The sequence below is a fragment of the Felis catus genome, chromosome E1 (assembly GCF_018350175.1).
Source record: "Felis catus isolate Fca126 chromosome E1, F.catus_Fca126_mat1.0, whole genome shotgun sequence".
Taxonomy (NCBI): domain Eukaryota; kingdom Metazoa; phylum Chordata; class Mammalia; order Carnivora; family Felidae; genus Felis; species Felis catus.
The window spans coordinates 10,959,855-11,073,259 of NC_058381.1; the positions used below are offsets into that span (position 1 = coordinate 10,959,855).

The 113,405-nt window shown below is 54.7% G+C and overlaps 3 protein-coding genes and 1 pseudogene across 6 annotated transcripts; 2 read left to right on the forward strand and 2 right to left on the reverse strand.

Annotated features, from left to right (window-relative positions):
* Positions 1-6,160: 6,160 nt before the first annotated feature.
* GRAP (GRB2 related adaptor protein) lies at positions 6,161-32,686 on the forward strand. Of its 4 annotated transcripts, none has more exons than XM_006939895.4 (6): positions 6,164-6,342; positions 15,816-15,913; positions 19,919-20,041; positions 29,316-29,451; positions 31,286-31,459; positions 32,158-32,686. In XM_006939895.4, exons 1-6 carry the CDS (start codon positions 6,265-6,267, stop codon positions 32,239-32,241), a joined length of 693 nt encoding a protein of 230 aa, XP_006939957.1. In that variant the 5' UTR covers positions 6,164-6,264; the 3' UTR covers positions 32,242-32,686. The 4 variants fall into 4 exon arrangements, with proteins under 4 accessions (XP_044900121.1, XP_006939957.1, XP_044900122.1 ...); XM_003996365.5 differs by having other exon boundaries at positions 6,167-6,342; positions 29,316-29,484; XM_045044187.1 differs by lacking the exon at positions 29,316-29,451.
* A 3-nt stretch (positions 32,687-32,689) lies between these two features.
* Positions 32,690-90,945, reverse strand: SLC5A10 (solute carrier family 5 member 10). Its single transcript, XM_003996333.3, has 15 exons — positions 90,734-90,945; positions 85,753-85,824; positions 85,387-85,491; positions 85,004-85,063; positions 84,337-84,441; positions 79,503-79,608; positions 79,129-79,209; positions 77,428-77,633; positions 73,637-73,772; positions 40,512-40,619; positions 38,053-38,203; positions 34,004-34,172; positions 33,606-33,821; positions 33,161-33,218; positions 32,690-33,039 (listed from the first exon to the last, which is right to left on the reverse strand). Exons 1-15 carry the CDS (start codon positions 90,845-90,847, stop codon positions 32,933-32,935), a joined length of 1,794 nt encoding a protein of 597 aa, XP_003996382.2. The 5' UTR covers positions 90,848-90,945; the 3' UTR covers positions 32,690-32,932.
* On the forward strand, positions 49,594-77,851 carry FAM83G (family with sequence similarity 83 member G). Its single transcript, XM_003996334.6, has 6 exons — positions 49,594-49,680; positions 50,137-50,799; positions 63,524-63,691; positions 70,901-71,025; positions 71,766-73,023; positions 76,845-77,851. Exons 2-6 carry the CDS (start codon positions 50,278-50,280, stop codon positions 77,253-77,255), a joined length of 2,484 nt encoding a protein of 827 aa, XP_003996383.1. The 5' UTR covers positions 49,594-49,680; positions 50,137-50,277; the 3' UTR covers positions 77,256-77,851.
* Positions 90,946-101,493: 10,548 nt separating the features above from the next.
* LOC101086015 lies at positions 101,494-102,364 on the reverse strand (annotated as a pseudogene).
* Between the last annotated feature and the right edge of the window lie 11,041 nt (positions 102,365-113,405).

Sequence of the window (113,405 nt, forward strand, 5' to 3'; positions counted from 1 at the left end):
TGGTCCCTCTTTCTCAGGAAACAACATCCAAAACTTACATCTGGGGATTGGGTATACCTCAAGGCTCTTTCGCAGAACAAAAAGCCATGTGAACCTGTCTGAACTGGGTCCTATCAAGTTCTCCCCACCACTCCAACAGTGGTAACCCTTCACGGCTCCCCCAGAAGCCATCTTTCCAGAATCAAGACTCCTCCTGCCCCACATGAGGAGACCTCCCGCCAAGTCCAGCTGTGAGCCATTGGAGATCTAAGCACTGTTCCAATGAGACTCAGGGGGTACACACCATGAGGCCTAGAGACCCATGAATCTGGCCCATACCCGGTCCCCATTCTCTCCCATTCAAACATTCGATTACATTATCTTAGAAAAACTTCCTACTTTCCTCCCCAAACGCTCAGGACCTCTCCTTCCCAATTGCAAGACTTCATTCTCGACCTTTTCTTTCAGGGTGACCCCTCTGAATTTCCTCGGTCAGACATCATAACTTTCCTGGAGCTGTTCCCCACCTTGACGTCCTGCTCTCACAATATAATCATCACCCCTTTTGGGGTTAACCTTTTTCTTTGTCATCGTAACCTTTTGGTGCGTATCCAGTCTCTCCTTCGCTGTCCGGCCCGCTGCTCTCTTGCGGTGTATTCAATAAACCACCATTTCCTTTGTTCTACTTTGGGTGAATTCTTTTTGTTTTTTTATTTTTTTTTTTTACTGTCTATTTATTATTGAGTGACAGAGACAGAGCATGAGCAGGGAAGGGGCAGAGAGAGGAGGAGACACAGAACCTGAAGCAGGCTCCAGGCTCCGAGCTGTCAGCACAGAGCCCGACGCGGGGCTCGAACTCACGCACCGGGAGATTGTGACGTGAGCTGAAGTCGGCCGCTTAACCTACTGAGCCACCCAGGCACCTCTACCTTGGGTGAATTCTTTCACCACTCTTGCAGCCTGCTTCCACCGGCTTGTCACCACAGGGAGGGGTCTTGTGTTGTTGGTCTGGGGGAAAGAGACCCCTGTGCTGTTGGTCTGGGGAGAGAGGGACCCTGTGTTGGTGGTGGGGGAAGGGGGTCCCGGTTCTCTTGGTCTGGGGGAGGGGGAGCCTGTGCTGTTGGCTGAAGTGGTCCAGAATCGAGTCTGCACCTCATTGAGCCGGAAGGAGGGTGGAGGGAGGGAGTGTTCTTGGTTCCAATACCACAGACCCTCACCTATCTTACCAAATCTTCCTGAATGTTCTTGCACGGCTTTTCATTTTCTGTTCACCTTTTGGACCATTTCCAGAAGCGTTCAGTATTTTTTCGGTTCTGTTTACTGGTTTTCACCGGCTTTATGGGAAGGCAGGTCTGTGGCACCCCCTTGTGCCGGATGTCTATGTCTGAAGGCAGAGATCTGTTTTGTTTTGACTTTTTTCTCCATCTCATGGGAGAAAATGCACAAAACCTTACATGGAGCTCGGCACAGAGTAGAGGCTCAAGGAACAGTTCTTAAGTGAACGAGCCCCAGAAAACAACGTGAGCCTTTCTCTCCACTGTCTTGTTGAACTTTTCCTGACAAGTAGTTACCCTCCCTGCCCAGGATGAAAACTCAGGGAGACCCTTCAGATGTCTCAGTCAATATCTGAAAATAAGAAGGTCCCCATCCTCCCTCTTTGGGGTGTTGATGGTATAGTCCAGTCTATAATTACAGGACTCCGACTTTCACTGAAACCGCACTTCCCCGACCCCCTGCCTCAGATCTAGACCTGGAACGGGGGGGGGGGGGGGGGGAGCGTGATCAATTTCTCTGTCTTCCTCTCTAGGTCGCAAGCTGCCATTTCTTTCTCTTTTTTTTTAACTATTTAAAAATTTTTTATTTCTTTTTGAAAGAGAGAGAGAGTGTAAGCAGGGAGGGGCCAAGAGAGAGGGAGGCACAGAATCCGAAGCAGGCTCCAGGCTCCAGCTGTCAGCACAGAGCCCGACGTGGGGCTCGAACTCAAGAACCACGAGATCATGACCTGAGCCCATGACCTGAGCCAAAGTCGGATGCTTAATTGACTGAACCACCCAGGTGCCCCTCAAGCTGCCATTTCTGTCTCTCGTCCCTGCTGGATCAGCCCCAAGGGTGATGGGTGTATTTGTCTCCTACGGCTTCTGTACCAAGTTATCACAAGCTCTAGTGGCTTTAACGACACACGGTTATTCTGTATAGTTTTGGAGGCCAGAAGTCCAAAACCAGTCTCGCTGGGCTAACGTCAAGGCAAGGGTAGGCTGGCTCCTAGAGCCTCCAGGGGAGAATCCACACATGGCCGCTCTCAGCTTCCAGAGCTGTGGTCCCAGCGTCCCTTGGCTAATGACCCCTCCATCCGTCTCCAAAGCCAGGAGCCTCGGTAGCATCAGACTTTCGTCACATTCCTGCTTCTTCTCCGTCAGCCCTCCCTCCGCCTCCCTCTCATAGGACTCTTGAGGTTACCCTGAGAGTCCCCCCCACCCCCCACCCCCCGATCATCCAGGATCCTCTCAAGATCCTTAGTCACATCTGTGAAGTCCCTTTGTCAGATAAGGGAACATTCGTAGGGTCCTGGGATTAGGACCCGGATGTCTTTGGGCCATTAATCAGCCTGCCACATGGGACCAGGGTCTAAGGACTGAGAGTCTTTCGTGGCTGGTTCTGCTGTGGCCTGTCAGTGACCAATGCTGACTTTTGCCTCCTGTGGGCAGCTTTTGAGGGACCTCCGTGGGAACCCCAGCTGCAGTCCCCCTGGTGTGCCTGATGCTCGTCCCAACCTGCAGATCTGATGTCCCTTCCTCCCAGGCCCTGCCATCCACCCTCAGCTGGGGTGCCCAAAGCCCCCAAGGGCCGTCTCAGTCAAGTCCCTTTCGGGGGGTCCTGTTTGGTCTCTGGGAATTTGGTGCATTTATGCTGCTAAGATTTGCCGCCCACCCCCGGCACGACGCCCTTGACTCGCCATGTGGCCCAGGCTCCGGGCTGAGGTCACGTGGCACAGGGGTTATGGCACGGGCCTGGTTCAGGTTTGCCTGGGCTTGAACCCCAGGCCTGCCACTTGCTAGCCATAGGCCCTTAGGAGAGCTACTAGCTTTTTTTGTGCGTGACCTGGCACAGAATAAGCCCTTTGAAAAGCATAAACTAAACCAGCCACCTGGCCCCCCCGAGCCCCAGGGGACACATGGTCTGCTTCATAAGGAGTCCCCTCCCACCTCTGCCTCTAGGCACCTCAGATTTGGGGTGGGGGTGGATCCCAACCCCGTGACTGCACCATTCTGAGGCTTTGAAGCCTCAGCTGAAACTGAGCCGGAAAGAGGAACCTTATGACATCCTGTCACACCAGGGTCTGGGGCCGGCGGAGGACAGGGAGGGGCCGTGGGGCGCTAGCCAAGGCCTGGCCGGCTAGGGCTCCGGGGTAGGCAACGGCTTCTGCCATGTTCCTCTTCTCGATCCACAACTTTCTTTTTTTTTTTTTTTAAACGAAACCTTTTATTTTGAGATGACTGTAGATTCACATATATCCTATCAACTTTCTACATAGTAAAATTTCAAACCTTCCGGAAAGCCGTAAGAAGGGCATAATGACACCCATATACCCTTCACCTGCGTTCACCAATTCGTATCTGGTTGAGTTCATGGTTTTTAATCTATTATCCGCAACTCTATAGACACTCATAGAAATGTAGAAATATGGACATGCTCGGTCCACTAGGCATTATATTTCTTTTTTAAAAAATTTTTATGTTTTGGGGCGCCTGGGTGGCTCAGTCGGTTGGGCGTCCGACTTCAGTTCAGGTCACGATCTCGCGGTCCGTGAGTTCGAGCCCCGCATCGGGCTCTGGGCTGATGACTCCGAGCCTGGAGCCTGTTTCCAATTCTGTGTCTCCCTCTCTCTCTGCACCTCCCCCGTTCATGCTTTGTGTCTCTCTGTCCCAAAAATAAATAAACGTTAAAATTTTTTTTTTTTTTAATTTTTATGTTTTATTCATTTTGAGAGGGGAGGGGGAAGGGGCAGAGAAGAGAGAGAGAGAGAGAGAATCTCTCTGCGCTGTCTGCAGGGAGCCTGACACCGGGCTCAAACTCACAAACCTCATGACCATGACCCGAGCCAAAATCAAGAGTCAGACGCTCGGGGCGCCTCGGTGGCGCAGTCGGTTAAGCATCCGACTTCAGCCAGGTCACGATCTCGCGATCCGTGAGTTCGAGCCCTGCGTCGGGCTCTGGGCTGATGGCTCAGAGCCTGGAGCCTGTTTCCGATTCTGTGTCTCCCTCTCTCTCTGCCCCTCCCCCGTTCATGCTCTGTCTCTCTCTGTCCCAAAAATAAATAAACGTTGAAAAAAAAAATATTAAAAAAAAAAAAAAAAGAGTCAGACGCTCAACTGACTGAGCCACCCAGGTGCCCCTAGGAATTATACTTCTAAAGACTCATATATAATGAACTTCTCTCTCTCTCTCTCTCTCTCTCTCTCTCTCTCTCTCTGTTTATATATATATATATACATGTATATATATGTGTATATACACACACATATATGTTTATATATACATACATATATGTGTATATACATATATGCACACATGTGTATATACACGTGTGTACATATGTGTATATGTGCACATATATGTATGCACACACATATATACTTATACATACACATATATGTGTGTGATACACATATATACACGTGTATATACACACATATATACATATATACACACATATATATACATATATACATATATATGTGTATATATACACGTGTATATGTATGTGTGTATATACATATATATGTGTATATATACACGTGTATATATATGTGTGTATATACATATATGTACATATATATGTTCACAGATGAATATATTTACATTGAATGAGTGTGTGTGTGGTTATACGCATTTTTCCCCCCTAGCTCTGCCTGTGCACTAGTTCTAGAAGCAATAACAACTCCAGAATAGTAAGCATAACGAACACCAGCTCAATCCTGGTTAAACACCACCCTCTGCCTCCCGAGGCAGCTGATTCCAGGGCTGGGGCAGGAGAAGTCTTAGACGAGCCTGAAACATACTGGTAGAAAGGAAGTGCTCAGAGAATGATGGGGACTTGTCATCATTCTGGGGAGTCCTGCGAGGCGAGAGGACAAGGAGGCAGCTGGAAAGGGGTCCCACTGGTCAAATCTGGGATACTCTGAGCATTTCAAATAATTCGTTGTAGTAACGGATTGTCGTCCATTGACTAGAACACCTACACGTGACGTAACTACATGGATATAAACAAAGGAGAAAAACTGTTTTACAGGAAAAAACAGTCTGGCTTCACACTGATCCGTCCAGCTCCCATCCCGCACCCCGGGGCCCTTCCTCACTTTCCTATTCTGGGTTTGTGTCTCCTGTCTTTCCTGGAGAGAACCTGGGTACTAAACAATACCATCGGATTTATCCATTTGTGCTCCTTCCCACAAGACTCACTCAGTTGTTCCAGAATTGCTGCACTGGTGCCACAGCCCATAACACACCTGCTAAGGGAAGGTCAAGACTTATTTGCAGTTCTCTTTGACCTTAGGGTCTCAATCGCACAGCCCGGCATTTGAACCGGAAGAGGCACCTTCCGGATTGGGCTTTGACGTACGTGTAGGAGTCTCCCGGGAAGACAAAGTGGAAGAGAGGACCCTGCAAAGGGACATGCATGTGCAAAAGGCCTGGGGAATGAAAGAGGGGTGCGTACCCCCCTACTAGGGCAGGGGCCCAGTGTTTGTTTACGGGGAAAGGAGATAACAAAGGGTGGGTCTGGAGAGGAGTGTGGTGGGGGGTGGGGGTCGTGGCTTGGAAGGGCCTTGAATGTCAGGCAAGGAGCTTGGGGTTGATGTGGCAGGCACTGGGGAGTCCTGAGGGGCACTGGGCTTTACAAAATGTGCAGGGCAGATCGGCAAGTTGGTGGGGGTGACTGCGACCGTGAGATGCGATGCCCGAGCTGCCGGGGCGGCTTTGGGGTCACTTCTCTGGAAACCTCTGTATCTCGTCTGTGACTTGGGCCAAAGAGAGGATCCACTCCCGGGGCTCCCCGGGGACTCCCCAAGAGCCCTACCTGGCCTTTGGGGTCTGAGGTAGAGGCTGGGCCGCTCACGCGCTCTCCGTGTTCTGTGACATGTCTGCTTCCTGTTTCTCCTCCCTCAGGGGAAGCCTCAAAAGAAAAACGCGCTCTCAAAACAAAGGAAGACGGGTCCTCGACTGCAGAGGAAGCAGGAAGCTCTGACCCTGCTCTGAGCCCAGCTGCCGGGGCCTGGGGACAGCGGGATGGAGTCCGTGGCCCTGTACAGCTTCCAGGCCACGGAGAGTGATGAGCTGGCCTTCAACAAGGGGGACACGCTCAAGGTAGGGTGGCTGGGGTGCGCCAAGTTGGTCACACATGGAATGGGGGGGGGTTAAGAATGAGGGCCCAGGACAGCCCCCCAAACAGAGTCCAGCTTCTAGAGGAGGACGGGCCCAGCTTCTCCAGTTATTGTGATTCTGGACAAGCCACTTGCTTCCTCTGAGCCTCAGTTGCCTCATCTAGGAAATGGGGGGATAATTAATTAGGACCCGTCTTTTGGGGGCGTTGTGAGGGTTCAAGGAGACGTTACCATAGTGCCTGGCAGGGGTTGGTTCCACACCCAGTTTTCCGGGCGAAGAATTTGAAAAGACAGTTGAAAGGAGGGAGGGAGGGAGGGAGGGAAGGACAGAAAAGCTCTTAGGAAAGAATCACGTGGACACACTAACCTCTTGGGGCTGAAAGAAATGTGCCCCAAGTATAAGAATGAGCTTCCCAGCAGTGTGGAGAAAAGGGAAAGGAGAATCCTACCACAGCTTGTGTCTCCTTGTCTGCTCCCCCTTTTCTTTTTTTAGTTTTTGTTGTTTATTTTTTATTTTAGAGAGAGAGCGAGAGAGCACGTGTGCGAGCAGGGGAGGGGGCAGAGGGAGAGAGAGAGAGAGAGAGAAAATCTTAAGGAGGCTCCATTCCACAACCCTGGGATCATGACTTGAGCCAAAATCAGGAGGCAGACAGACAACCGACTGAGCCAACCCAGGTTCCCCTTTTTGATGCACATTGCAGCCTTCTAGGGTGGTCCGGGCCGACGGGTTTGTGGGCGCTCTCTGGCAACGTCCCTGCTTATAAGTCTGCAGATGCAAGCAGAGGTCAGGGGCCAGATTCAGAAGCGGCCATGCCAAGATTTAGGCACTGGAGTGCCGCTGATGTATGTTAAGGAAGTCACTGCCCCCTCCCTGGGCCTCAGTCTCCACACTGGAGCAGCGGCCATTAGACGGGGTGTCTCTCCACCCTGCTGGGCCCCGCTCTTGGCCCCAAGCTTCAAGCACGAGAGGAGGGGACAGGAACGACCATTTGCTGACACCCCACCAGAGCCAGGTCCCGAGCTCAGCAATGCACACTAACGTCCCAGTTAAGCTGCCGAGGTGGGGAGAATCAGTGCCCCCTTTCACAGGTGACTAAACTGAGGCATAGGGAGGTGACACGACTTGCTCGGCATGGGGCCAAATGTGGGGTGCACCTACGTCCTCAGCCCCTGGAACCTTCATTCTGTCCCCGTGGGTCTGGGCTGGGGTTTGGGGAGCTCATGACGCTCCCCAAGAGGAACAGTGTCCCCTTAGGGGGCTCCCTTCCTCTCTATGCTGGGATGCCTGCTCTCAGGTCCACCTGAGGTGCCGGCTGGGGGCCCCGGGGACACGTGGCCATGTGGGGACGGGGGCAGGCTTAGCACCAGCACCACCTATAGCCAGGGTATGAGACCTTTGGTGAGAATCATGTCTAGTTGAGAGATCTTACCAATCTGAGAGCAGTTTGGGGTCTGTAGACCCAGACGTAGGGCTTGGAGGGGAGCAGGACAGAGAGGAAATAGGAATGAGGTGGGTGCTGGGCCCCAGCTGAGGCTCAGAGTGGCCAGCCAGCGGTGGATGGGGATCAGTGGGCGTCCCCCAAGCGACCGCGGTGGATGGGGATCAGTGGGCGTCCCCCAAGCGACCGCAGCAAAGGCTGTGAAATCTCCACTTTCCTCCCAGATTCCTGTGCCCGCGACCCCCACCCCCATGTTAGTCAAGTTTCCCCGCTAACTTCTGCTAAAGCGTCAGCCGACACCTGGTGTGTTTCTTTTACCAGAAGTGCTGGCTAAGGCAGGAGCGAGTGAGCTCATGAGGACAGGGACCACACCAGGGCACCAGGACGTGAAACAGTGCCTGGCATGCAGTAGCCTCTTAGTAAGACATGGGGAATGTTGCAGGGAAGAAGGAAGGAAGGATTAAGGCGTTAGCTGAAACTTGGGCATCCCTCATGTCCACAGAGACTGACGAGGGGACGTTTCAAGCTCAAAGAACGATGGAGGAATGCCAGGCAATGGGAAGAGTGGCCTTTTCTCCCCTTCCTTCCTTCCTTCCTTCCTTCCACAAACACTTGTCAAGCTATGGAGCACATACTCTGTGCCAGGCATTGTCCTAAGTGCTAAGGGTATAGCAATGGAACAAGGCAAAGTCCTTGCCCTCCTGGAGCTGACATTCCAGAGAGTGAGCGACACCAGGAGGTGATACATGGATTGAAGAAATCAACCCAGGGAGATGAAATGCAGAGGGCCAGTGGGTGGGAGGGGACAATGGGACAGCTTTAGGTGGGGTCGTCAGGACAGTCTCTCAAAAGAGGTAACATCTAGGGGTGCCTGGCTGGCTCAGTCAACAGAACATGAGATTCTTGATCTCAGGTCATGAGTTGGAGCCCCACATTGGGCATAGAACTTACAAAAAAAAAAAAAAAAAAGAGGTAACACCTTAGCTGAGACCTGAAGGATGAGTTGGAACCAGCCATGCAAAGAGCCGGGGGAAGAGAGCAGCAGGTGGGAGGGAACAGCTGGTGCAAAGGCCCTGAGGCAGGACCGTGTCAGTGTGTTTGAAGAGTTGAAAGAAAAGTCTGTGGCTGAAGTGCAATGAGGGAAGAGAATCACAGGGTAAGGGTGATGTTGGGAGGTAAGCAGGAATTAGGACCTGTGAAGGATTTGTATTTCATTCCAAATTTGAGGCATACTCACGGAAGAGTTTTCAGCAGGGACAAAGACTGGATCAAGTTTACGTTTTGAAAAGATAACAGAGGGGACAGGAATGGAAGCAGAAAGGGGCTCTTGCAGTCCACTAAGTAAGAAATGAAGGTGGCTTAACCTAAAAAAAAAAAAAAAAAGACAAGATATTATTGTCCTTAATATGTAAAGAGCTCTTATAAATCAACAAGAAAATCACAAACAGCATAATAGAAAAATGGGCAAAGGATATGAATGGGAAAATTGCCGAAGAAGCGACGTAAGCAAGTAAGTGCCCAGTTTCACCAATAACAAAAGACATGCGCCTTAAACCAAGTAACCGTTCCCCATTTGCCAGACCAGTGAACTTTTATTTTAAAAAGAATCTCCAAGTTTGTTGAGGATGCGAGAAAACATGCACTTTTACATGTGGGAGGTGGACAGGTAAAGTGACAATCATTTTGATGCGAACTTGGGAAACATATAAAAAGCCGTAACGATATCCATGTGTGTGAGCCAGAAATTCTGCCTCTGGGAACCCGAGATGTAATCAGAGATGTATGTGTGTTCTCTCATGAAGGGCTCAGGGAGCACTCAGTGTGTCCCTGGTCCCATTCTCCGCCCTGGAGACTCAGCAAGGAGAAAACGGGCACAGTCGCTGCTCACACAGCTGGTATTCTGGTGGCAGACGTGGGCCACAAACCAGATAAATAAGGAAAACACAGAGTTTGTCAGATGGAGAAGGTGTAGAGGGAAAAATAGAGCAGGTGAGAGGTGGGGCACGTTGGCAAAAGCGTCTGCAGTGTGAAATTAACCTGCGTTACCGGCTTAGTGCCAAATATTACACGGTCCTGAAAATGCTCTTTGGGGAGGGTGTTTCATGCCATAAAAAAGCTCCTGAGGGGCGCCTGGGTGGCGCAGTCGGTTAAGCGTCCGACTTCAGCCAGGTCACGATCTCGCGGTCCGTGAGTTCGAGCCCCGCGTCAGGCTCTGGGCTGATGGCTCGGAGCCTGGAGCCTGTTTCCGATTCTGTGTCTCCCTCTCTCTCTGCCCCTCCCCCGTTCATGCTCTGTCTCTCTCTGTCCCAAAAATAAATAAAAACATTGAAAAAAAAAATTTTAAAAAAAAGCTCCTGATTCAGCATCCAGTGGCAAAACGCAGAACGCAACCCTATCCACACAGACAGAGGGTCACCTCTACACAGATAATCAGTGGATGTTCATTTTGTGGAAGGGAAAATGGACAGTTTTCTGAGCACTGGATTTGTGCCTAGAAAAAAAAAAAAAAAAAGACTGGAAAGAAATGACCTGATAAGCTAGCAGTTGTCGGTTCGGGGTGGTGGGCCAGGAGCTAGTCACATTTTTCTCTACTTTTTCTGCACATCTCACATGTTCTGCAACGAGCAAGCATTCCTTTGAGGGCCAGCTGAGGCGGTGGGATAGCACGTTCACAGTCGTGCAGGTGCAAGGTCACATCCTGCCTTTATTTCGGATTTGGATGGATTTTTTTTTTTTGTATTAGCTTTATTTTGTTGGTTTTTTATTTTTGCATTAGCTTTTAAACAGACTTTATTTTTCAGAAGGTTTTTTGTTTTTGTTTTTGTTTTTTTACTTAACGTTAATTTATTTTTGAGAGACAGAGCGCTAGCCAGGGAAGGGCAGAGAGAGAGGGAGACATGGAATCTGAAACAGGCTCCAGGCTCCACACCATTAGCACGGAGCCCGGTGCGGGGCTCAAACCCACAAACCATGAGATCATGACCTGAGCTGAAATCAACAGTCAGACTCCTAACAGACTGAGCCACCCAGGCACCCCCAGAATTTTTTTCTTTTTAAAGAAATTTCTTAACATTTATTCATTTTTGAGAGACAGAGGGAGCCAGAGACAGAGCCAGTGAGGGAGCAGAGAGACAGGGAGACACAATGTGAAACAGGCTCCAGGCTCTGAGCTGTCTGCACAGAGCCCCACACAGCACTCGAACTCACAAACTGTGAGATCATGACTTGAGCCAAAGTCGGACGCTTAACCGACTGAGCCACCCAGGCGCTCCTTAGAAGTTTTCTTTTCTTTTCTTTTTTTTTAATGTTTATTTATTTTTGAGAGAGAGAGGCGGGGGCCGGGAGGGGCAGAGAGAGGATCTGAAGCCGGCTTTGCGCTGACAGCACAGAACCGGATGCGGGGCTCGAACTCACGAACCGGGAGATCATGCCCTGAGCTGAAGTTGGTGCTTAACCCGCTGAGCCACCCAGGACCCCCCCAGAACAGCTTCAGATTTAAAGATTCAGCTTTTCAGATTCAAAAATCAAGGAGACAGTACAGTGGCATCTGGACCCATCCCTCCCTATCCGTAACATCTTACATTATTAGCACCATGCCATTTTTCCCCCACAACTGTGACAAAGTGTATTAGGGGACACCAGAAAGGACAAAGTGGAGGGGACAGGGTGGGCAGGGGGCAGATTAGACACCATCTCTAAATATATAATAACCACAGCTGGTTTGTAATGGTTCGCTGTCCATTTCAAATTTCAGACTGACTGTCCTCTATGTCCAAGTGATTGTGAGTTATTGCAATGGGATCGTCTGTTCTCCTCTATGCATTTTGTCTTCTACAACATATCTGTGGCCTTGGATGAGCACTTAATTGTGTGGCTGCATTCGTGTGTCTACCTTGTCTTTCTCTGCATCCCTGGTAGAGACACGACTGATGTCCCCATGGGAGCTGCGTCACGTCCTGGGTCTCATAAAGGCTGGAGGTGGATGGAGGTTGCTTCTGACTTGCATAGATGCTCAGATCATCTTTCCAGATGGTGGAGGTGGAGGGTGAGGTCCTAGAGGCCACCAGGGTGGAGAAGGTGGGGGTGGCCCAAAGCCCACGGATGGTGATAAAGGGCAGCCCGCGGGGTATGACACGGAGGGCACTTCTGGGAAAGGAGGAAATGCTCTGGCAGCCACCTTGACCTTAGGTGCCTGAGTGGCTCCGTCAGTTAAGCGTCTGACTCTCGGTTTGGGCTCAGGTCATGCTCTCACAGTTCAGGAGTTCAAGCCCCCCGTGAGGCTCTGCGACAACAAATCTTGAAGTTGCAGAAACCTACAACCACCGTGCAATTTTTACCTTAATGGGCTGATGTGGCTACGTTATTAACTAACGAACATACTCAGAGTTTCTGCCTGGCTTTTATTTTTTTAACATGCTGTCTGAAAACATTCTTTACCCCGATTCCCGCGTTTCTTGGGGCCCCCTTAAGTTTTGCTCCCGAGGTGCCTCACCCCCCTCACTCTTGCGGAGCCCCCCCTCTGTGCAACTGTAAAATCGTGAGCACGATGTCACCCTGTGTGCCCCCTTCTCCCGGGGCGCAGCTCCTGGAGCCATCCCGCTCATCCCTCCAACCGGTGCTTCCTGAGCGCCCCTGAGGGCCGGGCCCTGTCCCAGAAGTGCCCGCAGGCAGATCCCAGCCTCTGGGAGCCCGAGGTGAGAACACCTGAGCTCTGGTCTTGGAAGAGACCTGGGTGGCACATAGACCCACACTGGGCACACGGCCCCAGACATCACTTCCTGGAACAAAGCATCCTCCCCGGTAGTCTGGGCACATCCGGGTGCACAGGACCCACTGTTCCCAGCTGAAGGAGGGGGGCCGGGTGGTGGCTTCACCCCCATCTCTCCACGGATGACCCGGACCCCGAGACCCAGACTCGGGAGCCCACAGCCTCCTCGGCATCTCCAGAGACAAGGTCGATGGCACCTCGGACCCAATGCCGACAACCCTGAGACCTCCAACCTGCTCCCCGACAGCCATTCCCATGGCAGCCTGCCAGCGCTCAGCCCAACCCCCCGAGTCGTCCTGGCTGCTCCCCAACTGTCTCGTACCCGGCCGGTCGTTGAGTCCTGTCAGCGACTCTGCCGAAACCTATCCGGAACCTGACCGCCTCTCCACACCCCCTCCCCGACTGTCCTCCTCCTCCAGGCCTCCCCGGACCCCGGGCAGGTGCACAAGCTCCTCACTGCCCCACCTGCCTCTGCTCCTAGCCTCCCCAGTCTCCACACGGTGGCCGTAACTCAGAGCCTGAGCCTCCCCTGCTGCCCCTCCCTGGCTTCTCTTGGCTTTTATTTTTATTTTTTTTTTTAAGTTTAAATTTATTTATTTTGAGAGAAAGAGTGAGAGCACGAGCAGGAGAGGGGCAGAGAGAGAGAGAGAGAGAGAGAGAGAATCCCAAGCAGGCTCCGCACTGTCAGCACAGAGCCCGACGTGGGGCTCGATCCCACAGACGGTGAGGTCATGACCTGAGCCGAAATCAAGAGTTGGATGCTTAACGGACTGAGCCACCTGGGCGCCCCTTCTCTTGGCTTTTAAAGGAAAATCTAACAGCTGCCCGTGGCGTACAAGCCCTACGTGCTCTTGCCTGGCTGGCCTTCCCCACTTCTCCTCGCAGTTCTGCCCTCCTGAGTCAACTCCAGACCCTCTGGACTCCTCTCGGTTCCGAGAGCAGGGCTTGCTACCACCTCAGGGCCCCCTGCACTGGCTGTTCCCTCTGACTTGGACACCGTTCCCCGCATTTTCTCACCTCCGGTTCCTTCCTGTCACCGGGGTCTCAGTTCGCATACCACCTCTTCAGGGAGGGTTTTCTGGACCACCCCATCTGTCCCCTGTTGACAATCTGCCTGCCCTCAACCAGACATCCTCGATCTATTTCGGAGCACCTGCCACTAGTTTAAGGTACCTGTTCAGTTGTTTCCTTCCTTCTTTATTGTCTGCCTCTGCCCACAATGTAAGCTTGTTCCCTGCTGTCTCTCTAGGACTTTGCATGGTATCTGGCATACAGCAGGTGCTCAGGAAATAACTGATGAGTGAATTCCCTGGCTGGGGACCTTGGGGTAGGACAGTGTCCTGGGTGGAGGGCACCCATGGGGGTAAAGGCCGGGGGCAAGCCAAGGTGTGAATTTCACCAGGGAGGAGCTGATCTGTCTCCTTGGTGTCAGTTTTCATGGCCCGGAGGGTCTGTAGCTTTTGAACAATTTTAACGGTAAGAATTCAGCCAATCTGGGGCACCTGGGTGGCTCGGTCGCTTAAGGGTCCAATTCTTGATTTCGGCTCGGGTCATGATCCCGTGGTTCGTGAGTCTGAGCCCCGCATCAGGCTCTGTGCTGTCCCTGGCTTGGGATTCTCTCTCTCCCTCTCTCTCTCTCTGCCCCTCCCTCGCACGCACTCTCTCTCTCTCTCTCTCAAAATAAATAAATTAACTTAAAAAAAAAGAATTCAGCTAATGTAGCTAATGAGAACATCACAGATGAGAAAACTGATGCCAAGACTAGAGAGAGAGTCGGAAGCAGGCGGAGTAGCCCAGCCCCAGGCTCCAGGGCATCTTCCTTGAATCTGTGGCCGTGGAAGACAGCCCATGGGCTTTAATTCTCCCATTAAGTTGGGGCATTATTTTTGTTTTGTTTTCAGCAAAAGTTTTCCTGAGTCAGCCACCTGCTTTCCGTCTGTCCCCGGGGCTGCTGACCTTGCCCAGGCTACAGACTCAGGAAGGAAGGAGTCAACGGGGCCTGGCAGACAGACAAGGGGGTGCCTGCCTGCACAGCCTGGGCCCAAGGCAGCAAATCCCAGCTCTTCCTGGCAAAATGGAACTAAGTTGATGCCCTTGCGTCTGCCTGCCCCCCGGCCCTTTGCACCTGCAATGCCCCCATAGTAGCATGCTCTTCTATATCTGATTTTTTTTTTCCTGTCAACAAATACCCACTAGGATTGAGCTGATGTGCGCATCTGCTCCAGGACTGACAGGAGAGATGCCCCCTTGGCCCTGGGTCCAGACACAAGTGGGAGGTAGAGTGGAGGTAAAAACCAGTGGGCCAGGGTCCCCCCAGACCAGCTGAGCCAGGAACCCCAGGCCCCAGAGTCCTGGCTTGCTGTATGGGCCCTGCCTCCCTGCTGCTGGGTGGCCTTGCTCGCCTCCCACCTCTGGGCCTCGGTGTCCCCATCTGTGAAATAGCCTTTGGTGATGAGCTGTCCCACGGAAGGCTTGCCCCGGGGAAAGGCGGAAGGGGCCCCAAGATTCATTCTGTACATACTGTTCCTCCCTGCGGCCGCTTGGTTGCTCATCCACTGCAACTACCAGCCCGACTAGGGCTGTTTCAGTTCCTCTCGACCCACCTGTGGGGCTGCAGAGGTCTCACGCCATGGACGAGGAGCCCATGTGACCTGGGCAGGCCAGGCCTCGGCCACATCTTAGCCCAAAGACCTCCTTTATTTTGCTCTCTGGTGCCTGAATCCCCACCACCCTGCATTGTCACCCCTGAACTCAGATTATAAGGGTTATTTAAGTGTAAGTGACCCCAGGTGACCACCAGTAGGCGCTGAGCTCAGGCTGGGGCTCCCCGACCTTCCAGGGTCCCTCCGACCTTCACCCCATGGCTCGGTGCACGGCATGCAAATGCTGCAGAAACCCCACGTTCAGGGGCACAGCTCAGGAACTGAGGCACCCCAGATCTGCCCCCCCCAGATCTGCCTGGGAGTCCAGCTCCGGGCCCCCTAAAGTTCAACGCACTGACCAAAACCTCACTGGGTCCCCAGCTGCCCAACCTGGGGAGTCTGTGACCCTCTTGGGGACAGGCTGTCCCGGGCCCTGAAATCAGACACGGCCCTCGTGAACTGGGGCAGGTCCCCAACCCTCCCCTGTGAAGTGGGTCCTGGGCTGGCATGGGTGATGCCCACCTGGGGTCCTGGAGCGGCAAGACCTCAGCTGGTGGCAGCCGTGCCTCTTCGGTAAGCAAGTGACCGTTGTCCCTCCTGCCCGCAGATCCTGAACATGGAAGATGATCAGAACTGGTACAAGGCTGAGCTGCGAGGTGCTGAGGGCTTTATTCCCAAGAACTACATCCGCGTCAAGCCCCACCCGTGAGTGGCTGCCCCCCCCCCCCCCCCCCCCCCCCCCCCCCCCCCCCCGCCCCTGCCCCGGCCCTACCCTCAAGGCGGCTCCAGCCCCTGCAGTCAAGTGTCCTCACCCGGCCTGGCCCAGGCCGAGCCGAGCTGCCCGAAGGGCACCCCTTAAGCACGCCCCTGGCTTCTAGTCATCAGTGTCTATGCTGAGCAGGGGCAGAGGACAGAGATGTGAGGACCAAAGTGGTGGCAGGGTCAGGGCCAGCCCAGGCCACGCCCCTGAGGGCCTGGAACACCAGAGAACGCCCAGGAGAGTGCTGAAGGGGACAGGGCCCCGGGCTCTCAGCCAGCTGGGCCACTGGCTGCGGTGGGGTCTCTGGCAGGTCCTGCTGTCTCTATGCCTCAGTTTCCTTACCTGTAATACAAGAAGGGCCGAGGCTTCAATCTGCAGAGGGTTCTAGAGCTCTCTTTAAGAGTGGGTGTCATGTGTGGGGCCAGGCATCCTGGGACCTGGGACCTGCTGGCCCAGGGAAGCTCCCGGCACGCCCTCAGCAGGTGGCCTCCTCCCACGCCGCTGCCCTGAGAAGGGCCGGGGCCGACCCCGGCCCCAGAACAGGCCCAAGTGGCCGAGAACCTATGAAAAACCGACTGGATATGCCTGAGATGAGGGTGGAGGTAGGCCCCTCACTCAGTCACTCATCAAACACTAGCCGCAGCCCCAGGGGGCCTAGCTGGGTGATCCAGAAACCCATGATGAGACGCTGGGGTCGGAGCAGCCCCATCCTGTGGGAGCGACAGGTCATAAAGAAAGCACGAGATGGGAAGGCCGTCAGCATTGAGGTAACTGGGGAAGGCTCCTCAGAAGAGGTGACAATGAATGGGGTTTTGAAGGGTGTGTAGGAGTTAGCTAAGCAGCGAAGAGGAAGGCATTCCTGGAAGAGGGGACAGAGAGGACAATGAGGAAGAGCCCGTGGCAGGAGGGCCTCAGATGCCAGGCTCACGGTGGTGGGGAGCGTGGCGATGGCTGAGCAGGGGAGGGACCCTGTCACAGGTGGAGGCGTGTGACAGGGCCATGCAGGCTGGAGGGGACAGACTGGAAGCCATGAGGTGTGTGTGACGGTGAGTTAGCAGGGGAGGGCAGTGCAGGGTCAGGGTGGGAACTGGAGGGTATTTCCTCTTTATCTGCCTTCGAGTTATTTCCAAGCTCTACCACCTCCGGCTTCCTGTGCGGGCAGGGCCCCGTCCCACCCACACCCCCAGCTACCCTGCCTGGGTTCCAGGCATCCCCAGCCTCCCCACGCAGAGGCCGCTGCCTCTAGCCGACATCCTGGGCTGCAGCTATGACATCCAGGCCCTGCGGTGGCCCTGTGGGCAGATATCTGTCCCTCTGGCCTTATAGTCTTTGGGTCAATAAAGGGAGAGCACGAGGGGAGAGAGAGAAATGCAGGTGCCCCAGGGAATCCATAAGCCAATGGAGGACAGAGGCAGGAGTGACCACCGGGGGCCCGTGGGTCAGGGAGAGACCGCCAGGGGGAGGAAATGGCCTGGCGAAGGCCGGAAGCCCAGAAGGCACAAAGCTGCTGAGGAGCCCTGAAGAGAAGCTCGCATTTGCTGACCCAAGATTTCGGTGCAGGGCCAGGCCTATCTGGGCGACGCTGGTGGCTGAGACAAGACCGCACCTGTTGGAAGCCATGGAGGGTCCCCGTGTCTGAGGCCCTTGGGGTCCCGGGGGTCAATTCTAGCCACTTACATCTGGGACAGAGCAGGGACAGGGGTGAGGCCCCCAACCCACCCGCCAGGCCATGCCCAGATGTGTTCTTGGCTAACCTCAGCACCCTCCCTGGCCCCAAAATAGCGGTGGGGAAACTCGGCATCTGACTCAGCCCGTCGGGCCCCCGGGTGTGGGGGGAAGGGGAGGGGGAGGGCTGGGGCGGGCTGGGGTCCCAGAAGGCCTCATCCTACACCAGCCCCACGCCTTCCCTGAGCACCCCCACTGTCTCCCCTGCCTGCCCGGGGAGCCCCTGGGGAAACCGTGATACTGACCAGGGGCCCCAGAGGCACCCACCCGGCCGTGTGCCCGCGGCAGCCGTCGGGGAGGGCTTCCCAGAGGAAGGGCATGGTCTGCTGGGCCTGGAAGTTACAGTAGAAGTTTGCCAGGGAGGGCAGCAGACAGGCCTAAGCGAGTGCTGTGCGGGGAGGGGCGTGAGCCATTTCACAGCAGCCGAGGCGCCTGCAATCTCTCCAGGGCAGACAGTGGAGACAGCTGGATTCTGGGGGCCTCGGGAAATGCTTGTCCCGCACCCCGTCCTTCAAGCCACCTGAGGACCAGCCCTGCCTTCTCCTGACGGGGGGCAGGGCTGGCCTCCTCAGAGGGTGTGGTTGCCGAAGCCTTTGAGGGTGACGGCCGCCCACACACTGACGCCTCCTATGGGGTTTTGTGGGTTCTTTGGAGACACCCGAGCCCTCAGGAAACGCCCACTCAGGGCCCCACTGGGACACGGCGCCTGCACCTGTGTCCTGCTGGGGGCCGCGGCCTCCCAGCTCAGCCTCCCAAACTCCGGGGACCCGGGCCGAGCTTTCCAGATGGTGGCCTTGAGCCCCCACACTCAGCAGCCGTCTTCTCTCCCTCCCCTCCCAGGAAATCCACCTTGAGATGGGCTCGGGGTCCCCACCAGTCTGGGGACAGCAGTAGGCTAAGCCTCGCTTCTGGGTGTGGGCTCCACAGAAGCAGCACCTGAGACGCAGTGGGAGGACGAGAACTTTATTTTGGAGCGGGAGGCGGGCAGGGAAGGAGCTAGTTGTCCACACGGCCGCGGACGGCGGCGACAGACAGGAGGGGCACCGGAGGGAGAGGACGCGGCACAGGCACCCCAGAGTGTTCCATCGGGGCAGGGAGGTGAGTGTTTGTCCACCTGCTCATCTCAGAGAATGTTCCGGGGGCTCGGTCCACCCTGCACACAGGCCTGTGTTAGTCGCCAGAAAAAAGCCCCGGGGCCGAACCCTGGTGTTCGCATTTGGCCCAGCCCCGTGAGGGGACGGCGGGGACGGTGGGGACGCGGTGGGACACCACCGCCAGCTGCCGCTCCACCTATCGCCCCGGCTCTGGGCTTCGAGGGCTCGTCAACATCCTGACACAACAGGAAAAGTCCCACCTCACATCCGCCCCCGGTGCCAAACTCAGACTCAGGAAACATTTGCTGAAAGAGGGAAGGGAAGCTTGACGAGGGACGGAGTCTCTGGACCCCACCCGGGGTTGGCCGTGGTGCCACCATGAGACTCTGGCTGCTCTGGGCCTCAGTTTCCCCAGCTGAACAAGAAAGGGCCCAGCCAGAAACCACCTGGACGCTACAAGGGTGGGCAAGGCCCAAAGAGGCCGGGGCTGCGTGGGCCACACAGCGAGATGGGCAGGCCTGGCAGAGAAGCTGAGCCCCAGCCTTTTGCCTCCAGGTACTGGGGGCAGAGGGGCAGTGGGGGTCTTGCAGGACTCTAAGCATCTACCAACCACTTCTGCATTACCCAGTGCTATTTGGTCAGCTAGAAAAGGGACTTGGACCTGTGAGCAAAAGTCCAGACGGCCTCAGTCTGTGCATCTGTGAAATGGGTGCAGGGAAACTGCTAGTGCTTCTGCCCTCCATTTTTTCTCCTTCTTTTTTTTTTTTTTTTTTCACTTTTCAGAATCTCTCATCTAAAACAGAGGAGCTCAGCTGGGGTTGGCCAGGTCGAGGCACCCTAAATTTTGATTTTTCTCATTTCATAATTTCTCATTTCATAATATGTTTGCCTGGCTTGGGCTCAGGAGCGAGAACGCCAGGATCGGGTCCCTACTCCTGCCTGCCATGGTGTGTACCCTTGGGTTCGTTGCTGTGCGATTCTGAGCCTCGGGCTCCTCATCTGTGAAATGGGTGCAATCACACCTCCTGTGTCTCGGGACCGCCGTGAGGATCCGCGATGTTGGACGCCCGGCACACGGGGACGGGGTAGCCTGGCCTCCCCACTGCCCTCACTCGCCCCCTCCCTCTGCAGGTGGTACTCGGGCAGGATTTCCCGGCAACTGGCCGAAGAGATTCTGATGAAGCGGAACCACCTGGGAGCCTTCCTGATCCGGGAGAGTGAGAGCTCCCCAGGGGAGTTCTCTGTCTCCGTGAAGTGAGTTCTGACCCATGGGGGAGCGCAGAGAAGGGTGGAGAGAGTAGTCTCCCTGAGGGAGGAACAGCCAGAACCTGGAAGCAGGTGACTGTCTGGGGTGGGGGGGGAATGACACGCACCCCGGCGTGTGGTCCAGAGTGGTGGGAATATGCTTGGAAAGGGGGTCGGGGCTGCCTGCAAGGCCTCAAGTGCCGGCGCGAAGGGTCTCTGGACATTATTCTCTGGGCAGTAGGGAGCCATCATAGACTCATCATGAGCGGAGGAAGAAGGATGCCAGGGTTTGATGTAATGGAAGCCACTGGGGGCGGGAGAAGCATCGAGACACCCAGGGCAGGTGCCCCACCCTGTGCTGTGAACAGGGTGCCACCATATGGTGCCGTGATTGAGATGAGGGACTGTGGGGCCAGGCTGCTTGGGTTCAGGTTCTAGTTCTGCCCTTTCCTGGCTGTGTGACCTTGGGCAAGTCACTTAACTTCTCTGTGCCTGCTTCCTCTGATATGAAATGAGTAATTGCAAGGAATATATGAGTCAATATATATATATATATATATATATATATATATATATATATATATATTTTGAGTCAATATATTCAGAGCGATTGGAATAGTGCCTGACATTGAAGCAGGGTCGCCGTGATGGGAAGGTCTGGCTTTGTGACCAGCAGCTCCTCGGGCGTGACGTGGCAGTCTCTGGGGAGCCCAGAACCCAATCCCAAAGGCCACAACTAGGGCCATGGAGGAATCCAGGCTGGAAGGTAGAAACAGGAACAGGCATCGGGGGCGAAGGGGTCTGGTCTCTGTGTTTCCTATTCTCAGGACCTGGGACAGTAGGACATAGATGCATAAATTCACAGAATATTTTGTTGAGCTACATGTCCTGTGCCAGGCTATTCTAGAAGCTGGGGAAATGACGGTAAAAAAAAAAAAAAACCAAAGTTGCTGCCCTGATGGGTTTATGTCCTGGTGGGAGAGACAGACAGCATACAAGGAAGCAAAGGAATAGAGCAGGAGCCAAGGTGGTCAGAGATGGCCTCTCTGAAGAGGTAGCATGTTTTTAAACGTTTATTTATTTTTGAGAGAGAGGCAGAGACAGAGCATGAGTTGGAGAGAGAGAGGGAGGGAGACGCACAGAATCTGAAGCAGACTCCAAGCTCTGAGCTGTCAGCACAGAGCCCGACGCAGGGCTCGAACTCACAAACCATGAGATCGTGACCTGAGCCGAAGTCGGACGCTTAACCGTCAGAGCCACCCAGGCGCCCCAAAGGTAGCATTTGAACAAAGATCTGAACTTGGAAGTGGAGGCTGCCCAGGTCTCCAGGAATGAGAACCTGGGAGGAGAGACTTCTATGCAGAGGGAATAGCAAATGCAAAGGCCCTGGGGTAGGAATGCACCTGGGCCGTGTTGGAGTCCATAGGAGGTGGTGTGATAAGAGCAGAGAAGCAAAGGGGGAGAGGATGAGGGATGTGGTCAAAGAGATGAAGCTGACAGGTCCTGACAGGGAGTTTTCTCTGGGAGCAGTAGGGAGCCATGGAGGGTCTTGATCAGGGGGAGAGGTGATTGGCTTCCATTTTTTGGCAGATCCCTCCGGCTGCTATGAGGAGGAGGGATGGTTGGGAGTAAGCGGGAGCACTTGGAGGCCAGTGAGGAGCCAGGCCGGAGGTGGCAGTATCTGGGACTCTGGAGGGGGCTGAGGACATGAAATGCGACCGGGGAGGGGAGTGGTGTGGATCTGCGAAGTCAGGGCCCCCGGCAAAATGCCGACTGTCAGGGTCTCCGCGGGAGGCGCCCACGGTGCCAGCTTTTCCTGTCACTGACCGCTGTATTGGGGTGGCAAGGTTGCCAGCGGGAGGGAGGGAACAAGCAGTGGACCCTGGAGCTTGGCAGTGTGGCCCCTAGGAGGCCGTTCTCCCGGGACTGGGTTGGTTCACGGCCAATGGCTTGATTGTCCAAAGGATAAATGAACGCGGGGCCACTTTGTTTAATGTGCGGGCCGGGGGGGAGTGTGACAGGGCGCTGGGGTCCAGGGAATCCCAAAGAAGCAGAGAAAGAAAGACACGGACAGGGAGGCTGCTGGGGCATGTGTGTAAAAATGACCCAACATCACGAGAGTTCTCGGCACTTACCTGATCCCCTCCAAGCTATGCAAGCAGCCGGCCAGTTCCTTTTACTTCCCTTCCGCCCTTGACCTCCAGGGACCAGACCGGTTATCCCAGGGGATGGGAATGGCTCTGGCCCTCTTTGAGCCTCTATTTCCCCATCTTAAAAATGGGAGCACTGTTGAGGCACCTGGGTGGCTCAGTCGGTTGGGCGTCCGACTTCAGCTCAGGTCATGATCTCGCAGTCTGTGGGTTTGAGCCCCACGTTGGGCTCCGTGCTGACAGCTCAGAGCCTGGAGCCTGCTTCAAATTCTGTCTCTCTCTCTCTCTCTCTGCCCCTCTCCTGCCTGCACGCCATCTCTCTGTCTCCTCAAAATAAATAAGTCTTTAAAAAAATTTTTTTTAATGGGAGCACTGTCAGTGTGCATGTGTATGGGGGTGGGGGGGATGCTGTGAGTTCTTAGCTCTGATCCACCACCCCGCCCCCCGCCCCAGGATGGTCGTGGGCATCTGGAGTGCTCCCTGGGTCACTTCCCACTTCCACAGCTCAGCCTCCACTCCCCAGGATCCGTGCAAAAGCAGGAAATGGAAATTTTCCGTGTGCTCGCTGTCCGAGGGCCTGGTCAGCTGGGAATGGCGCCACCAGGTGGGCTGGTCCAGCTTCGAGGGGCTCCTGGAATCGGTTCAAAAGCCCAAGATCACCCAGCAAAGCAGGGGCACAGGGGACTCAGCCGGACAGCTTCTGCAGCTGGAGCTGAGGGGAGGTGGTGGCCCTGCCAACCCCCACCCTGCCTCTCCCACCTCTGCGATCAAATCACACCTCCATGCACTGCCCTCTTCTGGCGATTCTTTGTAAATGCAGCCCGGCTGGTGCAGGTTCAGACGCTGCTGTGTATGTGTGTGTGTGTGTGTGTGTGTGTGTGTGTGTGTGTGTAAGAGAGAGAGAAAAGAGAAGAGAGAGGGAGGGGGAGAGAGAGAGAGAGAGAGAGAACCACAGAGTGGGACAGAGAGAGGAGTCAAACCAAGGAGTGTGGTGGGAATATAGACACGGCCTGGCCCAGGGGTCTCCACGATGAATGAATAAATACGAGCAATTCAGAGACAGGGGACACTTTCCACATGGTGAAGGAGGTGATATCTGAGCTGGGCCCTGAAGCCCGAGTAGGAGTTTGGTGTACAAAGAGAGGAGAGGCATGTCAGGCACAGGGACTAGCCTGTTGGACCCGGAGTTGGGGTGGGGCAGGGGTGGGTTTGGATAGCAACAAGTCTGACCAGGAGGGGAGACAGGCAGTACTAGGAAGTAGTTGTTGAGCAGGGGAGGCAGCACCCACGTCCTGGGAAAAGGCCTGGGAGCATCTTTCGGAGAAATCCTAGCACATGCCCTTCCGCACGTCCCCCAGGGCATCCTGGCCGAGCCCCCCCCCTTCCCACCCCCCCCAGGTCAGAACCAGAAGGAGCTTCCAGGGCTCAGCTCGCTGTGGTTTGTGCACAGCGTCACCAGGTGGCGTCCTCCACCCCCCAGTTTCATCCCAGCTGAGCCACGCCTCCTAGGTCCTCCTCCCATTCCTGGTCCATTGTCTCTCCCGGGGGCTTTTCAGTGGCCCTTGGAGGATCACAGGGCAGGGATTACAGTTGGAAACTGAGACTCAGAGGGCATATATGGCTGGGAGTGTGGGCTTTTGAGCCAGAATCTCAGCTCTGATACTAGCTGTATAACCCTGGGCAAATTACCCTCTGAGCCTCAGTTAATAAGTGCACCAAAAATGCAAGTTATACTAGTGATTATATTACCTTCTAAGGGCCACACTGCTTCCCAGCCCCCTGTCCCACGAACCCAGGGCTACTAGGGAAGGGGCAGTGACAGAGTGGCAGGGAACCCAGTTCTCGTCCTGACTTCGCTTCCGTCCCCCCCACCCCACCCCGTGCCCCCGGGCAGGTCCTGGCTTTCTCTTGGCTGTAATGGCCTCATCTACATCATAGAGACAGCAACCCCCAGGTTGTGAAGTCCAGTGACTCGATGGCCATCCAGCAAAGTGACAGCTGTGCAGGTTCACGTGTGAGAGCGTTTCCGCCTGCATCAGCTTGGCTCTCGGGGACTCTGACCCCATTCCACGTGGCATCTCCCGCATGCTCACGCCAAGCCCCATAAAGCTGTCAGAGGTGGGGTTTATGGGCCTGGGCTGCCTCTCGGAGTGAGAGAGGCCACGGCTGACTGCCCTTTATGAATTTACAAAGGGCTGTCTGTCACCACTTCCGGGGGCATGTCTGAGCTGGCAGCCAGCAAGCCAGGGACCAAGGCTGGGGCGCAGTGCCTGGGCTGTGTCGCTTTTGTCCCACACTCCCAGCCAGCCTGTGGTGGACTTCTCCACCGTAAACGGCAGGTCGCTCCCAAGTGAGGCATTTTGCTTCCGTTCAGGCCGGAAGCGCCCTGGAGTCAATGCACGTACGTTTGCTCTGGTCACCGAGTACCTACTGTGTGCCAGGCCTTGTCCCAGGTGCTTGGGATTCGGCCATGAACAAAATGGGACAAAGCTCCCTGTCCTTCGGGCCCCCATTTCTACTGGGGTGACAGACAGGAAACAGTTATGCAAATTACATAAAATCTTGGAAGATGATAAAGGCTCTTGGGAAAGTGAAGAAGGAAAGAAATGGTGGCACAAGGTGGAGGGTGCAATACTTTGCAGGCAAAGACAGAGAAGAAGTGATCCCCAGAAACCCCGTTGGCAGGAAACGGGGGCTCGGAGAAGTGCAGTAACTTACCCAAGGTCACACAGCAAGGAAGAGTGGAGCAAGTGCCCATTGACCCTCTGCGCCCTGACAGACCCACCTGTCCTGAGTCCCAAAGACCCACGGGTCCCTGCCAAGGTCCCTTTGGTTCGATTTCATGTCTGCTGCGGCACGTGTATTCCACCCCAGCCCTTTTCTGAGGCTAGAGAAGGGCCAGGCCTAATGGAGATCACCGGGTGGGGGTGAGCACCCAGACCTCTGCCCTGGAGGGCCCACAGGCCCCAGCCGGGGCAGTCCTGGGGCTCCTGACCTTACCCCAGCCTTGTTTATCCTGTCCCTTTGCTGCTGCCACTGTCCCTTTGCTGCTGCCACCAGGCCAGAAAAACCAGCCGGGCAGGACAGGCTGTTGCTAGCACCAGGACTCAGTTGGTCCTTGAGGCTTTTGTTACAGCCCAGAGGCCAGGCCCTGCCCCTCGTTCCCCCCACCCTGCCCACAGTGGGTGGGTGTGGGGGTCACACACAGAGACAAACACACCCACGGCTGCAAAGAAAGGGACTCACACATACAGTCACACTCACGGAGCAGAGAGAGAGAGAGAGAGAGAGAGAGACCTCCCCCTCCCCCCCACACCCCTAGACACGAGAGACAGGGACACCAGGCACACGCAGGCCAGCACACTCACACAAACACCGTGGGCACTGCCACTGTTGTGGACCAGCTCCACATGGCCCCTCCTCTGGCCTCGCCCAGGTCGAGACCCCTTCCTGGCCGCCCTTCCCGCCTCCAGCTCAGCAGGGCTCACAGGGCACGGCTGTCTGCACTCAAGCCATCCCCCCTGCCCAGTTCGGGGGTCATCTGGAGTCAGACATGGATCCCCCTATGTGCCCTGCAGCTCCCCTGGGCCGGGGGGAGGGAGGGAGAGTCCACAGAGGGTCTAAAGGGTTCTCAAACACCTCAAGGCTCCACCCGGGCCTTGAAGGATGGCTAAGGCCAAGACCACAGAGGAAAGGGAAGGTGTTCCTGGGGAGATCACTAGCAAGGGCCCCACGAGGCTGGAAGATAAGCTAGCTAGAGAGAGAGGGACACTGCCCCAGATGCTGAGTCCTTGGGGCCACCCGATGGAAGTGGCCCTGCTCAGCCTCAGACAAGTGTGATCACTGATCAGGAGGGGCCACGCCTGGCTTACATGGCCGCCCCTGGCTGTGGGCAGGCCTCTCTCCTTTCTGGGTCCCGCTCTCCTCACTACAGAGCAGGAAGTTTGGAGCAGGTGGGAGAAGGGACAAGGCCCGTCATTTACTGAGGACCTACTATGCACCACACACAGGTGAGGGGCTGGAACACACAAGCATCCCAGATTTGAGAATTCTCCTAATTCTCAGATTGGAAGGTCCTAGAATTCCTGGGTCCCTTGTCCCTCTCCTGTCTCATCTCCTCTTCTCTGCTCGCCGATCGTCCTGTGTGATCAGGGAATGCTTTGCTCCTGATAACTTTCCTGGTAACTGAAGGTAACCTCCAAGCACCAAAAAGTTCAAAGTTGTAGTCCGTTGGGGTTGAGGTCATTTTCATTTTCTTTCTTTGTTTCTTTCTTTCTTTTTCTAATGTTTACTGTTTATGTTAATTTGAGAGAGAGAGAGACGGATCACAAGCGGGGAAGGGGCAGAGAGAGAGGGAGACATAGAATGTGAAGCAGGCTCCAGGCTCTGAGCTGTCAGCACAGAGCCCGACGTGGGGCTCGAACCCATGAACCGTGAGATCAGGACCTGAGCTGAAGTCCGAAAGTTGGACGCTTCACCAAGTTGGAGCCACCTGGACACCCCCTGGAGATCATTTTCACAGCTACTACCCCCTTATCTGTCCCCTTACCCAAAGGGGAGGGGCCGTCCTTACCCCAGGTTCCTCCTCCTGCCTCTGCACCAGGTGGCCCAGACATGGAGTCCTTGGGGTCCGTTTCCTGGTTTCTCACTTGCCCGGCTTTGGGTTGCCTCACTCCGCTGCTGGGAGAGACACTCCTCCCCGAACACCCCTGCCAAAGTCTAGGGGCCGGGGAAAACCTGATCTCGCAGGGACCGGACACTAGGGAGTCATAGGGCTTAGAGGCTGCCTCAAGGGGAGTGTGTGGCCTCTGGGAGGCTGTGGCAGACCAGACAGGGCAGGAGGCACCGTCCGCCTGCCCGCCCTAGTTCCATCCCAGGAACACGGGCATGCATGTCGGCCGGCCGACAGCATGCGTGGCTTAGTCACCTGGGAACAATGCTTGCTGATGAGCGGCTTTGTCTCGGGTTTGGGGATCACTGCTCCACCCGGTCCCAGAACTGGCTCGCCTTGGAGCTAAGCTGCCCTGAGATCTGGATGTGTCTTAGAGAGGTGTCGGGTCTATTTCAGGGTCAGGACACCTGGAGGGCTGGAATCACAGCTCAAAGCGGACCGGACAGTAGAGGGTTTCAAGAACAAAGCACCTGATGAGCATTTAAGCCTTGCGCCTTGACGCTCTAGTCCCTGGGTCTAGCCTCTCCCAGCTGGGCTAGCCCTCAGGGCCCACTCCGGCCTCCCTGCCTTTTCCGTGTGTAGTATGCAAGCCATTATGTGCAGTGAGTCAGAAGAAGGCCGTACAAGGGGCTGAGGAACCCAGGGAGACCTCTGACTCTGAGTTTGGGCCATTTTACCTGGGCTTTGAGGCATGAGTAGGAGCTTGACTCGAGAAGAATTTGGAGAAAACTGTGTATGCAAAGGCTTGGAGGGGAGGTATGTTGGAGTGGAGAGAGAGATTCTGTGTGGTTTGGACCCCTTAACGTGGGCAGGGTGGGAGGCATCCCACTTTGCCCACCCCCCCCCCCCAACACACGAACAGAACAGATTCACCTTAAACAATTGTCTTCAGTCTTTAATCTTAAACCTTCAACCGAGCAGCGCACCCGCCCCAGGACTGACGCTGGAGGAACCACGGGTCCCAGGCCTTCTGGGCTCTCAGCTCCACCAGCCACCAGGGCAGGAAGCCCTTCCACGGGCAGGTTCCTAAGCTGGCTTCTTTCTGCTGGGGAGCCGGGGTTCTGCTGTGTTCTCTCCGAAGTCACCAGCAGAGTCCCCGCCTCCTGCAACCCCCCTCCGGGGAGTGCATCAGCGCCCCCCGTTGGGCAGGTGAGGAGGCCGAGGCCCAGAGGCCCAGGTGAGCTGACCGGAGCAAGGAAGGGTGGCCGTGGTCTTTTGGCCAGGCCCAGAGGATGAGAGGGAAGGCCTCCTGGGGATCACAGCCCAGGGAACAACGTGGTGCAGTAGCAGTCCTGGACTTGGGCTGACAAGGTCTGGGATGTTCCCCGTATCACAATTAGAATTATGATTACTGCTATTGTTGTACAAAGGGAACCAGCAGGGGAACATGCTAGAATGACGCTTGACACGTGGGAGCTTGGATGTGGCCCCCCAGCTCCGGTTTCTGTTGCCGCGTGTGACCCTGGGGGGGGGGTCACGGTTTGCACTCAGGGCCTCAGTTTCCCCGCCGTACAAAGGGCTCGGTTTGCACCTCCTGGACCACGTGGTGGGGCCGGCCACCCTTGCAGAAGGGAGGGGAACCGCAATGGTTTGTGCTGCCCATTGTCCTAACGCTGGCCCCACCTCTGGTCCCAGTCCATCATGGCCTGCCCTGGCGTATGGGACATGCTGCGTGCGGGAAGAGAGTATATGAAGTGTATGAAGGAGGTGAGGCTGGGCAGGTAATCAGAGCCAGATCTCGAGTCCGAGGTGTTAAGATTTTCTCCCGAGGGCAATGGGGAGCCATAGAAGGTTCTTGAGGTAGGGGGCAGATAGAGACATGAAGCATCCGACACACCTGAGCTCCTCTCCCACCTGCAGGCTTTGGTCTGAGTCAGCATGGTCTGAGGACTCACTCTTCGTGGGACCGTGAGGACCGGGAGGGGGCTAGGGGAGACTGTCATGTCTGAGGGGCATATTGAAGAGGTGTGAGAAGAGAAGGCCGTTTATTGATTGATTTATTTTTAAAGTTTTATTTTGAGAGAGAGAGAGAGAGAGAGAACAAGTGGGGAAGAAGGGCAGAGAATCCCAAGCAGGCTCTGCACTGTCAGCACAGAGCACGAGTCGGGGCTTGAACCCACAAACCGTGAGCCCACGACCTGAGCCGAAATCAAGAGTCGGACGCTTAACCGACTGAGCCACCCAGGCAACCCCCTCCTCCGAGAGGAACCCGTTCAATGCTGCCAATTAGCCACAGGCAGCATTTTCTGAACCCTTGTCCAGAAGGAAGGTGCTACCATTATCCAGAAGCTGAGGTTTAGAGAAGTTCAGTGACCTGCCTAAGGTCTCACGTCGACCTGCCCTCCCGCCCTGCACCTTCTCCCCCGACTGCGGGTCTCAACCAGGGCTGAGAGGGGCGAGCTTCCAGGGGGAGGCAGATGGGAGGCCCCGGGGCCCCGCTGAGGCTGCCCCTCTCCGCTAGCTACGGCGACCAGGTACAGCACTTCAAGGTGCTGCGCGAGGCCTCGGGCAAGTACTACCTGTGGGAAGAGAAGTTCAACTCCCTGAATGAGCTGGTCGACTTCTACCGCACCACCACCATCGCCAAGCAGCGGCAGGTATTCCTGCGGGATGAGGAGCCCCTGCTCAAGGTAGGGGCCCCCCCTGCCCCTCCCCCCCAAGTGAGCCTCCGCGGGGGGGCCGGGACACCTGCCGGGTCTGGCCACCCCCACCCCCACCGGCAGCCCCGCATCCAGCCCAGGCTCTAGAGTCCGACTCTGGTGGCACTGCGGTGAGACACGCAAGGGTGGGGACGGAGAGGGAAAGGAAAGGAAGGAAGAGAACGGACGTGACGCGGGGCCACCAGTGTCTGGCTTGTTCTCAGCTCCTGGTGCAGCGCGTGGGTCACAGTAGGCACTCGGTGTGAATTTGCATGAATGAAGGTACAGACACCTGCTGAGCCTACTGGATGCCGTGCCCGCTGAGCTGGGCTTAGTATGCTGGGGTCCTCATCTGGCCATTGCCCAGGTGAGGAAACTGAGGCACACCCAAGACCACCCACCGGGTAGGCTCAGTCCGGGGTTCTGGCCCCGAGGAGCTCGTCTTGGGTGGGGTGGAGGCAGTGTGAGCGCTCCTGGGTGAGGGCCTGGCTGGGCTCAGGGTGTGTGTGTGTGTGTGTGTGTGTGTAGTGGGGGGTGGGTATCCAGCCGCCACTGGTCCTCGCAAGAACAGCAATTTGCTAGCCAGCCCTTTCATCAAGGGGCCCCTAGGACCAGCCCTCGCTCTCATTAGAATGATGATAGCAGCCAACCGGGTTATTAGCCCCGGTGTGGTTTCCTCTGGGAGGGGGGTTCGGCAAGGCCTGGGGCTAGAGGTCAGGACCCTGGGACGGCCCAGTTGAGCCTGGGCTTTTGCAGGGGAACCAGGGAGCATAGCCTGGGGGGGAGGCTGACGGACTGCTACAGAGAAGCTCCAGTCCTGCCTGTCCCTAGACCCCCACCACGTGTGACCTTTGTCCGTTCCTCAACTGGGCCTCAGTTTCCCCTCTCATGTGCCAGGAGGGTCAAACGGTGCCTCGGGAGACCCCCGTTCATGCACTCTGGGCCGCCAGGAAGCTGCCGGGCCTCCTCAGTCTGATCCTGGGGCTGGGTCGGTGGCGAGCTCTCCGTCTGAGCCACCTTCCCTCCCCTCCCCCCTCCCCCCAGGCCTCTGTCCCAGACCTCCTGCAACCTCTCCCCTTCACCGCCGTGGGCCAGGTCTGCCCTTGGAGAATGCGAGGGAGCCAGTGTGGAGCTGGCTGAGGGCTCCCCACACCGCCCCCCCACCCCCACTGCCTCGCTCTGGCCTGGGCCCTGGGGTCACCCACCCTGTGGGAGAACTCCAGAGCTGGCTCAGTCCCCTAGGACCCATGCCGCCTCCTACTTCCTGGGCAGAGAGCCGCTAATTACAGCCTGTCCACTGATCCTATCACCCATCCTGGATAAGATTCCGCAGGCTCAGAACAGTGATGCCGGTGGGACCGGTAGGGCCGGGACACCGGGTATAATCGTCACGGCGACAGGCTGACGTGCCTGCAGAGAGCTCTTGTCCGCCCGCCATTTGCAGGGGGGGAAACTAAGTCCCACGAGGGTGGGGACTTACCCGAGGTCACCTCGGGGTATAGATAGGACAGGAACCCAGGCCTGAGAGCTGGGAGCAGCCCTGAGTGACGTCCTCTCCCTCAAAGCTCGGTCAAGGGCGCAGCAGTAAACTCTGTTCTTGGCTACGCACCACTTTGCAGCTTATAAGCCCCGTTCCTGTGGCCAGGACAGCGGTGTTGGTCTGTGGAGAGGGTGGCGTAGACTTGGAGTGAGAACAGAGTCCAAGCTCAATTCTGCCCTCCCACCCACAGCAAATCACTTCTCTTGTTGGGGCCTCATGAAAACCCCCACTAACCACCTCCTCCCCTCGCAGGGCCCCCGGGCCTGCTTTGCCCAGGCCCAGTTTGACTTCTCGGCCCAGGACCCCTCACAGCTCAGCTTCCACCGCGGTGACATCATCGAGGTCCTGGAGCGCCTGGACCCCCACTGGTGGCGGGGCCGGTTCTGCGGACGCGTGGGCTTCTTCCCACGGAGCTACGTCCAGCCGGTACAACTGTGACCGGGGTGGGGGCCCGGGGCGGGGGCAGAGCCAGCAGGCCATCCGCCCACCAGACACTGAGGTCCAGAGGGAGGACGTGGACGCCCCGTCCCAGGGTCCCACGGGGCTCAGCCTCACTGGAACGCGGACCTCCTCACTGCCAGGCCCGGGCTCCCTCTGCTTCATACAAACGGAGACGGGGCCTCGGTGCCCGAGGACCGCTGCGATGTGCAGTGCTCACCAGGCAGGGGGGGCTCCCAGAGCTTCCTGCTGGCCTCTTCCTGTTGGCTGCCAGCGGCACGGTGTCACGGGGCAGGGGGACAGAAGCCCCACTCACTCCAACCATCAATGGCCGCGGTCTCAGGGCTCTTGCATTTGGGGGCTCTACCCGAGGAAGCATGGCGGACGGGTTCACCTGGGGCTGACCATCTTCTGGGCCTCCCTGCCCACCCTCGGATGGCCCCTTGAGGTGTTCTGGCTACCGGGAAAGTGGCTTAGCGGTGAGGGACAGGCAAGGGGGCTGCACGCACATTGACCTGGACCGATGGACGGACTCCAGGTGGAGACTGACTTCTCAGCAGCCCCCTGACGACTTCGGGCCCCACTTGGGTGTCCAACACCCTCACCCCACCACAGACACTTTGGGGAGGGCCTGCGGGAGGGGAGTGCAGGGATGAAAGAAACAGGCAGCTGTCCCTCTCCCATAGGCCCGACACGATGGACAAGCTCCGAGGGCAGGCCCCGGGCACAGCCACTTGGGGGACCCGGCTGCTCTGGCCTTCTCTGTGTAGGCCCAACTTCTGCCCGGACTGGGGTTCCCGGAGCTCAGGGAAGCTACAGGCCAGGCGGGAGGCCAGGGCCACCGCCAGACTTTGAGGTCCAACAGCATCTGGGATGGGACACTGGCCTGAGCACAGGCGGGGCGTCCACATGGAATGTGCCACCAGCAGCCGGTACTGACTAGCCCCTGCCCAGGGCCTGGGCACTTTGGGGAGCAGGAAGCATGAAACGGGGCTCCGAAAGTGCTTCGAATGCCAGGCTGATGGTGGAAGGGGCAGGGAGCGGGGAGGGAGGGAGGGGACGGCCTCGTGGCAGCCAGGAGCAGCTGGGATGGGAGGCAGGAGTCCAGGGAGGGGGGCTCCCCTCTGCCCAGGGCCGTCTGGAGACCCTTCAAGCCCCGAGCTGCTCCTGACCTGGGCCCGTGTATTCAAAATAAAAACAGGAAAATGGCTATAAGTATGTTGATCGGAAACCTCATTTTCTTTGCTTTGTGCTGGTTTTGAAATACCACCTTCTTTCTGTCCGTCGCCCCCCGACCCTTTTAGGACTCCTCCTTTGCCGGCTCAACTGGTGTGTGGGCACCGGACCGGCTACGCAGTCGCGAGGGGAGTCCCTGGGTCTCTGGGCCTCGGTGTCCTCAGCGAAAGCGAGGTAGACCTGAGGATTCCGAGCGCTCCGGCCCTCTTGGCCACGGGGCCAGCGTCAGGCGAAGTAGGCGTAGAAGAAGATGTTGACACACACGAGCAGGATAGCGTTGAAGCCACACACACGGGCCCAGAAAGCGTGTTTCTGGGGTGTCCGGCCATCGCCTGGAGGAGGGAGGAGGAGGAGAGGGAGACAGATGAGGACCACAGGGCCACACTTCGTACTCCTACGTCCAGGGTGCCTTGGGGTGGGAGAGAGACTCAGAGCCTAGGGTCACGCACGTACCTGCTTTGGCTCCCACGAGCACATCCTGAGCCAAGGTCCACCAGGTAAGGTTCTCAATCTGCGGAGAACGGTCGGGACGTGGGGGTGTGGCAGGACAGGGGCGGGCCCAGACAGGGTCAGGGGTCGGTGACGGAAAGTGGGCAGCTGGGCTCAAAAGGGGACGGGGGTCAAGAGCTAGGAAATTCTGTTTATTTTTTTAAAGTTGATTATTTATTTTGAGAGAGAGAGAGAGAGCAGGGGCGGGGCAGAGAGAGAGGGAGAGAGAGAACCCCAAGCGCTGTCAGCCCGACGTGGGCCTTGAACTCATAACCCACGAGATCACGCCCTGAGCTGAAATCAACAGTCGGATGCTTAACCGACTGCACCACCCAGGCGCCCCAAGAGCTGGAAAATTCTTGAGTCGCAGAGGGTCAGGGGTCAGAGTCAGGGGCCGGGGCAGGCTCACCTGGATTCCCTGGGGGGGAGACGTCAGCAGGCTCCCAGCCACCACAACGACCCCGCTGAGCACAAAGAGGGCGACAGCAAAATGCAGGTAGTGCATGCTGCTGAGGATGGCAGGCCGCGTGTCCGGGTCACCGCAGCGGGGGGCGGGGTGCAGGAATTCCAGGACCAGCCGAGTGGCACCCAGGGCCAGCCCCATCATCAGGCCCCAGAAGGCCCCCTGGGGAAGGGGAGGCAGGGCAGGTGGACGGTGAGGGCCCAGGTTCCCCCAGCACGCACACGGGCGGCAGGGGAAGATGTGAGCCAGAGCCAGAGGCAGCCCGTCCGCGGGGAGGGGACCGAGCCCCGACCCCCCCCCCCCCACCGTCCTGTCTGCCCCGGTGCTGCCCATCCCCCACCCACCTGCTCATTGGCACGCCGCCAGAAGATGCCCAGAACAAAGACTGCAGTCACTGGGGGGGCCAGGGAGCTGGTCACCGACTGCATGTAGATAAAAAGCTGCCCACTGTTGGAGTCCTGCAGGATGGGAATCCAGGCCACGCTGACGCCCACGAGCACCACGATGACCAGCCTGTGGGCAGGCAGTGGGCGTGCTCGTCCCGGAAGACCCTCCCTCAATTCTCCCGCATCTCCCGCAGCCACTAAGATGCGCTCTCCAGCCGTCCCCTGCCACCCCAGCCTCCTCCCTGGCCTCTGGTCCGCTCCTCTGGGGATGTGGCCGGCCCTGCCCTGCCCCCACCCTTCCATGGCTTCCTGCCGCCTGCAGGTCCGCCCCGACTCCACCTGTCCCTGGGGTCTCCACTGCGTCAGCCCTCAGGGAGCCCCCCCGGCCATGCCCCCCCAGGCTCTCCTCTTTGTCTTCAAGACACTCATCCCGGGGGACAAACAGAGGTATGTTGGGGGGCAGTTTACATGCTCCCTGTCCGTCTCCCCGGCCCGGCTGGAAGCACCAGGAGAGGTGGGAGCCTCATCCATGGAGCCCACTGCTGCATCCCCTGGCATACAATAGGTGCTCAATAAACACTTGCCGGCTTCCTGAGAGGCCTGCGGCCCTCACATTCCAGCCAGACTGACCCCCCACCCCCACCCCACAGCTTCTCTAGTGCTGGTGGCCTCTGGCTGAAACCCTCCTCGCCACTAGAGCCTGAGGCTGCAGACCTGCACCCATCACAGGGTGACCTCTGTCCTAAGAGTGCAAGGCTTGGGTCGGGGCCCGGACTCCTCAGCTCTGAAGCCTGAGACCTCTGGCCGGAACGAGCCCCTCTGCCTCCTTCCCCTGTGTGGACCCCTCCTTCCGGCCCCTGCCTGCCTCCCCTCTCGGTGCAAGGCCTCCGCCGCGGGGACGTGCTTCGCTCACTCATTCAGCAGTCGCCCGTTCAGAAGCCCACCGGAGTGCAGGGCACCGTGCGAGAAGCCCAGACTGGGTGACGAGTGGGCCCTGTCCCTCCCCAGCACGGACAGCAGGGCAAAGAAAGTAGATGAGTCTGTTACTCTGTCCTAAGGGCTGGGCTCAGGGATCGCAGAGGAAGTATCGATCCCAGAGGGCTTCTAGGCAGAGGAGGGTCGCCCTCCAGCCTCAAAGAGGGGTGGGGCCCAGCTAAGGAGGCAGAGCTGGGGTCAGGTGTCCTATCTGCTCCTCCTTGGCTAAGTGCCCCTTGCCCCTGTGTCTTGGGTCACTTGGGCACACCTCACCCCCAAGGAGGGTGGTGGGTGAGACCCCCCTGGAACCCTAGACGGGACAGCAAGGGCGAGAGAGGCCACGTCTGCAGCTGGGGCGGGTCCTTCCTGTGTGCCTGTCTGCCCGCCTCCCTTTCTTCCCTTCCAGGCCTGAGGGAGAGGGTGGAGGAAGGAGGTACCACCTTGATTAAGGCTAATTAACCCTTAGCCTGGCAGGCAGGCGGGCACTGCCCTCTTCAAAGGCACAGGCGGGCTCCACGGACACCCAGCCCACCCCGCCCTCCCCACACAGTCTTCTGCAGCCCACACCGGGCTCAGCGTCTGTGCGCGGGGCCTGGCCTCTCCGGGCCGGCCTGGACTGCGGCCCTAGCCTTCCCCCTGCTCTCCAGGGCTTCCCCTTCCAACTCAGTCACCATCAGGCTGCCAGAGAGACCCCAGGCCCAGAGGCTGTTCCTTCTGCCTGGAATGTCCTTCTCCAATTCCTCCCCTGGCTGACTTCCTCCAAGGCTCAGCTCAAGGCCTTCCTCCTCCAGGAAGCCTTCCAACCCTACCCCTTCCTGCACACACACTGCTGTCGGGATGACTGACCCTCTCCATCATTCCTGGGCTACAGCTGCGGTGGTGGGGGGGTGGCCCTCAAGGGCTTTGAGATCTCTCTGGATCCCCCATATTGTTCAGCTTGATGCAGGATAATAGGGGGGGCGTCGGGCACTCCTTGTGGACTGGATAACAGAGAATGGCAGACAGAAGGGGGGAGCAGGAGCAAAAGGCCCTGGCAAAGATCAGGGCCCCAGATGTGGGACTGTCACTTGCCCCAGGCCTGTGATGGCTCCTCTGGTGCCACCCCAACCTGATGAGACTGTCAGGGTCACTGGCATGCCCCTGCCTGTCCCTGCCCCACGATGGCCTCCTCCCCAGGCTTCTGGACATGCTCTGTTACCCCTCTCTGTGAGTCCCACACCTCCTTGGATTGAGGCTCCAGAGACCCAGGACCCCACACCATCGAGGAAACACAGCTTAAACGGTGTTGTTTTAAGCAGGAAGAGGCTGGAGGTGTTGGGGGGTGTCCCTGTGCTGCACGAGGGAGGCCTTCTCGAGCTGAACCCTGGCCCAACACCTAGCATGAGACCCTTTCCACTGCACCAAACTGGCAGCTGAGGGAACTGGGACCCAGAGAGGGTGAGCAACCTGCCCTGTGTCACACAGCTTTATGCCAACAGGCAGGTTGGTGGAGCCTGGGTTGGCTGGGGCTTGACATGGTAGAAGAGGTGGGAAGGAGGGTCAAGGGCACCATGGCGGGGGGGTGAGTTGGAATGGGGGGGCAGTTAGGACTTTGGCTTCAGGTGGGAAGAGGAGAGAAGCCTGCTTCTGAGGAGGCCAGGAAGTCGGGGGCACGAGACATGGGGGCCACTGAGCGGGCACTGAGGCTACCCGTGTCCCAGACCCAGGGACCCGTTCACACTCTGGGCAGCTGGAGGGCACTTGGTCCCGGGATGCCGAGCCCGGAAGGGCTTTGGAGGAGTCTGCCAGATAGGGGCAGGTTTTCGGGGCCACGGGGCCACTGAGGAGGGGCGGGGGAACAACGCAGGGGGGGAGAGGAGGTCAAGGGGCCAGGACCTGCTGACACAGAAGCTTCGTGCAAGGCCGGAGGGAGAGGCTCCTTGTTTTGGAGGAGGCTGGGAGCCTGCAGATGAGCTCACACTCGCCTGCTGAATGGCGTGTCCCGACAGAGCCCTTCTGACAGCAGTGGGGCTGACTTACGTCACTGGGCCACCTGCCTGGAGTTGCAGCAGAGACCCCGCCCTGAGGATGGGAGCCAAGGGCAGGGGGCCGCAGGGTGCGCTGTCGGTCAAGACGCACACCAGAGGCTGGGCCCCTCGACCCGACGGGTGGAGTTGGGGGAGCAAGCCTCGGAGGGGCACGGGAGGGTGGGAGCTGGGAGAGGGCCCAAGCGGGCGGGCACGTTCACACACTAGGCACCAACCTCTCATTACCCGTTGCTGAGTTCACCCCAAAGGACTCTCCGCCGAGTACAGGGATGGAGGGCTGGGCCAGACATGGCCCCTGCCTGTCTTTCTGGGGGGTGGGGGGCATCAGGGAGACAGGTGGACTTATAGGGGCCACATGTCCTGCGGGAGGAATCAGACCATGGTCCCCTGTGGGAGGCTTAGAGGGGAGAGGGGCTCACTCCTCAGTCAGGCCTATCAGGGAGGGCTGCGTGGAGGAGGGGGGACACTTGGGCAAAGTCTAGAAAGATCAGGGAGGCTCCTCAAGGTGATAAGGAGGGGACTAGCAGGGCTAGGAGGAAACGGGAAGAAACTCAGTGGGGCCAGGGACAGCTGTGGCCTGAGTGTGGCCATCCTGAGAAGTGGCTCTGGGCCCTCTGCGGGGCAGCTGGGAACCATCAGGAGGGCTAAGGGCTCAGATTTTAGGAAGACAGACAGATCCACAGGGTGACTGGGGAAGGGGGACTCTACCCAGCAGAAATGCCCTCAGAGATTCAGCTCAGAGTCCAAGATACATCTAAGATGAGGGCCGTGACCATGAACGGGTGGCCAGAGCGATGTGGGATGTGGGATGGACAGGACACTCTGGCTCCTTGTATCCTCTCCTTCCTGAGAAGTTCCTCCGCAACTGGCAAACTCCTACTCACCCCTCAAAGCCCCCCGTTGGTGGGGCCCCACGGGCCGTCGTCGTGTGGCTGGGGAAGCCTGGGTCCCAGCCTGTCCCCGGTGCCTGGCACGACCCCTCCCACCGCCCACCCCCGACCGTACCGGCCAATGAGCAGCAGCTCCCGCTCGCCAGCGAGGGGCCTCAGCCGCCTCCAGATGTCCATGGTGACAAGTGTGCTGCTGCTGTTGAAGATGGAAGTCAGCGACGACATGAGTGCGGCCATCATCACTGCAATCATCAGCCCCCGCAGACCTGGGGGTCGGGAAGACAGGGCCGCTGTGACTCTGCTTGGGAGCCCCTGCTGCCCGTGTCCTACTGAGGACCCCTGAGGCCCCTGAGGTCCCCTGAGGCCCCCCTGGTCAGCATCGGCCATGCACAAGTCCTCGAGAGCAGAGCCCCAGGGGGAGGGAGGCTGGAGGTTTCCGGGGACAGAGACCCAAACACAAGAGGCTGGGAGGCCAAGGGCCAATGGCGGGGGGGGGGGGGGTTGTGTGTGGGGGGGTGGTCGAAACTTCTGGATTTGTGGCTTCCTGTGATTGCTTCTGCTCTTGAGGGTGCAGTTATCAGCACCTTGTTTCCACAAAGCCTTGCAGGTGAAAAAGCACTTTCACACCCAGGACTTCAAGTGACGGAAGCATTATTAACCCGTCTGACAGATGAGGAAGTGGAAGGTCCTAGCGGGAGGAGAGGTGCCCAGGGACTCACCACAGCCAGAGGCAAAACTCTGGGATGGGGTGGGGAGAGGAAGGCCTGGGGCGGGACCCTCTGCCTGGGGGTCACAACTCGGTCAGGGCGCAGTGGCCCAGTGTCTGGGGTTTCCTGCCATTTCTTGTGGGTGGCAGGCCCCAGCAGGCACTGGGGGGGGTCCCCTTTCTTGTTGGCTTTGTAGAAAAGGAAATGCAGTTCCGGGGGAAAACAAGGGGGCGTCCCCACCGAGGTGGGCAAGGCCCTTCTTTGCAAAGCCTTCTGGGAGTCACGGGCTTGAGCGGAGCTGAGGGTGGGGAGCCCTGAGAGACAGAAGGATGCTCAATTTGTAACTCAGTGCTGTGTGGCGTAAGGCTGGTCGCCTCCCCTCTCTGGGACTTGGTCTGGTTCTATCTCCAAGGCTTGTCGTACTTTTTCTTCAAGTGTCTAAGCCCCTCCTCCACCTCCACAGATTCTGTCTCTCCTCCAACCCCTGCCCTAGGATACACTTGACACAGGCCCCCTCCCCTGAGGACTCAGCCTCCTGGGTGCCATTTTGGCCTGGCCTTGCTTCCGTGCCTGACCTGCTGTGTGACTTGCAAGCATCCCATGGCCTTCTCTGTTCACTTATCAGGCTGACCGGGCTGGCCCCCAAAGAAAAGCGAGTTAGGCCATGGTTTTGCCCCAAACATTTCTCCATCCTGTGTCTCTTGCTCGGGGAGATGGATTAACTCAGGGTTTATTCTCTACCCATTTCTCAGACAGGGAGCCGAAGAGAGAGGCTATGGTCCAACCATGGCTGGGGGCTTAGCGAGTTCCTCCCAGCCCCCAGAACAGAAGAGGAAGGTGAGGCCCAGAGGTGGGAACCCACAGCGAGGCCAAGCCTTGCGCCAGGCACCGTCCCTACATTCTTAGGTTTAATCCCAGCAACCACGCTGAGGGGTGGGTAGGCGTCACCATCTCCAATTTACAAAGGAGGACACTGAAAGTGACACGCCCCAAATATCTCAGCCAGCAAGTGGCAGAGCGGAGTTTTGATCCCAGGTCCGTGCACCCACATCCCCTGGGCCTCGGCACCCCGGGAGGGAGGGAGGGTGGGGCCAGGAATCCAGCTTCCACAGAGGAAGCCACAGGGAGGGAGGGAGACACTTAGGGTTGGAGAATCTGGTGGTGAAACCAGGCCGCCGAGGGTCTCAGAAGGCTCACTGCTACCAGCTGGGGGAGGCAGGAACTCATGGGGGGCTTGAGCCCCGGATCCTAGCGGAGTGAGCAGTGGGCTTGGAGCCCCGGCAGACGGACTGGGGCATCTCAGCCACTCTAGCCATGGAGACGTCACTTTCCCCTCTTTGTGCCTCACTTTCCCTATCTGTAAAATGGAGCTAATAACTACCTCATAGCCATAACTGGGAAACGGTCCGTAAAAGGGTCTGGCACCCAGCAGGCCTGGAAGAAGAGACAACGGCGACCTTACTCAAGGGCTCCAACGGCACAGGTTAAGAGGACGAGTTCTGGAGGCAGATTATCCCGGTTCAGAGCCCAGCTCTGCAGCCCAGCTGCCACGTGACCTTGGGCAGGTCTCTTAAGCTCTCTGGGTCTCAGTTTCCCCACCTTTAAAGTGGGGGTGATAATAACAGCACTTAGGGTTCCTGAGAGGAAGATGCAAATTGGTCACGTGGAAAGTCCTCGGAACAATGCCTGGCCCCTGGGGGGGTGCCGTGAGTGTGTGCTCTGTTATACTATTTCCTCTTTTCCCCTAGGAGGGGAACGTCCCGCGTGGGCGTCACACTGGATCCAGAGTGGCCTCCGCAGCCCCCAGGGCCCCTGGCCCTCACTGGTCCCACCCCACAGGCCGCCCAGACCCCACCCAGAATCTCACCTACGGGCATCAGTTCCATGACCAGCTTGGGGTAGGCGATGTTGGAGCAGCCGATCTCGGCCCCACAGGCCCGAAGGCACTCAGACGGCACCACGCAGCCCACGTCATCTGCAGGAAAGGGACGCCCAGTATGTTCCACCTGCCCCACCCCATCCTCCCGACACACCTGAGCCCCTGGTGTGGCCGAGACCCTGGGCCTGACCTGCTCTGTCCGTCACCACCTCTGACCACCAGCTACTCGCCCCCAGGTCTGTTTTCCAGTCTGGGTCACGAGGAGGGGGCTGGCCTCTATTCTGGTCCCTAATGCCTTGATTTCTTTTTTTTTTTTTTCTGTCGTCCTCTGTCACAACGCCTTCTCCCCCTCCCCAGCCAGGCCAGGGGGTCGCCTGCAGTGTGGCTCTGCCCATGTGAGCAGTCCGCCATCTGTACCCATCTGGGGCGCTAGTCTCCCTCACCCCCTCCGGCCCCCAGCTCTTCTCCCCAGAGGGGCAAATGCAGGCTAGAGGGGCACCTTCCCCCACCCCTGGGCTCAGAGCTTCAGGCTGGGGCCTTTCCTCCTGACCCTGACCTGGAGCTATGTCTGGGTGTTAAGGGAAGACCCCTAAAACACAGGGGAGTCAGATCGTGTCCTGGTCAGAACTACCCGGCAGTTCAGCAGTCAACAAAACCCCTCCAATCGTCGTGAGGCCAGGCTCTTCCAGGCTCCTCTGGGCTTGTCCCTTTCCCACCTTGCCACCTGAGGCCTTCTCCACCAGCCCCTCTCCCCAGGCCTTCCCAGGCGGGGGAAGATTTTCCTCATCTCTTTACTCCAGACCACTGGGGACTGCTTGTTTTTGCTTTTCCAAGGGGCTGGTGAGCTGGTGAGGAGGGGGCTTGGTCTCACCGAGGCCACCTCCCCAAGGCCGGAGCAGCGCACACTAACTACTCTCTTGTTGAGTGAACGCGGGATTAATGGGTGTCCTGGACTGAACCCTCCGCCCAGGCCGCCCTAGCAAGCTGTCTCTGCAGAACCCTGTTTGGAGGCAGGAACCACGGTGCCTGGCTCCCGTGTGACCCTGTTCCTCCACTGCCCCCGCGGCAGCCGGGGCTCCCCAGCACAGTGTGGGTAATGGCGGTCAACCCCGCGGTCACGTGCTCCTCCCGTGGAACATTCTCTAAACACCTTGTGGCCCCCGTCCCTTGGGATTTTCAGCAGGGGCCTGAAGAGAGCAGAGTAGACGAGAAGATGGTGATTGCCGGGGAAGTTCAGAAACAGAAGCTCCAAGGGGACAGGAGTGAGAGCCGCTCTGAGGGGAGGGGGGCAGTTTGGGGGCTTAAATTTCAATATGGCGGCAGGCGCCGGCATTCTTGGGACGCACTGCTTCCTTTGCAGACCAGGCACTTCTGAGTTAAGTACTGTCCCCTCTGATGCTCCTTCTGAAAAGTTCCTCTATAGATGCCCAACCCACTGCAGGGGGGGTCTCAGATCCCCTTCCTCGAGGCCAGCGAGGCTGGAGCAGCATCACCCCACCCCCAATGACCTGGGATACTGGTCTCTAGCCCAGACCCTCTCGAGCTCCGGGTGTCCGGGACACCTGCTGCCTGTCATCCCTGGCACCTCCCACTCAGAGTGTCCAATCAGACGTGTCCTCTTCCCTCTCCCTGGCCCAGTAAGAGCTCACTGCCTTCTCTCCTGTCCCCCCATCCAGTCCCCCAGCCCCACGGTCTTCTCCTCCCACGGCCCTGCTGGCCTCACTTGGCCCCCTGCTCTGCTCTGTCTCCTCTCATACAATTTGGGCCCCAGCTCCCCACTGCCTCCCTTCCATCCATCCCATCCTTGCGAAATTACAGTTTCACTCAGGAGCCCCCTCCACCCACACCCCTGGAGCCCTTGGCTTCCTGGAACCAAAATCCTTCCCACAGCATCTAAGGTCCTTGACAACTGGTCCCATCCAGCATGCACGCATCAGCCACCCTGACCTGCTTGCGTTTTCTCCTACACACCCAGCCCTTTGCCACCTCCGTGCCTCTGCAGACGAGGTCCCCTCCTCCCAGGGCTCTGTCCTACCCTTGCTTACCTCCTGCTCCATGGCCCATTGCAAAGGGCTTGTCCTCTGAGGCTTCCTCTGACACCCCCCCTTTCCAAATCCTCCCCCCCACAACCAGGGCAAAGCAGCTTTCTCTCAAAGGCTCCTGTGGCCAAGGACTGAATCACAATTGTTTGTATATTTTACCTCCCCCATTAGACTGGGAGCTCCCCAAGGGCGGACACTGGGTCTGAATCATCTCCCAGTCCTAGCTTTCAGTCAGTTCAGGGCTCGCCCAGAGGAGAGATCCTGTGAACATTTGCGAATGAATGAGTGAGTAACCAAGTAAATGGTAGGGAGGAAGGAGGAAAGGCCTAGGAGGAAAGGAGGAGACGGAGAAAGGATGCCAGAAAGAGCCATGATGGAGGTCAGGCACTGTTTGATCCAGCTGCCCTATTTTCCCACCTGCAGCCCAGCGGGTGAGCAGATGAGATCCAGAAGGGGCATAACTTGCCTGGGACCCATAGTCGGGCCCAGGACAAAGCCCAGGGCCCCACGGCAGGACTCCAGGGAGCACTGGGGTCCAGCACACAGAGGGCAGGTGATGGGTCCCTCCTGACAGGTTCTGGGCCTGCACTGGCTGGCTGTGGTGCTTGGAGGACCCAGCCCTCTTGGGAGAGTCACAGCCACATAATGGCTCAGAAAGCCGGAGTCAGGAGATTCTGGTCGAGTTTATTCAGCCCATTCCAGGCTCTGGGCTTGGGCCACCGCCTCTGGGCACCACTGGCTCGCTTGCCGGAGTTTGTGCTGAACAGCAAGAAGAACCTCTCCTTTATGACAGCCGCAGAGGTGTCTCCACTTAAAGTCCCCTGAATATGCCACATTCAGGAGTGAGCAGCCTCAGGACAGTGAGAGCCAGGGAACTGAGAACGGGGCTTCTGAGTTTGCGAGAGAACCAGCTTCTGTGGGCCTGGGAGCTCCCCAACTAGGCTCTATTTTTGCATTGGCACCTCTGTCAGCCAGGGCCGACACCAGAAGCCTGGGAGTTGTCCCTCTCCTTGTCCCCCATGTTCTCCCTCCCTGTGGCCAATGCCACGTCCAGCCACTGGGCTTGGTGCCCAGGTGAACTCCACCTCCTTACTGTACTGTCTTGTCCCCTCTAACCCACCCACCCTGCAAGCCGCAGAGGAAACATCTAAAACCACTAATCTGCCCACCACCCTCCCTGCTCATATACTTCCGTGGCTCTCCATCCCCTGCAGGAGGGATCACAAGCCTCTAATTGTGCCATTCGTGGCCCTCTCCCTACCTAGCCACTTTCAGCCACACCTCTGGGCCTCTGTGTTTTCTGTTCCCTCTCTCTGGAATACCCTTCTTTCCTTCATAAACTCAGGGAATTCATATGAATTCGTACTCTCAACTTGTGGATGTCTGCAGGCTTTGGGCAATATCCTCATGGTACCAATAACTCGGTGACCTGTGACAGCTTCTGCCAGTGTTTGTTGATGGACTGAATGACTCTTCCCAATGAGGCCATTGGACACAACACCCTGAGGGCCAGTCAAGGTGCTCCCCACTCCCTATCGAGGCCTGGCCCATCCCTGGGAGACAGTCCAGATGTGGATGTTGCAGTAAGGAGTAGGAGAAAAGCACACAGACCTGGGTTAAAGTCCAGCTATCCCAGTGCCCTACTGTGTGATCCTGGGTGATTATTTAAGGTCTCTGAGGCTGTTTCCTCCTCTGTAAAGTCCTTTTGGGGGACATCCAGAGGCCAAAATTCAACCTCAACCTAAATGTTACACCTCATACAAAAATTAATTCAAAATAGATCACAGATTTAAATGTACGATGTAAAAACTATCAAGCTTTTTCAGGGGGGAAATAGGAGAAAATCTTCAGGACCTACGGCTAGACAAAGAGTTCTTAGACTTGACATCAAAAGCAATATCCATAAAATAAAAAATGGATAAAGTAGACTTCATCACAATTAAAAGTTCTGTGTAAGACACCTGTGAAAAGGATAAAAAAGAAAAGCTACAGAACAAATCAGTAAAGTTGCAGGATATGCAGTCAATATATGAAGATCAGTCGTGTTTCTAGACACTAGCAATGAACCATCAGAGTAATTAAGAAAACAGTCCCATTTATGATGGCATCAAAAATAATAAAATACCTGGGAACAAATTTAACCAAAGAGATTAAAGACTCATGTGATGAAAATTATAAGACACTGATGAAAGAAATTGAAGATGATGCAAATAAATAGAAAGGTATACCATGTTCATGGATTGGAACAATTCATGTTGTTAAAATGCTCCTATCACCAAAAGCTATCGACAGATTCAATGTAGTCCCTATCAAAACTCCAACAGCATTTTTCACATAAATAGAAAAAAATAATCCAAAAAATTCCTATACAACCACAGAAGACCCCAAATGGCCAAGGTAATCTTAAGAAAGAAGAGAAAAACTGGAGACATCACACTTTCTGATTTCAAACTATATTACAAACCTATAGTAATCAAAACAGTACAGTATTGGCACAAAAACAGACACATAGATCAATATAACACAATAGAGACTATATATGTGTATGTATGGTCTCTCTATATATTCAATCAATTTATGACAAAGGAGCCAAGAATATACAATGGGGAAAGGATAGTCTCTTCAATAAACAGTGTTGGAAAAATGGGACAGCTACATGCACATGAATTAAACTGGACTGCTATCTCATAACATACACAAAACCAACTCAAAATGGACTAAGGATTTGAATGTAAAATTCCTAGAAGAAAACATGGAGGGGGGGGGTGGGGAGTAAGCTCTTTGACATTGATCATGGCAATGATTTTTTTTTATTTGACACCGAAAGCAAAGATCTTCAAAAAGACAAAACAAAACAAAACAACGCCCCCAAATGAGACAATATCAGATTTAAAAGCCTCTGCACAGCAAAGGAAACCATCAACAAAATGAAAAGGCAACCTATGGATTGGGAAGAAATATTTGCAAACCATATATCTGATAAGGGGTTAATAGCCAAAATATATAAAGAACTCATACAACTCAATAGCAAACAAAACAAAAACCAATAACAACACAATCCAATTAAAAAATGGGCAGGGGTGCCTCAGTCAGTTAAGTGTCCGACTTCAGCTCAGGTCATGATCTCTCAGTTCGTGGGTTTGAGCTCCACATCGGGCTCTGTGCTGACAGCACAGAGCCTGGAGCCTGCTTCAGATTCTTCCCCGCCCCTGCTCATGCTCTGTCTCTATCAAAAATGAATAAATATTAAAAATTTTTTGAAAACAAAAATTTTTTAAATAATAATAAAAAATGGGCAGAAGATCTGAGTAGACATTTTTCCAAAGGAGACATACAAATGGTCAATGGGTACCTGAAAAAAAATGCTCAACATCACTAGTCATCAGGGATATGCAAATCAAAACCACAATGAAATATCACCTCACACCTATTAGAATGGCTCTCATCAAAAAGACAAGAGATAACGTGTTGGCAAAGATGTAGAGAAAAGGGAACCCGTTGTGTGTGTGTGTGTGTGTGTGTGTGTGTGTGTGTGTGTGTGTGTATACTACCAATAGGAACATAAGTCAGTGCAGCAACTAAGGAAAACAAGAAAACAGTATGGAGGTTTCTCAAGGAATTAAGAATAGAAGAGTGTCCGGCTAGCTCAGTCTGTAGAGCATGGGACTCTTGGTCTCTGGATTGTGAGTTTGAGCCTCATATTTGGTGTAGAGATTACTTAAAAATAAAATCCTAAAAAAATAAAAATAGAATTACCATATGATCCAGCAATGCCACATCTGAGTATATCTATCTTTTTTTTTTTTTTTGAGAGAGAGAGAGAGAGCACACACAGGAGTGCAAGCAAGTGGGGGAGGAGCAGAGAGAGGGAGAGGGAATCCCAAGCAGGCTCCATTGACTTGGGGCTTGATCTCACAAAGTGTGAGATCATGACCTGAGCCTAAATCAAGAGTCAGATGCTTAACTGACTGAGCCACCCAGGCACCCCGGGCATGTATCTTAAGGAAATGAAGTCACTATGTTGAAGAGATATCTGCACTCCATGTTCATTGAAGCATAGTTACAGTGGCCAAGACATGGAAACAAACTAAAGGGTCCATCAGCACATGAATGGGTAAAGATGTGGTATATATATATATGTACATACACACACGCACGCACATGTATATATACATATATATAACGGAATACTATTCAGCCCTGAGAAAGAAAATCCTACCATTTGCGACAACATTGGTGGACTTTGAGGGCATTACGCTAAGTGAAGTAAGTCAGACAGAGAAAGTCAAATACTGTCCGATCTCACTTACAAGTGGAATCTAAAAAAGTCAAACTCATAGAAAAAGAGAGTAGAATGATGGTTACCAGGGGCTGAGGGTGGGGTGGGGTAGGAGGAAGAGGTGAGATGTTAGTCAAAGGGTACAAACTTCCAATTATAAGATGAATAAATTCTGAGGATCTAATGTACAGCGTAGTGATTATAGTTAAAAATATTATATTCTATACCTTAAAAAAGAAGAAAAAACAGAAAAAGTTACAGACCAGCGGAAAATATATGTGGACTATATACCTGACAAAGACCTTGTATTTGGAATATATAAAAAGCTCTCAAAAATCAACAGTAAACAGTAAGCTCTCAAAATACCTGACAAAGACCTTGTATTTGGAATATATAAAAAGCTCTCAAAAATCAAACAATCCAATTAGAAAATGGGCAAAACACATGAACAGACATTTCACCCAAGAGAACATACAGTGGCAAATAAGCATATGAAAATATGTTGCATATCATTAGTCATTAGGAAAACGCAAATTAACACCATAATAAGAGATTATTACACACCTACAAGCATGGAAAAAATAAAAAAATTGTGACAACATAAAATGCTGTCACGGATGTGGATAAATTAGATCACGCAGATGTTGTTGGCAGGAAAATAGACATAATACAGTACCTACACAAAGGAATATGTATAATACATATATGAATGTTCATAGCAGCTTTATTCATAATAACCAAAAACTGGAAACAACCCAGTGTCCTTCAACAGGAGAAACTGTTAAGCGAGCTCTGGTGCATCCAGGCCATGGGATACTTGTCAGCCACAGAAATGAACAAGCTACTGATATACACGATGATCTGGATGATTCACCAGAGAATTATGCTGGGTGGAAGAAAAAGCTAATCCCTAAAGGTTAAATACTGTGTTTTCCATTTATATAACGTTCTTGAAATAACAAAATTGTAGACATGGAGAACAGACAAGTGGCTGACAGGGGTTAGGGATGGAGATGTGGGTATGGCTGGCAAGAGGGAGGTCTTGGTGATGACAGAAGGGTTCTGCATCCCAATTGCAGGGGTGGCCACCCAAATCTACGCAGGTGGTAAGGTTGCGCGTGTGCATGAGCATGCACACACACACACACACACACAAATGAACACATGTAAACTGGTGAAATCTGAACAAGTTCTGGAATGCACCAATGTCAATTTTCTGGCTACTGCATTATTGTACGATAGTTCTACAAGATGATACCACTGGCAGAAACAGGGTGAAGGCTGCACACAACCTCTCTGTTGGTGGTTGGTTGGTTTGTGTTTTGTCTTTTTGTCTTAACAACTTCCTGTGCATCTGTAACTATGGACAGGTAACTGTAGAGGTTGGAGGACTATATGCCTTTCAGCCCTGAGAGCCAGGACTCCCTTCATGAGCCTCCAGGCCCCTGTGCAGTCATAAGAACAAAAAGAGAGGCCGATGCCCAGAGAGACTCTTGATCTGGGCCCTCAGTGGCAGTGACATAAATCAGGCTTCAGGACTCCCAAGGCAGTGCTTGCTCACTGGGACTGTCTGCCTCTCCCTTCTGACTGAGTCTGGTAGGGAGGATGTGGGTATATGTGCGCCTACCTGGGAGGAGCTAGGGGCACCTGTGGGGCTCTGCTCAGGGAGAGGCAGGGGCCTGGCTTCTGGGGCCATCCAGACACAGTGTGAAGCCCCTGTGGCTGCGGGGGGGGGGGGGGGGGGGTTTCATGGCAGGGAGTACAGGACATGAGGCTTGAGGGGTCAGTGATGGGGACCACAGGGGTGCTGGGCCTGGAGAGAGCAGACACTGCTCCGGGTGACAGACCCAGGTGGATAGATGGTGGGGGGTTCTGGAACGGGGGAGGCCTAGAGATGCCACCAGCCAGCCCTCAGCAACACAGACCAGTGTCCTCAGGGCCCCCATCCCCACCCAAGCATGCCACAGCCCTGTCCAGATCCAAGTTTAATAGGCTCTGTTGTCCCTGCCCTTGCAGCCTGCTGTTAGATTTGGTCCCCACACCCCCACCCCCCAACCAGGGTCCCAAGCCCCAGGACACAGAGCAGATAGTTGGGCCTGACTCCAGCCCACCAGCAGCCCTCTCTGGCCCGCCCCACGCCAGGGTTCGGGTGGGCGCTGCTCATCATGCAGGACCAGTCCTGGGTAGGTACCCCTCCCAGCAGGGAGCAGGGCTCAGGGACTAAGAACTGGCTATCTATCTGCTCTGTCCACACGTGGCTCTGTAAAGGCTCCTTCCTGAGTGTGGGTCAGGCTGTGCCCTATCCCTCCGTTGGGGGCTCCCAGCCCAGTACCCTAACTCTACTTCCACAACGGGACAGCTGCGTATCTGCACGGACTTCCCGTCCCACCCGGGAAACAAGGCACTGGTAGGGTTGGACCAAGGGTACAACAGGTCCTCCCACCCCGGGGGCAGGGGGAGGAGCGGTGCGCTGGAGCGGTGCAAAGTTGTTGATTTGCTGTGTGTTCTCAGTAAGAACACTTTCCCTCTCTGGGCTGCATAGTTCCAAGAGTTCTTGGACTTCGGTCCCTGAGCTTTCCAGAACTCGGCCACCTGGGGCTGGAGGCAGCGGAGGAAACCGGGAGCGCAACCACGCGAAGTCTGTGTCTCTCAGGGATTGGTGGGGGGGATGGGGGGGTGGGTGAATCAGCTTCCGGCCCCGCCCCCCAGAGCGGCACGTGACCGCAGGTGGGGTGGGCGGGGCGGCATTAGTCACCAGCCCGCCGCCTGCCTGTGCGCTTCGTTCTCGCCGCAGGGCTCTCCTTGCCGGCTCTGTCCCCGCGCCCGCGTCCGCCCGGTAAGCGAGTCCCCCCGGATCCCGGACCTCCAACGCGCCGTCTGCCAGCCGCGCTTCCCCGAGCCTCCTCCGGGCAGGCCTCTTGGGTTGCCGGTCGTGGCGCCCGGAGATTTTAAGACCCCGCTCCGTTCCCGGAAGCCGTCGGAATGCTGGGCGCCGCTGAGCTGGGCCAGAGGCCATCCGAGTTGTCTCCTGCCTCCCACTCTTGGAAACTTCTGGGAAGGTCCCTGCTGGCTCTAGTTCCTCCCAGAAGTTGCCCAGGACTTTGGGCAGCTCCAGAATTCCTCTGGGATGTGGGTGCCCCCCTGAACCCCACTGATAGAGGCGCAGCGCGCCCTGGCGTGGGTCGCGCCCCGCCGTCTCTCCCACTGCCGCCCCACCCCCGCCCTGTCGCCCCTCCCTAGTCCCCGCCTGCGCTCTGACCTGACCTCCGCGTTCTCTTGGACTCCCTCGCAGGTTCCCTATGGGCAGAGTTGCTGAGACGCCGGTGAAGCCCCAAGAGTGCGCGGGGCCGCAGTCGCGCGGGAATTAGGATCCCGACCTTGCTGAGTGCTGTGTCGCCCGCCCACCCAGCAGAAGCGTCGGGGCAGTGGCACCATGGCCTTCTCTCAGGTGCAGTGTCTGGACGACAACCACGTCAACTGGCGCTCCAGCGAGTCCAAGCCCGAGTTCTTCTACAGCGAGGAGCAGCGGCTGGCCCTGGAGGCCCTGGTGGCCCACGGCCGCGAGGCCTTCTACGAGGTGCTGAAGCGCGAGAACATCCGTGACTTCCTCTCGGAGCTGGAGCTCAAGCGCATCCTGGAGACCATCGAGGTGTACGACCCGGGCTCGGAGGACCCGAGGGGTGCCAAGTGGCCCCGGGGGCCCGAGGACAATGGGGTTGGTGACAGCGAGGAGGCCAGCAGGGCAGGTGGGACCCCCACCGAGGCCGAGCCACCGCCCTCTCTGGAGTACTGGCCCCAGAAGTCTGACCGATCCATCCCGCAGCTGGACCTGGGCTGGCCCGACACCATTGCCTACCGCGGTGTGACCCGGGCCAGCGTCTACATGCAGCCCCCCATCGATGGGCAGGCCCACATCAAAGAGGTGGTGCGAAAGATGATCAGCCAGGCCCAGAAGGTGAGGCAGCTGCTGGGCGGGAGTCCCCGGAAGGGAAGCTGGCTCAGTGGGCCTGCGTCCGGCCCCCAGCATATACGGAGACCGCAACACTGTCTCTCTCTTGTGGGTCTCTTTGCTTCCTCCCTGGCTGCCTCCTCCCCTGCCCTCATGGGGTTCCTGAGTTTCTTTGCACAGGGATAGGGTACCCAGGTTCTCTGGCAGGTGATGGTGGGTTACCCCATCTCAAAGGGCCTTTGTGCATTGTTGGGGGAGGGCTCTGATCTCCCCAGACGCTGCAAGCACGTTCCCCAGAAGAAGGTGCTGTGATGGGGTGGGGCGGGGAGAAATCTCCGGGTTTTCTCTCACTTACTGTCCCTCAGGATGGCTCTGATTCACCCCTGAGAAGCAGGACGCTCTCCCACACGCCGTGAACCCTCTGGTGTTGCCTTTTCCTGGGTAGTGGAGAGAGTCTGGAGTGGTGGAGAAGGCCTGGAGACTAAAACACAGCCTGAGTCCATCTGAGGCTGGCCTGGAGGTCCGAGTTCAAAGGTGCCTTTTTCCTGCCTGTGCTGGGCGACGGAGAGTGCCTTGCTCGCCCTCTCTGAGCCTCTGTGTGAGCTTTGCAATGGCAGAATCTTTCCAGGCTGGGATGTAGGGGATGGGGGTGGGCCCTGGGTGGAAGCGGAGTGAATTCAGCTAAGGTTTGCCCGCCTGTGAATTTTGCCAGTGAAGGGACCTCAGGCATTGCCTGTTCTCGACCCCTGCCGAGCCGTGCTGTACCCTGGTGCGGGTAGTCGTTCTCAGCCGATGGACTGACACACGTCCTCGGAAGGGCCAGGCCGGGAACTGGTGCGCCTTCTTACTGAGAGGAATTCTCGGTTTCCAAGCACATCCTGACATGACTGGTAAAGCCTGCGTGGCGAACAGTGTTGAGAAAGGTTCTGAAGCCAGGTCCGAGCTCAGTAGAGAGCAGCAAGTGATGAGCAATGTGTGTGTCCGCGGAGGTCTTTCTGGCAGAGTCTAACCCTTCCCCCGGCCCAGAGCGGGGCAGCAAATCGCACAAGCCCAGAACGCTGGCTTTGGGGACCATCCTGGCTGACAGGGCGGGGGGGAGCTCTTGGGCAGGGAACCCAGAAGTGGGTCAGGAGCTGACAAGGTGGCCACGGGTTAGGTTTCTAGAAAGGTGGAGTCCCTGTCCCCTGAGGGGGCTGGCAGAGTCAGATAGCCCGTCTCGGAGCCTGGCTCTCGGCCTGATCCCAGGCCGCTTTGGGGCTTCGGGTTTCTTCTGGTGTGTCAGCTGGAGGTGGTTAGGACCAAAGCTGCGTCTTTGGCGGTTGTAAAGATGGAATCAGGTGACGGGGAGTGAGGGGGAATTTCAGGAAGAGGAGGGAAAGGGGGAGGGGGAAGGGGCCTTCATAGTTCCTGGGCTGAATAACCCGCCCCGCACCTGCCATGGCTCAGGAGGGTGCTGCTGACGCGGTGCCTGACCCCAGGGCCTGCAACCCAGTCCCCTGGGAGGGCCTGTTGGGATCCCATGACCCCTTTTTTAAAAATGGGAGAACGGAGGCCCTGGGTGGGGCTTGACCTGCTGTGCCAGGGTTCCCCCTCCTCTGCTCCTCGCCTCCCCACCAGGAGTAGGAAGGAGGCAGACACCAGATCTCTGCTTGGCATGGGAACAGCCGGCCAGTCTAATCTCCCCCAGACAGAAGGACTGATGGCCTGGCCCAGTGATGGGGGCCAGATAGGGGCGCCTGGGGCCAGGCTGGGCACCGGTGCACCCTCCCCACGTGTCTATGTCCGGGGCTAAGCCCCAGCCACCCCATGCAGTTCCATGGGCCCCCGAAACTTTGTTTGCTCCCCACAAAGGCCGCACCAGGTTACTGGCGTCGCTTAAGAGGACGTGGCCGGGGGGACGTCTGTCTCGGGTTTGAACCCCAGTCTGTGTGGTAACTGCAGTTGGTGCGGCCCCTGATCGGCTGGCTGGCGTTGCCCCCTGTTCCCCTCAGAATGGGGCCCCCCTGCTGAGACTGCCCCATGCTGTCAGCCGGCAGGAGCCTCCCAGATCCAGGAGGAGGGTCTGAGGCAGTAGAGGCTCATCTGTCAGATGAGAGCACCGAGGCACGGAGGACGGGGATTTGTTCACACCCCGCGGCACCAGGGTGAGCCACGCCCCTGCTTTCCATCCTGGCCGCTTCCCTGTCAACTCCGTCCAGGGGGCCCGTGGCCAGCATGGTGTGTGGGTGGGCGGGCAATAATAACAGCCACTGTTTTCTGAGTGCGAGGCACTTTATAATTTCAGGTAGTGTTATCTGCCCATTTTTCAGATGTAGAAACTGAGGCCTGACAGCTGAGTCCCTGCCAGCGTCACCTAACTAGTTCTTGCGTGGAGGGGTGGGGACCAGGCCTGTGTTGTCCTCAGACTCTAGGACGGGTCCCCTGCCCATCCTGGCCTGACAGAGCACAGCGACAGGCCGGGCAGGGAGGGGCGGCTCAGCCAAGCTGCCTGCGATCCTCCCATCTGCCCTGCCCCGGCTGCTTCCCAGGCCCCAGCGCTGGGCTGTGCCGCTGACGGATGCTGACGGGGGCTGACGAGGTGCTTTGCCTGGCCCGCCCGCCGCCACGGGGACCTCTCCCTGCCTTATCTCTCCCCATGAATCACCTCTTCCCCTGCGCCCCCGCATCCTCTCCTCGCCCCCCCAGCAGCAATGCACGGAGAACACTCCCCCTCCCCAGGCCTGGGACGGGGAGCCCGCCGTCCAGCCGCTGGGCCCAAACACTGCCCGCCCCCTGCCCGCCGGGGCACCTGGGCCGGGGCGGCTGGTGCTGACTCAGGGCGGCCCGGCCCGCCACCTCCTCACGGCGGGCAGACCCTGGGGCAGGGAAGTGACACAGCACACGCTCAACCCGCCCCGGCTTGGCCGTCAGGGAGCGGCTGTGTCTCCGTCAAGACTTCTGAACTCCCCTCTTTCCCCAAAGACTAGAACGGAACTGGTACCAGGAGCCAAGAGTGCTGGGATCGGGTCCCTGCTCTGCCTCGGCCACTGTGTGACCCTAGACGAGCCTCAGTCATTTCATCTGTAAAATGGCTAACACTGAAGATTGTCAGGGGTCCCTTCAGCTCTGATACCCTGTTGCCCTGCGATTCTGGACTTCTCTGGGACGAGAGGGTCTTGGGTCTAACTCTACCGGCTGTGTGGCCCTGAGCAGGCAGCCTGTGCTCTGAGCCATCTTCTAGCCCCATTGGGCTCCAAGTCTCTGAGATGGAAGGCCATCTGCCTGCCGCTCCCCCCCGGCCCCTGGGGACCAGTGATTTCCCTGGGGAAAAACCCGCTTCGGGGTTCCAACTGCATACCAGAGGCCAGGCCTGTAGTATCATGCCCAGGAGGGATGAGCTCCAGTCTCTCTCTGTTGCAGCCTCAGAGAGAGGGGTGAGGCTGGGCCGGGTCCGGGAGGGGGCTGAGAAGGGAGTGCCCCCCTCCATGACATGGGCCCCCCCGAAGGATCGCTTCACCAGACCCAGACAGCCCAGGGAAGATCCCAGGGGCAGGTGGGAATCACGGACAGGTGAGAAGACGGATGGAGCACGAGGGAGAATGAGTTTCGAAGGTCGGACTAGAACCCACTTCTCGTGCCTGCCAGGCCAGGGCTCGGGAACGGAGATCCAGAGAAGTTAAGTTTCTTGCCTAGGGCTACACAGCAGGAGGAGACGGGAACCTCACGATGCCTGATTAACCCCACATCTTTTCTGTCAACCCCCTGCCTTCACACGCCGAAGTCTTGGCTCACGGCTTGGCTCCAGAGAATAAAAGCAGCTTAATGAGGCGTTTATTAAATGCCAGCTATATGCCAGGTGCTGAGCGGGCACTTTACCCCCATTGTAATCCTCCCGGCAACTCCATAAAGTAGGTGTTGTCTCCTTAGTGCAGATGAGGAAACTGAGGCTTGGTGGAGCTCAGAGAGGGCAGGTATCTTGCTCACAGAGCTAACAGCGGGAGGAGCTGGACCCAGCACCCAGGTCTGTGGGCTCTGAGCCTCTTTTCCCCGGGAGAAAATGCATCACGACCGATGTCTCTGAGCCCTGCCTCTGATGGGAGCTTTGGCGCCTTGCTGCTGGCCCCCAGCTTGACTCAGGACAGTAAAAGCACTTTCACGAGGTTCCTTGTCCCCAGCAGGCTCCCAGACACGGTGCTCTCCCCAGCGGGGATGGGGGTGGGGGCACAAGTATGACCAACACAGGACTGGGGAGACCAGGGCTACCGGCAGCTGAGGCCACCGCGGGTCCCTTTGGAGCAGGAGGGAGGGCCCGACAGCCTCGGTGCGTCCAGAGGCCCCAGGGACGGCCCGGTCAGCTGTTCGCGGGCACCCGCCGGAGCCCAGAAGGAGCACGGCTGGCCCAGGCTCGCGCCGCGAATCCGGGGAGTTGTCTCCTGTCTGCTCCAGCAATTCCCAGCCCAGGCCCAGGGCCCTCACCTGCCAGGTGGGGAACATCTGATAACATCGTTCCAGGTGTCAGCTCCGTGTCTCCCAAGGCTTCCTACCCGACGGCGTTTGCATCTTAATTGAGAGTTTGAGGAGAGCCAGGAGGAGCCCTGCCAGGAAGGAGGGCACCGGCCAGCCTCTTGGAGCACTGGGGCAGGGGCGGCGCTCCCTCCCACAACCCCTGCCGACGTTATTCGCATCGCAGAGGAGGACGCTGAGGTCAGGGCGCTCAGAGCGGGCCAGGGCCTGCGCGGGGCTCCACAGAGCCCCGGTCCCCCGGCTCGGCAGGCTCACCTTGAGGCCAACCGTCCTCGCCCTGGGCCAGCAGAGAGGGGCCGGTCCTCTCACGGGCCCCCGGCTCTCCTCTCCAGCTCGGCCACCCCCTTGCTATGTGACCGTGAGCCTCCGTTTCTTCATCTGCAAAATGGGGAGTGGCCACGTGTCTTGCGGCAGTAACAGTGAGCCACCCACAAGCTATTGAGTGATCCGAGGATGCTCGGTGCGGGGCAGGGCCGCCCCTCCACACTGGGACCACACCCCACGTCCTGGCAGGCGCTGGTCTGCATGGGCTGCTCTAGCCTCCTTCGTGGCTCCCGAATGATCTCCAGGCTTAGGGATCTTCCCAGGGTAAACGCCACGGCCGGGGGGGGGGGGGGGGGGGGCAGATGGGCTTGCATACCACTCAGACCCACACCCAGGCCTCTGCTGCTGTCTCGCCATGCTGTCCCAAGATAGTTGCTTTGCCCCTCTGACAGCACCTGTCTCAAAGCATGCTGGGACTCAAATGGGAAAAGAGGTTATGTCAGGCCCTCAGTGTAATGTCTGGCATGGAGCTGGCATGTCATAAATACCAGTTCTCTTGGGTCTTCCTCCTTCCCTCTCACCTGATAGCCTCTCTCAGGGAATAGTCTGGGTTGAGAAGTGGTGAGCTCCCCGTCCTGGAGGAGTTCAAGCAGGGGCTTGGTGGGATCCAGTAGAGGGGAGTGGGCATCAGGTGGCCCGGAGGCCTCAGGCAAGGAGGTCCTTTCCAGGCCAGTCTTCCTGGCGGATTAGGATGCTCAAGGACACCTCAGCATCTGTCACCCTTGGATCCCAGAGAAGCTGAGATTTTACAGGCTTTTGAATTTATGAGTCCGAGATTTTCCAGTTTGAAGATCCTCAGCTTGTGCCACGCGCTGATGACCGCGTGGTGGTCTGGTTGGCTGGACTTTGTGACTGCGGGACTCTGGGGCCCCTTGGGGCCAACGGGAAGGGGGAGGGGCCTGTCTTATCCACAGGGCGCAGCCCTGGTCACCTGGCCCTCCCCCATGCTCTGCCCTTTTCTCTGCAGCATTCCTGAGCCTTGGTGAGGAGGCCGATGTCTATCTGGGGAGGGCTGGAGACTCAGGGCAGGGCCCACGCGGCTGGATGGGGCTGGGCCGGGCCCCTGGACAGAGGGCTCTGGGTGTGACCAGTATAGTATGTGCCTCGACCCTGTCCGCTGCAGTCATTTGGCACTCAGGAGGCCCAGCCTCCTTTAATTGGCCTTAATGAGGCTTCTGTTTTAATAATCCAGAGGGTGGGGAAGGTACCAGGGCTGATGAATGTCAGAGGGGAGAGACCTCGGGTTATCCGTTCCATCCCCCCCCCCCACCCCAACCCCGTGTTACCGAGAAGAGAAACCAAGGCTTGGAGAATGGAAGTGCTGGGCTACGGGCCACCCAGGGAAGGAGTGGCAAATGCCCCAGGGCAGTGCTGATGGTCAGGAGTTTGTTTCAGAACCCAGAGTGGGCTCTGGGGGGCGGTGGGTGGAGTCACAGCTAGAATGTACACAGGATCCCCCACCAGGGGAAGAGCCCTAAACAGGAGGTCTCTGCCACCAGCTGACTGCGTGGCTCTGGGACGGGGATTCCTCTCTCTGGACAATGGGAGTGGTCATCACTGCCCCCACTTAGTCCCTGGAAAAGGGACGCCTGTATGAGTGTCAGAAAGCTGGCCTGGTTATCCCGACCCTGGCTTGGGTCAGCACGTGTTATTACATACACAGACTCCCCCGCCGGGCCGCAGGACCAGGCTGTGCCCTCGGCGACAGGCCTTTGGAGCCAGAAGATGGGCAAACTGGTTTGGAGAATGCCAGAAGTCAGGGGGTGAGTCCCTCACAGTGGGGCCAGCGGCTTCCAGGTGTCCTCCTCAATGCCTGGAGAACCTTCTAGGCCTTTCAGACAGTGTCGCCTTAATCCTGCTACCACCAAGGGAGGGGTGGGGTGCAGGTGCAGGGGGTGGGGTATGTGTGTGTGGGGGGGGTAGCAAAGTAATTGCCCTGCCAGTGAGGGAGGAGGAGCCTGTGGCTCCAACAGGGAGCCTTAACCCCTCCATGTGTACAAGGGGGTGGTGATAACTACAGGGGAGGTCTGCTAGAGATGAATCCTCCCAGTCTTTGTAGGTCTGAAGGGTCTCAAAATTTTGGTTTTGAAAGCTCTTTTCACTGGGTAGAGAATTCTAGGTTAAGAGTTTTTTGCATTTAGTGCCTTAGAGATGTTGCTCCGGTGTTCCCTGGCTTGCGATGATTCTGTGGAGAAGCCTCCATTTCTTTGTTCCTCACCATGTAATGGTCTTTTCCCCCGCTGCCTGCTTTACACATTTTCTCTTCATCACGGACTTTAAGTGATGTGATTATGATGTGCCTCGGTGAGGTTTTCTTCACGTCTCTTCTGCCTGGAATTCACTGAGCTTCCCCGACTCTGGATGTAAGTTTTCATCAAATGTTGAAATGCCATAGACACTATTTTTCAAACATTCTTCTATCCTCCCCACCCCTCTCCACCTCAGCACTTTTGAGACTCCAGTAACATGCCTCCTGGACCTTCTAGGTGGACTCCCAGTCTGCTGATGCTCTGAGCCGATCCTGGTTGTTCAGTTCCTTACCATGTGTCATTTGGGATAGTTCCTATTGTGTGTCTTCAAGGTCATTCATCTTTTCTTCTATGGTGTCTAATCTGTTATTAATCTCATCCGGTGTATTTTTCATCTTAAATGTTGAATCGTTTTACATCTTGAGATTCAGTTGGTGGAGGGGAGCAGGGGAGAGGGGCAGAGGGAGAGAGAAAGAGAATCTTAAGCAGGCTCCACGCTCACCATGGAGCTTGATGCCGGACTTGATCCCACAACCCTGGGATCAGGACCTGAGCTGAAATCAAGAGTTGGATGCTCTACCGACTGAGCCACCCAGTCACCCTTGGTTTGGTGTTTTTTACGCTTTATTAAGTGGGACTAGAGAAGACTTAATCCAGGGTAGAAGTTGGACTAAGGACCACCTCTGGCCTGCTGCGTGCTTGTAAATAATGAAACACAGATGCGTACATTTGGTAGTGTGCCGTCTGTGTTTGTTTCCTGTAATAGCAGAATTGAGTGGGTCAGAGCCATATGGCCTGCAAAGCCTGAAGTATTTACCATGTGGCCTTTACAGAAAAAGTTAGTTGGCCTCTGGTCTAGGCCTTATTTGCCCACTGCTCACATACTATCCTCCTGAGGACTCTCCTGCAGGCCCTGAGTTTTAGAAGGGTGTGTGGTCTAGCTGAGGTGGGGACGTAAAAGATTCCTGGTCCTGTGTGAGCACTGGTGACTGTCCCAGCTGCTCTTTTCTAGCAGTTTTGTCCCAGCCTGCGTGGTTTCCTCTGTGCATGTGATACTTGGTCACCAGCTGAAGGCTCGAGGGGAGGCCCTATAGCGTCTGGTGTTCACTCTCTGCAGCCCCCTCTCCTCCAGTACTCCATCCTGAAAATTCTAGCTGCCGTGGTCCGGGCACGCCTTGTCTCCTCAACTCCTGGAGACTGCCGGACCCCACCAGGGTCTCCCCCTCCACTCTGCTGCATCCCAGAGGTAGCTGAGGTGGTCCTGGGGCTGACCTCATTCACGTCCCTTCTCTCAAGGGTCCCTGTGCTTGCTGCAGTCCTGTTGGCCACGGTTTCACAGATTGTGCCTGGTTTTTGTCGTGTTGTTGTTTACTGTTAAGGCGGGAGGGTCAGTGTGGGCTCTGTTCCTCTGCCGTGGCTTGAAGTGGAAGTCAAATCCAGGGTCTAGAGAGTCGTCGTTCCAAACTTTAGAACAGTCTGCAGCATTCTCTGTGTTGTTCCCGCGAGCTGCCGCCATGCACCAGCCTTCCAGCTGGCTCGGAGGGAGGTAGGGATGGCGAGTGGTGATGCCTGGCCTGTCCACCCCGGAGTGCACTGTGGGTCTGGTGGGTCAGGACTCAGGTTTGTGTGCCAAGGAGGCAGGAAAGTGACAGCGGAGGCTCTGAGCTTGCCCCGTTCCCGCATTAATTCTCTCTCTCTCACACACACACACACACACCACCCCCACCAGGACACTAAGGTTCTTGCCCAAGGCCATGCGTCTTCCCATGCCGCCACCCTCTGCCTTAAATTGACAGACCCGCCTATATGTCCCAAGACCCAGCGAGGGACTTGGGGTCCTTGTGCACCCTTGCTGTGACCGCGTCTGGGCTCCAGGGTGGGCGGGCTGCTTCTGTCTCCCCTGTCTGCTCTGAGCACTTTGAAGGGACAGACCACGGCTGGCTCTCTGAGCCTTCTCCACGCATCTCCGTGGCCGAGGAGGGCGGGGCAGGTGTTACAGGGAGCTCTGGGAACCGCTGACTTGGGTCTCAGAGTCCAGGCCTTCAGAAGATAGGTTGCCACTGAGCAGGTTCCAGAAGTGCACAAGCGATTCGCGTTCAAGTGGCAGAGAGGAGCTGGGAGCGGTATTTAAGTTGGGGTTTGACCATGGATAGGAGTCGTCCGCGTGGAAGAGAAAAGGAAGGTGGCCCAGCAAGGAGAATAGTGTGTGTGGCTCCAGGCCCGGGGTTTTAGGGAGGGGTCAGCTGGGTCAGGGGCCCCTGGGGAGAGATGCTGCTGCGGAGCCTGGGCCCACGGTCCGCAGTTTTCCGGGTTTTCCAGTTGCGTGCAGAACCCCCTAGCCGTCTCACTCCTGCCCTTCGTCTCCCGGCGCTTCCACAGACCTGCTCTACCCACCGGTCCCGTGAGCACACTTCTGCTCCAAGAGTGGTTCCTGTGGCCACAGGGAATCTGAGCAACAGCTCTGGGGGTGCCAGGAGTTGCAGGCTGGGTGTCGACCCAGGGAGGCGGGGAGTCCCGTGCCGCTGGTGCAGAGGGAGGCAGGGCAGTGGTGGGCACCGTGAGATGCTCCAGCTGGCCCAGACAAGCCAGGCAGGGCACCTGGGCAGGGCACAGGGTCACCTCCAGCTTCCAGCCTCCCCCTCCATCTTCTCCCCGGCTTTGGCCCTGGCCTTGCCCAGGACCTCTGCAGAACGTGTCTCAGCTGGGACTGCAGGAGGTGGCTGGTGTTGCCCTCTGGGTGGGGCCGGCAGCTTTGGGCTCAAGCCACACTGTGGGCTGGATAGACCACAGCAGTGAGCCAGGCCGACACCCCCATGTGGCAGATACGGAAACCCGGGGCCCGGGAGGAGCTGTGGCTTGTCCCTGGCTTCCCTCATTGCTGCGGCCCAAGCCACTTGGTCACATTCTCTGTTGACAGAAGCTCCCTGAGGCCCGCCTTAAGCCAGGCTCCCTCCACGAGGGATCTGAACGGGGAGCTCTGCCCTTGATGAGGTCACCATGTTATGGGCAGGCTGAGCCACCCAAACAGATAATCAGGCAAGGGAGTGAATCCCTCCGTGCCTCAGTTTCCTCATCTGTAAAACGGGAGTAACAACCACTGCCTCACAGCATGTTTGAGAATTGAACGAGGTAGCCGTTATTGGGGCTCATTATACCATCCCACGGCGCGAGGGCCTGGGACTGCTCTCACTTTCTTAAGCAGGAGGCATGCGGGGTGGGGCGCGAGACCCGGGTTCTGGTCTCGAGTCTCTGGCCCCTGCTCTTCCATGCACAGAATGGGGATCAGCATGCAGAAGTCAAGGGCCTCCAGGAAGCCTCTGGTTCTGACTGGACAAGCTGTGGGGGCCTCCGTGGGGAGCAGCACCAAGCCCCCTCCCCCAGCATCATCCCAGTGCCTAGGGGGCACCAAGCACCCCTCCCTGCTCCCGGCGTCAGCTGGCACCTGTTACAAGCCCTCCTTTGACCGCCCCCTGGCACTGAACCCAGTGTTTGGGGAGAGCTGGCGCTCAGCCCGGGGACCCTGTGGAAGGGATGCACCATGGGGGGCTGGCCCCAACAGGTCCAGCCCAACAGCAGATGATCCCTGGATCAAGTGCCCTGCCTGCTAGAGGGCGACTGGGGAAGGACACGCGTGGAGTGGGTCCTGCTGGGGCATGTCCCCCAGCCCAGGCCCAGGGCAGGTCCCCATCTGCCACAGCAGGCAGGGCCTGGAAGCGGGCCTGACCGATCTGGTGGGGGAGACAAGGAAACGAGGGGTGATGGCTGCCTCGGAGGAGAACTGGGTTGGCTCCGCCCTTTCCAGGGGTGACTTTATCCAGGGGGATCCCAGGGCTGGCTCTAGGGCTGTGGGATCCCAGGCGAGGAAGTCCCTGCCACCACCCCAGCCACCTCAGGGTCTCATCATGCTCCACCGGTGAAATCCAAGGCTCTTGGGAGCCCACCCGGCTGCCCTCGTGTCTCATCTGCCCTCTCATCCACCTCCTCGCCGAGCAATCTCTGGCCTTTCCTTAAACATCGCCTGGGACAGGGAACTCACTCTCTATCAACACCCTTTGCCTAACTTCGGGTCAGAAAGCGCCTCCTCAACTGGAACCAACGTCTGCCTCGACTGGCTCCTCCCTGCTTACCCTATAGCCCCTGCGTAGTCCGTACAAACTCCCTCTGCCCGACCCAAAACAGTCCCTCAGAGACTCAAAGCCAGCGAGCGGCTGTCCCCCAGAGAACGGAGTGAATCATGGGCCTCAGCCACCATGGCGCCCTGGCTGGTCCCACAACTCCACTGCACCTGTTGTGCCAAAGAGAAAGCTGGGCCCAGAGAAGCTAGGCGTCTTGCTCAGGGTCACACAGATCGAGTCCGGGGCAGGGCAGGGCAGGGAGGAGCCCAAATGGGCCTGCAGGGACCAGCTGGGTGAGCTCACCGGAGTGTGCAGACTCATCCCCAGCAGGTCCCAGGCTGCCTCTCCTTCACCCTGTGCCTGCGGATCCCAGTGAGGGGAGCCGGGCAGGCCACTCTCATGGTGGGGGTGGGGGTGAACTTGGCTCCCTAGCGGGCCTGGGTAGGTTCTAGCCTGACTGTTCCCAGTTCATTGTATGGCCGAGTCCCTGGCCTCTCTGTGTAAGGCTTTTCCAGAAGGTTCTCAGACCCTGGACAGGGCAGTGGTGCCAGCCTTGAAGGATTGGAGGGGCTGGATGTCTGTGTTGGTTGTCAGCATCAGGCCCTGATTCTCATGGGCTCCCCCTTAGTGCCTGGTGGGACAGAGACGGACGGGGGACGAGAGAGAAGGCCAAAGATGGTCACCGAGCCCCACCAGGCCCGAGCGTCTGCTGACCACGCAGGGGAGCTCGTCCCAACCACCCTGTCCTTTCCCTGTTGCTTCTTCCTTCCTTTGTGCTTTGACTCCGGCCAGTGCCCCTGCCTGTCCGGCCTGGAGCATGTCACTGCCCATGTCGGGCTAGGGCTTGGGGTAGATGCACTCTGACGTCTTGGGGTCTCACCCTGAGCCCGGTCCAGGAGGCTTGAGGTCAGCCATTGTGAGGACAGATGTCACACGTGCTGGTTTGGACTCTGTCCAGCCAGGTAGCAGAGGTGGCAGCAGAAAGCCTGCCAAAGTCCACAGCAGCCCCGAGCTGCACGGGTGACCTCAAGAACAGCTGTGCCGGATGCTGCCTTCCTGGCTGTTGATACATCGGGTTCATCTCGGCGTCCCAGGGTGGCAGGCGGAGGGCGATGGTGTGGGCTGCTGTTCTGGCTCGGGAATGCAGCCCAGGAAGGGACCAAAACAGGGCGCCCCCGTGCTGAGCCCTGACACCCACAAGGAAGGCTGCTCTGGGGACTGGCCCTGACACGCTCCAAACCTCAGGCTGCAGACCCCGACTCCAAGGTGTTCTGTCTTCCCTGCACCTGCCTCACCGGCCAGGATACACAGGCTTTGTTCTCTGCAGTCTCGTGTTACGGAAACAGCGGGCACGTTGAATGTGCCTCTCCTCTATTTGCCGCTGCTCCAGAGAGTCCAGTCCCAGCCCCGAGGCCGTGGGGGGCAGGGCGAGCGGGGCGCCCAGAGAGGGTGGTGGGTGTGGGAGGGCTGAGTGTCCTGCCGAGGCACCTGTCCCCACCGCCGCACTGCCCAACAGCCCTGGTCTCTTCCTGCTCGCAGGTGATCGCCGTGGTCATGGACATGTTCACTGACGTGGACATCTTCAAGGACCTGCTGGAGGCCGGCTTCAAGAGGAAGGTGGCCGTGTACATCATCGTGGACGAGAGCAATGTCAAGTACTTCCTGCACATGTGTGAGCGGGCCCGCATGCACCTGGGGCACCTCAAGGTGAGCTTGGCTGGTCATGAATGACCAAGCGGTCATTCAGTTGGTCAACAAACACTTGGAGCACCTGCCTTCTAGGGATGGAGTCCTGTGCCTGGCACAGAGAGGTCAGTGATCCTAGAGCCTCCTGCCAAGTGGTCGCCTGACCTCTGGCTGAATGCCCAGAGGGACAGGACACTACTTCCAACAGTCAGAGATAAGATAAATGTTGATCAAGGGTTGATCAGACACTGGAACCCACGCAAGGTGCCACATCACATGTTATTTCAAAGCAGCCCATGCCACACTGGTTACCTGTCTTTGCTTGCACACTGCCAGTGACAGGGCGCTCACCACCTGGTCTCCAGCAGCTTACATCCTATCTGGAGAGCTCTGACTCCCAGGAAGTTATTTTTGGGGGCTTAAGCCAGAATCTTTCTCTGTGCGACACCCACCCACCGGTGGATCTGGCTCTGACAGAGGCAGCTTCCTCGGGTTGAGGTCAGGCAAGGCTTCCTTGATGGCTGCAGAGTTGAAATAAAGTTGAGGAGGGAGAGCAGAGTAGAAAGGGTTTTCTAGAGAAGGTCACCATGGAGCAGAGGTGGAGGGATCGGGGTGAACCTGGGTTCTTCACACTGCTTTGCTGTGTGTCCTTGAGCACATCACTTCCTGTGCTCTAGGGCTCTAGGATTTCACTGGTCCCAAAGAGAGGCAGATGGGCCAGGGGGCTGGGCTCTTCCGCTCAGATACCCTGCACTTGATCCCTTGCTTGCTGGCAGGAGGAGCCCTCCTTCCACCCAGCTGTCATTTGGCACCTACTGTGGGCAGCACGTTCCCCAGAGAGTACAGATCAGTACGCATGACAACAGCTGACACTTTCATAGTATGTCACTTGGGTCGGCCCCATCCTAGACACTTCACATGGTTATTTTATTTACTCTGCATGATGACCCGATGGGATAGGGCAGTTGTTCCCATTTTACGGATGGGGAAATGGAGGCACCTGTGCAGGTGTTTAACTTGCTGCCCGTTAAGTTAAACATATGGGGTGTGGGGGCCAGCACCGGAGCTCCCTGGCTGAGCCCCAGCTTCTGACGGGTCAGAATCCCCTGGGCTTCAGGCCTGTGATCTGCGCAAAGTCCCTGGAGAAGGGGCGACGCCGGGCTGGTCAGTGAGGGGCTGGGCTCCTGTGGCTGTAATTTGTCAGTATCTGTCAGTTGTGCCCACCCATCCCCGCTGAGGCCTTTCAAGTGGCTGTGAGCTCTCCAGGCGGAGAGTCTGTGGCTGTGGGGCCATTTTTATGTGGTCTCTCCGGCGGGCTGACCCCAAGCCCCGCGCTCACCCACCACCGCGCTGCCCGCCGTGTAATTAGCACCGAGCGTCGACTCCCGGGGCAGACAGCTCATGCTGGAGAGGTCCAGAGCGTGTAAGAGGCGTCTTTTGAAAGGTGACCGCAGAAGCCTCTGCCCTGTGGGCAGCAGATCAGAGAACCTCCGGGCCCATCCCCACCGCACCCTTGCCGCGTGCCCAGTGCGCACCTGACGCCCATCCCATTGCTCAGCGCCTGCATGCTCCTGGGGCAGGATGAAGAAGCTTGTCCATGCCAGGCGGGATCTGAACCCAGGGTTGGCCGCTCTGAGGCCCAGCCCCCTGTCTAGTGCCTTTCCTCAGCAGCAGAGGCTCAGATGCAAGTCTGCTCGGAGCGTTCGGAGCTCCCAGGAGGTGGGGGGGAGGCAGGACTGGGCTGAGAACGTGACCCAGAAGGCTGCACGGCTCCCTGTGCCAAGCCAGCGTGGGCCTTGGGCACGTGGCTCCACCTGTCTGAGCCGCCGGTGCCTCGTGGCCGTAATGATGTCTCATAGGGCTGTTTGAGGATGAAATGAGAGGAGACAATGGCTGTAAAAGCGCTCTGTGCGCTAAGGGCAGTTACGCGGCTGCTGGCAATAACAAGAAATTATAAACCCCAGGCCCCAGGCGGGGGAGGGTGTGTGCGAGGCCAACCCCCCAACACCTGAGCTTGAAATGAGGCCATAGCCCGAAGCATGGGAGGGGCAGCTCACCCCAGGGGTCCTTGGCACATTCTGCCCTGCTCACCACCTCCCTGCTCTGGGGAATGTTAGCAGGCTCTGCAGAGTGATGCGCCCAGGAGCTGGGCGCCACGGAGGGTCAGGTACCTTCCTGGGAAAGAACGTGTGACCCTGACCTCCTCATTCTTGCTGTTGAGCCCGCCCGCTCCACAGCCTGGGCAGGTGGCCAGAGGCTCCTGTGCGCCCAGCCCTGGCCAAGTGTCACCTTGTCGAGGGCCTGCCTGCTCGGCCTACCTCCCTGCCCGCGGGCCAGCTGGGCCCGGACCTGTCTCAGGAGCACTTCCTTTGCCGGTAATCCCTGGGCCCGCCCTCGGCTGCCCGCCACCCCTGCCCAGCTCTGCAGCGACCTGCCCTCAGCTCCAACAAGCCCAGGATACAGGTCCGACCCTGGTGGGGTCATCCTTGTGACTGTGGGGGTGTCGGGCACCAGTCTGGGCAACGCCAGGAGCCAGGCCTGCGCCCATCTCTGCCACCTGCACTGTAACCTTGGGCAGAGATACTGAATCTTTCTGGGCCTCGTTTTCCCTTTCCCTTCCCCTTCAAGCTGTGTTCTGGCTGGGGACTGCCCTCACGCCCTCACCTCCAGGCAGACCACCACCCTGCACCCCAGCCTCCTGCCTCCTGAGCCTCGAGCTCACACAACACATTCTGCAAACAGCCGGTGTATTGCGTGGGCCAACCCCTCTCTTGCTTTTGAGGTCAAGTGCGAAGACATGCACCAGCACCTTCCCGGGTGTGAGGGTCCCGGCCATCCCCAAGCACCCCAGCCTGCTGGCTCAGCTGGCCCCTGACTCTCTCAAGCAGGGAGTGTGGGAATGAGCCACGCCAGGTGACCCAGTCACATTTGGGGTGAGACCGAGGGCTGAGGGATGCCCCAGAGGCAGGGGGAGCCAGGCTGGGCCTCCAGCCTCACAGCTGAGACAGGACCAGAGCTGTGAGATGGCTGACTGATCTGAAAAGCCAGTCGGCTCTGTGCGGCCAAACTGGAAAAACCAGCAGCTACTTGGGCTAAGGCCGGACCTATTTCTGATGAACAAGAAAACTCCAGCCACCGTGGCCGTGGGAAGGCACTTGGTGAGGATACAGGATTCAGCCTGTGGCTTGGGTTCCACGCTGGCCAGGCCAGCCTTGGCTCCCTTCTGGTGCCCCTCCCCTCCCGTCCTGCCATCTCTGATCCTGGCCTGGGTCTGTAACGGACTCGGGGTGTGGGGCAATGCTTCTCAACCAAGCGGGGTTTGCCTGGCTTGGGATATTTGGCAATGTTTGGAGACTTTTTTAACGGTTGTGACTGGGAGGGTACTATTGGAACCTGGCGGGTAGCAGCCAGGGACACTGTTAAGCGTGCACAGGACAGTCCCCACAACAGGGAACCGCCTAGCCCGGAATACCAGCAGTGAGCAACCCACCGTAGGGGAAGAGCCAGGGGCCCCTCAGACATCAGGGTCCTGGAGCTGGGCTGGCTCAGCCCTGCCCCGTCCCCTACCCCTGAGGGTGCTGCTCATCCCAGCTTCTTGCTGTTCATCCCAGCATGGGGACATGGGTGCTCTGTCCCCTGCAGTCCGCACGGTTGGCCCGACCTCGCTGTCACCGGCCAGACCTGGTCAGGATGTGTCTCCGGGCCTCCCCACTTCTCCTCGGGCCCAGGAGATGTTAGCAGGTCCCTGCAGAGAGCCACTATGGTCCAGCTGGGGGCTGGACTCCACCTACTGGGAGACCATGGGTCGGTCACTCCCCCTCCCTGAGCCCGCCTGACTGTCACACACGGCCGACAGTCCTGGCCTCTCTGGGCCTGACCTGTGACACTCTAGATATTTTCTGGTCCTCTGTGTCAGTCCCCTCTTGCCCCCTGAGCAGAACGGATCGTATCCCGGGCACACTGCATGTGGTGTCACATCCTGCTTTGGCACCTCAAATTATGGAGCCCCCACCGAGTGCAGGGCACCTTGCTGGCCCTCAGCCACGTGCACCGTGGCTTCCTTCAGTCTTCGCAGCAGCCCTGAAGCATAAGAGCGGGTAGGCCCGTTTCACAGGTGAGAAAACTGAGGTGTAGGGAGGCCCAGCTGGCATCCGTTTGGTGCCAGGACTGGAGCCATGTTTGACCAGAGCTCGGGCGGGGGGGGGGGGCACTGGGCTGGTCCCCTTTGCCTACCACTGTCCCACGTGTGGGCCACGGCCAGCTCAGTACAGGGTCAAGTGGCATCTTTGTGAGCTTAAGAGGCCCCGTGGGGGATACAGGCAGGGCACTACAGGTTTGCCCCAGCCTAGTGTCCCCCACACCGTGCCCCATACGTGGCTGGGGCAAGAGCTGCTCTTGGAGCGGATGAAACACTGCCCAGCCGTCCCCCCGATGTCCGCTCAGGGACCCATCACTGCCCCTTTGACACACGAGCAAGTTGAGGTTCCAGAGGGTCCACGGGCTTGCCCCGGCCACTCCTCTTGAGCCAGCCTGGGTGCCCTCCACCCTGCCTGCTCCGTGCTCTGCTGGGGGTGCCCCGGGGCTCGGAGACAATGCAGCTTTGTGGGATCCTCTCCCTGCGCTCACCCGAGCCCTGACTCCTGAGACGTTACCTCATCTGGGCCAGGCCCCATGGGGCGGGACCCACCCGGGAACAAACAGCTCCAGGATTGGATGGGCCTTAGAGTCGAGGCCGTCCATGCAGCATGCAGACAGGGAAACTAAGGCCCAGAGAGGGCCAGAGACCCACTTCGAGTCCCAGAGCAAATCTGGCACAGCCAAGGCTGCCTCTCCTGGAGTTGAGTCACTCTGAGATGTAGGTGGTGACCTCCTGGGCCCTTCACGGGGCCACGCTTTGAGGTGGGCGGGGGCAGACACCGGTGAGGGGGGAATTGAGGCTGTTCTTCCGGGCTGAGGAGAGGCCTGTGGCCCCAGCATGCAGAGCTCTGGGCCGGGAGCCCACAGAAGCCACAGAACCAGGCTGTGGTCGGGCGCAGGTGACTGGAAAAGGCCTCGAAGCGCCTCCAGGATCTTTGTTACAACTTCTGGTCCCTGAGCATGCTCCGTGTTGGGTACAAAGTCACGAGCACTAATTGTCCTGGGTCATGGCCAGCTTCCTGCTGAGCTGGCTGTGTACAGACAGGCAGCCTGGGGGGCAGGGGAGCCGGCCCTGGGAGTAAAGGCTTATCTGCCTACTGGGCTGGGCCCAACACCCAGCGATTATTCAGCCCACAGCCAGGTGGACATCCATGCCCGCCCCATAAGCTCTGGGTACTGCCCTGGGGCTGCCCAGCGGAGAGGGGTCTGAGACCTATCACAGAGGGAAAAGACACAGGAGCGCCCTTGGGCCGGGGGCGCCCTTCTCTCCGCTGCCCCTGCCCTGACTCAGGCTGTCCCTCCCTGTCCTCCACTTCCTGCTTCTCATTCACGTCATGCGCCCTCCCCCCCTGCCCCACCGTTGGGTGCCAGAACTGTTCTTGAGGGGCAGCTCCAAGCCGGTCACTCCTGCTCTGAATCCTTCCATGGCTCCCTAGTGCCCACAGGGCTGAGCCAGGCCCTTACGCAGGTGTGGGGTCTTGCATGGGCATCTGGCTGAGCCTGTTCTACAGGCTCCATCACCCACCCTCCTCCTGTGATGTCCTCTCGGGTCTTAGGCTGCTTTTGTTACCAGGCCTTTGTGTTCCCACGTCTGGAATGCTGCGCCCTCTTCCTGCCTGCCCCACTCATCCTCTCGCCCTCTTTTGATGGCAGGCTTTCCCTGGGGCCTGTCCCGGCCCCCCACACTGGGGCCTCTAACTCATCTGCCTCCTCCTTCACCTCCAGCAAGGCGTCCTGGTCACAGTCCTTTCTGTGTGTGTGGCTGGGGGCTTGGCAGGGTTGAGGAATGAGTGTACGAGTGGGCAGTTAGTAAGCGGGGGCCAGTGAGTGGGCGAGGGCGACGGGGAAGCCACAGAGGTATGATGCTCTCTGGAGGGAGTGACTCCTGTCAGAGCGACCCGTAGGCAGACCGGTCAGGATGCTGTCAAGGGGGTTCTTGCCCCGGACAGGTGTCAGATTCACTGGGGCTTGTGTTAAAAATGAAATTCCCGGGGTGCCTGGGTGGCTCAGTCGGTGAAGCATCCGACTTCGGCTCAGGGTGTGATCTCGAGGTTCATGAGTTTGAGCCCCGCATCGAGCTCTACACTGGTGGTACAGAGTCCGCTTGGGATTCTCTCTCTCCCTGTCTCTCTCTGCCCCGTCCCCACTTGTGCTCTCTCTCTGTCTCTCAAAATAAATAGATAAAACAATGAAATTCCCAGCCTGACCCCAGTCCTCCGGAGGCACATCATCTCTGGGGGCACCCGGGAGCCTGGGTTTCTAACACACTCTGGGGAATTACCTGCACCAGATGAGCACAAGTGTCCTTCCCATCCTGAGGCTCTACTCTGGGGTCCCCTCAACTGTCCCCTCCACTCCTGGGCCTCAGCCGCACTCGCTTTGCCCTTCCTGGGGTCTGCTGTGCCCCAACTCTCCTGGTGGAAAGAGAGTGCCACAGGGCCCCATAGACTGCGCACCAGGGAGGCCTCAGGTGGTCAGAGAGTCCAGAGAAAGGCAGGAGCGACCTCGCTCTGACGGGAGGCAGTGGTGGCCCCGGGTCTGCTCCCTCTGGGTGTTCACTTCCCTTTCCATGGTCTCTCGGGGCCCTTCTAGCTTGCTTGGAGCCACAGGGCCGCTCACTCACCCTGGGAAGGCCACAGACTCGCCCGAGTGCAATCCCCAGGTCCCCCGAGAGCAGGCCCCCCCATCCCCAGCTGCACAGCCGCCAGGGGACTTTTCTAAATTGTGTCTGCACGCCCCTCCTGCTCAAGACCCTGCAATAGCCTCCCGCCACCTGCACCGGCTTTTCCCAAACTGGCCTGGCCACGCAGGTCTTCTCCTGCCCAGGGCTGCCCTGTGGACAGCCTTCGGGTCACACCCAGACCACCCTGCCCCATGCCCTTTGTCACTGTCACCCCCCCCCCAACTTTGTACCTTCATATCGCTGCACTCGCCACCTTGGTCTAGACCCTGTGGTCCCCACGTACAGCACCCCCTTTCTCCAGGCCTCACTGCTCCATCGTTCCCCATCCGAGCCCCTCTCCCCCGCACACCCCACCAGTGTGGTCAGTGCTCTGATCACATGTAATTCTGCCTCCTGTCCCCCCAACACAGAATCTCAGGGTGCGGAGCAGCGGGGGAACAGAGTTCTTCACACGGTCGGCCACCAAGTTCAAGGGTGCCCTGGCCCAGAAGTTCATGTTCGTGGATGGAGACCGGGCCATCTGCGGCTCCTACAGGTGACTCTCCAGCTTTCTGGGGGCTGGGGACAGAGGTGGCTCCGGTTCCCAGATGGTTTCTGCCCTTAATCCTGCCTTATGACACCCTGGTTATTCCGGTTCACTGGTCCCAAAACTGCTGAGGTGTGAGCGGGGCTGGGGCACGCCCTCACGCCGCCCGCCTGTCTCCGGAAACGGGCTGGGGAGGGCTTTTGTCTTTAAGACTGTTGTTCCAGCCTAAGGTGTCACCAGCCTAGAGATGGGTGTGGGCCAGGCGCACAGGGCGGTCACTCCTAGAGCCGCCTTCGAGGATGGGCCAGGATGAGGATAGCTGTGGCCCAGCTCTGCAAGCCCCACCGCGCAGGGGGCACAGGGCGGGGGCTGCCCACGGCCACGCTGGGCTTGGCAGCAAAGTCACAGGTGATAGCACCTGCCATGTGCACGGGATGACAGCAGGGATGTTCCGGGCATTCTGTGAGCGGCCTTACGGGGGGCCCTAACCCCCAAGAGGAGCCCCACGCTGTGCTGTTTTACACGGGTGGGAGCGGCCTCGGTGTAAGCGACTTGTCCCAGACTCAGGTCTGACCCCGAGGCTTGTGCCGTTCCCTGCCCCTGCTCACTTCTTGGTTCCATCCAGGGCCCCGTGGCCACAGTCTGATGAACACCGGCCTGTGGGTGCACGGTGGGGGGGGCCCAGGCTGGAGGGAGGGGGGCAGGCCCCCACGTGCCTGACCGGGCTGCCCCCTCCCGCTGTGTTGCAGCTTCACGTGGTCGGCCGCGAGGACAGACCGCAACGTGATCTCCGTGCTGTCTGGTCAGGTGGTGGAGATGTTTGACCGGCAGTTCCAGGAGCTGTACCTCATGTCCCACGGTGTCAGCCTCAAGGGCATCCCCATGGAGAAGGAGCCGGAGCCGGAGCCCATCGTGCTGCCCTCCGTGGTACCACTGGTGCCCCCGGGCACGGTAGCCAAGAAGCTCGTCAACCCCAAGTACGCGCTGGTCAAGGCCAAGAGTGCCGACGAGATCGCCAAGACCTCCTCTGAGAAGCAGGAGGGGAAGAAGCCCCCGGGGCTGCGGGGCGCGGCGCTAGCCGAGCGGCCGGGAGACCTCGCCGAGGCGCCCCCGCCTATCCACCCTGGGCTGCTCAACCTGGAGCGGGCCAACATGTTCGAGTACCTGCCCACGTGGGTGGAGCCGGACCCGGAGCCCGGCAGTGACATCCTGGGCTACATCAATATCATTGACCCCAACATCTGGAACCCCCAGCCCAGCCAGATGAACCGCATCAAGATCCGAGACACTTCCCAGGCTGGCACCCAGCTGTGGAGGCAAAGCCAGGACTGTGGCCCCACCCCCGGGCCCGGTGCCCCCGAGGACAGGGTCCCAGCTGAGAGCGCTAAGAACGGCCTTCCCCAGGGGGACCCTGAGCCACAGCCCCCCGTGCCCAAGCCCCGGACAGTCCCTGTGGCAGAGCTGCTTGCCCAGCACGGCGGCGACGGTGTGGACTGGGCCCTGGAGGCCCCAGGGGAGGAGACGCCCCAGAATGGGACAGACCATGAGCCGCCCAGGACACCGGGCCCAGGCCATGCCCCACTCCAGCGGCAGGTGTCTGTGACCCAGGATGACCCTGACGGCCACGGAGCGGTGATCCCCAATGGGCTAGATGGGGAAGAGGAGGAAGATGATGATGACTATGTGACCCTCAGTGACCAGGACAGCTTCTCAGGCAGCTCTGGCCTTGGCCCTGGCCCCCGGCGGCCCTCGGCGGCCTCCTCTTCTGTGTCGGACGAGTACTTTGAGGTGAGGGGGCGCTCAGCCCCTCTGCAGAGGCGCCACTCGGAGCAGGTAGCCAACGGGCCAGCCCAGCCCCCCCGACGACAGCTGAGTGCCCCCCACATGACCCGCGGGACCTTTGGTGGCCCCCTGGGTGGCTCGCCGTGGGCCCCAGGTCGGGAGAGAGAAGAGGCGGGTACTCCAAGGAGGATGCAGGCTCCGCACTCCACGGACAAGGAGACCCAGGTGGGTCGGGGTCCCCGCACGTGAGGGGTCTTGGGAGCCCCTCCCCCAGCCCCAAGCACCAGTGTGGTCACCTGCTGGGGTGCCGCATCCCCAGATCAGACAGCTTTGCACGCTATGTGCAGATGGGGAAACTGATGAGCAGAGGGAGGGGGTAGGTGGCAACCACCCAGGGCCACACGCGTGGCTGGTCCCAACCCACGCTGGGCACCCACAGCCTCAGTGCCCCACAAAGTCAACCTAAGCCAGCCACTGGGAGCCGAAAGGAAACGCACCTAACATACCCAGAGATCTCAGACACTGGTGTTACAGCGAGTCAACTCTGCCCTGCCATAGCGGTTGACCCCCTCCCTTGTTTGCTGACCGCACTGAGATGGTTCTTTCTAGCCCAGAGGTCACACGGCAGTAAGTGGTCCTTGTCTGGATCTTATGCCAAGCCACCTCCATGTCAATCCTTTTGATTATGGCCCTGGGGAGCACTCTCCTCCCCTCTCCCCTAGGCTAGGAAACACCTCACGTTCGTCCTTTGCCTCTCCTCCCGGTGAGCACTGCAGGTCAGGGACCCAGAACCCTGGACCCCCTGCAGCCCCGGCCCAGCCCCCGGTGTCTGTCCTACCTGGAAACAGCGCACGGCTGATCATGCCTGGCATGATGATCAGGCCCATGGGCAGCATCTTGAGGTAGCTGGCCAGGATGGAGCCCGCCTTGGCGTGGTTCAGGTCCCGGGCGGACAGCGACCGCTGCACGATGACCTGGGGGCACGAGGAGGGGGTGAGTCTCAGCCCCGCTCGGGGGTCGGGGGTGCCACTGTTCTATATCACTGGCCTGGAGCTTTAAACCCAGGGATTTGGGGAAGCTTGCGGTCAAGTAGCAGAGGGGTGCTAGAAGCTGCCTGAGCGTGGCTCCCCATGTAGCCCGAGGCAAATCCTACCTGGGCCTCAGTTTGCAGATCTGCAGCATGGGAGGAGGGACAGATAATTGGAACCGATGGCATCTGAGATCCCTCCCAGCTCTGACATTATGAGTTTCTTTCTTTCTTTCCCTGTCTTTCTTTCTTTCTTTCTTTCTTTCTTTCTTTCTTTCTTTCTTTCTTTCTTTCTTTCTTTCTTTCTTTCTTTCTTTCTTTCTTTTCCTCCTTCCTTCTTCCTTCTTTCTTTCTTTCTTTCTTTCTTTCTTTCTTTCTTTCTTTCTTTCTTTCTTTCTTTCTTTCTTTCTTTCTTTCTTTCTTTCTTTCTTTCTTTCACAGCTTTACTGAGTGGCTCAGTTGGTTAAGCGTCCAACTTTGGCTCAGGCCGTGATCTCGCGGTCCGTGAGTTCAAGCCCCGCATCAGGCTCTGTGCTGACAGCTCAGAGCCTGGAGCCTGTTTCAGATTCTGTGTCTCCCTCTCTCTGACTCTCCCCTGTTCATGCTCTGTCTCTCTCTGTCTCAAAAATAAATAAACGTTAAAAAAGTAATAATAAATAAATAAACAGCTTTACGGAAGTATAATTCACATAGAGTTCAGCCACATAAACTGTACAAAACTAATACACAGTTTTAGTGTGTTTGTTCACAGAGTTGTACAATCTACACCTTCTAAATCGAAGTATTTTTCATTTGGTGCTCTGCAGTTTAAGTCACCAGCTGCAGTTCAGAAGTAAGAATGTGTGATTTTAACCTATTTTCCAGACATGCTGGTTGAACGGAGAGCTCCCAGCATTTATTTCCCTCTGAGACGTGATAGAGCATTCGTTACAGGGTCTGGAGGGGCAACCCTGAGGTTGAAGGACAAGCTGACCTCAATCCTGCTTTGGCACCGGCTACCTCTGACTTGGGACAAGTCGTGGCCTCATTTGGGGCCTCAGTTTCCCTGTCTGGACGATGAGGGGGTTCGACGCAATTCTCTGATGTCCTGTGGGTGCAAGAGCCCAGGGCTGAGCTCCTCTGTGCTCGTGGCGGGCAGCCCTGGGAGGCAGGGGTGGGGGCAGCTGCTGTCACCCCATTCTGCAGCTGGAGACGCTGAGGCGAGCGGCAGGGCCGGGCCCTTCCCTGCAGTGTCAGCGGGCTGCTGCGTCCCCACGACCTCTCAGCCCAGGCTGGGCCGGAAGCTGTGACCCACTCCCCGTGCTGGGCCACTTAACCTCCCTGATCCCCTGTGCCTTCATCTCTAAAGTGGGCTACTAACACAGGGTTGCTGCAAGGACCGAGCGAGGCACCATGCAGGTGGCCCAGCTCACGCCTGGCCGGTCGCGAGTTCCCCAAGTTTAGGCTTCCCTTGGGGTGCAGCCTCGGGGTCAGCCACGGCTCAGTGCTGGCCCGGGGGCCTTTGGACCCTGGCGCCACTCTGGGAAAGTCCCGAACTGGCCTGGTTGTCTGTCTGTCTCGGCCGTGAGGTGAAGGCGAGAGAACCTTCCCGTGGGTGAAACCAGGTTACGGGTGCCGCGCACTCACACCGGGAAAAATGGCGCTCGCTGTTCTGATTAACGTAGCTGCTGCTGTCGCCTGAAAGGGACACTCCACGTGAGACAGCAGGAGCAGCAGGTGACAGAAGGTGCATCGCCACAGCAGGCAGGACCCCAGGAGGCCCCCTGGCCCGAGTGCCTCCCTGCGTTTCAGACAGGGACACTGAGGTCAGAGAGGGGCTCCGTAGAGCTCTCTGCCCATTGGGCCTTTCGCCTCCTGTCTTATTGGGTCAGTTTGTTTCTGAGTTCGAGTGTCAGTGACGTGTGGGGGATGAGCCAGGAGGTAGCGAAAAGTCTAAAGACCATGAAAAGCCCTGTGGCCCCAGCACACAGAGCTGCCTTCTGGTGCTGACTAGAGTGGGCATCCTGAGAGGCTGGCCTGGCCCAGTGGCTGGGTGGAGTCAGGCAAAGCCCCTGCTTGCTGGTGAGGGTCACAGCAGAGTAGCACCAGGCACGTGGGATCCGGTGCAAAGGTACCTATGTCACAGGGGTTCTGGTCCCAGTCCTGGTTGTGCCCCAGGCAGACCCAGCGGGACCCAGGGTGCAGGTGCCTATATTGAGGGGTTTTGGTCTGAGCGGGAGGACGCCAGGGAAGTGAGGCCGCAGCCGGGCCGTGAAGCCCCAATGTCAGCGGTGTTCGGCCTCGGCCTCCCTGCGTGACCCTCCTCTCCAGGCAGTAAGGCCCATTCCGCCCTGACCTCGAGGCCAGGCAGCGTGCTGGCTCACTTGGCCTTCGTGGGAAAATCTCCTGCCCTGTGTCCCACCCAGAGACGGCAGTGTCAGCCAGGCCCACGCTGAGTGGCGAGGATAGGAGAGGTGCCCGAGGTGGGTGGAGGGGCATGTCTTGCAGGGAGGGCTCTCCTCATTCATCCCATGGTGGCTGGCCGGGTCGGCCCTTGGGCCTCGCTGCCTCACTCGTGTGGTGGGGTCCTTGGGTAAGATGGGTGTCTGAGGCTTTGCTGGCACAAGACCTTTTGCTGCCTGGAAGTGCCCACGGCCTTCCCGGCATTGCCCGCCTCTGCCCAGCGGGGTAGGTGGCTGGGGGAGGTGACCTGATGCGTTCACAGCCCAGGGAGGACAAGATTCAGACTCCAGAAGAAGACCCAGCCCCTGCAGTCACCAGCACTGCACCCCCCGCAGTGGACGGGTGGAGAAGGCTGGGGCAGGAACGGTAGGAACTCGCCTTACCGTAACCGTGAAAGGCGGGACCCATCGCTGTGTGACACGAGGGGAAACTGAGGCACAAAGTAGTGAGACGAACTTGTCTAGGACCGCCCGCTGGTGAGTGGCAAGGCCAAGAGGCATAAACCCAGGTGAGCCGGCTGCCGCCTGCCCCTGGCCCTCGGGGGGTCTCCTCACTGTCTCTGCTCTTTCTCTCCTAGGGCCAACAGATCCCCCACTATAGAGTCCCTGCCTCGGGGACCAGGGATAAAGATGGCTTCCTGCGGCCCGTGAGGACCTCGGGACCCCCGCGGTACCGTGCTGCGGCTGCCGATGGCACCCAGAGCTCTACCAGGAAAGCGAGCCCAGCCGTAACAAGCACGTACCCCTGGCAGGCCAAGGCTGGCCCCGTGCCCCGCACGCTGGCAGATCCCGGGACTCCAAGGCGGGCCCGAAATGCCAGCCCCCAGGCCGATGGCAGGGTCGCTGAAGAGCATCCAAGTCCTTTTGGAATCCCCTACTCCAAACTGTCCCAGTCAAAGCACCTGAAGGCCAGGACGGGCAGCGGCCAGTGGGCCTCATCTGATTCTAAACGGAGGGCCCAGGCCCCCCGGCACCACAAGGAACCCTAGCACCCTGTCCCTGGGCCTGGAGCCGTGCAGTCCATGGCCTGTGCCCCAGCCCAGACTCACCGGGCAGGTGTTCCTGGGGCCGCGCCAGGGATCGGCAGATGGGCCGCCCAGACTCTCCAGAGCCCACCCCGGAAGGCAGGAAGGTAGGGCGGGTGGCGACAGCGACACTCACCTGGTCAGTGCACCAGTACCAGGTGGCCATGATGGTCAGACCGAAGGTCATCCCAGTCCACGGGAGGTCCCCTGTGTGGGGGTCTCGGAACATGTGCATGGCGTCTGCACGGGGCAGGTGGCAGGTCGTGTTTGCGATGGTCCTGGATGGGACGGCCTGGGCGTAGGCTGCCGCCAGCTGCTCATAGCCGCCTATCTGGTCAAAGGCTGGAGGGGTCGGGGTGGGACGGGGACGGGCTGGTGGCCGATGGCCCTGACTCCGGGCCCCCACTTCCCGATGCACCAAACTTGACTTTTTCCCATCCACCTTTCCCAGTGTCTGGAGAGGCGTGGAGGGTAGAGGGTTTTCCAGAACAGGGGAATTCAAATGACTATTTTATTTGTATTTAAAAATAATACTATTAAATGAGCATTTTGCACGTGGACACCACAGTGTCCTCTTGGCCCCCGGACGCCTGTTGGCCTCGGGCAGGGGTTCTCTGCCAAGCTTCAGACTGTCGAATCAAGGAAGCAAAAGTATTTTTTCTTGGCATTGGAGGACCTTCCCGGGGAGTCTAAAAGTGTTAAAGTCCTGACCTGGGGCTCCTAAAGGATGTGATTTTGGCAGAGCTGAGGATGGCTGGCACGTAGCACTGAGAACAGAAACAAGTCCCAGAAGGGACTAGGGCATGACCAAAGCCACATGGCCCACCGGCCGGGGCTCGAGCCAGAAGTCTTTCCTCTCGAGGCCAGAGCACATTCACTCCCTCACTGTTCCTGTCTACCTCAGAGTCAGGGCCCTGTGTGGCCAAACCCTGGCCCATCTGCGGCTTTTGCTGTGTCTGTAACCACCCCTCCCGTCCAGGCTGGGCCCGGCTGCCTGGGTCCCTCTCCTGCAGTGGGGTCTCCCCCCTGGTCTGAAAGCAAGCAGGTACACAAAGTCTGGATACAGGAAAATCCCTAGTCTCACCTGCAAGCCCCTCTCCCCTGCCTTTCCCAAGCGGGAAGCCTGCTCCCAGACTCTGGGCCCCCAGCCTCATGGCCGCCTGGAGCCCAGGCCGGGCCGGGTACTCAGAGCAAACGTACAAACACTATACACAGATCGGAAATTACCAGGCTAGAGGATCCTACAGTCTGAGTCTGGAGGAGGCTTTAAAGGCCTCTGTTCACCCTCTGTGGGATCCTCCTGGCTCTGATTGCATACTTCCCAGGACGGGGAGTTCACTACCTATTTATTGAGGGAGCCCTCTGAGCTTCCTCCGGGTTCCCTGACCAGTATCACCGAGCTGTCTAAACCCTCTTCTCTCCTCCCCTGCCATCGGCCAGCAACCCGTAGCAGCACTTCTTGGGATTGTGCACATGATTTTAAACAGTTGGAGCCCATCAATGCCCTGGCAGTGTTCGTGGAGTCCTGATTGTGTGCGCACCTGCCCTCGGCCCTACGTCGCCATCTAGTCCTGAGCCAGGGCAGGTGCCGTGGCCCTGCATTCTTGAGTCCCTTCCACACCAGACCGGAGCCGGCCCGGAGCTGGTGACAAGTGACAGCTGGGTGACAGGTGGGAAAGGAACACACAGCCTCTGTCACCCAGGGGAGGCTGACGGGCTGACCGCCTCATGGCTCGACCTTGTGAGTCCACCACCCCCTCCTCCCCGCCCGGTGCTGGCACCTGGGTCCTAACAGGGCGGACCCCCAAAAGCGGTGGCTGCGGGGGCTACCCCTCACCTTTGACGGTCAGGATGACGGCCCCCACCACCATGATGAGCGTTTGCAGGGCGTCCGTGTAGATCACAGCAGCCAAACCCCCTGTGGGTAGAAAAAAGGGAGCTGGAGAAAGCTGTGCCCCGAGGGAGGAGGGACGGCGGTTCCACGTACGTGTCGCCTGCCCTGTCACAGGTGGGTGAGCTGTGGACCGCTCAGCTGGGCCGGCGGAGCCCGATTCAAATCTCCGCCAGCCAGGCTGTGCGGGGAGGTGGCCCCCCGGCTCCCGCCCACCTCTCAGGCCCCTGCACACCTCTGCCCGGCCACGTGGACACCCGGGCTGGCGGTCAGGTCCTCTGTCCGCGGGCCCCCGCCCGACCCCCGCGAGGGCGCCGTACCTGCGATGGTGTACAGGGCCGTGATGGCGAGCATGAGGGTGGTGGAGAGGTAGAAGTTCCAGCCCAGACAGATGTGCACAAAGAGGGCCCCTGCGTACAGGTCGATCTGCGGGAGGGGAGAGGAAGTTGTGCAGAGGCCCGAGGTGACCGCAGGACTCGGCACCGCTCACTCGACGTGCGGCCTCAGTGCCCCATGGACACGGAGGGAGAGACGCCCCACGCACACACCCACCGGCGCTGCTGGGAGGGCGGGAGGGGGTCGTGGCTGTGGACGAGCGGTTGTGCAGGGGATGCTGCTGATTTAATAAAGTCCCGAGTGGCCGATGTCCACCGAGGAGCAGTGTTGTTATTGAGTCTGGCCCCTGCCTGGAGATGTAAAGGAGGAGCCCTGTGTCCTTGGTTCCCAGGGGTCCATGACAAGGAGGAGTCCAGGAGGGCTTCCTGAAGGAGGCCCGAGAAGCCTTACAGGCCTGAAGAAACAGATCTGCAGCCTAGGGCTCCAGGCCCAAATCCGTTTGGGTGTGCCCCCTGTTCTCTGCTCCCCATTAGACAGGCGGCCCTGAAAAAAGATCAGGGCCGCCTGCTCTGGGGGCAGGCCGGGGGGGGGGGGCAGGGGGGCAGTCTTGCTCACTGCCCTCCGGTGGGGTTGGAACTGAAGCCAGGACCGCGTCTCGGGCCAAGGCTGGTCCCCAGAGGCTGCACTGGATACAGCCGCTGCCATCCCAGACCCTGGGGCAGCCTAAGGGGCTGGAGTCCTAGTCCTGGGGTGAGCCTCACACCCCTAATTCTACCCCCACCCCCATACTGTACTGGGAGCCCAGGGAAGGAGGGCAGGACTGTCCTGTGAGCTCAAGGGGGCTCCACCCTGACAGGGTTCCAAATGTGCCATTCTGGGCTTGCTCAGTTGGGGGGAGATGACCTGAAATACAACCTTTGGGGCCAACAGGCTCCCGAGAAGGCTGAGCGAGGCTGCGTGCGACCAGGGGGCACGGGGTCCCTTCGAACTACTGCAGTGCCTGGCCCGACATCCAGCTGACCAGCACGGGTCAGTCGGTCTTGTGGACCCCCGGTTCCCCCAGGCTCCAAGCCCTAAGGACACAGAGCCCTGGCCGAGCCCGGGTGTCACTCCAGAGCCTGTGTTCCCTGTCCCTCTCCCTCCAGGCCCCTCCTTTACCCTCCCTTGGAGAGACCAGCCAGTGTGGACTCTGACAAGGTGCTTTGAGGAGATCGGCAGCCCGTCACTCTGGTCCCTGGCTTTGGTGGTGTGTGAGTGTGTTTGTGTGTGTGTGTGTGTGTGTGTGCATTCGTACGTGTGTCTACCTCCAGCTCAAGGAGAGAAGCCCAGGGTTGTGAATATCGGAGCAGGAAGGACTCTTCAAGCCCCCTCCCCCATCAGACCGGAGGAGACACAGAAGCCTGGGGAGGGGACGGACTTCCCCGAGGTCAGGCTCCAACAGGTATCAGAGATTGGAGTTGCCAGGTGAATGGGGAACAAGAGGTCTCTAGAAAGCACCTTCCTCCCACCTGCTCATCCTCCTGCCACCCAAGACCCCTCTCCGCACCCAGGCCGTCCTCAGAGCGGAGCTCTGATCTGTGTGGCTGGCCTTCAGGCCCCGGCCACTCATCTCTAAGCCCAGGTGACTCTGGCCACACCAGACTGGCCACCATTCCAGGCCCAGCACGTCACGGCCTCCAGGCCTCGGTTGGCCAGGTCCCTGTGCCTTGGGGCTGCCCAGTCCGCAGGCTCCGTCTTCCAGAACTATATTCTCCGACGCCCTGCTCCCCTAACCTCTACTCCTCAGGGACTCCTGTCTGGGGCGGTGGGCCGCGAGGAGCCATGAGGACCTGGACAGTGTCAGGAGCAGTACAGGCCAAAGTGTGGAGGTAGGACTCAGCCGCTGTCCTCACTCCAGGACCCTGCACGGCATCCAGCAACAGCCTGTGCCGCAGCGAATATGAGATTGCCTACAGGCTCCTGGGGAGTCCCCCCCGACCAGGAACTTTAGACGGCACCCAGCCCGACTGGACCTCCCCTTCTGCAGCCCGAGCCCAGTCTCTTGGGGGCCCAGGAGAGCTGCGGCCTCGTAGAAGCTAAGAGCCCTAAACTGTGTCCCTGATCACATGGCTCTGTGGAGGTCATGCCGCCTCCTGGGCCTTGGTGGCTCTTATCTGGAAAATGGGTAAGCAGATATGGAGACGGGCACAGGGGCAGGCCCAGCCTCCTCCATCCCTCTACAGAGCCCTGCCCTCAGCGGAGGCTGGCGGAAGGGGGGAGCGGGACCTCCAGGGGTGGCCCGTCTCCATCGAGGCCACCGCTGTCCCTTCAGGGCTCCAGAAACTTCTCACCTTTGCCACACCCCCTGGCACCTGACCCACCGGCCACTGCTGTCGATTCTGTTTCCAAAATACTCCCATGGCTACCCTCTGGCCCATCCCTTGGGAAGCCCCTCCCCGCCTCCTCCTGCACTCAGCTTGTTCAGAGGAAAATCAAGTTCTCTGCATTTCCACCGCGCATGGAATAAAATCCAGCTAGCCAGGCCCAGAGGTCCAGGCGTCGTCCAACCAGGCCCCCTCCGTCCCCGTCAGCGCTCACCCCTCCCCGAGCTCCACGGCTCCCTGCGCTCCAGCCTCGCCCCTTCCCTGAGCTGCCGCAAGCCTGGCCTTTCCCACAGAGACCACTCTCTCCAAAGGGAGCCTGCTCTCATCCTTGTAGATTTCAGCCTCGCCTCTGCTTCTTTCATCGACGTTTTTACTGTCGTGATTGTATTCGTCTGTTTACTTGTCTGTCTGGAACACTAAGCTCCCAGAAAGCAGGGAATGTGTTTATCATCCAGTGCTCAGCCGGGGCACACATTATGTATGTCAGGGGTTGGCACACCAGAGACCACAGACCAGATCCAGTCCACACACCTTGGTGTGGAGTTTTCTCCCTCCAGCAGCAAATCTGAGCAGCTCGTGTGTGTCCTGCAAAGCCAAAACTACTTACTTTCCAGCCCGCCGCAGACAAACTTAGCTGGCCCCTGGCGTGTATTTTTTTCATTCAGTCCTATGAGCTATGCCAGGCATGGAGCACTGGGGGCACATCCACGAACAGAGAGAAGAAATGAGGGAGGCAGACAATAGACATTCTAAGTGAATTATGCAGACTGTCTTCAGGCCAGAAGATAGTCCGTGTACGGAGAAGAGGGAGAGCGGGGAAGGGGCAGGCCTCACTGAGAAGGTGAAATTTGAAAGACTTGACACAGGTGAGGACGTGAGCCATGTGGATATCCAGGGGAAGAAGGTTCCAGGCAGAGAACACAAGGGCAAAGGCCCTGAGGCAGGGTCACGTCTGGTGTGTTCATGGATGTGCAAGGAAGCCAGTGTGGCTGCAATGATGTGTGTGACAGAAGAGGGACAGGTGAGGTTAGCAGGGTAGCAGGGGCCCCTTCTTGGAGGATCTTGTAGGCCATGGTTGGCCTTTGCTCCAAGTGGCCTAGGGTATTGTGCCCCGTTTCTCTATTTTCCAGAGGTTAAATGACTAGCCCAGGGCCACGCAGTGATGGGCCTCAGTGGCCCCCGACCCCATCTGAGGGTCGGGGTGGTGATCCCCGCACCCTGCCATCGAATGTTCTCTGCACACCAGCATCCCCACCCGAGGGATGACAGCAGGTGAGCCCTGCGGTCTCTGTCAGGACAGGCTGCAGCTGGGGTGGGTGCTGAACGCACAGACACCCGGGGCATTCACGGGGCTCCGCCCAGCGAGGTCAGGGCCTCGGGGGCCAGCTGGGTGCATGCACTTCAAACAGTTTCAGCCCAAAGCCATCAGCCAAGGCGTCCCCGGTCCTGCCCAAACCAAGCCGGGCAATTAGCGTTCCTCCCGCTTCCCTCTCGGCCTCATCCGGAAGCCCAGCATTGGCGTTGGAGCCCCAGCCTTGACGTCAGTGGGTTGCTTTCCATTTTATAGGAGGGTAAGTCCACTCATCTCCCTTCACAGTGTGGAGTTTGAAGTGCCAAGTCCTGGCTGCCTCGGTGCAGCAGAGCAGCGGCCGGGCCCCCTCCCCCCGGGGACTGGGAGGCTGGGAGACAGAGGCCTGGGTTCTTTGGTCTCCACCTGACTCACCATGACCTTAAGCTAGTCACCGTCACTCTCTGGGCCTCAATGGCCTCATGTGCACACAGGGGTTGCAGGATGAGATTGTCTGTAAGGACCTTCCCTCTGAACCCTCCTTCCTTCTGGAATCCCACGCAAGCCACCCCGACATTTGAGGCGCGCTTTCTGCCCTTACCCTTCCAGGGGGACCGGGTCCAGGCTCCCAAGGGAAAAGAGGCCTGGAGTGCCCACTAGGGAGGCACCCCAATACCAGGAGGCCGCCGCCAGGGGTCAGCTTCTCGAAGGAGTTGACCGGCCACGGGATGGGCTCCCAGTGGCCGCTGAACCGCCAGAGACCATGAAGGCTCTCAGCGCCCCCTAGTGGGCAGTCCTGGTTCACCTCCGCGCTGGCCCAGGGAAGCCATCCAGGCTGACCCCCAGGCTCCCACCAGTGACCTCTCATAGCGAGGACCCCGAACGCCCTCATATCTAGACCCAGGGCAAAGCAGAAGTCAGAAGGCCTGCTTTCTGCCCCCAACCATGCCAGCTGCCCAACCCGCCTTCTGGAAGCCCTCGTCAAGCTATCCCAGACTCAACTGTGTGGGCAAATCATTGTCCCTCTCTGGGCCTCAGTTTCCCCAGCTGTTGAACAAGAGACAGATGAGAGGATGTCAGGTGTGTCTGAGGGGCCCTCAGAACAGGGATGATTCCAGGCGATGCTGGCAGGATGCTGGGAGTTGGTGGGGGGGGGGCGCAGCTCACCGATATCTTGGTGAAGACAGACAGCAGCAGAGACAGGATAGACAGGTACATGCAAATCCGCTGGCCTCCGTAGCGCTTCTGAATGTATTCAGGCATGGTGACGATCTGGGGAGGCACAGGGGGGCAGGAACTAAGCACTCCCCCGAGATCACACCCAGCTGTCAGGGCCCAGAGCTTCTCAAGGGCAAGGCCAGACCCACATACTCATTACCATCCCACAACCGGGGACGGTGACCAGGGACAGAGGCACAAGTCTGAAGGCTGTGGTGACAAATCCGGATGAGCTACTGACGCGACTCGATGGGGAAGGACTGGGAGAGATCCAGGGAATGGAAACTACTGGATCCAGTGGCTGCCCAGTGGGGCTGAAGGAGTGGGCAGAGTCAGGGACAGTGTCGCCCAGGTGGAGGGAGCATCACCCCCCAGATGCGGCGAGCAGGGGCCGTGGAAACCAGCAGACACGGCTCCCAGGCTGAGGGCCTCGGGGACGTGTCTTCATAGTTGACAGGAACGTTAGTTGGCCTAAGAAGAAACCCTGGCAGCCCTGGGAGCGGTGGGCTGGCTCTACCACGTGAAGCCGGGGTTCCTGTTCATCAGCATCACCAAGCCAGGGGAGCAAGGCCCCGACGCAGGTGAGGCCACCCTGAGTCCCCGGGAGTAGACTCACCTCCGAGGAGATGTAGATGGGCACGAACACCCACGCCAGGGCCAGCAGCACATACGTGGCCTGAGGGGGACAGGGACAGAGTGAGGACGGCAGTCCCCAGCTCCCACAGACCCTGCATCCTGGCCCAGCGGACTGGAGACCTGACCCACCAGAGAACCTGAAGAGGGGAAGAATTTGCCTCTTCCTCCCTCTGTGGCCAAGGCTAAGCTCCCTATCCAGCACTCTGGCATTCTGAAGGCCATCCGTCCCCGGGAACAACCCCCGTCTAGACACTGGCTGCCCTGAGTGGCCAAGGGCAGACCCCACTGGAGCCCTATCGAGGTCTCTGCGCCTTCCAAGGTCTCTGCACCCTCCCGCAGCTGCGTCCACCCCTGCCTGCTTACATTCCACTCGAAGCCCGCCACGGCCAGGCCCCCGGCCGCACCCGAGCCCGCCAGTCCAATAAAGAGGCCCGAGCCCTCGCTGCTGGCAAAGAGAGAGGCTCCAATCTGGAGGACAGAGGGGAAAAAGAATCAGCAGAGGCAGCCGCCCCCACCAGACGCCAAAGCCAATTCCCGGCACCCCATCCCGACGCTCCCAGCTTGGGGGCCCCTTGCCAGCCTCAACCTGCCCCATCGCTGGGCCCCCCCCACCCCCACCCCGGGCGGTGACCTTGGGTGAGGAAGACACACAAAGTGACCGCAGGGATGAGCCCCTAGGCAGCACCTGCATCCGGGATCGGATGCGGGGCAGGGGGAGAGAACACTCACCGGCCACCAGGTCATGTCCCGGCCCGCCAGGAAGTAGCCTCTCACCGTGTTCCTGCTGGCCCGGCATGAAGACTGCAAGAACAGAGGCAGAAAAGAGCTCAGCGGGTGTTCGAACCAAACTCGTGCCTGAATGTTCACAGCAGCCAAGAGGCGGAAACAACCCCAGACGCTCGACGACTGATTAACACAACGTGGTCCATCCGTACGACGGAATATTACCCAACCCTCGGAAGGCATGAAGTTCTGACACCTGCTACAGCACGATGGCCCTCGAGAACGTTCTGCTAAGTAAAAGGAGTCAGACGCAAAAGGCCACATATTGTATGATTCCGTCTATATGAAATGTCCAGGACCGGTGGATCCACGGAGGCAGGAAGTAGATTAGTGGTTTCCAGGGGCCGAGGAGAGAGGGCAAGGGGCAATGATTGCTAATAGGTATGGGGTTTCCTTTCGGGGTGATGAAAACGTTTCGGAAGGAGATACAGGTAATGGTTGTAAAACCGAATGGATGTACTAGATACCTCTGAGTTATACAGTTTAAAATGGTTTCAATGGTGAGTTTCATGTGATGTGAAATTACATCAATAAAACAGAAAGGACAGAGGGAACCAGAATCTTATCCACAGCCTTCCACCCCAGCTCCTGGGCCCCGTGGTCCCGTTCCTTCCCTTCACTCACTTCCAGCCTGCTCTGGACCATGGCCCAAGCCCCCCGTGGCTCCCCGCTGGCCCCCCACTGGGGGAGGGATGGACACACCAGGGAGCTGGGGGCCATGAGCACGGCTGACTGTCGCCGCCGTTGACTAGGACGCCCTGTGCTGGGCCAAGACGGGATCCTCCACACTTCTTATCCCAGACCCGCCAAACTGCCTCAGGGCAGTTACTGTAACCTTACAGGTCAAAGTCTAAGTTTTGATCATTCCACAGTGCGTAACTAAACTGAGATTTTTTTTTTTTAAGATTTTTATTTTTAAGTAATCTCTACACCCAATGTGGGGTTCGAACTTACAAACCCAAGATCAAGCGTTGCATGCTCTACTGACTGAAACAGCCAGGTGCCCTGAAGCTGAGATTTTTGCCTCTTGATGAGGACTTTGAGCGAAGGATTTTGAGAGCCTTTTGGCCTTGATTTCTAACTTCTAGTATTCTAATCTCTGATACATTTCGAAGAATTATCACTCAAGTATTCTTGCATACCTTTTGTGTTGGTGGGAGTGTAGAGTTTTGTGCTCCATAATATAATTAAAAATCTGAAATCAGAATGCCTGGGAGCAAATCCTGGCTGCTCTGCTTCCTGTGTATGACCTTGGGCAAATTACTTCACCTCGGTGCCTCAGTTTCCTCATCTGTCATGCGGGCCTTCCCTTGCAGGGCTTCTGTGAGGTTTAACGAGTTAATACATGTGACACTCTAACAACAGTGCCTGGTACCTAGTAAGTAAGCCCAATAAAGGTCAGCGATTATATGGGTTTTTCAAGCCCTCAGTGCTATCTGGACAGGAGAAAGTGAATAGATGTGAACTTGAGGACAGAAGAAATTTGAAAAGAGGGACCCTGGAGGTATACTTAGGTATATATTTTGCATTCCTTTCTCCCAACATATATATCCTAACAGAAGACTGGATCACAAAGTATCGATCAATATACAGGCCTCTTTCTACCTGACTTTAATTGCCTCCCCCCTCCTCCCACCAGATTCAAGATGATTCATCTGAATTGTCTGCATCTGACATTCAAAGCTTTGGATACCGCTCCTGCTTGCCTCTCTCCCACCCCATCTTCCATCACTTTCTGTGAGCTGTGACCCAGCCATATTGAATACAGTAGTATCTGAAGACTCTCACGGTCTTGGCCAGGATGGCCACATCCAGCTTTGTGGGCTGTGCACTGTGCAACTTCCACAGCAGCTCTGTTCTTAGCCCGGGATTTTTCCAAACATGTCCTTTCATCTTTCAGGGATGTGGTAGGCGTGGCCAATTGCCTCCTTCTTGCCCCTTCCCTTCCTAAAGGGGTCTCATTTTTCCTAGCAATTGGCCTGAGTGGCCCCGGCCCAGTCTCCAATTCCAGGAGTCCTGAGTCATCTAAGCCATGGAGACTATCACATTCCTTAGCTGCCACACCTGGTTCAGGACAGTTGTGGACTTAAGCTGGGATTGCTCCTGGCCTCCTGGGAGGCAGAGGAAGAAGCCGGGACTCTGAGGGTGCTGGCAGCCATGTTCACCTAGTTAATATTCACCGAGTGCCCCTCTGTGGCAGAGTTGGTCCCAAGTGCTTTACCTTTATGAGGTGTTTAGTCTTTTTTTTATATATATAATTTTATTTTTAAAAAGTTCTTTGGGGCGCCTGGGTGGCTCAGTCGGTTAAACGTCCGACTTCAGCTCAGGTCACGATCTCGCGGTCCGTGAGTTCGAGCCCCGCGTCGGGCTCTGGGCTGATGGCTCAGAGCCTGGAGCCTGCTTCCGATTCTGTGTCTCCCTCTCTCTCTGCCCCTCCCCCGTTCGTGCTCTTTCTCTCTCTGTCTCAAAAATAAATAAACATTAAAAAAAATTTTTTTTTAATTAAAACAAAATTTTTTAAGTTTTTAATTTAATTAATTTATTTTTTAACATTTATTCATTTTTGAGAGACAGATCGTGAGCAAGGGAGGGGCAGAGAGAGAGCGAGACACAGAAGCCAAAGCAGGCTCCAGGCTCCGAGCTGTCAGCACAGAGCCCGATGTGGGGCTCAAACCCACGAACTGTGAGATCAGGACCTGAGCCAAAGTCAGACGCTTAACTGACTGAGCCACCCAAGTGCCCCTAAAAAAGGTTTTTAATGTTTATTTTTCAGAGAGAGAGAGAACAGGGAAGTGGCAGAGAGAGGGGGAGACACAGATGCAGAATCCGAAGCAGGCTCCAGGCTCTGAGCTGTCAGCACAGAGCCTGACACGGGGCTCGAACCCACGAACCATGAGATCATGACCTGAGCCAAAAATCAAGAGACAAACGCTTAACCGACTGAGCCACCCAGGTGCCCCGAGGTGTTGAGTCTTTGCAGCAGCCCCATGAAGTACGTACTGTGACCATCTTCGTATTACCAATGAGAAAGTCAAGGCTTTCACAGATGAAAGTGGCTAGTAAGTGATGGAGTCAGGATTTGAACCCAGGCTAACCAGACAGGCTGGGCATCTCACCTCTGTGAGGGAAACTGGACTCAGGACAATGTCACACGTGCATGGGAGGCTGAGAAAATCAAAGTGAAGTGCAGCGACAGCCTTGATGATACTCTGGAAACCCCTGGATCCTACCGTACCTGAAGCCTTCACTATTGCTGGACTTTTCAGAATGGATGTCATTATATTTCCTTCATTGTTCAAGCTCATTTGATACAGGTTTTTGGTCCCTTACTCACAGATACCCTAAGAGATGCAAAAGCTCAGCCCAAGGTCGCTTGTAACGCCTCCTTAAAGGCCCTCCCCTGGGTTCTCCTAACCCCACTGTCAGCACCTTTGCAGGTGCACCTGCCCAGCCCAATCCAGCTAGTTCCATCTGCTTTTGGGTGATGAACGCCTACATCTGACCCCTGTGGCATCCGCCTCCAGGGTGTACTCCTTGAGTGGCTCTGTTCTTTTCTGCCTGTGCTCACAGCCCTGTGGCCTTGGAGGGGCCGGTTGGAACTCCCACAGCCCCGCTGCACACAGCACCAGCCTGCAGGGGAAGGCTGAGCTGGGAGGGGGCGAGTCCTGGGCGGCAAGGCTGATGGGCCGTGTCACCGGGTGGCAAAGGACCTGGCCTCAGATACCGAAAACATTTTCTTATGTGTGCACTTCCAAATAAATCCTCCCACCCACACTGACTGGGGAGGCCTTCTCTCCTTCCTCTTCCCTCTCTCTCCCCTCCTCTTCTCTCTTTAGGTCTTGCTGACCTCTTGCCCTCTGGCTTAAATCAGCAGCCAGGGAAGACAAGATAGAGATACTCATTCTCCCCCAGTAGATAAAGACCATGTGTCAGCACTCAGGGCTGCTGGCCCCGGGCACTCCTGGGGACAAGGAGGACGAGCCTGACTTCTGCAAACCCACAGCTGGTTTCTGTGTTCACGTCCTCACCAGAAAGGCCTTCAAGGTCAGCATTATGAGCACACAGGAGGGACCCCTCCCCTATGTACCGGGACCTGGGGTTCACTGGGGAAGTCCCAGACCCCAGAGCGCTGGGGTTCATCTGTAAATGGGGCTGGCCTTTGCCCTGGGGCTGTGGGGACCAGGTGCCGAGCACAGCGCCTGCCTAGCAGGACCCTCACTGCCACTGGAGTCTGTGATGGCCTGAATCACTTCTCTTTCCTATAGAAAGTGAGAGAAACTCGCTTAGGAACTAGGCTAGGCTGGTGGACAGGGAGCTTCTTTTTTTTTTAAGGTTTTATTTTTATTTTTGAGAGACAGTGCAAGCAGGGGAGGATGAGAGTGGGGGGGCGGGGGGAGACAGAGGATCCAAAGGAGGCTCTGTGATGACAGCAGCGAGCCGGAGGCAGGGCTCGAACTCAGTAAGTGGGAGATCACGACCTGAGCTGAAATGGGACGCTCAAATCACGGAGCCGCCTGGGCGCCCCGGACACAGAGCTTTTAAAAGTAAAGATCCCCAGGCTCCGTGTGCCTCTCCCCTCCTCTGAACAGACCATGAGCCCATCTGACATGGGGGAGACAGAGGCCAAGAAGGCGATGAGCCGTGCCGGGCCCCCAGCTTGTCCGCACAGACGCTCAGTGAACTTCCCGCGAAGCCTGCCTGTTACAGAGAGGCCCTCCTCCTCCTCACTTTGTAGACTGAGAAGCCACTGCCCAAAGAGAAGGGGGCTTGGTCAAGGTCCCAGATGAATCTACCCCAGGGCTGGAAGGAGGGCCCCGGGGGACACCCGGCCTCCAGGGGACACGATACAGATGCCTCAGGGACCTGCCAGCCCAGTTCCCACCCCCCGGTGCCCACCCTGGCTGGCCGCCCACCGCAGGCCTCTCACCCATATGCCCACAGCCAGGTTCAGGGCGAAATACACGGTGATGACGATGAGGTCGGTCACGCTCAGCTGCGGGCTGGGAGCACGGGGGTCGCCGGTGGAGTTGTCCGCCTCCATCCCGAGGCAGGCGCCAGCCCTGAGCAAAAGGAGCTAACTGAGGGCCGAACCGGGTCAGAAAGGGCTTCCCGGCAGGCAATAAATTGATCATTAAACCGAGCACGATGGTGGCATCTCCAGCCCACAATGTGGCCGCGTGCTTGAGAGCGGCTTCAAAGTGCGGCTCAGTGTCCTCCACCGCCCCCCCCCCCAGTGGGGAGCAAGTCCCGACCGTGAGAATGGGGGAGAGCTCGAAGGGGGCTGGAGGAGGGGAGACCCCTGCACTCAGAGGGGGTTTGGGAAAAATAAAGGGGAGGCCTGGCTGGCTCAGTCAGTAGAGCGTGCAACTCTTAATCTCAGGGTTGTGAGTTCAATCCCCACGCTGGGCGTGAAGTCTTGTGACTTGACCTGTATTTAATTTGTATAGGAAGCATGGCAGGTGGCGGACAGATGCCTCACCTCCGGGGACATCAGGCAACCATGCCCTGTGGCCATCAGGCCACGAGTAGCCTGAGAGGGTCTTGGAATGGCGACCCCCTGTGTCACGTGGTCCACTTCTAGCCACGACAGACAGTCCCAGCCCCAGAACGTCCCGGTACTGAACAATAAAGTCCTGTTGCCAAATTCTGTGCTTTCTTTATCTAGACTTAGTTGAAACAATCCCAAGCCCCTCATTTGACCATCTGTTCGGGTCCCCGTGGTCCCCTCGGGACATCCACGGAAGGTCACGATATCTAGCAAGTGCCTGCCAGGAGCTGAGGACAATGCTTAGCTTAGGTGATACCATATCACAGTCAAGGAATGGAGGCCAGGAGGCTGAGCCATCTGTCATCATCTAGCCCCGTAAGGGACCGAGCTGGGATTCAGCTCCAGATCTGACCCCAGAGGCTCCCCATTGGTGGCAGTGAGGGCTCTGACTCCATCTAGGGTCCTAGATGCTTGCTCACTAATTAAGTCATCATGCACAGCCTGGTGGATGTCTCCGACATGGCCTGTGGCTTTGCAAAACATTTGAAGTTTAACCAGGACGCGCAGCTCTTCCAGAAGTGTTAATGAGTGAGCAGCCGCCCCCGGGAACACACTGACCCGCAAAACCCAGCTCTGCCTGTTACTCGGTAACTGGAGGTAGACTGTTTAAAGATTACATGCAAAACTAGACAGAGGAGAACAATTAAGTCACTGTTTATAGTAAATTCGGGCGGGCTTAGACTGCCCCCTCCCCAACTACCCTCACCTTCAGCCAACTAGCCTCTCGGATGGTGTTGACTTTCCAAGCCATTGCTGAGAAGCATATCATGAATCAAAAGATCACTTTATACGAGTCAGAAGGACCCAACTGGGTACTGTCCCGATTTTGTAAGCCAGCCACCTAAAGATAAAGTGGTTGAAAAATAGTATTTGGTCCCCTCTCCTCAGCCTGGGTCTCAGAAGGAAACAAACCACCGAGGGATAAAACCCCCTGCCCTCTGATGAAAGTTCTGGGGAAAAGAGGTCATGAGGAGCACACGGGTGGGACGGGGAGAGGGTGGCAGTGAAGGAGGTGAGAAATTCCACACGTAAGCCCAATCACATTCCATATTCCAACCCCATCCTACCCAACACGACCACATGCAGATCAAACTCTTCTGGCCCAGCTCACCCAGGACAGAATACGGGGCCAGCCTAGCCAAGGAGCCGTCCGTATCACACCCTGTAAGCCGCATCTATCCCAAGAGGAAGCCCTGAGCTCATGTTTTCCACTACGACCAACTCCATATCTCTGGATACCAACTGGGTGTCCTATAATTTGATTCAACTGTCACTACCTACCTGAGTTACTGCAGACCCCACGGGTTGAGCCCTCAGTCTGCCAGAACTGTGCCCCACCTCAGATGCCAGGCGCAAATCTTAGGCCTCCCAAACTTCTGGCTGACCATCTATAAATGTTGGAAGGTCCCATGATCCCTTTCAAAGATGTCATAATTTGCTAGATGGCTCACAGAACTCAGGGAAACATTTACAATTACCAGTTGATGATAAAGCTTATTATAAAGGATACAGATGAACAGCCAGTTGAAGAGGTACATAGAAGTGAGGTCCAGGGGCGCCTGGGTGGCTCAGTCGGTTAAAGGTCCGACTTCAGCTCAGGTCATGATCTCGCGGTCCGTGAGTTCGAGCCCTGTGTCGGGCTCTGTGCTAACAGCTCAGAGCCTGGAGCCTGTTTCAGATTCTGTGTCTCCCTCTTTCTCTGCCCCTCCCCTGTTCATGCTCTGTCTCCCTCTGTCTCAAAAATAAATAAACGTTACAAAAAGATTTAAAAAAAAAGAAGTGAGGTCCAGAACAGAGCAAGTCCATGGGTGTGTTCACCAACCTGTAACTTCCTGAACCCTATTTGTTCTGTAGGGGGTTTTACGTAGGTTTCTTCACCTAGCACGATGGATTCCATCACTGGCCACGGATGATTAACTCAAGGCTAAAAGTTCCAACCCTCGCATCATGCCTTGGTCTCGTCATCAGTTCCCATCTTGAAGCTCTCCAAGGGCCACTGAATTGTACACCTTAAAATGTTGAAAATGTTGTGGGGCACCTGGGTGTCTCCGTCGGTTAACTGTCCAACTCTTTCGGCTCAGGTCATGATCTCGCGGTTCAGGAGTTCAAGCCCCACATCAGGCTCTGTGCTGACAGCTCAGAGCCTGGAGCCTGCTTCCAATTCTGTGACTCCCTCTCTCTCTGACCCTCCCCTGCTCGTGCTCTGTTTCTGTCTCTCAAAACATGAATAAATGTTTTTTAAAAATGTTTAATGTTGAAAATGTTGAATTTTATGTTATGGGCATTGGTACCTTGATAATAAAAAATAGACTTATGGGATTTAGAAGGCTTCAGAGGTCTTGATATTATGTACAGATGTACTAAACCAAGGTAAAATCCTGTAACCATTAAGAAGTTTCTCTTCAGGGATGCCTGGATGGCTCAGTCAGTTAAGCTGCTGACTCTTGACCTCGGCTCAGGTCATGATCTTGTGTTTCGTGAGTTTGAGCCATGCATTGGGTTCTATGCTGACAGTGTGGAGCCTCCTTGGAATTCTCTGTCTCCCTCTCTCTCTCTGCTCCTCCCCTGCTCGTGCTCTCTCCCTCCCACCCACCCCCCAAAAAAACCTTAAAAAAAAAAAAAGAAGTTTCTCTTCAAATATGGGTTGCCTGGGTGGCTCGGTTGGCTGAGTGGCCAACTTCAACTCCGATCATGATCTCGCACTTCCTGAGTTCAAGCCCAGCTTCAGGCTCGCTGCTGTCATCACAGAGCCCACTTCAGATCCTCTGTCCTCCTCTCTCTCTGGCCCTCCCCTGCTTGCACTTTCTCTCTCTCAAAAATAAAGAAGTTTCACCTCAAATAGGAACACAATTATACTTGGGACCTTAATGCCTGACTCCCAACAATGGATAGATCGTCCAGAGAATCAATAAGGAAACAGCAGATTTGAGCAACGTTATAGACCAGATGGACCTACTATACACAGAACATTATACTCAACAACAATAGAATACAGATTCTTTTCGAGTGCACATGGAACATTTTCTAGGGTAGACCATATGCTAGGCCAGACATATGTTAGACAAAACAAATCTTAGCAATTTCAAGAAAACTGAATTCATACCAACTATCTTCTCTGACCACAAGGGCATGAAACTAGAAATCAATAAGGAGAATACTGAAAAATTCATGAATACGTAGAAATTAAACAACACTCTCCTGAACAACAGTGGATCAAAGAAGACATTAAAGGGGAAATAAAAAACAAGTACCTTGAAACAAATGAACATGGAAACATATCATACCAAAACTTATGGGATGCAGTGAAAAGCCGTTCTATGAAGGAACTTTATAGCCACAAACACTCGCATTAAGAAGTAAGAATGAGGGGCGCCTGGGTGGCTCAGTCGGTTAAGCGTCCGACTTCGGCTCAGGTCACGATCTCACGGTCCATGAGTTCGAGCCCCGCGTCGGGCTCTGGGCTGATGGCTCAGAGCCTGGAGCCTGCTTCCGATTCTGTGTCTCCCTGTCTCTCTGCCCCTCCCCCGTTCATGCTCTGTCTCTCTCTGTCTCAAAAATAAATAAAAACGTTAAAAAAAATTTAAAGAAAAAAAAAGAAGTAAGAATGATGTGGGGCGCCTGGGTGACTCAGTCAGTTAAGCGTCCAACTCTTCGTTTCGGCTCAGGACAAGATCTCACAGTTTGTGCAATCAAGCCCCGCGTCAGGCTCCATGCTGACAGCATGGACCCCGCTTAGGATTCTCTCTCTCCCTGTCTCTGCCACTTCCCCACTCTCTCTCTCCCTTTCTCTTAAAATAAATAAATAAACTTTAAAAAAAAATGATGAGCACCCAGTGATGTGTGAAAGTGTTGAGTCACTGTATTGTACACCTGAAACTAATAAAACACGGTATGTTAACTACTGGAACTCAAATAAAAACTTAAAAAAAAAAAATAAGTAAGAAAGATCTCAAATAAGCAACCGAACACCATGCCTCAAGGAACTAGAAAAAGAAGAACAAACTGAGACCAGTTGGCAGGAGGAATGAAATAATAAAGGTTGGAGGAGAAATCAGTGAAATAGAAAATGGAAAAACAGTGGAAAAGATTAATTAAACTGAGAGTTGGATGTGAAAAGATAAACAAAATTGATGAATCTTTAACTAGACTAACCAAGGAAAATAATAGAGAAGACCCAAATCAACAGAATTATAAATGAAAATGAGACAGTACAACTGATACCACAGAAATACAATGGATCCTAAGAGGCTATTATGAAAAGTTACACACCGAAAAACTGGGCGACCTAGAAGAACATGAAAAAAAAAATTCATAGAAACATACAAACTACCAAGACTGAATCAGGAAGACAGAAAGTCTGAATAGACTGATTACTAGTAAGGAGATTGAATCAGTAATCAAAAAGCTCCAAATAAAGAAAAACCCAGGACCAGAAGGCTTTACGGCTGAATTTTACCAAACAGTTAAAGGATTAACACCAGTCCTTCTCAAACCCTTCCAAAAAAGGAGGAGGAAACATGCCCAAATTCATTTTATTAGGCCAACATTACCCTGATTCCAAAGCCAGAAAAAGACACTACCAGAAAAGAAAACTACAGACCGGTATTCTTGATGAATATAGACGCAAAAATTCTCAATAAAATACTAGCAAACAGAACTTAAGAGCACATTAAAAGAATCATTTACATGATCAAGTGGAATTTATACATGGAGTGCAAAGAAAGTTCAACATAATGCAAATCAGCCAATGCAATACATCACATTAATAGAACGAAAGGAAAAATCCTATGATCATCTCAATAGATGCAGAGAAAGCATGTGACAAAATTCAATGTCCATTCATGAATTTTCAAGGAAGTGAAAATTTCACTTTCAAGGAAGTGAAAGAGCTCTAGTGTGAAAATTAAGACACTGATGAAAGAAATTGACGATACAAATAAATAGAAAGGTATCCCATATTTATGGATTGGAAGAATTAATATTATTATTTTTTAAATTTTAAATGTTTATTCTTTTTTTTAATGTTTATTTATTTTTCAGACAGAGAGAGACAGAGCATGAACGGGGGAGGGTCAGAGAGAGGGAGACACAGAATCTGAAGCAGGCTCCAGGCTCCGAGCTGTCAGCACAGAGCCTGGCGCGGGGCTCGAACTCACAAACTGTGAGATCATGACCTGAGCTGAAGTCGGTCAACCGACTGAGCCACCCAGGCACCCCAATTTTATTCTTGAGAGAGAGAGAGAGAGTGCACGTAAGCAGGGGCGGGGGGGGGGGGGGTGCGGGGCCAGACAGAGAGGGAGACAGAGGATCTAAAGCGGGCTCATCGCTGACAGTAGAGAGCCCTATGAGGAGCTCAGGCCCATGAATCCTGGGATCATGACTTGAGCCGAAGTCAAGGGTCAGAAGCTTAAAACGACTGAGCCACCTAGGTGCCCCAGAAGAATCAATATACCACTAAACCCATCTCTAGATACCATGGCATCCCTATCAAAATTCCAATGGTATTTTTTCTTTTACAGAAGTAGAAATAACAATCCTAAAATGTATATAGAAGCACAAAAGACTCCAAATAGCCAAAGATCCTGAGAAAGAATAAAGTGGGAAGCATCACACTTCCCGATTTCAAACCTTACCATGAAGCTAGAGTAATCGAAACAGTATGGTATTGGCCTAAAAACAGACAAATACGTCAACGGAACAGAATTGAGAGCCCAGAAATAAAACCAAGCAAATATGGTCAACTGATATTTGACAAGTGAGCCAAGAATGTGCAAGGAAAGACAGTGTCTTCAATAAATGGTGCTGGAAAGTTGGAAATTCACATGTAAAAGAATGAAACTAGACCCCTGTTTTTCACCACTCACAAAAATTAACTCAAAATGGGGGCGCCTGGGTGGCTCAGTTGGTTAAGTGTCTGACTCTAGATTTCAGCCCAGGTCATGACCTCACGGTTCATGAGTGCGAGCCCTGCATCAGGCTCCGCGCTGGCAGTGTGGAGCCTGCTTGGGATTCGTTCTTTCTCCCTCTCTCTGCCCCTCCTTAGCTTGCTCTCTGTCTCTAAGCAAATAAATGAACTTAAAGAAATAATAAAAAACAAAACAAACAAAAAACCCCCAAAAAACAAAAATTAACTCAAAATGGATTAGAGACTTAAACGTAAGACCTGAAACCATAAGACTCCTAGAAGAAAACACAGGAAAAAAAGCCTCTTGACATGGGTCTTGGCAATGATTTTTCAATATGACGCCTAAAGCATAAGCAACAAAATCAAAAATAAAAAAGCAGGACTACGTCAAACTAAAAAGCTTCTGCACAGTACGAGAAACAATCACAAAGTGAAAAGACAACCTATAGAATGGGAAAAACATTTGCAAACCTACATCTGATAAGAGGTTAATATCCAAAATATACAAAGAACTCATACAACTTAATAGCAAACAAAACAAAAAACCCCACAAATAATCCGATTAAAAAATGGGCATGGGGTGTTGGGTGGGGGAGATGGGCTAAAGGGGTGATGGGTACCAAGGAGGACACTTGTTGGGATGAGCGCTGGGTGTTATACGTAAGTGATGAATCGCTAAATTCTATTCCTAAAATTATTATTACACTCTATGTTAACTAACTTGAATTTAAATTGTAAAAACAAACAAATGAATAAATAAAATTAAACATGGGCAAAAGACCCAAATAGATAAACAAATGGCCAAAATGTACGTGAAAAGATAGTCAACATCATTAGTCGCTAGGTCCATGGGTGGAGTGCTTTGGGGTTCTTATCCTAGGGCCAGATTGGTCAATTCAAAACAAGAGAGTGGGGTTTTGGTAAGCCCCCCAGGGGTCTTATTTAAGGGGTGTATAAGGCATATGGGTGCTGGGAGGCAGGGGAGACTCTTGATAAGAAGGGCTATGTCTACCGTATAGAAACACAACTGAATTTTTGGTTGGTGGTCTTCCATTCTATAGCTAGGCTGAACTTGTTAGTGCTAATCAGGTTTTTGTGTGTGTGTGGATTCTTGAGGATTTTTTCTGTATATGACATTAGGTCATCTGTGAATGGAGTTAGATTTACTCCTTCCAAGTTGTATGACTTCTATTTTATTTCTTGCCTAATTTCTCTTCCTAGAACTTCCAGTACAATGTTGAACAGAGTGGTGAGAGAGGATATCTTGTCTTGTTCTTGACTTTAGGGTAAAACTTCAGTCTTTCACCACTAAGTATAATCTTAGCTGTGGGTTTTTCATATATGCCCTTTTTCAGGTTGAGAATCTCCCTTACTAGTAGTCCTAGTTTGTTGAATATTTTTATCATGAAAAATCCTGTTGGTTTTTTTCAAATGTTTTTTTTTTCTGCACTCATTGAGATGACCGTGTGTGGAATGTCCCCCTTTATTCTATTAATATGGTATATTACATTGATTGATTTTTGTACATTGATCTACCCTTGCATTCCTGGAATAAATACCACTTGGCCATGTGGATAATCCTTTCGATATCGTACTGGATTTGGTTTGCCAATATTCTGCTGAGGATTTTTTCTATTAATATTCATAAGAGATATTGGTCTATAGCTCTCTTTTTGTGTGGTATCTTCATCTGGCTATGGCATCAGGGTAATCCTGGCCTCATAGGATGAGTTAAGAAGTGTTCCCTCCTTGTCAAATAGTTCGCTCAGGCTGCCCTGATAAAATATCGTAGAGTGGGTGGCTTAAACCACAGAAATTTATTTTCTCACAGTTCTGGAGGCTAGAAGTCCCAGATCAAAATGTCAGCTGTTCTGTTCCTGTCAAGAGTTATCTTCCTGACTTGGGGATGGCTACCTTCTCTCTGTATCCTCACACAGAAGGGAGAGAAAGAGAGAAGGAGAGAGAGGTTCTGTCTCTCTCTTATAAGGACACTAATCTGTTGGATCAGGGTCCCAACATTATGACCTCATTCAACCTTAATGACCCCCACAAGTCCGCATCTCCAAATGCAGTCATATTTGAAGATTGTGGCTTCACCATATGAATTTTGGGAGGACGCAAAAAGTCAGTCCATACCCTCCTCTTTAATTTTTTGGAAGAATTTGGGTAGAATTGGTGTTAATTCCCCTTTAAATGTTCTGTAGAATCCACTAGTGAAGACATTATTACTGGTCTTCTCTTTGTTGGAGTTTTTTGGATACTGATGCAATCTCCTAATTTGTTACGGCTCTATTCAAATTCTCTATTTCTTCTTCTTGAGTCAGTTTGGGTAGTTTGTGTGTTTCTGGGACCTGTCCGTTTCAGCTAGGTTATCCAATTTGTGGGTGTGCTTATTCTCTGAGTGTTCTCTTACTATTCTTCTTGCTTCCGTAAAGTCAGTAGTAATATTCCCACTTTAATTTCTGGTTTCGGTAATTTGAGTCTTTGCTATTTTTTTCTTAGTCAATCCAGCTAGAAGTTTGTCAATTTTGTTGACCTTTTCTTCTTCTTTTTTGTTTTTTTACATTCCTTTATTTAGTTTTGAGAGAGAAAGAGAGAGAGAGAGAGAGAGAGAGCGTGCGAGTGGGGGAGGGACAGAGAGAGACAGAGACACAGAATCCAAAGCAGGCTCCAGGCGCTGGGCTGTCAGCACAGAGCTCAACATGGGGCTCAAGCTCACTGGCCGCGAGATCATGACCTGAGCCAAAGTTGGACACTCAATCGACTGAGCCACCCAGGCGCCCCTGGATCATGGTTTTTAAAATCCAGGCTGCCAAGCTGTGTCTTTTGACTGGATAGTTTAATCCATTTGCATTAACAGAATTACTGATAAGAAGAACTTCTGCCAATGTACTATTTGTTTTCCACATCGTATCCTTTTTGAACCACAATTTCTCCACTTCTCCCTTCTTTTGTGTTACATAGATATTTTCTAGTCCACCATTTTGATCCCCTTCTCCTTCCTTTTATTTATTTTTTTTAACCTATTTTCTTAGTGGTTGCCCTGGGGATTACAATTAATATCTTAATGTGATGGTTAATGTTGAGTCAACCTGGCTGCTTACCCAGTTTTTGGTCAAACCAATTTAAATGTTGTGAAGTTTTTTTGTTTTTTTTTAACACTTATTTATTTTTGTATGAGAGAGAGAGTGAGCACGAGTGGGGGAGCGGCAGAGAGAGAGAGACACAGAATCCAAAGCAGGCTCCAGGCTCTGAGCTGTCAGCCCAGGGCCCGATGCGGGGCTCGAACCCACAAACTGTGAGATCATGACCTGAGCCAAAGTCGGACGCTCAACCGACTGAGCCACCAGGCGCCCCTATGGTAATATATTTTTAAAACGCTTATTTATAAACAATATTTATTGGGGGCCAGAGGCCAAAAAATAAAATTTTATTTTTCGAGTTTATTTCTTTATTTTGAGAGAGAGACAGAACATGTGGCAGAGAGAGAGGAAGAGAGAGAGAGTCCCAAGCAGGCTCTGCAGTGCAGAGTCCAATGTAGGGCTCAAAATCATGAACCCGGGACATCATGACCTGAACCAAAGTAGGACACTTAACTGACTGAGCCACCCAGGTGCCCCTAAAAATGAAAACATTTTTAACATATTATGTTAAACATTCTTATTTGTATTTCTGTCACCTAAAGTCTTACTGTTCACAAACACTAATGCCATTGTGCACGGCACGGTAACCACTTGGATAACGAAGGTGTTATTTTGGTTTCGCACATGTGAGTTGATGTGTTGAAAAACTTCACTCACATTACAACCTTGGGGGGAAGAAAAATCTCGGCGCCAACCCCACCTCGGCCCAGTTACTACCATTGCAATACAGCTAAACCACACGCAACATGCCCTCAATTTTATTTTGTTTTCGGGGAACCGTGCCGAAGAGCCTAGAGCTTTTTCTGTTTAGCACCTTGTATCAAAGTAATGAAAATGAGTATGGTGATTACATGCGCACATGTACAAAATCATTAACTCTACAAAGATACATCTTTCCAAAGTTACAGGAAAAAAAAAAAACTTAAAGCATGCATTTCATTCTTTTTTTCAATGTTTATTTATTTTGGGGACAGAGAGAGACAGAGCATGAACGGGGGAGGGGCAGAGAGAGAGGGAGACACAGAATCGGAAACAGGCTCCAGGCTCTGAGCCATCAGCCCAGAGCCTGACGCGGGGCTCAAACTCCCGGACCGCGAGATCGTGACCTGGCTGAAGTCGGACGCTTAACCAACTGCGCCACCCAGGCGCCCCAACATTTCATTCTTTAAAGGGCTGCTGAATGGTTCCCCGAGAAAAGGGTGGCTGTTTCCGAAATCAGCAACTGCTGATGAGGATTTATTGGCACAGATGCGACCAGCATGTTTATCGGTAAGTCTTCCCCATAATCTCAGCCAGTGCCCGGGGGATGGAAACAGACCGTGTGGTGGGGATGGAAATTGACCCGTGTGGGGCCGCAGGCCCCTCACCATCTTGGAACTCCGACCACAAGGACATCTGAATGTTTACGGACACAAATCTGGGTTCTGTGAGCATCCTTAGCGTGCTGCTTTATGCCATTCACCTTTTTACATCCAGGAACCCGGAAGGGGAAAGGCTCCTCTTCTCCTCCGTCCTCACACATGTTGCTGAGGATGGCTTCAGAGCATCGTGACGGAGCTTTCCGTGGTGCGGGCTCATCGCTGTCCCGCTCTTCATAATCCACCTCCTCCTGGCGGCCCTCTACCCGTTGGGAGTGCTGCTGCAGAATGAAGAGGAGGGGGTGATGGGTGGGGTCACGGGGGCAGTGAGGCTTCCCCTGCGGTGGCATGGTGGGGTGGACATATTCCTTCAAGACACTGAGCTGGACAAGGTTGGTGAGAGCTTCGGTCGAATCTTCTTCTTTGGGGACTCCGGCTCTCGGCGGGTGGCGTCCGTCGTGAATCTATTCGTGTACCCGAGAACAACATAGGTTGGCTGCTGTAATTCTTGTTGTTCTAAAACACTTGGATCTGGACTGCATTGGGCGAAATTGGCCAACTGGCAGTGTCCCCCGCAAGCAATTTTTACTGATTTATTTTTAAAATTTAAGTATAATTAACATACTTTGTTTCATTAGTTTCAGGTGTACGGTATAATCATGCAGCCATTCTCTGCATTACTCGGGGCTCATCATAAGTGTATTCTTAATCCCCTTACCTATTGCACCCATTCTGGTAATCACCAGTTTCTACTCTGTATTTAAGAGTCTGGTTGGTTGGTTGTTTCTTTTGTTTGTTTTGCTTCTTCAATCCCACATACGAGTGAAATCCGAGCATTTGTCTTTCGCTGACTGACTGATTTTGCTTAACATAATACTCTCTAGATCCATCCCTCTTGTTGCAAATGGCAAGATTTCATTCTTTTTTACGGCTGAGTAACATTCCATTATGGGTGTGTGTGTATATGTGTGTGTGTGTGTGTGTGTGTGTACCATTCATATATATATATATATATATATATATATATATATATATACACACACACATGTATATATATATACACACACACACCTACCCATATGTATATATATCTTCTTTATCCATTCATCTATGGATGGATACTTGGGTTGCTTCCATATCTTGGCTGTTGTAAATAACGCTGCAATAAACATAGAGGTGCATATATCTTTTTGAATTAGTGTTTTCATTTTCTTTGTGTAAATACCCAGTAGTGGAATTACTGGATCATACAGTAATTCTATTTTGAATTTTTTGAGTAATTTTTTTTATTTATTTTTTAATGTTTATTTATTTTTGAGAGAGAGAGAGACAGGGTGTGAGCAGGAGAGGGGCAGAGGGAGAGGGAGACACAGAATCCAAAGCAGGCTCCAGGCTCTGAGCTGTCAGCACAGAGCCCGATGTGGGGCTCGAACCAACGAACTGAGCCAAAGCCGGATGCTTAACAGACTGAGCCACCCAGGCGCCCTTGTAAGAATCTTTAAAATCAGATAGAACAGTAGAATAGTGAAAAATTAACAATACATTAATATTGACTTTTTAGTATATGTGTTGCTGAAATGAGCACAATATTGACTTCTTTATTTACTTATGTAGTTATCTTTAGTCTTCATGTGGACCTGAGTTATTTTATAGTGTCATTTCAGCCTGAAGGACTCCCTTTAGCAAATCTTGTAAGCCCGATCTACTAGCAATAAACCCCATCTGCTTTAGTTTATCTAGCAATATTTTAATTTCTCCTTCATTTTTTAAGAATTGTTTTGCTCCAGGGAGAGGGGCGGCGCCTGGGTGGCTCAGTCGGTTAAGCATCTGACTTCTGCTCAGGTCATGATCTTGAGGTTCATGAGTTCAAGCCCTACATCAAGCTCTGTGCTGACAGCTCAGAGCCTGGAGCCTGCTTCGGATTCTGTGTCTCCCTCTCTCTCTGCCCCTCCCCAGCTCACATTTTGTCCCTCTGTCTCTCTCACTCTCTAAAATAAACATTAAAAAAAATTTTTTTTAAAGAATTGTTTTGCTGGGTAACAGGTTTCATGGTAGATGGCTGGGGGTTTCTTTCCGTGTTTTGAATATATCATCCAACTACCTTTTGACCCTCATGGTTTCTGATGAGAAATCAACTGTTAATCTCAGCGAGCCCTCCGTGACAAATTGCTTCTCTCTTGCTGCTTTAGGGGTCTCCCTTTGTCTTTGGGCAGATTGATTATCATGCGTCTCACTGTGGATCTCTTTGCGTTTATTCTATTTGGGGTTTGTTGAACTTCTTGAATGTGTAGATTCATGTCTTTCATCAAACTGGGTGAATTTTCAGCCAGTATTTACTGAAATATACATTCTGCCCCTTCCTTCTCTTTTTTTTCTGGGACTCTCATTATGTGTATGTTCATAAACTTGATGGTATTCTACTGGTCTCCTAAGGTGTGTTCATATTTCTTCTTTTTGTTTCCATTTTTTATTATGGTACAATATACATAAAATTTAATACCTTAACAATTTTTAAGTGCACAGAACAGTGGCATTAACATATTCATAGTGTTGTGCAACCATCACCATCATCCATCTCCCTGTCTCTCTTCATTTTGTGACACTGAAACTCTGTACTCATTAAACAATAACTCCCCATGTTCCCCTCTCACCGGCCTCCAACAACCACCATTCTATTTTCGGTCAATGATTTTGATCAATCTCACATCATTTATGTGGAATCATATATGTTGTAGCATCTGTCAGAATTTCCATCCTTTTTAAAAATTTTTTTTAACGTTTGTTTATTTTTGAGACAGAGAGAGAGAGAGAGCATGAATGGGGAGGGTCAGAGAGAAAGGGAGACACAGAATCTGAAACAGGCGCCAGGCTCTGAGCTGTCAGCACAGAGCCTGACACGGGGCTCGAACTCACGGACTGTGAGATCATAACCTGAGCCGAAGTCAGACGTTCAACCGACTGAGCCACCCAGGCGCCCCCAGAATTTCCATCCTTAAAAAGGCTGAATAATACTCCATTGTATGTACATGCCACATTTTTTTTTTAATCCATCAATGGACACTTGGAATGCTACCACATTTTAGCTATTGTGAGTTATGCTGCTATAAGCATAGTTATACAAATGTCCGTTTGAGATGTTTTCAATTCTTTTGGGGTGTGTGCCCAGACGTGGAATTGCTGCATTATATGGTAATTCTAGTTTTTTTCCTGAGGGACTGCCATATTGTTTTCCACAGCAGCTGTACCATTTATATTCCCACCAACAGTGCCAAAGTGTCTCAATGTCTCCACATTCTCCCCAATAGTTTATTCTCTGATATTTGAGGATTTTTTATGGGAGCCATCGTAATGAACGATTGGTGACGTTGAACACATTTTCATGTGCTTATTGGCCATTTGTATGTCTTCTTTGGACAAATGCCTATTCACCTCCTTTGCTCATGTTTTAAAAAGTAATCTCTACACCCAGTGCGGGGCTTGAACTCACAACTCCCAGATCAAGAGTCGCATGCTCTACCAACTAAGCCAGCCGGGCATCCCTCCTTTGCCCATTTGTTTTAAAGTTTTTTTTAATGTTTGTTTAATTTTGAGAGACAGAGAGAGAGAGGGAGGGAGAGAGAGAATGAGTGAGGGAGGGGTAGAAAGAGAGGGAGACACAGAATCCAAAGCAGGCTCCAGGCATGAGCTGTCAGCACAGAGCCCGGTACGGGGCTTGAACTCACAAGCTGTGAGATCATGACCTGAGCCAAGTTGGACACGCAACCGACTGAACCACCCAGGTGCCCCTGCACAATTTTGACTAGGTTGTTCGATTTTTTTATTATTGAGTTTTAGTAGTTCTCTCTATATTTTGGACCTATAAATTTGTTAATATATATTTGGACATAATACAATATAATGAATATATCCTGCAAGAAATCATTGCCCAAGATGTGAAGCTTCTGCACTGTTTTCTTAAAATTTTCTAGTCTCAGTTCAGGTTTTTAAATCAATGTTGAGTTCACTGTTGTATATGCTGTGAGGTAAGGGTCCACGTTCATTCCTCTGCATGTGGACATCCAGTTTTCCCAGCACCATTTGTTAAAGAGACTATCTTTCCCCCATTGAATGGTCCTGGCACCCTTACCAAAAGTCATTTGACCATATATGCAGGGGTGTGATTCCGGGCTCTACTCTATTCCATTGGCCTATGTTTGCCTTTATGCCAGTACGACACTGACTACCATAGCTTTGTAGTAAGCTTTGATATCAGGAAATGAGAGTCATCTAGCTTAGTTCTTCTTTTTCAAGATTGTTTTGGCTACTTGGGGTCCCTTGATATTCTATATGAATTTTAGGATGGGTTGTCCTACTTCTGCAAAAAAACATCATTGGGGTTTGGGTAGAGATTGCACTGAATCTGTAGTTTGCATTGAGCAATATTGACCTTTTAACAATAGTTAATCCACGAATCAGGGATATGTTCCCATTTATGTCTTTTCTAATTTCTTTCAGCAATGGTTTGTAGTTTTTATTACACAAGTCTATCATCTCCTTGGTTAAGCTAATTCCTAAGTATTTTATTCTTTTTGATGCTATGGTTACTGGAATCATTTTCTCCATATTTCCCTTTCAAGTTGTTGATTGTCGGTGCTTAGAAATGCAACCGATTAGCGGCGCCTGGGTGGTTCAGTTGCTTAAGCATCCGACTTCAGGTCAGGTCATGATCTGACGGTTTGTGGGTTCGAGCCCTGCGTCGGGCTCCGTGCTGACAGCTCAGAGCCTGGAGCCTGCTTCGGATTCTGTGTCTCCCCCTCTCTCTACCCCTCCCCTGCTCACACTCTGTGTCTCTCTGTCTCTCAATAATAAATAAACATTTAAAAAACTTTTTAAACATACAACTGATTATCGCATGTCCACTTTGTATCCCATTTTCCTACTTGTTCTAACAGATTGTGTGTGTGTGTGTGTGTGTGTGTGTGTGTGTGTGAGAGAGAGAGAGAGAGAGAGAGAGAGAGTGTCTGTGTGTAATCTTCAGGGTTTTCTAAATAGAAGATCATATCAGCTGCAAACATAATTTTATTTCTTCCTTTCCAGTTTGGAGGTCTTTTATTTTATATTTTATTTTATTTTTTTTGTTTGTTTTATTTTTTATTTTATTTATTTTCTTTTTTATTATTTTATTTTATTATTCTATTATTCATTTTATTTTACTTTACTTTTATTTTATTTTATTTTATTTTATTTTATTTTATTTATTATTACTTGCTCTGGTTAGAACTTCCAGCACTTCATCAAATAGAAGCAGTGAAAGCAGGCATCCTTGCCTTGCCGTTAATCTTAGAAGAAAAGCTCTCTGTCTTTCACCATTGAGCATGATGATCACTGTGGAGCTTTCATCCATGGCTTTTATTATGTTGCGGTAGTTTCTAGCATTCCTAATTTTCTGAGTGTTTTTTTATTTTAAGTTTAATTTTTGAGACAGAGATAGAGCGCGAGCCGGGGAGGGGCAGAGAGAGAGGGAGACACAGAATCTGAAGCAGGCTCCAGTCTCCCAGCTGTCAGCACAGAGCTCGAGCTAGGGCTCAAACTCTCAAGCTTCAAGATCATAACCTGAGCCGAAGTCAGATGCTGAACTGACTGAGCCACCCAGGGGCTCCATTCTGAGTGTTTTTAGCATAAAAAGTTACCGCTTTTTCCAAACACATTTTCTGTAACAGGATGATCATGTGGTTATTTTTCTTCATTCTATACCAGTTTTCATATGTCGAACCATCTTGCATTTCAGGTATAAATCTCACTTGGTTATAGTGTATAATCCTTTAAGAAAAAATTTTTTAATGTTTATTTATTTTTGAGAGAGAGACAGAGAGACAGAGCAGAGCATAAGCGAGGGAGAGGCAGAGAGAGAGGGAGAGAATATGAAGCGGGCTCCAGGCTCTGAGCTATCAGCAGAGAGCCTGACATGGGGCTCAAACTCACAAACTGTGAGATCATGACCTGAGCTGAAGTTGGATGCCCAACCGACTGAGCCATCCAGGTGCCCCAATAGTGTATAATCCTTTTGTTATGCTGCTGAAACCCAGTTTTGTAGTATTTTGTTGATGTTTTTGTATCAATGGTCATAAGGGATACCGATCTGTAGTTTCTTATAGTGTCTTTAGCTTTGTTATCAGGGTAAATCCGCCTCATAGAATGAGCTAGAAATCATTCTTTCCTCTTACTTTTTTGGGGGAAAGTTTGAAAAGGACTGGTGTTACTTATTTTATTTTTTAAGTAATCTCTATACCCAACGTGAGTCTTGAACTTACAACCCCAAGATCAAGGGTCACACACTCCACTGACTGAGACAGCCAGGCATGCCGGACTGGTGCTACTTCTTTAAATGTTGGGTAGAATTCACCAGTGAAACCATGGGATCCTGGGTTTTTCTCTGTTGGGAATTTTTAAATAACTGACTCAATCTTCTATTAGTTATATGTCTATTCTGATTTTCTAGTGCTCCCTTTAATTTTGTCCACTTTTGCTTCATTTATTCTGATAGTCTGTTACGAGGCATCTAAATACTTATCATTATTATGTCTTCTTGCTGTGTTGAACCTTTTACTGATATATAATGTCCTTCATTGTCTTTTGCAGGAATTTTTGTCTTAGTCTACTCTGTCTGATATTACTTTAGCTATACTGTTTCTCTTTTGGTTACTATTTGCATGGAATATCTTTTTCTGTCCTCTCACTTTCAATCAATTTTTGTCTTTGGATCTAAAGTGAGTCTTCTGTAGACAGCATATACGTGGATTGTATCTGTATCTGTATTGTATTGTATTGTATCGTATCGTATTGTATTGTATTATTTTTATCTATTCTGCCTATCTCTTTTACTTGGATAGTTTAACCCATTTACATTTAAAGTAATTAATGATAAGGAAGGACTTGTTATTTTGCTATTGATCTTCCATATGCCTTATAGCTTTTCTGTTCATGTCCTACATTACTGTCTTTTGTGCTTACTTCATTTTTTGTAGTAAAACATTTAAATTCATTTCCAATTTCCTTTGATATACATTCTATGGCTATTTTCTTCATAGTTACCATGGGATTATATTTAATATCCTAAGGTGTTTTTTTTAGTTTATATTTTTAAAATTTACATCCAAGTTAGTTAGCATATAGTGCAACAATGATTTCGGGAGTAGATTCCTTAGTGCCCTTTACTCATTTAGCCCATCCCCCCTCCCCAAACCCCTCCCATAACCCTCAGTTTGTTCTCCTTATTTATGAGTCTCGTCTGTTTTGTCCCCCTCCATGTTTTCATATTATTTTTGTTTCCCTTCCCTTATGTTCATCTGTTTTGTCTCTTAAAATCCTCACAGGAGTGAAGTCATATGATTTTTGTTTCTCTAATTTCACTTAGCATAATACCCTCCAGTTCCATCCACGTAGTTGCAGATGGCAAGATTGCATTATTTTTGATTGCCAACTAATACTACACACACACACACACACACACACACACACACACACACACACATATATATACCACATCTTCTTTATCCATTCATCCATCGATGGACATGTGGGCTCTTTCCATACTTTGCCTATTGTCGATAGTGCTGCTATAAACATGGGGGTGCATGTGTCCCTTCGAAACAGCACACCTGTACCCCGTGGATAAATGCCTAGTAGTGCAACTGCTGGGTCATAGGGTAGTTCTATTTTTAGTTTTTTGAGGAACCTCCATACTGTTTTCCAGAGTGGCTGCACCAGCTTGCATTCCCATAATATCCTAAGGTTATGACACACTAATTTGAATTTATACCAGCTTAACTTTAAGAGCATACAAAAGTTCTGTTTGACAGTTTTGTTTATACCTCTTTTCAGTGGTCAACATAAAATTAAATCTTTATACGTTTTGTTCCACAAAACATAACCTTTTAGGGATGCCTGGGTGGCTCAATCAGTTGAGCGTCTGGCTCTTGATTTTGGCTCAGGTCATGATCTCATGGGTTCGTGAGCCCCGCATCAGGCTCTGTACTGATAGCCTGGAGCCTGCTTGGGATTCTGTCTCTCCCTCCCTCTGCCCCTCCCTGCTCACACTCTAAACAAACAAAGCTTTAAAACATAATCTTTTGGGGCGCCTGGGTGGCTCAGTCGGTTAAGCATCCGACTTCGGCTCAGGTCATGATCTCATGGTCCATGAGTCTGAGCCCCGCGTCAGGCTCTGTGCTGACAGCTCAGAGCCTGGAGCCTGCTTCGGATTCTGTGTCTCCCTCTCTCTCTGTCCCTCCCCCATTCATGCTCTGTCTCTGTCTCAAAAATAAATAAACATTAAAAAAATTTAAAAAAAATAAAAATAAAACAATCTTTTAAATGCATTAGTCTCTTAAATTATATAGAAAACAAAAAGTGAAGTTACACACCAATGTTATAATAATACTAGCTTTTAGAGTAATAATTTCTAAAATATATTTGTCTCTTAAATCATACAGGAAACAAAAGGCAGAGTTAGAAGCCATGGTTACCATAATAGCAACTTTTGTAATTATTTGTGTATTTGCCTTTACTGAGATCTTTATTTTTATTTTTTTTAATCTTTATTTATTTTTGAGACAGAGAGAGACAGAGAGACACAGTGTGAGCAGGGGAGGGGCAGAGAGAGAAGGAGACACAGAATCTGAAGCAGGCTCCAGGCTCCGAGCTGTCAACACAGAGCCCAGCACAGGGCTCGAATCCACGGTTTGGAGGATCATGACCTGAGCCGAAGTCGGACGCTCAACTGATTTCATTTCACCTTAAGGACTCCGCTGAGCATTTCTTACAGAGCAGATGGAACTCCAAAGTTCCAAGGAGAAATCCGCGGATAATCTTACTGAGAATCCCTTGTATGTGACTCATCACTTCTCTCTTGCTGCCTTCAAGATTCTTTGACTTTTTAAAGTTTGGTCATAAGGTGTCTTGGTGTGGGTCTCCCTGACATCTTACTTGGAGATCATGGAGCTTGGATGTTTATATTCATGTCTTTCATAAAATGTTGAAGTTTTCAGCCATTATTTATTCAAATATTCTCTCTACCCCTTTCCCTCTTCTTCTGGAAGAGGTCTCCCACAATGTGTATGTTGAGCCACTTAATGGGGTAACACAGGTGTTTCCTTGTCTCCAATCGCTCTTCTTTCTGTTCCTCAGACTTAGTTCCATTGTCTTATCTTCTAGTTCACGGATTCTTTCTTCCGCCTGCTCAAATCTGCCTTTGAATCACTCTAGTGAATTTTTCAATTTAGCTATTGTACTTTTCAGAATTTCTTTTGGTTTCTTTTTAGGGTTTCTGTTGATTGATATCTCCATTTTGTTCATACATTATTTTCATGTTCTCCACACCTGCTTTTTTTTAGTTCTTTGAGCATCTTTAAGACAGTTGTTTTAAAGTCTGTCTAGTAGACCTACCATCAAGTCTTTTTCAGAAACCATTTCTGTTGATTTTTCTCCTTTGAATGAACCATATTCTTTGATTTTTTTTTTCAGTTAAAAGCTGGACTTTTGAATATAATAACGTGATAGCCCTGGAAACTAGCTTCTTTCCATTTCCCAATATTACTAAATTACCATCACCACCACCACATTTTTTGTTGTTGTCATAGCCTGTCTCTGTGCCAAGGATCAACCTGAGGGACAAGCTTAGGGTCTCTTCGGTTCTATCCTGAGCCTGCACTTCCTCTGGGCACGTGCAGTGACTTTCTAATCTTCGTGTATATGCAACTGCTTTTGAACCCTCTAGAGTGTTTACTATTTGGCTCCCAAAGAGGGGAAAAGGAGAAAATTGGGAATGGGGGTGGGGAATAAGCGTACTGGCTTTTAAATGTCCTGGAATTCTCATCAGCTGGAGGGGGAGGGCTTGCAACCAATGAAGGAAGTGCAATCACAATGGCTGCTCGCCTCTTGCACCTCTGCGACCAGAGGCAGCAGTCAGCTATCAGAGCACAGATCCCCACTATTGGAAGGACAGAGTCCTTTTTCCCTACCCTAACACTCACAAACTTGTGCAGGTGGCTCCAGGAATACAGATGCAGCTGCCTGCCGGGGGGGGGGGGGGCGGACAAGGTAACTGCAACCGTACTAAGAGCTGAATTGGACCAAAAGTAACGACAATTTCCTGTCCAAGACTCCCCCTGGAAGTTGCAAATCAATAGACTCCAGAGTTCCAAAACCATCAGACAGGTTTTGCTACAGAAAATGTCTGTGTGCAGAGACAGATTCCTGGTGCTTCTCACTCTACCGTCTTCCCCAAATTGTCCTGTTTCTTTTTTATTATTTCTTACTGATGTGCTCTATTTGGTGAGACATCATTCTCATGATTTCCTTTAGCTCTTTGAGTGTATTTAAAATCATTGATTTAAAGTCTTTAGTAAAGGGGCAGCTGGGTGGCTCAGTCAGTTAAGCACCTGATTTCAGCTCCAGTCGTGATCTCACAATTCATGAGTTCGAGCCCCGTGTTGGGCTCTGCACTGACAGAATCCCCGCTTGGGAGTCTCGTTTTCTCCTCTCTGCCCCTTCCCCGCTCGTACTTTCTCTCTCTCAAAATAAATACATAAAAAAATAAAGTCTTTAGTAAATATGTGTATACTTCCTCAAGGATGGTTTCTTCTAAGTTTTTTTCCCGTGTATGGGCCCAACCTTGTGTGTTTCCATGCCTGAGAACTTTTTTGGTTGATAACTGGGCATTTTTATAACAGGGGAAGTCTGGAATCAGAGTCTCCTCCTTCCCCAGGGTTTACTGCTGCTTGTAGTTGCCTGTTTGGTGGCGTTTCTCAACTAATGTTTGCAAAGTCTGTATCGTCATGCATGGTAACTGAAATCTCTGTTCAGTCAGCTGAATGGTGAGTCATCATAGACTTCCTTAAATGCCTGAAAACAAGAGAAGGGGAAGGGGAAGGGGAAAGGGGAAGGTGGGAGGGGAGGAGGAAGGAAAATCACCCACTCTGCAGATGGGATGCTGTCTTGGGACACACTTTCAACACTCAGAAAGAGACTATAATTCTGCCTTAGCCCACACTTCATGCTTGCACAGAGCCCGAAGGTCAGCCCGAAGTGAGAGTCTAAGGCTTTCTTGGGTCTTTTCCGGGCACGTGCTCAGCCCTGTGCAAGCCCATGCCTTTCATATCCCCAGGAACATACGGGAGCTTTGTAAAGTCCTTTTCCCCCCAACCCCTGATGTATCTCACTCTCTAGCCTTTCCTCCCAAGCCTTTCATGGTCTCATTGTTTGCCCCGACAGGGGTGGCTAATACATTTGCCTTTATACTTTTTCAACAACTGTCCCTCTGCTCTGAAGAGTTCTGAGTTGGGTAAAACCAAGGCAAGTCCTTTGAGCCATCCTTCGAGGAGCCAGGACACAGGCCCAAACAAATAACCACGGTTCTGTGAGAACAGTATTCTACTCCCACTGGTACCAGGAACACGTACCAGGAATGCAGGCCACTGTCTTCAAGGCTGCCAGGAAGCAGGTAACAAATGGGACCGGGGGTAAGTTAAAGTGCCACAAAGCAATTTTGTCAAGATTCAGCCGTTTGGTGGTGGTGGTGGAGAGGTTTGGTTTGACTAACAATTTTCTGGGTTGCCATAAACTTTTGGTTATTTTCTAGAGTCCCAATAATGTCGATTCTGACAGTTTCT

Excerpts from the sequence above, each read along its gene's own strand:
- GRAP (XM_045044186.1), top strand. The coding sequence starts at position 6,265 with ATGGAGTCCGTGGCCCTGTACAGCTTCCAGGCCACGGAGAGTGATGAG. Across the intron at positions 15,914-19,918 it reads ATCCGCGTCAAGCCCCACCC|GTGGTACTCGGGCAGGATTT; the intron begins GTGAGTGGCTGC and ends CTCCCTCTGCAG. Across the intron at positions 20,042-31,285 it reads GAGTTCTCTGTCTCCGTGAA|GGCCCCCGGGCCTGCTTTGC; the intron begins GTGAGTTCTGAC and ends CTCCCCTCGCAG.
- FAM83G (XM_003996334.6), top strand. The coding sequence starts at position 50,278 with ATGGCCTTCTCTCAGGTGCAGTGTCTGGACGACAACCACGTCAACTGG. Across the intron at positions 50,800-63,523 it reads TGATCAGCCAGGCCCAGAAG|GTGATCGCCGTGGTCATGGA; the intron begins GTGAGGCAGCTG and ends TCCTGCTCGCAG. Across the intron at positions 71,026-71,765 it reads GCCATCTGCGGCTCCTACAG|CTTCACGTGGTCGGCCGCGA; the intron begins GTGACTCTCCAG and ends GCTGTGTTGCAG.
- SLC5A10 (XM_003996333.3), bottom strand. The coding sequence starts at position 90,847 with ATGGAGGCGGACAACTCCACCGGCGACCCCCGTGCTCCCAGCCCGCAG. Across the intron at positions 84,442-85,003 it reads CCATCTACATCTCCTCGGAG|ATCGTCACCATGCCTGAATA; the intron begins GTGAGTCTACTC and ends GTGCCTCCCCAG. Across the intron at positions 79,210-79,502 it reads GGCCCTGTACACCATCGCAG|GGGGTTTGGCTGCTGTGATC; the intron begins GTACGGCGCCCT and ends TTCTACCCACAG.